Genomic DNA, 121,896 nt, shown 5'->3' with positions numbered 1-121,896 from the left:
AAGTGATTTGATTTGATTTGATTTGATTTGCCAGGAGGGGCCACTGGTGGGTAGGCAGCAAATTTTGGGGGTTGGCCAGTGCCCCCTTGTATAATAGAATATCTATCTTGTGGAGACAATCAGCCAGATAAAATTCTTCTTCGCTTGCTCTTGTTCAATCACCATCATTTCATAATATTAAATATGTGCTGAAAGCAAGAAGTGATGTGAAATTACAACTGTTTAGGCTCAAGTTTCGAAATGTTCTGTTTTTCGCTGTTTTTTGATTGCAGATTAAAATCAAACTAAATTAAAGCGTTTTTATTACAATCATTGGTTCTAAAACATGAACAAAGGGATCAACTCCACCTCCTGTCATGACATTAATAATTGACAGGCAAGAGTGACCAATAGGAACATGCTAAGCGCGAGCCACTTTGTCGTTGCATTCAAAGGTCATCATGGGAAAAAGAAGCTTCATAACACATTAGTCGAAACGACATTTTTTTAAATGTCGAACGGACATTCACAGAGAGAAAAATGTTTAGTCATTCGAGTCATCGTCTCACATGCAGAATAAAATATGACTTTTTATGGTAAAAGGAAGTCTGTGGAGTTACACGGTGGAAGTCTAGAGTGGTTTATTGAAAATAGAGCCGTTGCTGATTGTTATCGAAATACCATCCCGTTTTTTCCCACGTATCTGGAATGCAGCAATAGGCCGGCACAGGGGACAGGACAACATGGCTGCTTCTGCGGGCCGATACTACGGAGAAGGTGGCAGAGCAACGAAAAGACAGAAAACTGAAGACGGAGGAATGACAACGGTAAGTGTTTCCTTCTGACTCCGGTAGTTGGTGTTTTAGTATGCTTAAATGGGCTAGTTTTGTTTATCTAAGAAACAAATATAGTTTGTAACAAAAGTAGTGCTTGTCTCACCGCTAGCCAAAATGAAGTAGCTAACTAGCTAGCTAAACCAAACAAGCCAATGGTAGGGTCAGATTTCGTTTAAACGACAGTAATTGCAGGTTTATTGTGTAATATGAAGTAGCTGTTTACTGACACGCGATTTCACTGTGTGTACAGATAGAAGACACGTTTTAGAGTTAGTGTTGCAAAATAACTGTTGCAGTTTAATGTCAGTTTCTAACGCAAATCCCCAGTGCAGTTATTGTTAAAGGGCTGATTGACATAGATTGGCTATTTTTGTGTTGTTTATGTCCCAGCAAACTTTATCTTGCGTTTCCTTTTTTTTTTTTTTGTTTGTTTAAATAGGAGAGCTACGATGACCCTCACAAACCGCTCCCCTCCCCGGTGGTGCACATCAGGGGTTTGGTCGACGGTGTCATGGAGGCTGACCTGGTGGAAGCCCTGCAAGAGTTTGGCACCATCAGGTAAAAACTGAACACACTTAAAATGAAGCTTCTCTATCTTGTTTGTTGCATTCAATGGCTGAGATTGATGAACATGTCTGATGTCAACCATACACTCCCGTATGTCCCACAGAATATTATCAACTAACAAAAAACAAGGTATTGAGCTGATTTAAATGTCGGTTCTTGTTAATTTCATATTCGCTAACTCAGTTTATAAGTTTGATAAGTTATAGGCAAAGTAAGTTTGCTTATAAGTAGATTCAAGTTGTGTAGTTTGATTAATAGGCTGCCTGTGCCTTTATTTATGAAACATGGTTCAGTGTGGGAACTATAAATCTTTCTCTTGCTTAATGTCTAGTTTTGTAGTTATGATGCCCAAGAAGCGGCAGGCCCTGGTGGAGTATGAGGACATGAATGGCTCCTGCAATGCTGTTACTTATGCAGCAGAGAACCAGGTTTACATTGCAGGTCACCCTGCCTTCATCAACTACTCAACTAGTCAGAAGATCTCCCGACCAGGAGACTCAGATGACACTCGGAGCGTCAACAATGTGCTGCTGCTCACAATTATAAACCCCATCTATCCCATTACCACGGTAATGTAAAAGTATCTTCTTATGATTTCTTATTGTATATTCCCACAGATCATTCAGTGAATTCATTTTTAGATATCAGGTATCTGATAATGCTAGTCAGATAATCCATTGAAAATCCCCAAAAGTTGATTCTGTTCATCTGGACGTAGTGTCCAGATGTCCGTAGTGTCTTCAGTGGGAGAAACGTTTCGTCACTCATCTAAGTGACTTCTTCAGTCTCAGCTGACTGCAGGTTTCCCCAATCTTATAAACAGTACATTTGCATAATGACTGAAACCAGCACCAATGAAGGAACAATGGGCTGTGAGGTCAGTTCCTTGATCATTAATATGCAAATTCTCATGACCATTGATCAACAACCACTGATCAAGCTCATTGATCAAAGACCACTGATCAATGGCCATGAGTACCATTTACAGAGAGGTGGGGGGAATGGCTGCAATCACAGCATTGTAAGATGGTGACAGATGTACCCTTAGGCCCCCTCCTCGATTCAGAGGTGGTCTTTCCCTTTTCACGTAAATGGCCTCCTTGACTCCGCGCTCAAACCAGCGTTCCAGGATATGTACGTCCTCATCATTGAAAGAGTGTCCACTGGCCTGTAGGTGTAAGCAGACTGTGGAGTCCTGACCTGATGAGGTAGCTCTTCTGTGTTGTGCCATCCACTTCACCAGAGATTGTTTGGTTTCCCCGATGTATAAATCATGGCAATCCTCCTGGCACTTAACAGCGTACACTATATCACTCTGTTTGTGTCGGTGGACCCAATCCTTGGGGTGGACTAATTTTTGGCGCAGCGTGTTTTGGGGTTTGAAAGCCACGGAGATGCGTCTCAGCTGTTCTGATACTCCTGACATGTACGGGATAACTACAGGTTTTCGCTTAGGTAGCTGTTGTCCTTCTCTCCTGGATCACCTGGAGCCGAAATCCATTTAAAATGTTACAAGTAATGGAAATCAGGGCTGTAAAATTATAAAAATATTTCTTTATTTATTAATTTTGCGAGTCTGTAATCAGTGGCAGCTAGAGTAAATGCAGTTAACCTTTTATTAATGTAATGTTTCTGCTCTAGATGTTGCCTCTTGGTCGCTGACCAGTCTACAGCTGTACATGCTGGTTAGTTTCCATGCCTGTATCCTACAGACCCAGTCAGATCTTCACATCATTCCATCTTAAAGAATGTTAACCATCCCCAGCTTAGTGAAAAGAGTTTGTATTGTAATGTTTAAAAAAAAAAACATCAGAAAGAAATATGTGAATTGGTTGTATTAACGTTCCTGAAATTTATTTCTAATTATATTATTTTATATGATTCCAGCTGCTCTAATGAAAGTACTTGTGCTGCTGTGATCTATTCCTTATACATCTCATTAAATACTGAGATATATGTTGTAAGTTCTCATCCAGCCTAAAAATACCTGTATCTGTTTTTGTTTCATACATCTGGTCCTGCTCCACTGCTTATCTTTGCTGGTCTCTACAATACTCGTCACTACTATTATCAGTATCTTTTTCCCTTTGATGCCGTTTAAAAAATCTAGTTCTTTGACTTTGGGTAAGAGCTGTCAAAGCACTGTATGTTTGTGTTTTAAAGGTGAAATGTATGTTGTCACATAAAGTATTCTCACTATAGCGATGTATCAATCTGTCTGTGTAACCCTACAGGATGTACTCTACACTATTTGTAACAACTGTGGCCCTGTACAGAGGATTGTCATCTTCAGAAAAAACGGTGTTCAGGCCATGGTCGAATATCCTTTTAGATCATTTTCTTTTTTACTACTCCCACTCAGAAACATCAGTATGTTTCTACATGAGCATTTAAACCTTTATGCAGTCAGACCTCCCCTTAACTCACTGCTTCCACATTTGATTCGGTCCAGAGTGCCCAGAGGGCTAAAGCCTCTCTTAACGGGGCAGACATCTACTCCGGCTGTTGCACCCTAAAGATTGAATATGCTAAGGTAAGTGTCTAACCAACATAACCACTGCTCGAGTCTTGATATCAGGTGCTTGTGAGAAGAAAATCATTTTCATCTTGCCATCCTTTCTATAGCCAGCACGCCTCAATGTCTTCAAGAATGACCAGGACACATGGGACTACACAAATCCCAACCTGAGTGGCCAAGGTAACGTGTAGCCCCTGCCCGTCCCTCCCTCTTTTTTTCTTTCTCTTTTCCTCTCATGGCATTGTGTGGGATGGTTAGGGTTCTCTGCCTCCAGGAGTATTGCCTTTGATAACAGACGAATGGTTTCTTTGACCATGCAGCTTAGCCCCGTCAGAGGCAGTATTCCTGCGATGCCTTCACAGTCTTCGTGCATTTTCTCGCCACACAGCAGGCACAATGTAAGGGCACGAGGAGCAACCTCAGGGGCAGCTGACATTAATTATAGGTTCATGCATGTGAAAAGCCCATTGCACTCATCACAGCAGCATAAGCAGGCACACCATTCTTCACATAGGTTCACATTCCCTGTAGAGCATGTCACAGCTGCACAATCTCACATCTCTGCCAACTGTAAACCAGTGAACACAGCAGAGGCTGTTACACCAGTTAACCTTTAAAACATAGTGGAGATTTTGTCAGAATTAAATCAAGCTTCCTGCTTTCCAGCTGAGTGTCCTTGTTGGATCTGTAGAAGACGTGTGATGATGGGTTTCAGATGTTGGCCAGACTTCGCAGGCTGGAAGGTTGTTGGGTGTTAGCATTGACAGCAGAGGCAGTATGTGTCATATAGGGCTGTGCGATCTGACCAAAATCTCATATCCCAATATAAGACAACAATATTTATCACAAAAATTTTAAATTTTCTGTAAATTTTGTGAATCTCTCGCAACTCGACTTGGGTGAAGTGTTTTCAGCGTGGCGTTGTGTACCTGTAGTCGAGTGTTACATAAGTTGAAATGGCCTTTGTGAGTATTTATTACACGGCGTGCTGCGGGGAAACGCCTGTCCTGAGGTTCATTTTTTTAGCACCTGACGGCTCTTTTTAGCTTCTCATCCGTAAACACTCTGCATACTATTTCACGTGATTCAGTTTATTTTGAAAAATCTCAACAGGATCTTCAGCTTTATTGTGAAAGGTTTATGTGGAAAATAAGCAAGCAGACGGCTGAGCCATGCGATGGTTTTACCGTTGTTGTTGCTACCGACAACGCATAAAAAAAGTCGCATGTCCGTCCGTAGTGTGGTTATATTAAATATAAGAGAAAGAGAGAACTTTAAGAAATTCTACAGTGACCATCAAAACAATGAAAAAATATTGCTGTAAACAGTTTATTTTGTGACACCATGAAACAAATGATAGCATAATTTGAAACGATAGGCATTTTCATATCGCTATCAGATATATATCGTTATATCGAACAGCCCTGGTGTTATAGTGTGAGACTTAATTTTTTAATTAATTTTCGATGAATCGTTTTCACATGTGTCGAGTATATGATCACTTTTAACAAAAAAAACAAAGTGACAGTTAACACTATGGAAAGTGATGTGAGCTTAAAGATGGGTTAAATGCAGATTTCATGTGTTATAATCGTGGTGGAACCCAAGATAATTAGCATTTCATGAAATAAATCAAATAAATAGTAAAGCTCCAAAGTTCAGTGTTCCTAATGTGTTGTGTACCTTGAGTATCTCAGAAGGATGGACAAAATATTAGGACCAGCTCTAGCAAAATTGGTGTAGAATGAAAATGGCTACCTTTTTGGGTAATTATATAAGATTTTTCATGCTTAAACATGAGTGTCGCTGCACTACCAAGTCTGTGACCAGTTTAATACTCTTGGCTGTTCAGATGTCACGGTAGCTGGAAAAAGACAATTCACCTTGATCACAAAGACCCTACGGCTGCTTTTTCTGTTCATTTGTTTTTTGGGTTTTTTTAAAACCTGATCACAGGCACATGCTTTACTTTGGTGCAGCTGTCTGATGGAGAATTTATATTTTTCACTAGACACTGTAAAAGGTGTAGTTACTTGTCTTATACACAGCTAGAACCACAACATGTACATTGCAAATTTCATACAAGTTTGTGACATCATATCCTCGTAAGAAAGTTTTTGATATCGTATAGCTTGCGCTGCCTTACGACCTAGAGGTGTACTCCTTGTGTCCTCACTGTGCAGAATCATACAGGCTTACCTCAACTTCTAAGCAGACACAGCGGCTTCTACAGCACAACAGCAACCACAACCACAACTAATGTAAATCTGCTCTGTGGCATACTGTACGTCGGACACAGTGGGGCATCAAATACCGGAACACAACCTCAACTCGGTACTCCCTTATTCCAAGCTCATCACCACCACCTGACATGGGAATCCATTTCATTTTTGATGGTGGGCAGTAGCTGCCATTTTCAGTTTGAGGGACAGAAATACTCGAAGGCCATGCGAACAGACACCCCGCATATCCACTACAGACTGATGTTGTAGATTGATAAGCATCTACTACCATCACTATACCAGTACAGCACATGCCATCTGCAGAGCTCCGAGGAGTCCCTACTTTGACACAACACATTGATGATGAGGGTGGGGGTCATCTGTGTGGTCATAGCCACCACACCTCCCAACTGTTGGGATGTGCTTACCCTAACACAACCACAGGAAGCAACAAAGGAGTTTTCAGACACACTCAGCCTGACCAGGGAACAGATGACACCACATACGGGGGCGGTATACAAAAAAGAGGCCATGCTAATACTCCTCATCTCTACCTTCCTGTGCCGAACACAACATGACAACACAGCGAGCCGAATATCCAAGGCAACATACAGCTGAACTGCTATGACAGCACATCATATTTCTAGTGACTTATTGTCAAGCACTGAATGCTTTTTTTTCACTTTGCAAGTGGCTGACAGCTATTAAACCAAATAAACGACATCAAGTGAGTGCCATTTTTACACAAGAAGAAATATCCATGGGGGGGCCCATGAAGACACAAGCATCAGACACCTATCAAGCATACAAGCACAGAGGCAAACAGATTACAGATCTTTCCCAAAGCTTTCTGCATTTATGGACTCTGGTGTTCTGTTTTTTTTTTTTTGTTTTTTGTTTTTTTTTTTCCTGTACCTTCCTTCCCATTTCCCTCCTCCTCTTTGTGCTATTCTTGTGTTGTTTCTGCATTGTTTTCATTTTTCCTTTTTTTTTGCTGCACTGGCCCATAGTGATGCCTTTAACGCCTCCCGTGTGATGCAGGTTTGGCTCAGTGTGTCTGTGGACTGACAGCCCACTCTCAATCGGTGCATATGTCCTGCTTTATGGTCAGAGCACGGTAAGCTGGAAATGAGCCTCTAATAGCACAATTTCCAAAAACAGAGCGGCAGCAAGTCAAAACCCAACATGGACGCATGGATGTACTTTTCTCTCTGCTGGTGGAGATGCAAGGAAGGAAGGAAAGAAGAAAGAAAAGACAAGAAGAGGGAGAATGAGTTGAGGCTGGAGTCAGAGATTGGCGAGTAGCATCCTTGCTGAAGACTGCCCCCTTTCTTCTCACTGTGTCCCATGCTCCATGTATGGTGCTGTAAGTACTGAAATAAATGAATAATCTAACTTCATGGTTAACAGTTCAAAAGTATTGTGGGGAGAAATCGCATACTGTTGTTTTAAATTGGGAGATGGAGATGTCTTTTATGTAATAGTCACGTAATTCATTTTAAAGAGTACAATTATAGGTTGCTGCAGTACATACAACACATGAACTGAGCAGTTGTAGAAAATATTTGACCTTGACCTGTGTGTGTATAGTTGGTTTTTGGATGAGAGGTGATGAGAGGTTAGAAGTCTTCACAAAATTTCACAAAGTCCAGTCGATTTCAAAGCATTTTAGACTGTAGTATGAGATAAAAATTTCAAATGTGAGTAACAAGGCAGATCTTTCTTTGTTTTTTTTATATGTGGAATTTGGTTATCATGCATAATGAGACAACAACATGGGAGATGGTTTGTAAGGATGTAATGGAACCAAGTTTCTTTTTTCTTTTATTTTTTAAATCAAATATATATATTGTTGCTTATCTTTGGAAAATAAGACTTGACATCTGGTGGCTCCTTCCAGATTTCTCAACTCACATTGCTAGTTTTTCACAAGGCGTGCCTTCAATTCACAGTCTGCAATCAGAGGCAACACATTTGAGAAATTATTTTTAGTATGCTTAGGATTGGATTTTAGACTAGTTGTAGTAGTTTTTTTTTGTCATTTTTGTTGCATATGCAACAACTGCACTTTGAAAACAGAACACGCCTGCAGTGGAAGAAGGGGAAAAAAACAAGCATATAGCCAAATTAATTCTAGTTCACTTAACAGATGTGGAATGAGTGAAGTACTAAGAATAAATATTTCTGTCAGGCCAATGTAGCTGTCCAACATGGCCAACACTGTGACTGTGAAACTGTCCTTGACACTAGGATTATTGGTGTGCTTGAGTGCCATGCCAGATGTTCTGATGTTTAGGTTTAAATGCACCATTGAAAGCATTTTACATATGTAGTCTTTTCAAAAAATCACTCAAAATTTCCCCATTTTGGCACTACTTTGGTTTTAAACAAGCTGAACAACCTATATGAAGCCTCCATATGAAGACCTCCATTTGCAGCCTGTAAATAAACAAACAGGTGGTGGAAATGATTGTTTACCACGGATGATGTGCACATAGTGACAAAATTATTACTGAGAACTTGATGGTTTAGTAATTGCATAGGGAGTAAACAACTTCTACCCTAACCTTAAGGAAGAGGTGCCTGCTAAACAGCTACTGGTTTAAGAAGAATATTTACTGAGTTTTGGTGAAGTGAGCTGAAGGAAAGCCTTCTTTGAACAAAAATAAATCTGTTCTTACTTTTTGTTGACGTTAAATCAGCTGACCTCTCTGGTTTTAATTTTTCACCATGTTATTAGTTTCAGTGCTTGATGTTTTTTCACTCCTCATGTTATATCTGTGTCCTGGCTTGTAATAAATGTATATTGATATTCAAATAGTTTTCAATAAAACAGCAGGTGCTGCTCTTAGCACATTGCGTATTTTACTCTTTGATTTTCTGTTTTAATGTCTCTATTCCAAGCAACTGAGCATGTGATGAAATGTCTTTATACAGTGTTGCCAGATTGCTATTTTTTTTCATGTTGTTTTATTGGATTTGACGTGTGTCATGTGTACCTGCACAGATGCTGATGGTGAAGGCAATTGGAACAATTCACAAGGTGTGTGTGCTTGTACTAGAATGGCAGATATAAGACTTTAAAATTTGAAAGCTATCTTCTTTCAAAGTCACTGTGGGAAAAAAAATCTCCATTATGTCACCTGTAAAACCTGCAGAATGTTTGAACACTTTTTAAAGATTTCAGGCCCTTCAGTTGCATGCCATGCACAAACATGTCCCTTAGCATGTTGTAGCCCACGCAAGGTACCTTTGAGACACGTGGTAAAGAAGCTGTTTGATGGGCAACGTTTTTTTTGCTATTATAGATCCCAATGCCAATCCTAACAAACGGCAGAGGCAGCCTGCTCTTCTGGGTGATCACCCACCTGATTATGGTAAACATCGCATAATCAAATTAGTGTGACATGTAGAAAAATGAACACTGCTCAAAATCAGTTACAATTATGTTTTTTGTTTTGCTTGTTTTTTCATCTTAAGGTGGACCACAAGGAGGTTATCATGGCTACAACGATGACAGCTACGGCCCCCCTCCTCCCCATCGCATGGGGCCAGGCATGGGTGGGCGTGGTCGGGGTAACCAGCGCTACGGTCCTGGATATGGACCGCCACCGCCTGAGTACGGTCCTCACGCTGACTCTCCAGTTCTTATGGTGTATGGCCTGGAGCCCTCTAAGATCAATGCTGACAAGGTCTTCAACATCTTTTGCCTGTATGGCAATGTAGAGAGGGTAAGTGAAAGCTGACTGAAGCATCAAGTCATTGTTTTGCTGTTAGACCCCATAAGTGAAGGGCGTTTATAATATTTTGCAGACATGTGACCGCTTAGCACGTGATACTAACTTGTCGGCCATTTTGGTTGTGTAATAATCTTGAAACATAGTGAAAACTCTACTAAACATTATTTAGATTAAATAAACTATGGCAACTATAAGTAAACAAACAAGTGTATATACTCGGAGGAAGTAAAACCCTTTTTTGAATACGATCACTTGAGAACAAGGCGATGCAGAATTTTGAAACTGATATATAAACTTAAATATCCTTCTAGCTGTATCTGCTAGGAGGCCGAGGGGTAGCACTGAATGCCGCCAGTGTTTTTTTTTTTTTGTTTTTTTCCACTGACAGCCAAATTCCAGTTTGCCCAGATGATCTTTTTTGGATAAAGCTTTCATTTCTCTAATGGTAGGTAACGCCTTACCTGCTAAGAGGGACAGATTGCTTGTTATCCAAAGGCAGCCAACTGGCTAACCTTATTGTTTTTGTTTGCTAACATTGCTAACAATAGCAAAAAAGCCTGTTGGTTATTGATGTTAGAAGCTTAGAAATGGAGCCCACTATGTGATGGTGTGGCTTACTGTTGATGCTGAAAGTGGAAGAAAGACGGGCATAAAGTTAACATCCTTTTGCTTCAAGTCCATCCTTCAGACAATCTGAAGGTCTTTTTTGTTTATTTAGAAAGGTAAAGTCCCATTGAAAAAAAAAGTCATCATAAGAAGTTGCATATTTAAATACTGTGTGTAGTGCTGGGTAATATTGTTTTGGTCTATTTTTCTTTCAGGTCAAGTTCATGAAGAGTAAACCTGGAGCAGCAATGGTGGAGATGGGAGACTGTTACTCTGTGGACAGGGCCATTACTCATTTGAACAATAACTTCCTTTTTGGACAGAAACTCAATGTATGGTAAGAACAACTCTCTGAAACAATTTAGAAACATCAGCACAGACTTTTTGAGATAAATTTCTCCCTTTAAAAAAAATTAAAAAAACAAAACAGATGCAAGACCTCTGGCCTTATTTCTTTCAGTGTGTCCAAGCAACAGGCTATTGTGCCAGGACAGTGCTACCAATTAGAGGACAACACAAGCAGCTTTAAAGATTTCCATGGATCACGCAACAACCGCTTCACCTCACCAGAGCAGGCGGCTAAAAACCGAATTCAGCATCCGAGTAATGTCTTGCACTTCTTTAATGCACAACCCGACATCTCTGCTGAGATCTTTAATCAGGTAAAAAAAAAAAAAAAAAGCAACAAAGGTTGCTATCTGTGATGGCCAAAAGCATCCATCCAGTGTTGCCAACTTAGTGACTTTGTTGCTATATTTAGTGAGTTTTCAGACCCCCTTAGCGACTTTTTCCTAAAAAGCGACTAGCAACAAATCTGGCGACTTTTTCTGGTGTTATTGGAGACTTATGATGACTTTTTCACGTCAAAGCACGTATCGCTCTTACTCTCAACATGCAGCTGGTGCTGCTGTGGGCACCTCACCCATGCGAAAACGCTCACAGGCGGCAGGTAGTCCTCACGCAGCAGTCGCCCCGAGCTGATGTCAGAGCAGGAGATATTCACCCCTACGCATACAAGCTGCAAATGAATTGCACATGAGTGAAGCCACTGCTCCAACCCTGGACTGTAACGCGGGGGGGGAGCAGTGGTAACTGTACATCATTCCAATCATTGCAAACTTAGAAATTGGATGTCCTTGCAGAGCCTTAACTAAATACATCCGATTTCGACTGAAGCTGTCTGGTGAGGCTTGCTATGTCCATTTTGATTGTTAATGGTTAAAAATGTTCTTCTTTTACTGTTACTTTTTGTGGATCAAAAGGTTTAAAACTAGTTAAAAAGACACACACACACCAAAACAGTAACTCCACCAGAGTGCCTATTTCGGGTCACTTTTGCTGTTCCCAAGTCCGGATAAAGGAGGAGGGTTGGAATTATTGAAAACAATAGTTGCTAAGAGAAATTTTAATTTGTAGTTCTAAATATATTCTATATGCTTTTAGGGTGTGTGTTTGTATTTTTTTTTAATTTTTTTTTTTTGAACTCACTTTGTCTCTTCCACAATGTTATTTCTCTCTCTTACAGCGTCTGTTACAATTACATCGGTAGGACCAATTATGCAAATTAGGAGATTACGCCATTTAGCGACTTTTAGGACAGCCAATAGCGATTTTCCTTACTGACGAGTTGGCAACACTGCATCCATCTCACATATTCACTGAAACGCGTTTCTGTGCTCAGGTCTGTGATGAACTTGGAATCAAGAGGCCCACAAGTGTGAAACTTTTCACTGGAAAGAGTGAGTAATATGTTGTAACTTGGTCACTAAAGTTATCTCATAATTTGGTTGTGCTGTTGTGTCCTAACTGCTTTTTAACACAGAAGTGTTATTCAGTATGGTAATGTCATGTGACACGACAGGTGAGCGGAGTTCATCTGGCCTGCTTGAGTGGGAATCCATCAATGATGCCATGGAAGCACTAGCTATGATGAACCATTATCAGATGAAAAACCCTAGTAAGTATTTAACATGTAGATCAACAAGCCAACGTGGTTCTTGGTATGTTGTACATTTGAACGCTTAATGACATTTTCTACATTTTATGATTAAAGTTTTTCTTCCGGCTTCTATATTCTAGGTGGGCCTTACCCTTATACACTGAAGCTGTGTTTCTCAACTACACACCATGCCAACTAAATCTTCCTTGAAACCATTTGTAATGTTTTCTGTCTTTGGATAGAGTATACTGCAGTTCTGTTTCACGTACCATTAAAGCTGTGTTGACAATACCTAGGATTAACGTGCTTTAGAAAATGTTACTTAAATTATAATTTTTTTTAAATAATTTATTTAACTTTTACCATGTTCTTCAAATTTTTGTTTATTTTGTATGTTCACAACACTATGTTTGATCGCCCCCCACCTTCTGTCTTTTGGTTATTAAATAAAGCCAACAGTAACCATAATGTTGCTAATAATTTAACCAGTGTCACATAATCAGAGATTGTTTGTGTTGTATAATTTCTTCAAATCCATTCTTGAAAATAAAATGCATTCTGTGAAATCAGTTTTATTCATATTGCTCCAGTTTACACTTACAGTGTAAAGCACCAAGTCAAATACCCTACAATATTATAGAGAAAACTACAACAATCAGACTATTTCTTGTAGCCAAACACTTGATGATGGTGGGAAGGAAGAAATCCCTTTTAACGGGAAGAAACACCTGCCAGGAAAAGATCGGCTTCAGCTGGCTGGGGATTGTAAGGGGGGGGTAGTTGTTATAACAGCAAATATACAAGCACTTGTATAAAATGAAGAGATATGGGTATAAATTTGGTTAATCCTGTTCTTCGTGTGTGGACCTGACCCAAGTGGATGATTAAAGAGTCTGATAGCGGTGGGAAGGAATGACTTCCTGTAATGTTCCCTCAGACAGCTAGGTTGAAGGAACCTGGTGCATCTTTCTTCTTACTGCCTGTCCTAACTGCCCTGCAGGTGGGCAAGGTTGCTACTCAGAGCTGTGTACCTGAGACCATAATAGGAATATCCACGCTCACTGACAACAGAAAAAACGATGAGCTTTCAGCTCACAAAGATTATTTACTGACATCATTTGGAACTTTGAGCATAGGTAAAATGAACATTCACTATTGTAACTTTTTATACATCTCAAGAAATGGGTATAGAAAAATATATCCTGGGGTTTGTTCGCTGCAAACATATTTGTATTGTCCTTATAAGATTATTCTCCAGAGTTATTCTCCTATAATATATATATAGATATATATATCGCTATGTGATCTCTCATCATCCCAGTGAAGCCGAGTTTGAAAACTCTCACGTCTGTGCAGGAAGTGGAGTATATATATGTTATGAGATAATATTTCTCATAATATGTCTCCAGCATTACAGCACCGACACTGGCTTTCCTCTGATTAACCGCAACACAAGCCATGTTTTCTGTCTCCCATCCCAAAACAAACCAGCTCTAGTTAAACTGAGGTTTCACGGAAAAACGTGTCCGACTAGCGTCAGTGTCTCCGCTACTTATGTATCTTGTCGCCAGTAAAGTAGTCCCTCTGAATTTTCCCCTTTAATCATTGTTTACAACTGTTCTGTTTCTATGTGGTCTGATTACTTTGTTGCTCAAAAGAAGTTTAATATTCAAATTCTAGAAAATAAGAAACAATGGCTTTAAAGAGAAACTACGTCTCCCATAGTGCTCTGAGCCCTGGCCGCGTAGGTGTTTCCGGTGTCTTATAACATTTTACTTCCTTCCACACAGGCTGACACGAACAAACGAGAAAGAAGACGTCGTTAAGTTTTAAATGTTACCGCCAATACTCGGATTTTGAACTTAATTTTTTGTTATTTTCTGTTGTAAAATTCGCGGTATGTGGCGAATGGTGTCGGAGGACTGAAGAATCGGTGCAAAACGTAGTCCGTAACGTGTAGGCCTCCGAAGAAAGTTTGGTCGAGGGCCTGTAAACAACATGTCCTCCGCCTCGCAGTCTTCCTCGAGACGGCAATGGTGCTACCTCTGCGACCTGCCCAAGATGCCTTGGGCTATGCTGTGGGAGTTCAGCGAAGCTGTATGCCGGGGTTGTGTCAACTACGACGGCGCAGACCGGATAGAACTCCTCATTGAAACTGCCAGGCAGCTGAAGAGCACTCACGGAGTTTTAGACGGCAGGTCCCCCGGTCCACAGCAGGGCAAACCCAGCTCTGCTGGGCCCCTTGAAGCGGGGCGGCATCACGGAGAGCGTGTAGACCGGGGGAGGGGTGAGTATGGGGCTTCTTCTCGCCTCCCCAATGGTCTGCACAGAGCTGAAGATGTAGCTTTGTCAGAGGGCAGCCGACAGAGCCCGAACACTCGTCGGGCTATGCCTGGGGTAGTTTCTAGTCTTCATAACACCATACCCCATGCCTTGATAGCTCAGGGGCTAGTAGCAACAGCTTCTCATGGCATTTTAACCCCATTAACAAGCACGAGAGCTGGGGCCGCTCCTATTGCCGTCTCAGCTGGCCCCATAATAAGCGACAGTGGCAGAAGACAGGCTGTGTCGCTGGGTATGGGACCTAGCACTTCTACTCTAGTGGGCATAGATCCGGCAGTGTGGAGGAACAGTGAAGTAATGGCTGAACTGAATGAGGTGGCTCGTAGTAGAGTGGAAGGGTGGCCTAACCGTCCCAAAGCAGTTCGGGATGTGCTGGTAGCTCTCAGCAGCTGTGTCCCCTTCAATGTGCGCTTCAGGAAAGACCATAATCTGATGGGGCGTGTTCTGGCCTTTGATGCTAGCGCTACTCCAGAGTTTGAGCTGAAGGTGTTCGCGGAGTATCCCTCTGGCTCTGGAATGATCTACTCAGGAGTTCCAGATCTGGTCAGGCAGATGTTCCGTGACTCTGCCAAAGATGCTGGTAAGGCAGTAAACTCTGGGCTGCGCTACGTGGAATATGAGAAACGGCAAGGGACCGGAGACTGGCGTGGGCTGTCTGAGCTGTTGAATGATGGTGTGCGTATGTTTAAAGAGCCCCCAATCCCAGAGGTTCTGCCACAGCCAGACCCAGTGCTGTCTTTGGCAGCTCCTGGACGCCCCGGACCAGCCAAGGGCACAACCAGGCGCCGAAAGGCTTCTCCAGGCTCTGAGAACGGAGAGAGTGAGGGAAGGGCCGAACACCCTGTGAGGGAGCCCTGGCCCCGGGGCACGTACTCAGGCATGGAACCTCTTCCTGGCATGGCCGTACCTCAAGAGGGCCCACCTCGTCTACACAACCAGCCTTCACCCATCTCAGCACTTATGGGAGTGGCAGATGGCCTGAGCTCCAGTCACATGGCCAGAGAGAGCCCCAGCATGTCCACAGCCCACTCCTCCTCAGCTGGGCGCCCCACAAGCAGCAGCCCCTCGACTCCCTCCACCTCAGTCTCCCAGGCAGCTGTAGGGCAGGGTCTGAGCACTGGAGGACAAAGTAACAACACAAACACTGGGGAGTCTACAAGTAGCACCCCAGGCACCCTGCTTTGCTGCACCCTCTGCAGAGAGCGCCTGGAGGACACTCACTTTGTCCAGTGTCCCTCAGTCCCGCACCACAAGTTCTGCTTCCCCTGCACCCGAGGGTTCATCCGCAGCCAAGGTCAAGGAGGAGAGGTGTACTGCCCCAGCGGAGAGCGCTGCCCCCTGGCCGGATCCACTGTGCCTTGGGCCTTCATGCAGGGTGAGATCTCAACCATCCTAGCTGGAGAAGGAGATGTGACAGTAAAGAAGGAGAACGACCCTTGACCCTCCATCCTTTTGGCAGTGAATGGTGAGAAAAACCTGAGAGGAGCAGACCTCCTTGTTTTATAGCTGAACTTTATCAGTGAGTGTTAAAGCAACTATCAAAAGCAGTTAAAAATAAATAAAAATGGCAGACAAGTGCAGGCATATGGTTTCACATGTGCTTTTATTAAATAGGGTAACTGCAGCCCAAATCATCATTTGTGTGTTAATATTTCTTATATTTCTTCAACACTATTCTAAGAAATTAGAATATCTTTGGTTGTAGATGTCAGACAAGGTTTTTGTTTTTTGACCAAATTGGGGAAAAAAAAATAATTTGTAGGTGCTAACTTTGCCCAACCAATTTCTCTGATGATTTCAGTGACACTGTTGAGTTACTTTCAACTCTTCCTTGTCACGAGGTGTCACTATGCCACATGCAACCCGAAAATGTATTTGTGTCTCTGGCTGGAATTGAACTAAGCAAATGTGTAAACTGCTACACTAGTGATTTCAGTGTTAGAAATGGTTGAAATCTCCTCATGACGACTTGATAGTTTTGCTGAAGTTGTGGCACACCCTCATCATCAGATCTGAGGTGCTCATATGACTTGGCCAGAGCTCAGACAGGATCCAAAGTGATGGAATAATACATGACTAAAACTTTGACTTCTGACAAGTTGTCTTTAGATGTTAGAAGGCACCACATTTCAGTGTTAGTGTATGTTAGGCATTAGACAACCTGATGTCTCGTTGGAGATTTCATGTAATCCCAGACTGACTCCATGATGCTGAGAGCAGGGCTCTGTGGGGGCACACCATCTGTGGCACAACTTTGTGTTTCTTAAAAATTCATCTACATGAGCCTTGTACTGTTTTTAGCCTCTTTGTTCTCTTTTAGAATTATATCAGATATCTTCTTGATGTTACTGTGTGAGGAGAATATTTTTGAATGTGGAGTTACCTGTATGTATTAGATGCATCTCAATATCAGGTCTGAGCTGTGGGACAAAGAATCCCTGTGTGACTCTGCTGTTTGATATTCTTACATGGCTTTCTTCTTTTTCCACAGTGGATTAAAACACAGTGAAAGCACTTACCTATAATCTCAAGCAGAGGTCCACTTTGGCTGTAGTTCATCATGTGTGCCTCCAAGAGCCGAATAACTCTGAAGCCCAGGAGGACCACTACACAAAGACCGGTAACTCGAGACAAGACTCACTCACGAGAGGAGGGAGACGTCTGCGCATCGGGGCTGCATCGTGACCGAATCAAGTCTCGACCCAATCTCTCTCCATCCTTTTTTAAAAAAACAACAAAAAAAATCTATTTATTTTTATTTTTTTCCTAGTGTGATAAAGGCCTCATTTCAAAAAGCCCAGGATTAAAAGCACACACTTTTCTTTTTAAAAATTTTTTTTTTGCTGTTTTTGTGTTTTTTCCCCCCCCCCCTAACAATGACAATCTGATCTTTTTTGTTGTTGTTTTTTGCATCCTGTCTGACACAGATGCAGGATACTTTTTACATGGTTTGACAGAATGATGCAATTCTTTAAAAAAACGAATGTTCAAAAAATGTTAAAACCATTGGGTCCTTAAAGCCAAGGGGAAAAAAATGTAAACCTACAATACATCACTTGTTATTCTCTTTATATTGTGTGTCAAAAATGTGAATTTTCTTTCAATATGGCTATGTAATTTCTATTTTTGATACAATACAAATTTCTATGTATTTGTTTATAGTGATGAGAAGACCAAAGATGGCTTCATGCTCAATGTAATTTTATTGTATTGTAGCTGTGTATGCTGTATTCACTGATAACCCTGGCATCAGTCACTAATTAGTTATTCTATCATACAAGTAAGCTTGTTTTGTCTATTTACTTTTTGAATTCTATGTATGGTAAATTTATTAGCATCACAATCTTCAATGGTTAACCCACATATTCATGTGATCTTAACAGGTCAATTCTACAATAAATGACAATGTAGTTAAAACTTAGTCATTTTGCCGCTTCTCTACTAATGACCCTTTGAAGCCTCAGTTGTGCATTTATATAAAACTTTATTAGATAAATATTTTTGACAGAAAAAAAGGAAAATCCCACACCAGCTCCCCGGCATAATTAGAATCTTTCCCACAAACCACTATTAGCAGGGTTGTAAACACACTGAACAACAATGTGTATTTACATGCACTTAGGTGTCCTGGCTGCAGTAGTATGAACAGCCTGAGGGGTGTACTATGAATAAAAATCAACACGTCCAGGCTTCTGGTAACACAATGGTGGTATTATCTGTTGGGCTGTGCTTTCTGCTTCAGGCTCTGTCGGCACACACATGGAAAAGGTGTGTTTTACGCATCGTGATTGTTCTTCCCTGTAAAATGATCGCTGAGTGACAGAGACATTATCAGCCAATAATACATTGGTTGTTTAAAATCTATAAAGAATAATATAATAAAATCTATAAAGAAAAATATGACAGTAAACTAAAACACTGCTGGTAATTCAGTGCATAGATGCGGTAAAACATTTTCATTTAAAGTAATAATTGTAATTGCCAAGTGTGCTCTTTGGTGCTGTTTGTTTTTAATGTGACAGCTGGAGTTCTGGAGCTTCAAAGTGGCTACATTTTAACATTAAAGTAGTGAAGTTGCTTTGATTAAACAGGTATTCTTGGTATGTGTTTTAGTAGCTGTAATTTCAGCAGGGTAAGTGAGACTTGGCACATTAGACTCGGGTATATAAATATATATATAAAAAAAAACAAACATGTTTTCTGAATCTCCAAATTAATACGTGCACATTCCCATGACAATGGAATGCATAGTTTATGCTTCATTGAGTGGTTTTAGTAAGGTACAACAATTTGCGTAAACAAAACATTTTTCCAGCAGACGATCTATATTGTGCTTAAAACATGCTGTAATATTGGCTTCCAACCCATTTTAAAGGGAAACTCCAAACATAACACCATGCTGATTTAGCCAGGTAGAAAAGCCATTTATGTGACAAAAAAATTGAGTTTAAGCTCAACATAGCTAAACCATTAACTTTACAGTACACCCCGCTGGTTACCCCAGAATTTAAGTAAATAGAAGCTGGTCTGTTACTGTTGAAAGTGGGAGGCCCCGATATTCATTTCGAGATGTGTGCACTCAGCTGTAAAATGCTATTACCCACTTTTGACTCACACGACTGATCTCTGGTAACCACATTAATGCTCAGGAGCAAAAAAACGTACATGTAAAAACCAAGCCAGCTTCTTGGGACTGGTGAAAATTTGCATTTGTGTCCATGAGAATAAATCACTCTGACTAGTGTCAAACTGTGCACAGAAAATGAGAAATATGTGTACTCATGACAGGATCCTCTAATCTGTTACACTGTTCAGTGCAACCAGGATTCTCACTTTCATGAATATGTCACTTTTACAGGAAATGCTGACTGCAGCCCTAAGTGCATGTGAATGTTTAATAGTGATCAGCCATACATGATATAAAAAGCTTGACCAAACAATAATATGTAATATTGTAAACACCACAAACAAACCCACAGAGCTTTAACTAATATCAAACCAAAATGTGTTTAGCTGTAAACATACTTTTACAAAGATAGTGGTATAAACCTAGATTCATTTACATGCAGTTATTCATTTCATTCATACAACTGAAGGAAAGACAGAAGTGGTGAGCATGATCACGGTGCATATCAGTGCTTCAGATGGGACACCCGCCGTCTCCCAGGGCCTCCTGAGCTGCCTTCAGGGTCTCCCGCTTCACACACTTCCAGTAGCCAGAGATGCCATTTTGAGGCTGCACCTGAGGGCAAGACACTGCGGATCACATCAACCGTACTGGGAGACAAGCATTAGCATACAGCCTAGGAGTGATATGTAAAATATCTATTGCTAATAAACAATATGTATTTTTGCCATGATTAAAGTCAAATGATGACAGTTGTTTCTATTAAGAAAAAAAAAAACAAAAAAAACAAAAAAAAAACAAGAGTATGTGTAATCCCAGGCACATCAATTAGGATGTAAAAACACGTTGAGCAGTGTGCCCACTACTTTAACTCGCTTTGGTTAGCTAATTAAGGGGTGGCTGTAGCTCAGGAGGTAGAGCAGGTCATCTACTGGTTGGTGGTTCGATCCCTGGCTCCCCCAGTCTATATCCTTGGGCATCCATCGGTGTGTGAATGGTAGTTAGTAAGCACTTAAAAGCATAGAAGACAGTGCTTGTATAAATGTGACATGTTGTATAGAGTGCTATTCATTATAAGAATCAGTTTATTTAAGGGAAATAAATACAACTCTTAGTTAAATAAGACACACTCATGTCTGTTAAAAATAAAAGTTGACCTAGGCTGGCCAGAAGAGCTGGAATGCTCCATCGTCACCTCGGCAGTCTGTACAACAGTGAAGCCAAAATATTTTGAAAGCAGATCCAGTTAATGGACTTAAGGACCATTTCACACGATGCTTTATTCAGTAAATTTATGGCCAGCTGAGTAAAAGTAAAAAAATGATTAATGATGATCCTTAAAACAGCAATAGAATCAGATTTTCTTATAGCAGCGCGACGTTCAGAGTTCAGCAGTGGAGTTAACGGGCTGCTGCTGAAAATTCAAAACATTTTAGCAGGTTATGCTTCTAATTAACATTTGGAGATGTATGCCACTATTGTTTTAGTTGATTGTTTTCAGAAATGGTCAGATGATTTGTTGCTATAAATTCTGGGACGGCAAGTAAGCACTGAAGCGCCTTGGTTAGTATTCAGAGAATTCAAACACTTCTTCTTATTATGGCTGCACAGATACGTCTGCGTCACTTCACTCCCTAAACAAAATGAACAACTGGAACAGACCCTCAGACGGATGGGCCTTGGCAACCAAAAGCTAACAGTCTAGTCTAATATGTTCATGTGCCCTTTTAAATAAACTTGCAAGTAGTTCTTTTAAACGTAGCGAGTTAACAGTGTGTCTTAGTGTTTGTGTACTTCAGTGTGATCTACACTGCAGTTAGAGGAGCACTGACGTTCATTGATAAGTCTCTTACATCTGTATCTACACATCAGGCTTTCACAGTTTTATATTTAACACATGGAGGTGAGAGAGGCACTCACTTCACTTAAACATGGTGACAAAGTAGAAAAGTCAGTGTTTTTGTGGACACAAAACACAGTCTAAGAAGATGGGGAGTGTACCTTTAGACCCCGTAGTACTCGGTCATTCATCACACCAATGAACTCCTTGTGGCTCAGGCAGTTGTCTCCATCCATGTCGAAAAGCTTAAACACGGTGTCCAGCACGTTCTCGGACAGTTCGTGGCCTGTGGCAATCTTCACAGCTCGCTTGAACTGGGCTGTAGGGAGAAGAAAAAAAACATCTATGCCTGGAAGATTGGAAGAAAACTACAGACTGATCTAACCAGAGAAACCGTACCCATGCCCACAGGACGGTTGGCTTCTGTGACCATTTTCATTGAGAAGGCAAAATCCTCCAGGTTGTTGGTGAACAGGCAGAAGGCTTTGAACTCATCAAATGTGATACTCTACAAAAGAAAACATAACAGCTGACATTTAGACCACAACAAATCCTATTCTGACGGCACCGAGTGGAGGAAGAGCGCTTGTACCTGACCCGCAGGTATCTTCTTCCTCATGTTTTCCCAGTAGACTTCATTGTCTTCTGCGTTGGTGTAGTGTAGCAGCCATTCTGCAAAGTCTTCCCTCCGCATGGTGTCCATACCTTTGGAAAACTGCAGAAACTCCATCTCCTGGACTTCAGCCTGTAGGTCCTCCATGAACCTGAACAACAGAGACTAATTACACAAAATTTCATCCTTTAAGACCCACCAGGGTTCTCCTGCTGAGGTTTGCCAGAGACACAGGTGAAGACCACACAGTGAAGTCCAACATTTTGATATTCAAATTAAAGTAAAGTTTAAAAAAGAAAAAGAAAACTACTATATAAAAATGTGCAATTCCATAAAAACTAACAGTGGAGTGATGAAGTAAAGACAAATTCAGCACAGTGAAGTCATGTGGTATCCTCAGCCTCAAATAAAGCTACATAAAGTTAGGTAATCATAATTGCTATATCCTTATTCCATTAGGGATTGGCTGGCCCGTCACAGCACCTTTCTAGTTATGGACCACTCAAAGTGGACCAGTGAAGTAAAGAGAAACTGAAAAGGTGAACAGGGAAAACCCCACAAAATACATAGATTTATATCAGAACATCAGTGGCTTAGTAGCACATCTGGCTCATAATTAATCACAATTCACAGGTGACTGTAATGTGTGAAGTATAGATTTTTTGGTCATTTAACATAAAGTAATTTCACAACCATATCAAAGTATCTGTTAGTCAGAAGTAACATGACAACATGCCAGAAAGGTCCAGAAGTCTTTCATGGCATGCATTTTTAATTTCTTTTTGCTATTTGGGCTGATGGGGACCTGATGAATGTAAAAACACAGAATTATCTTTTTACCTGATGTAGTTTCTGAGAAGAGGATATCAGGCCCTTGTAGAGCAAAATTTAGTATTGTGGTCTAGACCAACAGTCCCCAACCCCCGGGCCATGGACCGGTACTGGTCCGTGAGTTATTTGGTACCGGGCTGTGAGAGTTTAGGCTCGGGTGTGAAACTTATGGTTTTCAGGGTTTTTATCGTTAACTCGGTTTCCCTGGGTCTTTTCCCGTGTTGTAGCTGTGTGTCTTATTTTGAAAGAAATATTCACCATAGATGGAAAGATGACGAATATCTCGCTCATATCTCGTATGAGCTCAACACTCCTTTGTGCTCCTGAAACACATGGAGAACTTAAGTTTCTCTCTCTCTCCTTTTTTTTTTAAGAAAGCAGTTCAAGCCTAATATGAGCTTTGCTGTTCTTTTCCTTGCCTTTGCCTAACGACATGTTCAAACAGTATTTCTACATGCAAAGGATTTAGGGAGTGTCTACATCCCTTACAGGTGAGATTAAAATATTCAAAATGTCTGAGATTTCAAAAAGACAGAAACTTTACACTGTAAAGCTGCTAATTATGAAAAAGTGTCATATGCTCTGTAGTACATATGTGATTATTAGGGGGTATCCCTACCGGCTGAAGTCCTTATACTGCAACTTGTTGTCCCCTTTCCTCCCAAAGAAGTAGGCCTGTAGAGTTGTGTTCACACCTTCTCCTTCTTCTGTGGTTTTCTGGGTAACATGCAGACAGTGTTCAACAACATCATGTGTGTTAACATTCAAAGTGAAGTGACAGAAATGACACCATAATACTGATGAAAAAAACCAGCTGTAAACAGATCATTCTTTCTGGTCCTCCGCCAGTGTTATCAGCCTGTATGTTTTTAACTAGCCCACCAACCAATGAACACTCACCTCTGTAGTATCTATAGGGGCTCGCAGTTTAGTTTTTCCCATGATTTTCTTGAGCTTCAGCAACAAAAAGAAGAAATAAATACAATTTTAATTAACCAGTTAATCAAAATAACTAGTTGTATTGAAAATGTTTGGTTGTCCAAGTGTGAACAACATCCTACATTATCAAACAGACAATACAAAAAACAAACAAACAAAAACCAGGTGTATATATATAGCATATTTGAAAAGGGGTTTCTCTTTAGAGCTGTCACAAGACAAGTCAAAACAAATATAAAGCTATGGTACAGTTCACCTATCAAGTTAGAGATGTGGCTTTCATGTAATCACATGATAGAAACCCGAGCAGATGAGAATCCATGCACTTCTACTTTTCACTGAATGCCTTTGGCTTGTTCACCAAGTCACAACATGAAACTATAACAAGGTGAAGGACGTGCCAACATGCAGTCTAAAACAAAAGCCCAAGTCTAACATCGTTCTAAGCCTGAACGCTACACAAATATTCTCTGTCTGGTTGAAAAAGTCAAAGAAAAAAGAAAAAAAATGTCAGGTGACTTTAAATAAACCCACTAAACTCAAGCAGCGACAGATAAGACACAGACTCGAGCAGCTACAACTCTCCTCACCTTCACGTGGTGCCTTGGTTCATACTTACAACTGCAGGAGTTGTAGCACATGAGGAAGCGTTAAAAGTGGCGACAGTTTGAAATTAAGTGCACATAGATATTTAAAACAAATATTTCTGTATAATAAGTCCTCCCATAAATTTACTACTTCATTATGATCTGTTATAATCTACTGCTGCTTTTATTGTCAGCATATCCTAACACATCACAGCTCTTACCTTCAAAAACTCCTTTTTGTCCACATGCTCGTTGCCATCAATGTCGAGCATTTTGAAGGCTATATCAAATCCAGTGCGCGGCTCTGCAATAACAATGTAGACAAAGAATATCAGAAATGTACAGTCCAGAATGGAGCAAACCACTCAGCACAATATCTCCTGCAAGAGCTCGGACTATTGGAGAGACTTACTGGTCAGGATGGACAGCAGGAACAGATACTCTGTGTAGGATATCAAACCTGTGACAGACAAAATACACTGTGCTGCATTTCAGATAACCAACAGGGGGACACACACTGACAAAGAGGATTATCATTAAACATGAAAAGGTGGATTGTTGATGTTTAGGTCTGGTGACAGGTTAAAGTGGACCTCTCATTTTCTTTATATTTTGCAAGGAAAATGGGAAATAGGCCATTTACTGAAACGTGCAAACATGCAAGCAAATGCAGAACATAAGGTGAAACCAGAGTTTGTACACATTGTAACCTTACTGGCCAAGATTACTTCTGATTGGATCTTGTCTCTCCAGAACATTTACATCTCACTTTTAATCATTGAGGAAAGTGTCAACACATTTTATCATCGTGCATTTATTTTTATCTAGTTATCGTCCTGTTGTCATCAGGAAAAAAAGTCAGTGAAATGAACACCATGGCTGACATGCAGCCCCAAACCATGACAAATCCTCCAAAACTACTGAGATTTTTAATAGATGCATCCATTTCAAAATCCTAAACCTTGTTCATTCACAAACTCACTGACAATACCCCATCACCCTTTTACAGCTGAGGGGTAAAAACGTTTCTCCTGGCCTAAAAATGACTGACAAAAGCAGCCAATGTCCAAAGAAAACCTTTGAAAGACCTCTGAAAAGCCTGGAGAACTACTGCTCAACAACACCTTAAAAAATGATAAAAGGAGCTGGTAATCATTCTGGTGTTATACAGAAATTGGGGGAAGGATTTAAACAGATGATCCACCTGACAATTAAAAGGTATGGCATCGCAGTCCCCTTTGAGAACTTACCGTTGTCTCCCAAGTTTCTGAAGAGATCATTACCAGCACGAGCTTTAGAGGCAGCCACCAGCATACCGTTCATATCCTGCCGGGATAAAACGAACCATTAGCCTAAAGAAATGGCCGAGGTCTGCAGGTTGCACAATGCTAGAAAGTTAATGTACCTGTTTGGTTAAAACTCTCTTTTGCAGCTTTCCTGCAAAAACCAGAGAAGATGTGTTGATAACAGAACAGCAAAAAATTATTCAAGAACAGGCACGAGGCAAGAAGCACACGTGAAGTTGTTCCATGCACACAACAAACTACTCTGTTTTGCTTTGTGGGAACATGGAGGTTCCTCTTCCCTCTCTCTTTTCTTCAAACAACCAGTCAGAACTGCACTCAGTCTTCCTCATAATGCTGCACGGCCACACTGATCTGAAATGTTTGGGAGGTGTGTCTGGGTTTGGTTACGTACAGATGGTACAGTCCAGCCTTACTGACACATGAAAGCACTAAAGCAATAAAGAGATGCTCAAAAGCATGCTCATGGAAACATCGTCGGGTCTGCTGTGATTTGTTTACAATGGGACTTCTGCTCCTTAACCTCTGCGCACAGAGTCCGCAAACCGGGGCTATACGCAGTCAGTTTACGCAGGACTGTAAGCTGTCATCTGTCAGGCGTGAACGGTGTTTGTCTTTAACATAGTTCACGGTGGAGAACAGCTGCTGACATAATGTGGATCCGAAGATCCATAATTGGCCTACCTGGGGTTGAAAGTCTCGATAAATGCACGGCGTTTCGGCGGGTACACCGGCTTCCACGAGTGTGACTCTTATTTTGAGCGATGAAAAAATAATAGAATATAATTTTATTTTTATATTTCAATATCACAATAATCTTCCAATTTAGAACTACAAGTTAAAAAAGAACTAACATAAATAAAATACACTTCAGCTAAATACCTCTAATTTATTTTCCCAAACCACGCGGAGCCGCAGTATAAGGACTAAAGAGCCGCATGCGGCTCCGGAGCCGCAGGTTGCCGACCCCTGAGTTAAACACACTAAACATGAGCAGTTTAGGTTTCACTATATTTGCATTAGAAAAATTCACTATACAGGAGCTGGGGATCGAACCACAGACGGTCCAGTTTCTGGTATCTGACTTGTGGTGATACTCAATAAGGCTCCAAAGTAAGGGCACTGTTCTTTGACATACGTGATACATACTTGCTGGATATTTTTGTGGTGCAATTTAAAAAAAACAAAACAAAACAGGAGGTTGGAGATAGTTGAGTCTGATCCTGATGAGTGCTCTAGTGTCAGATTGTGAGGGCTGTATATGAAATGAGTAAATTTTTTTTTTTTTTTAAATCTCTACTGGGGATGAAAAAGTATTTAGCAAAGGGAAATCTACCACTCGACCTGGGAAATCACACCCTGTATATATTTGGTAAAGAAAGCACAGGGATGTAGATTATGGAAGGCTATCAGCTGTTTGACCTGTTGTATGCTGTATGAGCTGCTTACGATCAACTTTCTCCAGCATCACAGAGAAGAGGAAGTCTCTGGGGGTCATGTAGGGCTCCTCTTCATGGACGACTGAGGCGAATTGGATGAAGCGGATTTTCCTTGCAGACATCTGCGGAGCTGCATCTTCCTGCAACAGCACAAGGTGCACAAACACCAATGTAAACTACAGAACACATGTTCAACAGCACCTCCCTTTATATGTTTAATGATTAACTGGACAAATGTGTGGTTTGTTAGAATTTTATTTTATTAAATTATATCTAATAAGTCAAGACTAACAGATTCACTGTGTATAAGTACAAACAGTTTCAGTGAGCACCGCTAGGGGGCACTAATTGACACTATGAATTTGGACGGTCTTTTTGTAGATATCCAACTAACATTATTGTGTCGCTTGTACTTGTAATTACGAAACATCGTACTTTAAATGAACACAGACAGGCATATGAACGGTACTGTCCGTTTGCGGTGAATTTTGACGACAGGAACTTTCTGAAGTGTCCACTTACTTTTTCTTCCTTAGCATAAACGGCGAAGGGCAGAGTCCTGTTGTTTACATGATACCGGTAATAACAGACAACCCCGGTGCCAATTACAGAAGCCACAATACCGCGACCGACAGTACGGTACTGTGCGAAGGTTTTCAGAGATCGAGGGCTCCTCAAGACACCCCTCAGGAGAGCTGCAACTTTCCCCCAGCTGGCCATTTTCAGGAAGCTAACTCGCTAGCTGGCTAAACTGCGTTCGTCTTAGCAAAGCGAGGCCACGCCCCCTCTCCCGCTGTGATAGGTAAGGAATAAATGACGTGAAGCCGTCAGCGCCGGATTGTAGAGTTCACCTTTTTAGAAGAAGACGTTTGAGAACATATATAATAATTGTGAAAGACACTTCCATGTGTTACAGAGCTGTGGTAACACATGGAAAAACTACCTTATGCCTAATATTATTTTAAAAAGTCAGATAAACAAGCTTAAAAATCTTGAAATATCCTTTATTGAGTTTTAAAAATAACTGAATATGAATTTTTATTTCAAAACTAAATAAAAAATAACCAAACATAACCACGTCTTCATTTTTGGGGCCTCAGGTCTAACATTCAGATCATATAAACTCCATACTGGGCCATGACTGGCCCAAGCCCTGCTGGTACATCAGAGTTAAAACGATTAGTGTATGGCTCTTTCAGCAGATGTATTTGAAACCACCTCTTCACACCTTTATACCAGAGGAGGAACTGTCCAAAAGCCTTTTTTGTTGGTTAGCAACAGCATACAATAAAGAGGAGAGCCCAGTGCAGAGCAATAACTATACACTCAGTCTGTGCACAGATATAGATGTATATATAGATTTAGTATTTCCAGCATGTCCTCCTTCAGTATGAATGTGTGTCCAAGGACCTGAAGGCTGCCTGTCACAAGCTGTATATCACCCAGGTACAGACCGAAGAGGAAGGAGTGGAGCAAAGGTCAAGATCCATTTCATTTAACCACTCCTCATTCCTAGACTATAATGTCACAGAGGGCAAGTTCTCTGGTGAAACTACACTACCTGAAAGAGTGTCTGCTGAATCATTACTGTAGTCTTGTTTTAGTTTAAAATATAATTGCATTGTAATAATGTATAAGAGAAAAGATGCATTGTTTTAGTGCAATTTATCAAACAGAGTCAATATGTATCAAGTATCTTAGAACAAGAAGAGGTCCAGGATTTATTTTTGAAAGGAATCATCCAATCTCTGTCAGAATTCCAGAAAAGATTATCGGGAACATATAAATGCGCCGTGAAGATCTATAAAAAATGTATTCACACCTACAGAGGGGGGAAAAAAGACAATAGCAAAATGAAGGGATGAACAGATTTTATGAGACAAAACCACATTTCATATTTTCACAGATACATACTGGCAGATGTAGCTTTACATTCTTCAAATATACATCGAATTGTGCAGATTTTGTGCCGCACCGTGTACATGGATGTTTTTAGAACAGATCCTGCATCACCGCTGCTCTTTCTCACCGTGCACAGGGCTGCACTTGAGTGCCAAAAAAAATTGCACAGACCTTTATTTTTACTCACATTAATTATTCACATTTGTCCATTTTTATTTTTTTTTTGATGCACCGTATGTTGCTTGGATAGGAGACCTTTAGTTGGTTGCTCTAAGAAAAAGCCAAGAATACAGTATACATCTTTTGTTGTTGTTGGTACTCTGGTTACTGTGTGTACAGAAGAAGATGTAAAGCATTTGGATAACTTCTCAGTATGGATACAGTCTGGAGCCCTTCAGCAACGATTCCTTCTTGCAGCAAAGTGTCAGTATGAAGGCTCCTGCAGCTCTTTCCCAGGAGGAGCGCAGTACACTCAAAGACTAACCCTATGTTTAATGAAGGTTTCAGCCATGTTTACATAATCCATAAATACTTTATTGTATGTTACTGTTATATGCAAATTACAACCACCACATTTGTTACACAACCTTAGAAGGCTTCAGCATGGAGAATATGAAGTTGTTACTGCTGCTGCTACCTTGTGACGATAATGCTCTGGCTTTTCAGCTCAACTCTGAGAAGAAAGGTGGTAATAAACCACTCATTTATCTTGTAGTTGAAATCAGTGTGTGGTGCCGGTGGGTGTGTGCGGGTATGCGTGTGTCCACATCAATTCCACGTCAAGTTTTGCATCAGCAAGTTTGGAGGTTTATTTAATGTCATAGCAGCAAGTTTTAATGTAAGGTAACAAAGACATACACACATGTAAGACCATCAATCAATGAAGGAAACAGATTTTTGCACATTTTTTTTCTCTTCAGTCACGTTTATGCTGCCTATTTAGTTCGTTGACTGCTGTAACATAGTGGAAAATACCCGCCCACCCCCCTCCCCCTATGTGTTTCATAAAAGTAATGGGAAGCAAACATTTCAAATGCACATGGTAAGGCAGGCTAAGTATCTGCCACGAATCAGAACAATCACAGCCACATGAAAATACCATAGCATCTAATTAGAGGACTGAGAATATGTATTGCAACGGCAGACGAGTGTCAGGTCAAACAAAACATTATTCATGATTAAAGGACCAACTGTTTCCTGCTGTTCCAGCAGATTTCATGACATGGCACTTATGTAAAAGCAAACAGTGTGTGACAAATAAAAAACAAAAGAACATTCACATTGTAGCACAACGTCTCTGTTCGCAATCTTGTAATGTGAAAGTGGACTTTTGGTGTTTTCAGAAAGGAAGACTGTTAAGAAGTCATTTTACACAACTGAAGAAGTGCAATTCGACAGTATGGAAAAAGATTTGTGCTGCGAGTCATTCTCACAGCACAAATTTCAGGAGATTCTCAGTTTCTCATTAGCTCCAAAATAAGCACTGTAAAGACTATTTGGCCCTACGTGTGTAAAAATAACTCACATATACGACAAACAAGCACTATTTTATAAAACAAAATAATCACTGTGATGACAAAATACTTTGATTCCCTGAGCAGCAGGTAGTGAACTGCCCAGGCTAATTGATCCTGTTGTGTGTGTAATCCATAAACTGAGCACACCTCCCACAGTAACACTGGCTACTCAATCAGCTAATATTACACGGGGCAACTCTTCAGTCTCATATGAATAAATATATGCGTATAAAAATACAACAAGCATACCTACAGTACACCTGCTGCTCTTCCCCAGTAAAACGTATTTAATACATCTAGATACTGGTGTACTTGTATATACACTGTGATAATTAATAGTGACTCCTAATTTGCATAATTTGTATTTAAATGTAATAAACATTAATATATTTGAGTGATGACTGCTTTTATTTGTGGATTAATACAAATGTTTTAATTTTTACCGATTCAGAGTATGGTTTTATTAGAGCACAGGTTTTATTGGTACACATACAAAGATAGGTCTATACACTTCATGACTTACATGTAACTCGTCTTTGACAAATAGATTCCAATTGGTTTGAAGGTCAAACGAAGGACAAAGGGTACAGAGAGGTCTCGTCTCTCACACACCTGCTCAGGTTTTGACATTATGGCGAGGGGGGTACCTGAAATCAGTACATTCTGTGGAAAAGAAATAGCAGTGATACAGTACAAACAGCAGCAGGGCCATTTGGCTTCTTCCTCTCATGCTTACTGCAGAGAGAACACAACTCTGCTTTTTCAAACAACCCTCTGGATTTTGAGAAGTCGACTATGACAGCAAATACAACCCACCCACTCGCTCACATTAGATTATTGCAATTTCAGTGCTGCCTGATTTATGCCAAGAACACAGAAATAAAGGCAAGTTTAACAGGTGCACTAAGACTATTTCATGCAATGTTCTGAATTTTCGTCATGTACACAAAGGCATCGTCTCAGGCTTAGTGTTACTTTGAGCATTGCCACTTTGAACATGCCTTGGGGTGATGGATCAGAATTTGAAGGGATGCTCTCCTCTGGACACGGATCGTTACGGATAAATCATAATGAGAATCAGAAGAAGTGAAAAAAAGAACTGTGGAAATGACACCAGTGAAGTCAGTTGGTAACACAAGCATTCCGTTATATTAAGATGAGTCAAAGCTAGCCATGTGTTGGGATTAAATGTCACTATGATTAGTATACAGATGTGTCAAGTGTTTAAGGTGCACAACTGCCTGGAGTAAGCTTACGTGGATGTGACAAAAAAATGAGAGAATTTACAGCTGCTTCTACATTACTTCTTATTTCCTTTCCCCCATTTCTCTCACCGACAAAGAGGAAACATAAAAAAGTATATTGCTTCAAAAACATTTTTCTTTTTTTACTATTGAGAAACATTTCATTCGCCACTTCTCAGGTTTGTCTAGATAGACAGAGCATTACATTATCAGTCAAAGATACATAAACAAAGATGCTGTGAATCCGAGAGATTAAACGATCAACAATAGGAAGTGACAGTGACTAATTCTTGGGACCATTTGTTGGAGTCTGTCTGCCTGTTTGTCCACGTGGCCGGCCTCTTATCTACCAGCAGGTGGCCCACCGCAAGCACTGATGTATTTCCTGGGTGATGGGGGAGAGGCTGAGAGATTAGTCTGTCACAGTTACAATAGTCAATCAAAGGACCGTGGCCTCGGTGTGTTCCAGCTGTGTGACCGAGGACCTGCAAACCTAACTGCACATGCTCTCCATCCATCCCTGCCTCCTATGCTGTTTGTCAGTGAGTAGCAGTAAAACAAAAAAGAGCTTCTCATTTGCTCTTTCCAGATGTGCTGGAGCCCCCCGCCCCACCCTCCAGCTTGTCAGCAATTTCAGATGTGTCTAACTTCTCAGAGCCGTCGCCTTTCTCTGACCTCTCCTTCTCAGACCTCTCCTCCCCCTCTACAAGCTCGGACCTCTCTGACCTGGCGTCTGCATCTCCCTCCGACTTCTCCTTCCTCTCAGAGCGGTCAGGATCCATAGATGAGGTGCCTGGCTTATCCCACTTGGCCATGGCCTCGTGTTCAGCTATACAGGTGGTGATAGTAGAAGTCCATGCCTTTAGGTCCTCCTACAGAGACCAGGATCAGACAGAGCTTATATAAGGAGTCTGCTCATCATACAACGCTTTTTCCTCTTTGCATTTGATTCATTGTGTGGTTTGGGATTTACACATCTCATTTTTACGCATCCAAATCTGAGCCTGGAGCAGATATATGCAAACCATCCAGCTGAAACGCTACATTTCCTTTATTTGAATAAAGTGTCTTCAGGTGGGAAACAATGTAATCAAATTTGCCTCTGACTGAAGGTTGCACCTCTTCTTATTACATCAGTGGTTTGTGGCTTTGTGCCGCACCTCATTCACACAAACCGAACCCATCAATTACTAAGTGGAAAGAGTTCAAACTATAAAGACAGAACCAAGAGTAGAAGAAGTATTTAGGTCCTGTACATGCAAACTACTGCAAGAATGTAAAATGAAGTATTTTCATTTCATTTACTTAGAATTACACTTGATCTAAGGGACTGAGAGATGGTTAATGTGACCAAAATAACTAAACAAAAGTTACAGGAAAATCTGTATTTTTAGGTATTTTGGGGAGGTGTAAAACTAGTGTAATCTAATTACAAATTTGACGAAAGGTCCTGCACAATTTTTTGTGACATATATATATAATAACACAGAATATTATCTCATCTGAAAAGTGAATCTTTTCACAGAACTAAATGCCATCCTATGAAAAACTACACCTCATGATTCAGCAGCCTGTAGAACACATTAGCTGCTGTAACTGGAAATAATCATTTACAGTTTGACTTTATCATTCTCTGTTATTGTTGTGGATGATTATTTCCGGCTGCTCCTGGGATCATTGTCCTGTTGCATGACCCAATTTGAGTCAGGCTTTAGTGGTTGGACACATGAGCTCATAATTGACTCTAGAATATTCTGGGATACGACTCAACTCAAAGTGTTCACATCCCATAACTGCAAAACAACTTCAAAACATTTGGAAATGGCTTCATAACCATTCCAAGAATGATGGGCACCAGTAATTATTTCACTAAGATCATTACTGATGTCTTTCCCTTTTTGTGTTAACATGTACTTAAATGGTCTAAACAGTCAAAACGTCGGTATTTATAGAGCTGTTCACACTTGCTCAAGATCTATTAATCTATTAACACATTTGATTAGCAGGACCTGGCTGCTACCTACCCTCTTAGTTCATATGGAAGCAGTAACAGTGTACTTGTTTATAGCTCATCTGAGGTTGTATTTGCCTGATTTTAATACCTAGTATGGAACAGATTATTTTTATTATGTCCTGTTCTTATATGTAAAACTACTTTGTTTTTACAATGACTGTATGTAACCAGAGGGATAAGGGTTGACATAAATACTACACTTCCTAAGGAAATTATGTAGCTGCAGTTGCTTCAAGACAGTAACAGTAACAGACTGAACTAATTAAATAACACAATATATTACAAAGTTTACAAAATATAAGGAATAGCTCTAATATATACAAATACCTCAGTTATAAATATCCAGAATATTACAGAGGTTAAATATATATGATTGACATTTTGCTCTAACATGTAAAACTTTGTTATTTGTTATTTTCACTGCAGAGCGTGTGCAAAAGGGTGTAACTATTGCACTGTGTACTGTGCATTAGATGGAGGAGTTGTACAAGGAGATAACCACAGGCAGGAATGATTTCCTGTGTCGCTCACTGGTGCATTTGTGTCTCTTACCCAACGTGCTCCTCTATTCTGTCCTTGTGTGATTTTGGTAATCCAGTGGGATTAAAAAGAGACAAACTGGTAATATTATAATCAAAATGTGTGAAAATGTGTTGGATACAAATGAAAGAAACGTCATTCTGTTATCTGTGAAGTTCCAATAACAAACCAAAACCAACATTTCTGTTGTTCCACATACACATGTGGCCAGACGTTTACATAGACTCATCATGGGTATGAATGTTATGGTAATTTTGGACTTTTAATGATTTTATCGAACTCTTGAACTTTTTCCAGGGTGGAATGATTATACAGCATACATCTTCATTGACTTTAAAAACAACAACTAGGTTCAGAAATGACACATTTTCTCTGATGAGAACATCCAAAATGATAAATACAGGCTCATATACATACATACACCCCTGCTAATATTTAGTTAAATATCCCTTAGCAAGCTGCAGTCCAACCAGATGGGTTTTGTGGCTGGACATCAGATCTGGTCAGAGCCTTGGGAAGACCATTCCAGAAGCTTAGTGTCCGCCCGCTTATCTAGTCCAAAATCACTTTAATGTATGTTTGGGATCACCCAATTGTTTCCAAGCTTCAAGTTGAGTTTAAAGATGCTGATTTTGGAGTAGGGGCTTCTTTCTTGGTCAGTATCCTATTAGTCTAGTGGAGACACATCTGAATAACTTGTATTTACGTACAATTGTTTAAACTGATAATCTTGGAATGTGCTGTTGTTTAGAAATGCTTGTGTAAATTTTCAATCCTCATTTTTAGATATTTACCATGTTCCTTGGACTTTCCAGTTGTTACAAGTATCGGTCAATCCAATGAGTGATGCCAAACTAATCCTTTTTATGCTGGTAAAGAGAATCTACCAACCAGTCATGATCACTAATGAGAATTTAATAGTCCTTGACCTATCAAGTTAAGACATTGTAGAGTCTTCAGCACCACTCATTAAAAGGTTTAAAGTGAACTTATAGGTATGATTTTGACAATTTTGAAAATAAAAATCCAAAAGCATTCAAACTTGTGCTCTCAATTTTTGCCTTTTAATATCATTAAAGACGCATGCTGTATAATCGTTCCACCCTGAAAAAAATAACAACAACAATAACAACAAGAAATTGAATTGAAAGCCCAAAATGACCATGCCATTCATCCCCAAGGTGAGTGTGAATGTACATTTCTAGCCACAACTTTATATAGTATCTACCTGAAAAAGGGATTTTCTAAAACAGCTTGACACTGTATTTTTAAACAAATGTTATTGAAACTGGAGTAAATAGTTGATTTGTTCAGCATTTTTTGAGTCTGGTAGCAGGGCGACCTGTGCAAATCTGACTGAAATTAGTGCCCATGTTCATCTTCAAGATAATGAAGGAAGGAGCCAGCCGGTGCAATGCTGTAGATTACTACTTAAATCTAAATCATTTTTGCAGAACAATGAGCAAATACATTTATTGATGATTTTGGTCTTTTCATGAGGTTAATTGACCTTACCAAGTTACAAATGTATCTTACCTCATCTTTTGCATGAAATACGAAGTTGTTTCCATCGTTCACTCTGTTGCACAGAAAATCAGTAGGGACTTGTCAGTTTTTATGCATTTGCATGTATTTTATAGCCACGTGGTTAATCAATAATTTAAAATCTTTTAAAAGGCAATAACCTTTAAAGACATATTACACTTTTCAAAATAAATTCAGTAAAACCACAATTTGAAATCACAGTTACTGGCAATAAAATTTGCCATAATAATATGAATAATTCTTACTGAAGGATGAAGACATTTTTCTTCTTCTTGTATCCCATCGACGGATCAAATGAGCAGTTACTAAGGTCAACAGGAGGCTCTCCGTTGTATGTTGTGTTGTGGTTCCTGGCATCCTTATAGAAGGTCAGCTTTCCATCTTTCAGGACACAATATACGTTCACCCAGGACTTGCTGGAAAATCACAATGAGACATCTTTTAATAGACTGATGTGTAATGCATTTCTGCAGATAAGTTGGGTCACATCAGTTATCTTTGTTTCAAACAATGCACATTTAAAATTTAGAATAACTAATAAAAATCAATGGAAATTTGCAATCAATCTGTCGAGCTCTCTGTTTTCCCAAATCAAATATGCTGTTAACAGAGATAAACCAATGGAATCAAACATGCAAATAAATCTTTGCAAAATCCTCTCTGCTGGTTTTTGAGGCAAAAATATTTAACTGTCCAAAAACATATTGATCTAACTATACTGTCGCTCAGTGTCATATCACATATATAGTGTGACTGATAAGGACTGAAAGCTAACCGTCTGTGGTTTCTTCAAAGTTCATGACACAACATGCTAACATTGATAGGATTGATAACATGATGGCTGGATCCGACTGAGGTCAGTTTAATAAATTAATCTTCAATGAAGACAATCAACTCACTTTTGCCAAAGATAGTAACGACAGTGAGCATGAAGGTTGCTTCTAGACAACCTGCCTTCCTTTCTCAAACACAAACGTAATACCCTGCTGACTGAAACCAAAAGCTATTTGACCTGGTTTGCACAGTTTCCCATAGTTTGCAAATCTTTGATCAGACCTTTAAACAGGCAATTGTTATTACTGGGGTGGTGCTTGTCTTTTGTTCATGACTTCTTTACCTGTTTGGGCTTCTCTGCTGAGCTTCAAGGTCAGAGCTGGTGGCCTTTTTCCGGTAGAGGGAACCTTCGTTGTGGGCAGTGTGTGAAGGCGGCTGGGGTGTTGTTGGGGCTCCAGTTGCCGGGGCTGAGCGAGATCGTCGAGTCTCCTCAGGCTCTTTTGGACGGGGCCTTCTCCTTGGTTTGGGACGGTCTCGGGCGCGAGGACGTCCATCAAAACGGGTCACAGGTGCTGAGAGGCTGCTAGGAGGTCGATAAGGCTCTCCTCGTGCCTGAAAAACCCGATAACAAAAGAGAGAATATTGCATGTATACATAATTTAAAATAAACTGACACCACAATACTGTGGTGTGCAATATGTAAACTAACTCACATGTGCGGCCTCTCTCTCCTGGACCTGCTCTACAATCTCTGCCATGGTATTTCTCTTCTCCCTGGAGGGACAGCAGACATGAGTCACCCACACAGCAAACACAGTCGTTATGTAACCTCCAAATGATAAAGATCATGCTGGACAGTGCTGACTGAGCAAACTGTAAAGAAACCACTCATTCACATACCCTGAGCGTTTGTCAGAGCCCTCCTTAGCAGAGCCCTCCAGGTCACTCGAGTCCTGCCTCTGCAGCCTCTGCTTGCCGCTCCCCTCCTGTTCGCTAGATGACTGCCTCTCCAGGCGCCTCCGATAACGCTCCTGCCGCACAATCAGCGGAAGCTCATTCAGCCTCGCTTGAATTTCCTGTTCGCTGGAGGTCTGCCTGCCCAGCTTATACTCCCTTTCTCTCCTCAGATGGTCCATCTGAGGGTCAGAGCGGCTGCCACGGGGATCTCTCTGGAGGCGGCCGTGGAGGAGCTCCAGCCCTGACTCTGGCCCCATCATGTCTGCCATTGGGATGTCGCCAAACTGTTCACGCTGCACTCTGCTGGCTTCGAGAAGAGGGTTTACAGCCTTGTGGATGTGGTTGATTCTAGGCTGCATGAAGTCAGCTTTCAGGTGCTGCCATGCATATGCCATTTTAGGGTCCATGATGCCACCACTCTGTGCCAGATATCCAGAGCTGCCCAGGCTTCCACTGCTGTAATGATTTTGTGCCAGATAGCCTGAGCTACCCAATCCGCCAGCGCTCTGATAATTCTGTGCCAGGTATCCAGAACTCCCCATATTAGACTGCTGTGCCAAAAACCCAGAACTTCCCATATTGGGCTGTTGTGCCAAATACCCAGAACTTCCCATGTTGGACGGTTGTGCCAAATATCCTGAACTCCCTAAATTTGGCTGCTGTCCCAAATATCCGGAAGTCCCTATATTTTGTGGTTGCGCCAGATATCCAGAACTGCCCATATTCTGCTGAGACAGAAAGCCCGGGCTTCCCATACCTCCACTGCCTGGCTGCTGAGCTAGGTTGCCTGAACTTCCTAACCTGCCACTGCCCAGATGATTCTGCATCCCACCCATGCTCCCAGTAGTTAGTCCAAAGTACCCAGAGCTTTCTGCGCTACAAGCAGTTTGATGGTTCAAACCGAGATAGGTGGAGGTGTCTGCTCCACCACTCTGAGATGTCAGTGCTGAGAAACCAGAGTCACTCCCAGCTCCGGCTGCCTGGTGGTTCATCCCAAGGTAAGAAGTACCTATCAACTTCCCGCTGCCCTGATCCAGTCCGTGGTAGCCTGATCCATTTATAACTGGACTAAAGCTGGCCAGTGCTGAAGACAGTCTCTGGCTTGCAGAGGTGGCACCCAGATCCAAACTGGGCTGCAATGGTTTGGGTTCAATTTGGGCCTGTACCGTCTGCCTTAGGAAAGAAGAGGTAGCACTGGTTGAGGGAACACTAGGAGTCAGGCAAGATAACGGGAACATCCTTCGGCTGGAGAGCGGGGTCCTTTTCTCCTCCTCTTTTTTCTTCTCAGCCTAGAGAGAGAGTTAGCTACATAACTAATAGCACCACATAAACTCGATTAAAACCACATTTTATGCAATGGTTCCAAAAAATGCAGGTAAAGCTAGTGATTTGTTCATTTCAAACATATGCCAGACAAAACACTAAGCAATGTAGCGCAGAAGGCAGACTGGGTGCAGTGGGATTAGGGTACACCACATGCACTTAATGTCACGAGACAGATTAAAGCCTGTGATGATGCAAACTCATGGTATGCGCCCATGCCTGCTAAGCAAACACAACACGTAGTCACTTTTCTTTTAAAAACTGTGACTCCGACAAACTGATTAATTATTTATCTACAGTCAAGCTTACAGCAGAAAGCTGGCGCAGGGAGCTGAAGCGTTCTTTCCAGGTTACAGCAGCCTTGCGGAAGGCCTCGTGGCGAAGGATGAGCTGCTCAACCTCGTCAGTTTGGGCTTGGGCTACTCCTCCCTCTTGATGCCTGGTAGTGATCAGCGGCTCCTTAGCCTTTAGCCAGGCTTCCGCTTTTACTGTCTCCTGGGCAAACTGGAATTTTTCTTGCTCTGGAAGTGACAGAAGACCAACCACTCTGTTACCAACTCACTACATGCTTGTTTTATTAGGGAATTTTATCATTTATGTTACAGCTTGGATTTTAGTCTTTTTCGTTGAATTGTGTTGAGAGTGAATCTGTAATGTCAGCTCAACCAGAAAAGAACAGTAAGATCCATGCATGATTCATGATATATTAAATGCACATAGCAGCATCAAAGGGAAAAACATTTATAGTTTAGGCCCATTTAACAGAGTGTTTTGTTAAGTATTCACTATTAAGTATTCTATTTACTTACTGCGCTGCAGCCGTTCCTGGTGTTTGTCCCATTTTTCAACAAGATCCTTCTGCTTAGTCAGAAGACTGTCCAACTTCTCTTTTATCTGCAGTGACAGGCAGGTTGGTTTCATGGCAACATATTAATACATAAAGTAATTGTATGATTTTTATATATTCTCATATTAACAGTGTGAATATTTTTTTTGTCAGACCTCCTCTGAAGCAGGGTTGCCAGCAGCAATCAGGATCTTGCCGAGATCTGCACACTGCTGTATGGTCTTGCTGCGGCCGTCTATTTTGGCTTTCAGCTCCTGGTGTTGTCTCATCATCCCCTCCAGAGCTGTCAGATCCCTGAGGCACACAGATCAGTTTATTCTGGTTACATTAACCCCGTCACAAAATATTTTTTAAAAGGAATCCTGACAGTTCTTGTTCTTAAACAGTTGTTTAACAGCCATATTATTCTCCTTATTTAGCAATATTAGTGATGTGATTCTATTGGCAGCAAATCTGTCAAAGAGCAAAAGATTGCCAAAGGGTCTCATGTACTAGCCGTGTATATGAATGATTCACACAAAAATCAGTGATTGACCAATATTATATTGGCATATTATATCATACCAGAATTTGTTTTTACTTTACAAACAAATGATCCAGAAGGAGGGACACAGTATTGTCAGGCTGTATCATACCAGCCTTCAATTATTACCTGGATGAGTGTGAAAACATTCTTACCCTGCACCAGACACTCTCTATGGACTGAGTGAAAAAAATTGGGTGTCAAAGTGAATATGAGAAAAACTAGCAGACTGCATGAAGAGGAACAAGAGGAAGACGAAGAATTAGAAGAAGAATTAGAAGAAGAAAAAGAAGAAAAAGACAGGTGGACAAGGAGCACACGATCTTATAGCCAGAGATGAAAACAAAAATAATTTTCAAGGGATTGTGCCAAAAAATGACACTGTAAGTGATGAGAAAAAAGGATGGTGGGCATCAAAAGTTGAGGAAGGCTCAATTTTTATAGAGGCATAAAAATGTTAGCTGCATCGAAACACACTACATGTGCATATGTTTTGCCATCTTTGTGGGTCCCATAGTGCTGTATGTTCATGCATATGCTGATACGTGGTCATCTACTGGAAGATTTCAGGCCAAATATGAAAATACTGCAAGTTGCACAGTGGTACTGGTTGGGAACATGACAAAAAAGGCAGTGATTAGAGTGTCAACCTGAGAAAACCCCCCAATAAAAAACAAAAACAAATGGTGAAGCAGGTGTCATATGAAATTAGGTCAAAGCGGCACAGAAGACAGTATTAACATTTTGTCTTCAATGACCATATTAGACCACAGAAACTTGGTTTAACTGAACACAGGCAAAAATGCACTCTGTACTCCGTCTACCAAGCTGTAATGCATCTTTTCCAAACTGTAATAAAGGAGAGCCATACCTTAACAAGCATATGCTACCTTACCTTGGCTCATCCCATCCTATCTGGCCCATGATTCCTTCCATCCACATTAGGTTTTCACGCACCACTGAGAAGAACTGGACCTTATCAGTTACTGAAGTCACTTGGACACGACTGGCCTCACAAGAGCTCAGCAGCTCCTTCCATGCATCCATCACTTGCTGTTCTTTGACCATAATAGCCTCAGCCTTCTCACCAGCATAGATGGTCCTCAGCTGGGCAGCATTCTCCTGCAGCTGCCTCACCTGCATAAAGACATGCGTCACTCTGTTTAATTAATAAAAGATTAGCCTTAGTTTTTACTCAAAGTTTGCTTTGTCTATGACGTATAATGTATTTTGTGACAAACATAAGTTTGGTGAGTATGTAACTTGCCTGTGCAACTAGAAGTTGAAGGGCATGCTCAAAAGAGTGCATGAGTCTCTGCAGGGTGGCTGGATTGGTAATGTTGGCTTGGCACGCCCTCACCTCTGGCAGCTGCTTCATCTTCCCTGCGATCTGAGCCAAGACCTACAACACAGGACAACGCTGTCATCATGAGTGCTTTAAAAATAGAAGCTGCAACTCACGCCCAGACAGTCTACCTGTAATGTTGAGGAAGAACAGGGCACACCTGAGTCACTGTCTGATATCTGATTTGACCCTACCTCCTTGCAGTCGGTGAAAAACTTGTGCAGCTGGTGCGATGCTGCCAGCATTTGTCTGCGGGTCTCCATCAGCTCCAGCAGGTCAGCCCACGACTCATTCAGTCCGTCTTTCCACTCAGCAATCGTGGCCGCGTCTGAGTGGCCACAGTCTATCATCTCGTTCACCATTTTGTTCACTTGCTCCATGCGCTGCTGGCCAATGCTGTTGGTTTCTGATGCAAACTTGGTGAACCTCTCCTGAAGGACCTGAAACGCAAATAAACAACACAACGCTACAGAGACTCACACAAACATGAATCATTCTTTATTCTCATATAGAAGTAATGTAATCAGTCATATTGTCTGCAGTGGATGATTTCCACTCTGCAAATACAGAATGCTTTCTCCCGTCCTGACAAAAAAGTTCCTCATCAAAAATGTCTCCAATGCACGTTAAAGGAAAACCAAGTGTATCCTATCAATGCAAAACATGTTTGTTAAATAAATCTGTTTAGTGACTGAGCAGCTGATTAAAACTGGACCAAATATTCTTGCACCACGTCCAGAGAATCCTTACAGGCCATGGTGCCGCTCTGCAGTTCAGCCCATTTAAGACAACTTTTCTCTGATTAGCTGTCCCAGACAGAAAGAACACATGAAAAAGAGGTGGGTGGTGCTGTTGTGCTGATTAATTTTCCAAACTCAAATGAAAGTTACACGGTGTAAAGTTTTCACCACAAGATGTCAGTAAATTGCAGATTGAAGTCCACTGAGTTTGCTTTCTTACCCCTCCCAATTCAAGCGTATGATCCTAGCTATGGCCATGGCTGCTGGTGGACAAACATGTGGTAGTCAGCCAAGAGAGATCAAAGTTGAAATACAATATACATCTGTCTCCTTTATGGTATACACTGTATAAGTATTCACCCAACCATCCAAATCATTGAATTCTGATGTTCCAATAACTTTCATGGCCACAGGTGTATAAAATTAAGCACCCAGGCATGCAGCGTGCTTCTACAAAAATCAGAGAAAGAATGGGAGCTCAGGAGCTCAGTGAATTCCCGTATGGTACTGCATTAGGATGCCACCTGTGCAGTTGTGAAATTTTCTATGGGCTCAAATTGTGGTCATAAATATTTTGTACTTGTAAATCAGGATTTGTATGTGTAAAAAGAATTTGTGTGTGTGTAAAAAAGATTTGTGTGTGGCCAAAAACTACATGTGAAACTCTGCACTCAAGTTTCAAGTTACAAGTATGAATTTTGACCCCATTTTTCTTCCTTTCATCTGATTGGTCAATGTCATGTCAATCACAAATTTGTAAATCAAAAACTGATTTACAAGTACAAAATATTTATGACCACAATTTGAGCCCATAATTTTCTTGCTACTTAATAATCCACAGTCAGCGAAAGGGAACAACGAATGAAGCAGCTAAGTGGTAAGATCCCAGAACAGGGTCAGCAGAGGTGCACAGTACGTAGAGCTCATCAACTTTCTGCAGAGTCAATCGCTACAGAGCTCCAAACTTCATGTGGCCTTCAGATTAGCTCAACAACAGTGTGTAGAGAGTTTCATGGAATGGGTTTCTATGACCGAGCAGCTGCAGCCCTACATCACCCAGAGCAATGCAGTGGTGTAAAGCACACCGCCACTGGACTCTAGAGCAGTGGAGATATGTTCTCTGGAGTGACAAATCATGGTTTTCTATCTAACAAGTCTGGGTTTGGTGGTTGCCAGGAGAACGGTACTTGTCTGATGGTTTCTACTAATTGTAAAGTTTGGTGGAGGGGTGATTATGGTGTTGTCTATCAGGAGCTTTCAGAAAGAGTTTGGAGACGCCCCTCCCTGTTCCAACATGACTATAAAGCAGGGGTCTCCAACTCCAGGCCTCGAGGGCCGGTGTCCTGCAGGTTTTAGATGTTTCCTTGGTCCAACACAGCTGATTCAAATGGCTAAATGACCTCCTCAACATGTCCTGAAGTTCTCCAGAGGCCTGGTAACGAACTAATCATGTGACTCAGGTGTGTTGACCCACAGTTATATCTAAAACCTGCAGGACACCGGCCCTCGAGGCCTGGAGTTGGAGACCCCTGTTATAAAGGCCCATAAAGACATGGATGAAGAGTTTGGTGTGGAAGAATTTGACTGGCCTGTAAAGAATCATGACATCAACCCGACAGAACACCATGGGGATGAATTAGAGTGGAGACTACGAACCAGGCCGTCTCGTCCAACATCTTTGTCTGACCTCACAAATGTGCTTCTGGAAGGATAGTAAAAATTCCCATAAACTCTCCTACACCTTATGGAAAGCATTCCCAGAAGAGTTGAAGCTGGTATAGCTGCAAAGGGTGGGCCGACATCATTTTAAACTGTATGGATCATGAATGGGATGTCACTGAAGTTCGTATGCATGTGAAAGCAGACGAGCAAATACTTTTGGCAATAAAATCTATCTACAAACAACACATGCATATTTTAACTCCCTGTCAAAAGCTTGTGTGCTAATTTTTTTCCTGTAAGGTAAATAAAGACATTCCATCATCCAGGCAGGTCTTCTGCTCAACTACTTTGGGACTTTGTGTATATTTCCCTTGTTTAGTTAAAAACCTTGTTTAAACCTCTCATGTTAAAAACATAAATGATTTGGTTTAATTTTTAAATTCAAAATGCAAGTGGATGTGAATAATGTCTATTTACTTACTTATAGGACCATGGTTCAAAGTTTGGGCTCAGAATTGACTGAGACTAGAACACTTCATGTGTTCCTGTTGTTTGACTAGACGCTAAAACCTTGTTGATATACTGACCGTGACATCCTCGAGGTCCTGGCCTAGCTCAGTGGAACTGGCCACTGCTTCACGCTCAGTGATCCACTTCTCTAACTCCTCTACTTCCTTGTTGAGCTGGTAGAGCCAGTACTGCTGCTCCAGCTTGGTCTTTCTGTGTTCCACCATGTCCTTCAGAGACACATAGAGGCGGTCTATGTGGGACTGCTGCTTGGTGATCTGCTCACTGTTGAAAGTTAAGACAAATCAAAGGAATACAATTAGAATTTCAAAACAATTTTCCGTTAAACTTTGGTACTTTGAATGTGGAAAAGAAATTTAGGATAATCTGCAGGGGTTATGGCACACCTGTCTGGGTGTCCCAGTTCCAGTAGATGCTGGCATTGCTGAGATAACATGCCCACGGTCTCTGCATATGTCTCCACGGTTTGCTCCAGAGCCAGGTGGGTCTTCAGAAGTTGTAGAGTGCTCGCCTCATCCTGAAAAATAAAACACCCTGATCACTTTGATGATGACCTATGGCAGTAAAGAGCAGTGTGAATATTACAGAGGTACATACTGTGCCTTTTTCTTCGCTGGCCAGGTTGAGCTTCTGTCCTGACAGCCAGGATTCCACTTTAGCTGCTTCGCTGTAGTACTGCTGAGCCTGTAGCGCAGCTTCCAGCAACACAGACTTCCTCTCCGTTTCCAGCTGCAGCACCTCCCACAGCTGGCGTACATGTCCCGCCCCCTCACGTACAAATTCCACCTCAGGAGTTCTCAGTGAAGCAATGATTCCTGCTCGATCAAGAACCTCCTCAACACGAGCCCGCCGCCCTGTCAGCTCCCTCTGGAGTGCCTACAGAACCGATGAGAAAGTTCTCAGACTTATCAGAGTGTAGATTACATTTCAGCTGACCATGGCCAAAAGTCATCTCTGACTTACCTGGTTCTTTTTGATATACTGCTGTACGCTCTGGAGGTTGTTTCCATATTCCTTACAAGTAGCCGAGGGAAGCCTCTCCTGAATCCACAGCTGGCAAACAACCACAGTGGGGTTATTAAATATTTCAGAAGGCACGTTTATGATCAAACGTAGACCAAACGCGTAAGCGATGGCAAAGACATGATATATTCACTTTGCAAATTCTGAATCTGAAAAATCAATGATGTGTGATGATGTTGTAACAACCATACTGGCACATTTTATGAGCAGTGTTTAAATTTAAAACAAAATATATGAAACAAGAGGAAGAGGGACTCGGACGACTCACTATCTCATCCTCCAGGTCCTGGGCGACTTGATGCATCTCTTTGGAAGCCAGCAGGATGCGGCGTCGCTCCTTCAGGGGCTCGATGAGGCGGACTATACGGGTCTCCACTTCGCCTGACTGCTCGCCGACCTCCTTGTCACCTGCCATCAGCCCTCGCTGGGGTAGGCAGAGCCCCTGTAAGCTTCCAAGCTCTCCCACATCCTTGTAAAATTCCCCTATCTGAGACTCCATAGCCTTCACCGGATAGAAAGGAAAGGTCATGTGACAACCATATGAAGGATGGACAAACACAGCACATCAGCTGTTTCCCTAACAGAACATTTCAGGGTTATACAACAGGTTTGCTGCATTTTTGAATGCCTCTGAACCCCATGTTTGAGATCATGCCACTACAGGGGCCGCTGTGGGCTATTTATTGAAAATTTTCAACTATACAGAAAAATGTTGCAATTTAAGCCAAACTATACATGAAGGTTCCACACTTCAGTGGAAATATGCACCTACATGCAAGGTGGTGTTAACCAATAATAATTAATTACAGCTTTCTTGATATGTTAAAAACATTTGTTTGAATTTTATGTTGCGCTGGTTTAAGAGACATGTTCAGACCTAGAGGAGGGCCTTGAGACTTGCCTGAAATTTCTGGAGCTGTTCATTGAAGGTTGGCAGGTGGTGCGCCTGTTCCAGCTGGGGGGGCTGCTGCTCCAGGTGGGAGAGCTGGTTGTCTAGGTCTGAGTAGCTCTTCACTGCCGGCTCGGGTTTGTTATTTTCAAAGAGCTGGCGGGCCTTGGCCTTGGTCGTGGTCTCCAGGTCAGACCAGCATTCCCTAATTTCCTCCAGCTTCTGCTGCACCACTGAACGGAGCTCAGGTTTCTCCTGGATCAGCTCCTGACCTTCCTGCAGAAAGAACGTGCAAGTGTTAGGGTAGGTTTTCAGAGAACGGTGCATAGTCGTGAAATTTTTTTATTAAAATTACATTATGTGTGGCACTGTCATTATCTGGCTGAGTGATTTTGTTGCTTCTCGCTCTTGCACTCCTTTAATGTCAGGCTTTGCTTCAATGGACGGTTCCTACGGTTCGCCTTGCTTGCTACCAGAAATCTATAAGTTGCACGATGCTGCAAACAACTGTCAATTCAATTCAGGTCAATTTTATTTATACGTCGCCAAATCACGACAACAGTCGCCTCAGTCACCGGTCAACCACTTTGTTAAACTCGACATGTATTTAAAGCAACTTTCTTTTTTCAAAGCATTTTTTTCATGAACCTTTTATTGATTCATTTCACCAAATGAATATTTTGAATTGAAGAAACACACTAAGCTACAAACCTAAAGATCTTTTTTCCAAGTCTGTATGCATTCTTGTATTTCAGGAAGGAGCTGGGAGAACAACAGATAGAAAGTGAGTGGCTAAATTCGGTTTTGTCCCCAAAATAGCTCAGCACGACAGAGCTCCACGCCAAGGCTGCAGCCCCCTGCTTGCAGAGAGGCAGGTGTACGGAGCAAAGTTTGGCCTCGGGCTGACCTAAAAATGGTATATGGCAAGTCTGATAAACCCCCGTTCTGCCCTTCGCTCATACTCCTCTTCTCTCCCCTAAATCTTTGAGCTCTGTTCATGACATGATCTGGATGAGGAGATTCAATGAGATCAAAGCTTGTGGTGCTTCCCTTTGTGTCAGTTCTTCCCTAGAATAGATAATTACCAGTCTCCAACTACAGTGAGACTTAGGGGAGTAGGAGGTGTTTTCCTTCTATGACAAGGTACTCCTTCGTGATTTGAAGCAACAGAAAATGCTGCACTTTAACGTCCTGTTCTGGCTTGCTGTGGATGATGCATTCCTTATTTACTTCTGTCCTATTATCACATCAGCCATGTGTATGGTGGGGTGCATCTTCTAAATCCTGCTTCTCTCATTTATCTTTCACAGAGTTGGACCTATATCCTATGGCTTTCATAATGCAGTGCTGCATTCCTTCTCTTGGCACAGTCTGCTAAACTGCTGCTAGCGCTCACTCGCTCACATCCCTCGCTCTCCCTCTCATAATGCAGAGCCAGCAGAAAGCAGGTCTTTCTCACTCTCTTTTCTCTTGGCTTTACTGACACACAGAGTGAGGCAGAAGGAGAAGAAATCAGAGAGGGGGTGGACAAAGGAGATGAGAAAAGGCAGACTAAAGGAAGAAGGGAATCGAGAGGAGAAAGAATCAAAGGTTTATGGTACATACAGCCCAGGCACAGTCGGATCCAAAGGGTATCTGTGAAGTGAATTTTTGGAGGCCATCATGGCTGACATAGTACCATATTTTAATGGCTACCACAAATAAATCACGCAGCATTGTGTTGCCAAATTCTGCAGGCTTCCATTTAAAGCTGATGCAGCATAATTAAAAAGTGGGTGGGATTAAAGAGCTTGTTTCGTTCCACTTGCAAAAACAACACTGTATTCACACCGCACAGATCGATGCACTGTAGGTGTGAATACACTCTTCTGCTCCGCAACTTGGACTATTATCTGCCCTTTCTGCTAATGAAGCTTTAAAAAATTACTTATTGTACAATTGTGGCTAAAAAGTGCATGAATTTTGGCCAGTCTGCCCACTGTATCAACACATTTTCCACATGTCATGCTCAGGCCAGTAAAACAGATTATGTAAGACTAGAAGAAACATACGCGAGAACAAAAACAAAGATTTGTTATTCTGTTCAACAGTCACCTCAAGGCACTTTATATTGTAAGGTAGACCCTACAAGCGGCAATTCACGGAATTCAAGCACTTAATTTGAGATTCCATTATTAACTGTTAATGGTGCAGCAAATCATCACTATTCAATTCAATTCAGTTTTATTTACACAGCGCCAAATCACAACAACAGTCGCCTCAATGCGCTTTTTATTGTAAGGTAGACGTTTGGAGATGGTGGCACTGACTAAAAGACTGGAGGTGGCAGAGTGGAAGATGTTAAGATTTTCACTGCGAGTGACCAGGATGGACAGGGTTAGAAATGAGTACATCAGAGTGATGGCTCAGTGGCTTTTGAGATAAGGTTTGAGAGGCGAGGCTGAGATGGGCTTTAATGTGATTTTCACTTTCCACTGTTGCCATTTGTAAAATTGAGTTTGACGCCCTCGACCTCTAAAATAGGTAAATAATTAGAAAAAAGGTCAAGACTTGGATGATTACTTAGTTAAAGGGGCTAGTGGTGTTTCCATATGGAGAAACCTTGCTAGAGAATACAATATGAAGAATGATTGAGTTAATTTGAATATTTGTGTCAGCACAAATACACAGAAAAATGCAATAATTTGTCCAAATATTGGGCAAAGAAGATCACGTCTTCCTTTGGAAAGAAATCTGCTGTGCATGTATAGAACATGTGTATCCATACAGACTAAAAAGGTGCGCTCTGTATCCGTAAAAGAGTTAGAGGTGCTAACACAAAGCAGTTTGATGGATGTATTACAAAACACGTTACTGGCTTGATAGGTGTGTAGACCCTAAAGCCAGAATTGTCTTTGCCATATATGTGGTTTCTTTTAATCTAGCAAGATCACCATAGTAACTTGTGCTGTACACAAGACCCAGTCTGGAGCTGGTTATGTTCAGGATTTTTGCTGTTTTCTGTGTCGGTTCATATGCTTCATACCTCAGGAGGAATAAAGTCATGCGGTAAATTTACAACATGCAAACTGTATGTTTTCCTAATGTATAGCTCTAATCTGCTTCCTGTAGTGTAGCTAACTAGTCTATTAGTTGGTGACTTGTGACAAAGAACATAAACAATATTAGTTTCACCTTAATCTGGCAACAGAAAGAAGTGATTGCCACATTTCCTTCAATAGGCCATGGAAAATGCCACACAGGAATGGACTGAGAAGTCCTAAATGTCTAAATATGTTTCAAGTTTTAGATCTGTAATGGACTGGTGAACAGCAGTCACAAGTCATAAAATAAATATATTAACTCAATAATTCAGAAGATTAATGGTTCTTTTGCAACATCACTAACTGATGTATTTGCAGGAACAAAACTCTTATTGCCTTTTATTTTTTATGTTTTTTATTCAATTTTCTCTAGCGATTTCACTCAGTGTAGCAGACAACATTCAATCTGTCAATTTTGTGCACAGGAAGAGTGAAATGACATGTCAAATGCCCACTTACTGTACATGTGACAGTGCGCAAATCCTGAGGCAGCAAGCCTGGTTTAAAAGCATGGCTTTAAGCCACTTTTAGGTTTTGTGAATCCAGGTAAAGCAAAGAAAGCTTGGCCATGTTGACCAGGCAAGAAAACAGGGAGATAAACAAGGGGAAGACATGCAGAAAAGGGCCACGCATCAAACCCAAACCCAGGCCGCTGCACTCCATTTGTGTGGCATATGGTCACCAGCTCACCCACAGAGCCAAACCGGCTCCCTGCATGTGCAAGCCTTTGACTTGGATCAAATGAACCAGTGTAGTACAGATATAAAAGTGTAAAGAGCATGTAGGGTTGACACAAGATTATACATGCCTCTCAAATCTATTTTACAAATAGCGAGCAAACAGAACAGAAGCCAGAAAATGAATTAGTGCCTATTGGTAGGTTTTTTATCAGATAGAATAACAGTCAGTACAGTCAGTTTGATGATCTTTCATTGGCTTATGTTAAAAACACAACCTCATCTGGAACATTCCCGAGGTTCCATTCAGACTTTCACATTTTCCACATTTTCACCTACTTTTATCCTGGAAATATGTTCTAAGCAAAATAAATATTCTTTCCTGAGAGAGTATGTTTAATACACTCATCCAGGTAAGCTGTATGTTGGTAATACCACTGAATAATACCATGCCGTGCAAACTCTGTAAGCCAAGAGTGTTTTACATTGGTTGAAATGCAACTGATGAAACATAGTTTAGTAAACCTATTAGTCTGACTGTTACCGGAAGGTTCCTGGTTTAAACCTCCTGTTTGACTCGGTCTGTCTTCTGCATGGAGTTTCTCCCTTTTACCTGCACAGGTTCTCTCCAAGTAGTCTGGCTTCCTCATGCAGTTCAGACAAGCTTTTTAAGGTAACTGATGATTCTTAATTGGATGTACACTGGGTCTTTAGATTTAGTAGATTGTGAGTGTGTGTCTGTCTGAAATATACACTGGTGACCTGTCCAGGCTCATTTAGGCTCAATCAGGATCAGAATACTTTAATAATAATATTAATACTTTAATAATCCCTAATGAAGCCCCCATGTAGCCCTAAAAACAATAAGTAAATGGATGGATTTTAGGAGGCTGTTTATTAGTAAGAATATTTAGTCAGTAACCAAAAATTTACGCTATTCCAGATCTTCTCCATTATGCCATGTAACAGTGTTATCCTGAATGGACTTAGTAGTTTTTGATAATTATCTGTAGCAAGTTTATAGTTTGTAGAGCCCTAAAACAGCAGAACTGAGTGCACAATGAGGGGTAAAATAAATAGATTAAGTTAGCAGAGTCTGAAGCCTAGCTTAACAAGGAATACTGATAACCACCAATGTGATCCCAGTCAACTCTGACCGGGTTTTGAGGTTTTGTTGAGTCAGCTACAGAAACAAGAAGCATGGCTATGTTGAACCTGTCAAACTGAAATGTGATTAACAAATTTATGAATTCATTACAAAGTGACATAATGCTAAGAAGTAAAAGTGAAGTCGTGCAAAGGCTAATAAACACTATACTAAAGTAGATACTAGTATGCAACAGTGATGGGAAGCATATAATTTTTTCAAATATCATTGAGCAAACAGAAGACACAATGTGACAGTTCTAATCATGGTGTCAAAATTTGGCTAAGACAATCTGTAAATCACAACATCAACATATAAACATCTGTGAAAAATGAAAATCTTGATGACACTAATATTTGCATATTTACAAAAGTATAAGGCCAAACAGGATGTTGGGTAATGCTAGCTTGCCAAAAAAACATTACAAGCTGGAAGGGACTCTGTTGCTAAATTCAAGAACAGTAAAAACAGATGGAGGATGACAAAAATAACTTGTGACCAATAGAGGACATGTGTCTGTTGTTGTTGTCTTTTTTCTTTTTTAAAATTAAACCTTAGCTTAATTTCTAGACTTGCTGCTTCTGTGCTAGGCTTCCAATGTGGGAGGGCCTCATATAACTCTTTCACAGAGCTAGAGAACCAAAACTATCAAAGATACCATGATACTCAGTGGGAACAGGTGTTTTTAGCAGCGACAGAAACAATTTGGCCACAAAGTTTCTACTGCAAAGCAGAATAGGCACCCAGTTAAAAATTGAAATTGTACGGCATGAGACCTACTTGACCGCCCAGCTGTCAGTAAACAGTCTACAGAATCATTGTTGACATTTGGTTATTAAACACTGTGCTATTAAATAAATGCGTATGAAATATTGTTTAACTCTTGATCTTGGATAAAATGTTTCTTGGTCAAATGAAACCACCAGCCACAGGCTTCCTTCAGGACAATCAAGGCAAGCAGTGCTTACTTGTCAAATCTAAAATTAGACATCATTTAAAAAGAACGTAATGCAGTCTCTCCTTTATCCTCAGGCAGTGCTTTCATAAAGCTTTTGGCCTGTTTAGATCCATTCTTTACATTACTGCCATCTCATGGCTGCAGTTGGAAAGCTCGACACTTGGCTTGTGTTGTGCTCATAGGAAACTGTGGCTGTCTTTGTTTCACAGGCATGTCAGTCTCCTTAACAGTGACATGAGCTGGGTGGATAAACCTCTAGTCTTTAATGGTAAACTGATGGGAGGCCATCATGAGTGGGAAGCTGCCACTGGCTCTCTTTCCACTGCTCTGAAATCAGCTATGACCAGCACTTTTTGCTGAAACACAACTAGCATTAGCAAGTAAACAAGCTTCTGTTACTTAGCATCGTAACAGATGAGTTTCTTCTTGCTAACCACTTTGACCAACACGTGTGATGTAAAGAAGACTGAGATTAACAATTCCTTTAGTACATTAGCTAAGACACTTCTGATGATAATGAAGAGGGGAAGGCATCTGGTCTAAAAAACAGGCAAGCTAATCAGTGCAGGCACAGCAGCACTTTCAGAATAACATCTATGAGAAATCACTTGACTGAATGTAAAGTGGTTAACCAGCTATTTTGCCAACACTCCACCTTCATTTTTCATTAACACTTTTTAATCCACCTGTAGATATTGACAGTAAACCATGTCACAAACTCCTCAAGCTCATTAATTTAGCAGATTTTCTTTTGTTATTAATATATCTTAATGCACTTTTATTTTCAAATCGCCTGTTTCTGAGCTAATGAACAACTTCTTTAGAGATATATGGTCCTCAAAGGACAGCCACTACAAAAACGATTTACAGGATATGATGATGATGATTAAGATTATAACATAGTTAAAAAATATGAAATTAATTAATAGTTAAAATATGCAGCAGTATTCCATTTAACACTGATGGGGAACACTTTTCTGCAGAATAATTATTTTTACTTTTGATATTTTATGCACAGTTTTCCAATAACACAGTTTTATGTGTACTGAGGTGCAGTGTTGGGAAGGCTACTTTTAAAATGTATTCCACTACAGATTACTGAATACATGCCCCAAAATGTATTTTGTAACGTATTCCGTTACGTTACTCAATGAGAGTAACGTATTCTGAATACTTTGGATTACTTAATATATTGTCATGCTTTTTACAACTACATGAATGTACTATTGCTGTGTGATTTATTACTATTACTGAAGGCTACTCGCCATACCAATACCAACTGGATTTTTAAATCTTAATATAAAATGAGTAACAGTAGGGTGGACATTAGATAAGGCTGCACTTTTTGCTGTGATCTCGTATATAAAACTGTTCCGTATAGTCTTCTAGTCTTACATATATAAAAAAGGTCCGCAGCTCCAAACCGTACTAAAGGGACCTCTGGCTAATACGTCGGGTTTGGGCTTGTAGCCGAAAACTAGCTTTACTTTGTTGTCTGGGTCAACTTTGCTAGCGAGAGACAGAGAGAAGCGTGAAGGCTGCCAAGAACTATTGTGCGAGGAAACGAGAACAGTGTACAGCGAGTCGAGTCTTAACAGCTTACTTACAACTGGGCTCGTCAGGCACTCTTTTTGGCTGCAGTGGTTTTTATTATATTTACATGCTTCCATCTCCCATTTCTGGTCGATGACAACTCGTATTGTTCAGTTCTCCTTTTTTTGCACATAACGGGTATAGGGCTATGTCTGTAACACTCTGCTCATATTGCCTTCATATTAAATATTTTTTTGAATAATAATTTTAAACAATATTTCTTTATGTCGCTATGCGGGCCGCAAGTAGAGGTGACATGGGCCGTAAGATTGAGACACAGGCATTATAGCCTCTTATTGCGTGTTTTGTTTGGGTTTCCACTGGCGTGGAATTACCAAAAACAGAGAGGGGACAGCCTAACATACGAAACAGGAAAAGACCGCCGTGTAATCCTTTTATTTCAACAAAGTAACTGTAATGGAATACAGTTACTCATATTTTGTATTTTAAATACGTAACGCTGGTACATGTATCCCATTACTCCCCAACACTGCTGAGGTGCTGTCATGATCTTTTATTGCTTCTTTTCCTAAATATATGGTTTGAAAAATTCTTCCACCCATTGTCGCTGTCAGCCAATAGGGTACAATTTTTAATAAAATACTAGATATTTATTTATCTAGATAAGTAATAACACTTTACAATTCTTCAGCGAGGAAGGACTGCAGAAAGGCAGGCAGCACAAATGGTATGTTTGAATCTGATCCAACTTAAATAGTCGTGGAAGATGTTTCTGTATGTGTGTTTGGGAGCTGGGGCAAGTGGTCTCTGCTTGCCTTTCTGTAAAGTCACATGCCACTGCCACAATGATTTATCAGCAACACTACTTTATATGTTAGTAGGTAACAAAATAACATAACAATAACTATGCTGATGATAGGTTAAAAAGCCAACTCTTCATAAAATTATTCCAAATTTATTTATATAAGCCCGGAATTAATTAATGGATGGTCCAAACAAAAACAGTATTTCCCATGAACTCCACAAAACTCCTGTTGAACCTGCTCTTTAAATTATGATTTTTGTTGTTGAGTGTGTTGCTGGTGACTAAACTGTAGGTTATGAAGTTGATTCAGTCTATGACAATGTCAAGCAAAGTACTTAAATATTCTTATTATTAACAACTTTGACTCAAAACGAGCATTAAACTGATCCTACCGATGAATGATGAATAGTAGCTTATAACTCTGTTACAGTCAGAAACCTTACTGTCCACATAGTGGGGAACAGTCTTTCATCATGTAAAAATATGTAATCTGTCACTGAATACAGTTCCCAACAGGTGCACAATTCCTGAAAATAGTAGCCACAGACAGGATAAGGACACTATTGGTACTTCTGACTTGCCGTACTAATATAAACAGCATTGTGTCCGAGCACGCCATGTTGGATTCAACAACCCAAGCAGTTTGAACGTAAAGCAGGCAAAAAGATTCATCCATCACTTATGTTAAGATGTCTGAAGCAGGCACGGTGAGGTACCACGCTATTTTAATTTTGTCCAAGTATTTTTCCCCTCTTAGATCTCAATTGTTAAAAAAACAGAGCAGCTAAATATGGAAATACTTGTATATTATCAATGTCCACTGTCTGTGAATATGAGATATAAACAAATCTATATTCACCTCAACTTACTGCAAAAATATACTGGGTACCAACCTTGAGCAAAACACAGATAACCAATTTGTTAGCTATCCATTTTTAGTTACTTAATTTGTGTCTGTTCAGTGATCTATGTTCTCCAGCTTGTTACTTCCACAGGGTTTGTTTACAATCCACTGACCCCTGAGCCCACAGCAAGGCAAAGCACAAGGTCAGCTAGGAGTCCTCCCACTGTAAAAGAGAAACACCCACAGTTCCACCCACATATATGAGCCGACATGGATCTTTGTGGCTCTGCTGATTAAGTAATGTGAGAGAACAGAGGTAAGGCCTGATACAGGAACCCTTCCAAAAGGACGCAGAGTTCTCCGGTCCCAGCACAGCAACATCTTTTTTCTGTGTCTCTCAGGTGATGACAGAGATAGCATTGGGGTAGATTAAGAGGTAGATTAAACTGTCACTGTCGGGAACACAGGAAATCAAGGCAGTTAGCACATGTTAGACAGTCTTTATGGAGCAGCCATCTTCTGCACTCTGTGTCAGTCCTTTCAGTTTTTCTGCTGTTTGGCACGAAAGGTTAAAAACAAATGCAGTGATTCGGAAGAAAAGCAGCATCCTATTTCATTCTGTTTTCATTTTAGAGGTACAAGTGGATTCACATTATAGGCAGAACCAAGCAGCAATCTACAAGGCTAATAAATAAAGCCAAGACATAAATTGCAGTTCTTCAAATAACCACTTGAAGCCGACTCCAAAAATGAGTCAACCCCTTCGATTCTTATGTTAAAAATGCTCAACTTTACAGCAAAAATAAGCTCCACGGTACAAAAAACTAGTCTTATTAAAGATACAAGTAAGAAGACCAAATGTTTGGATTGCTTCGTGTATGCCTCTCGTCCAAATATGGCCCCTTGCTGGCTCCAACAGAAACAAGATGGCAACAGCCAAAATGCTAAAATTAAGACTTCAAAAAGGGACATTGTAAACCAATGCTTGTGCCTTAATAATTATATCCATCCTTATATAAACTCTGTTGGCAGAACATCAAGTGTATTCCTTCATTCTAATGTAACAGTTTTATATCCCAGTGGTGGACGAAATATATAATTTAACTGCAATGTAAGCTGATCAAAAATGGTTCAAGATTTTACTGTATGTTTTAACTATCTCACTTTATGTTCTACCTCCAGCTTGTGTACTGTAAAGCAGCTCATGAAAGCATAATTAAAAATGAACAAAAACATTGCAGTGGCAGGTCCTGAGACATGTCCAGGCTAATCCTTTAACTGCCTCAGTGCTGTTTTTAACATAATATTTGTATTCTAGTTACTGCAGTACCAGAAGGCATATATTGTGTTATTATTGTATGATTTATCAGTGTAGCTGCCAAATGACATTACACTAATAAAGAACACATTTGCATACATAAAGATTGATTAAAAGACTTATCTTAGTTATCAAAACTATGTGTACTAGGTATCACCAAATACGACAAATATTGTTATTAAAGGAGACATTAAATTTTAACAGGTTTGCAAAGTTTCCTGCACAAATACAAATAATTGTTGTGTGTGTACCTATGGATTACACCTACAGGTGCCGCTCTGCCACAGAAACTCCCGGCACACAGTCTTTGTGTTGATGTCAACGCCAGCGCCGATTTGGGGCTCTGAGTCAGCAGAAAGTTGGCAACTTCATGGTCTGCTGCTCTGTGGGTGAGTTATTAAATGTGGTTCCTAAATTCCTTCTCTCACCCCAACCGGTCGCAGCAGATGGCCCCGCCCCTCCCTGAGCCTGGTTCAGCCGGAGGTTGCTTCCTGTTAAAAGGGAGTTTTTCCTTCCCACTGTCGCCAAAGTGCTTGCTCAAAGGGGTCATATGACTGTCGCGTTTTTCTCTGTATGTATTATTGTAGGGTCTAGCTTACAATATGTTGTTGTGATTTTGCACTGTTTAAATAAATGATTTGCCGCACCATTAACAGTTAATAATGAATTCTCAAATTAAGTGCTTGAATTCAGTGAATTCACTTAACTCAATGCCCCATTCTTTCACAAATGCTTGTAAAGGCAGGCTGCGTGGCTAGATGCTTGATTTTATACACCTGTGGAAATGGGACTGAAAACACCTGAATTCAAAGATTAAGAGGTGTGGCAGAAAGGCGTTTGCCTTCCAGAAGCTGGAACCATTCACTATTAGCTAGAAACACTGACTTAAACCCACTAAGTCAAGATTGAATGTACAGTTTTGGCAGAACAATATACAAACCAAAAAGGTAAATGTGAAGGTCAAAACAGATTTGACAGAGCAAAAGGTCCAACACAGGGTTTCTATGGGGAGATCTCAGTTATGCTGTAGCTGTCAACGTCTGTCTTGTAATCTGTTATACAAATTTCTTTCTAATAAAGAGATACCACAACGACTCCTAAGTTGTATCTATTTGACAACATTAAGTCGTTTGAGTTGCGTTGTGACACTAATTGAGTCTTTCTGTAGAAACTTCTCAGGTGTTCTAATAAATTTTTACAGTAGTTCACTGCTCAACTGGTAATATCAGAAAAAATAGTGTCCTGCACTTCTACACCACAGTACATGACTGCTTGGATTCTCCAACTATCCCTGGGAACAAAAAGATGTCCACAGCATCAACAACATCTCCAAAAAGTCTGATTACTAGGAATGTAAGGCTATGTCCACACTAATGCGTTTTCGTTTGAAAACGCATCGTTTTCTCTTCGTTTTGGCCTCCCGGCCACACTGAGATGGCGTTTTCCTCAAGGAAAAACACAGCGTTTTGAAAACGCTCTTGAAAACGCATACATTCCCAGTGTAGACAATCGAAAACGCAAACTTTCTAAAACGATGACGCATTTTAGTTGTGATGCAGTCATGTGACCAATTAAACAAAGATAGCGGAGGGCATTATACAGCAGTTGTTTTGATTGCTCTCAATTTTGACAGCAATAAAAAAGATTAATATCAGTCTGTACATGCTCCAGATAGCTTTTCTTCAAATTCTTTAATTCTCACTTGCTTTTGCGCATGTGCAGGACGGGAACGTAAGCGTTTTGGGCCGTTTCAATGTGGACGCGCAACTCTGTGAAAACGACTGAAAACGCTAGTGTGGACGCGAAGCGTTTTCAGACAAAAACGCCGTTTTCAAATCTATCCGGGCTAGTGTGGACGTAGCCTAAGTCGTAGTATGTTTTTGTTAGTTTACATCATTATTGAACTACGCTAAGGTGTCTGTCTCAGTCTGAGGGTCTAGACTATAGCACAATGAACCTTAAAATGCATTTCACACATGGACAACCAAGATGGCTAATGAGGATTTCCTCATTATACCATTGTAAGATTTGTCTGCAAGGGCTGTGCTTATAATTGATTACACTGTCACCCTATGAATATCTAATATTTCAGTATATCCTACAAAAAAGGTCTAATAATTAAAAAGCAATTAATTTCTTTATGCATTCAATAAAAATGAATGACTAAAATATATTGAAATGTAAATGTCTGAATTTCTCTTATTTATTTATTTCTACTGCAGATGACTATATTCACATAATCCGATAGAAGCAACTCATCTGTTTCTTCCTTTCAAATTTAGGTGTGGACATCAAATAGTCAAAAACATTGCTGCCAGAACACCCGTTACACAATAAGAGACAAAGTAATGATGGTTTTTGTATGATAAGAAATGAGAAATCCACTCATTAACCTTCCTTTTTTTTCAGAATATGGAAAAAATAGTGATTAAAGTACTTAAAATGGAGCCCTTAGAAGACTGCAGCAGTTTCTGGATGACATTTTGCTGATGTTCATATGATGCTTGAGGGACAAACTACTGCCTGATTCAACCAGTTCACAGCGTTTGTGGATCGTCATCAGTCTGAATGCATTAAATGACATCACTACACATGCACAGTCCATATGGAGTCAGAGTCAATAAAATCATTTAAGTATCAAACAGTGTTATACTGTACTCAAGACAAAAACTGCACCTAAAATATGTGCAAAACTACAGTTTATTCAAACTTTTTTGTATTTACTGCTAACATTTGAAATGTCATATATAATGTACCGGTGGCTTAAACCAGCAGATTTCAATGTGCTATTGGGAAAAATAATGTACAGGGCTAGAGCCCATCTAAGCTGAAAAACATTGTGTATGGATGGGATGTTGCTCTGTCAGGATTTCAGGAAAGCAAAGCATTATGGGAAAGCAGAGCAACAAAAAAAAAATGATGTGAACTGACCCTATATCACTTGTGTCACATAAAATTAGTACATACAAGGAAGTTACAGTGTCTGCACTTTCTGCATGTGTGTCCATAACTGCTGCACATGTTTAAATGTCCTCTGTATGATTCACTGTAACCTCCATAACTGAGCAGGCTGGTCAAACGTCTGCATCAAGAGGCAAAAGAACCACAGGGATCACACCACCTGTGAATCTGAAAACAGCACAGCTACTATAGCAATGTAACCTTGACAATGTAATTCAGGATGTCCCCAAGCTGAGTGATGACATGTCACCCACTTTCACCTATTCGATTTTACTGCCACCACACCCACCATCAACACTGTTTCTTTGTCACGTGCTCTCTTTGGCTCACGTGCTCTGCCTCTTTGACCTCCCCATCCCTCCCCCACTTTTCCACAAACAGCCCTCGATCACCTCCACTCACCTGTTCTATCTTGGCCAGCCATTCTTTATTGCGGGCCAGTTCTGCCATAAAGGCCTGGTGCTTCAGCCACTTCCTGTGTAGCTTTTGAGCTTCATCCCGCGCTGTGTCTCGGGCCATAAGCATCTTCTCTTCCACCCGCTGTCCCAATCACTGAACTATAGGAGACAAAAATAGCCACTATCAGGAGCCCAATGCTCGAGCCAGCCCTTCTTCCCCCCTTTTCCACAGGACGTCCTGCCTACCTCCTCTACGTAAGAGCCACCCGCTCTGTTCTGCAGGGGCCTAGGTACCTGTGCTGTCACCACCCACCCCAGCCCCCACCAGGCACACTTTTCTGGGAAAAAAAATCAAGATAAGCACCTCAGCAGCAATGGTAGCAATGGAAACACTCAAGCCCTTCCTTCGGGTTGCCCCTGGGTCCTCATGCCCTACCGATTCATGGTGTTGCGGTCCTGATGCTGCAGTGCCTGCTAGCCAGTCTCAGAGATGGCAAAAACAACCGGCTAAAAAGAAGAAATGCGCCAATTACAACACTGGTAAAGAATGACATGCACATCCAAGACTCCTCGCAGGTAGCGTGTTATCGTCTAGCTCCAAATGTCAGTTACAATCCAACCATCAGTGATATGTGTGTAGCATAGCAGAATCCTTCAGCCGGGGCAAAACCTGACCATCCACCACTCGCCAGTCCCGGTCAATCTGTAGTCCTGTCTAATGATGCTGTAGACACAAGGAGGAGGAAGAGTTGGAGTGGGAGGAGCAGGGTGAATGGGATGCAGAGGCAGTGCAGAGGAGGCCGGATAACATAAGGTGTCCGCTCTTGAAACGCATCGTTCCTACCGCTGCAAAGATGCACACGCAGGCTGGTGTGAGATAGTCCACTATTTTCTCTCCTCACTTCTCCTTCCTCAAGTCCCTGAGCAGCTCAGCCGTGGTTGGTGCATGCTGCTGCAGTCCTTGCCTCTCAGCTACGCTTCTGTGTGTGTGCGTGCGTGAATGAGTGTGTGTGTGTGTGTGAGTGTCTGTGCAATCACAATCAGCACTGCAGTGCCGGAGCAGAGAGAGAGAGAGAGAGAGAGAGAGCCAGAATGAGAGAGAGGGAGGAGGAGAGGCAGGAGGAAAGGGAGACAGTAAGAGGAAATGGAGAAAGAGGGAGCGCCAGAGCAAAAAAAAAAAAGCATGGGAGAGCGAGTCAAAAGAGGAAAAAGATGATGTTAGTGGGGGGGAGAGGTGAAACAGAAAGAAGAGAGAGCCTGCGTCATCCCTCTGTGTCACCAGGGACATTTCTCTGCACTAGAAATGACTGCACTCGGAGCGGGAGCAGGGTTTGGGAAGGAGGGGGGAGGTGTCGTTTTAAAACAGCTGAATGAGAGGAAAGGAAGACGCATGCACACATGGTCCACGGTGCAGCTGACTGATTCCCATCACTGTTCATTTACTATCTGCAAGAGCACCTACATGCAAAACTTCCCCTGCAAATATGTTATTTAAATGCAAAGGGTTCACTCTTAAGCTAATATTACAGCCCCAGCTCTGAATTATAGATAGCTACATGCTATCAAAATTACAGTTCATCTTTGCTGCAGCATTAAATTTCTTTTTAATGTTATTTAAAGATACAATTTACAATGGCATCCAGTGGCATTTAAAATTTCATGAGTGGAGGCTGAACTGGAGTACTGCCCTAATCCACCAAGTTCTGTGGTTCAGCTGGCATTTTGTTTTTGTGTTTAGTTTAATGGATTGTCTTCATGTTCTTGAATTAACTGACTGGGAACATTTCATAACTAATACATGCAAAATACTACAACACAATGTATGAGGACAAGAACCAATGTTTTTAAAGCAAACTTCATCATATCAGACCACACAAAATTAGAAGAACTTTACTTGTGAAACTTGCATTTACAAACCTTACTGATGTATCGCTGTATTTTGCGTGGCGATATAGTATCGATACAGTTATTTGGTCTGACTGCAATCAAATTGTTGATGGTTTGCAAATAACTACAGTCTAATTTATAAATCCAGACAGATGGCTAACAATCAACAGTCTGAATTAGGTTTTGTCAATGAGCACAATTCACAGAAGTTAACCTAACTGACTGCTAGCCAGTAATAATTAAATGTGAACTTCTGTCTATGTAGACAGCAACATTTAAGCAACATTTGGTGATTTATCACAGCTAATTGCTGTATTATCTGAAACATACTGCATGTAATTGCCAACTTGACCCCATTTAATTGCAGACAGATATCAGACTGATAGCAGACTGACTTCTGGCAACATATATGGCAGGTTTTAGTAGCAGTGTTGATATGTTTGACAATCTCATTTTGCTGCAAAATAAATTTGCCATTAAAAAAGGTGATAAAATAAAACCAGTCTGTCACAGGGCCAACACACAGGGACAGACAACCATTCGCACTCACATTCACTCGCACATTCACACCTAGTGGCAATTTGAATTATCCAATTAACCTATCCCCACAAGTTGCATGTCTTTGGACGGTGGGAGGAAGCCGGAGTACCCGGAGGGAACCCACGCAAACACGGGGAGAACATGCAAACTCCACATTAATATACAGTATGTTATTACAATACTCTAAATATCACAAAATTGTTAAAAATCCTATCCTCTAACAGTATCTTTAAAAAAACAGTTTAAGGAAGGTGCACGATCTGATATCCCTGTGTTGGTGTTGTTCCAACACCATTGTAACATTGTTGGTCCAGGATCAACACTGCAACTGACCAATTACATAAGCTGTGTCCCAGAACCTAGGCCCCATCCTTCGGAGGACCCGGCCTTCGCAGTCTATGTGGACCGGGTCCTTCGAAGACTGAGAAGGCCGGAAGTGCGAGGCGGTAAAATGGGACAATCTAGCCTTCAGATTTGGGTTACCATTGTCTCAGTGGAGTTTAATAAACTCAGCCGTGTGCTCGTTGCTATCTAAAATATAACAGGACACTGGCGTAAATTCTTGACCATCTCACACTTCTGTTTAATCAGTTTTCTGTTTGACGTTTATTCAGCTGTGTAAAAACCCCAGACGAACCCACCCAATAAAGTTTTATTTAATCTAATCTAATCTAATCTAATCTAATAACTTTAATCTCAGCCAAACCGATTTACTCACAAACAAATAAAACACTGAAAAAAGCCAAACAATAACATTTATCTAAGTGACTTATATATCATGTTTAACCTGAGTAGTGAAAGACTGCGGGAGGTCTGAAAACAATGTGCCCGGAATCCGCTGTTCTCGCCGGCTCTAGTGACCCTTGAAGCTATCGATCTGGTGGGTAACAGACATCTCTGAAAATGTCGGAGCACTTTTCCAAATATGTGATGTCTTGATAAACTGAGCAGATTTTTGAAGTTTACACAGCTACATTCTAGCTTGAAAATATCTTTATTTTATTTTGTTTATTTTGTGAACCAGAAAGCGTAATAAGAGCATTATTAAAACTAAGTAGCTGCCGCCATTGTTTGAAACTGGAATTGGCTGGGAAGGCGAAGGATACACCCGACCCATCCTTCAAATTCGGGGAAATGAACGCGTTTGTCGTCCGTGTTTGGAGCAGCCTTCAAATTGGGACAGCCTTCATCGCCTGGCTGTGACGTAATTGGTCTACAAATGGGGCCTCCGAAGGATGCAGCCTGGGTTTTTGGACACAGCTATTGACTGAGCATTTAGTTAGCATTAGCCAAGAAGTTAACCAATGTTATTGCAAACTATCACAAGCAAACCAATATGAGTAACCTAAATTTGTCATGGTCCTTCAGTCCTTCTTGGCTTGTTTGTTTGTCTCTGTGTTCGAGAGCGGGACTCATCATGGGTTCTTGCCTCTGGCCGAACACATCTGTGCTAACCAACCACCTGTTCCTGATAATCTCATGTAGATCATCTGGATCACTGAGCTACTCAGTTAGTTGTAATGCTGTGTTTTTGCTCTGCTTCTGATGGTCTGGATTTTGACCATGTGTTTTCTGTGCATAGATCACTGGATTCCCTTTCCTGGTGTGGTGAACCTAACACTGAACTGAGAAAGTGTAATCTGTAAATACTGGATGTGTGGATTCCCTTCCTCCCAGGAACCCCCCTGGAACCATTCCCCCTTTTCCACTCTGATTATTGTAAATATATTTTCTTATTGTAAATAAACGCACTGAACTGTGATCTCTGAGAGTCCTGCGCTTGAGTCCGCCTGTCAATTAGCCTTGACAAAATTTGACAAACTGCTCTTGATAATATATTTATTATATTGGATAACAATTTAAAATGCTTACCATTTGTTCCAGAAAAAGGTTTTATGTAAACAAAGGCATTTTTTCCCCTTAACATTCCAAAGCTATGACATCACAACATGACTGGTTAGTTGTACTGTTGATCCTGGGCCTGATAACGCAGGAACAAAACCAACATGTGGATATCAGAAACATATATGGCAAAATAAAAACCTACTTTTAAAACTAAAATTAGGATTAAATCTCAAAGTGTTTTATTTCTTGTAGTTGCAATGGAATCTATATGAAAACACCACATGAACAAGTTAAGGCTGTTACACACTGAACACGTTGTGTAAAAATGGCACGAAATTCTGAATTTTACAGATCTAAATTGCCGTGTAATTTACATACACACTGAACACGTTGTGTGTACGGCACAAAACTCAGCTGTCAATCTATATCTAAAGGACAAAGGTCACTCTTTCAAGGATGCCAATGTTCACATTTTAGACAGAGAGGACAGATGGTTTGAAAGAGGAGTGAAAGAAGCTATCTATGTCCACTGTGAACGACCATCTTTGAACAGAGGCCGTGGCTTACGACACCAACTGTCTACCATCTATAATCAAGTTTTGAGAGCCTTCCCAGATGCCTTAATGTCCACTCACAATCCTCGGCCATTTGACCTCAGTAAATCACATAATAGGGTGGGGCTAGGTTTCACATAGGGTTCACCCGAAACCTTGGCTGATTGTGGCCCACATCCATTTTCACACCTTGGGTAGTAGAGGTAGAGGATCAATAGGGGGTCCATGACCCTCTTGGGGACACTCCCATAGAGATCGACAGACCACGTGACTTTCGCGCGTTGCATTGTAGGTATGAGTGGCAGCAAAATGAAAAAAAAAATGCATCAAGCGCTAGCATTTCCAGCACCGGTAACCATTAATTCTGCGGTTTTAATCCCTACTTGCATTTTATTTGCCCCAAAAACAGTTATGTACAAAACGACGGAGAACACAGCAGGTCCGTACAAAGACAGACTTGACGAAAAGGCAAAAAAAAAGCACGAGGAAAAAAATCAAAGGAGTGAAAGGGTCAGACCCATACGAGCATACAGAGTGGAGTGAGGACGTTAGCGTGCTGCCCAACTTTCATCATGGACATATTTATTATTAAATGGTCCTAAGTGTGAGTGCATACACTCACAAAATGTTTAGTAACTTCAGACCTGCAACAAGCCCAGGTCCAGTTTACTTTGGTGATTTGGACTATTCCATTTCACAGCTGTTGTTAATTTTTTTTTCCTTTATCTCCTGTACAGGCCAACGCAACCTATTTGTCGTTTCAGGTTGTAGTATTACACAACATTTTCAGATCTAATAGAAATAAAAATAAGTGTTTCGTAATTCGTTCAGTTCATTGTCTTTATTTATAACTGGCGTTATTGTTTCATTCTATTATAGAATCTTACAAGAAAGAGGCAAAATTGTATTCCATTGTGCTTTATTAGCTGCTTCGGTGAAAAACAAATCAACAATGCAAAAACAATAAATAAATAACCATATCAAAACAACATACTGGAAAACAGTTATTCATCACTTGATTGCTTCAATACAACCCTTGGGCACATATATGCGTGACTTTTCGTGGCTGTTTTGATATCACTCTCTCTCTTAACCGATCAAATCTGGCTGTGGTAGCAGCTTTAAACTCGGTATGACCCAGGTTGATAGAGGTGCCCAGTCTGGATCACATTCCAGCATTTTGTAGGCTGGTTTTCCTACAAAACACAACAAACATTAGCCTGCAAAGTCACAGTGAACAAAGCAGCATAGCGCAATGAATTCAATTCAAATCAATATAAGACTTATTTGTAACCTACATCAACAATTATGTTATGATAAATTACGTAATAACTACAACAAAACACTTACCTTTGTGGAAATGCTTGGAGCAGACTAACATGTGAGCTGGAGTGTTCTGTAACGTTATATTTGGTCTTCGAATGGCTGCAATCCAGGCCATCAGTCGGCTCTTTGTTACTTCGGAAACATGGCTTGAACAATTTCTCTTCCACGGCGTAATCCGATAAAAACCGATCTCTTTACCTGTCGGCTTCCCGTGGCTGTCATGCGACCAGCTATTGCAGTTAATAATACAACAGCTTTTTGCCATTCTTTGTGGGGTTTTTTATTGCTGAGCAGAGATGGGCAGTAACGCGTTACTGTAATCTGATTACTTTTTTCAAGTAACGAGTAATGTAAGGGATTACTATTGCAAAAACGGTAATTAGATTACCGTTACTTTCATGTAGGAACGCTGCGTTACTGCGTTACTAAAACCGTGATTTTTTGCGAGAACGTCTCATGACAGTGACGTAAGCGAGTGCGACGTTCGTGACAACAGCTGTGTGCAGATCATAATATATCGAGTGGGGACAGAGTGTAGCATGCAGCGTTTAAAGCGTGGAAGTACTGACCTTATTTTGAGTTTGATTCCATAAAAAGTGACAAAAACATTAGTGTCCGTTGTGCGTGGGAAGAAAACTTCTTTTTACAGCAAAAAAACCCATAAACTTCCAAGCAAGCACCGAGTGCGCTACGACTGTAATGTGAAATTCACAGAGAAACTCACAGATTCTTCCACTGACCACTGCAGCACACCTGCACCAGGGTAAACCTCCGCCTACCCCAGTCCTGCTTTACAGGTGAAAATAGAGCAACAGGACCGCTAGTCTTTGATTTTATTTATTTTCTGCTGTGTTTTACTTGCATATATTTGAAAGAGTGAGTGTAAACACAAAAAAATATTTTATTTTATGTGCTGGAATGTGCAGAAAATAGGTTTAAATGTTAAACAAATTTCTTCCAGTCAGAGAATGTTGCATATAATTAAGTTTTTGCTTGATGCATAAAGTTAAAAGATTTAAAGTTTTAAAAAGAGACGTTTCCATTTGATTACATTTTGTATGATGGATTATGCAGAAAAAGTAGAATTGGGCTGAAAGATCTATCGCTTTATCTATTCAGGTTGTAAATCGTGTTTTTAAAAAGTAACTAAATAACTAAGTAATTAATTACTTTTGAAAATAAGTAATCAGTAAAGTAACGGGATTACTTTTTGGGGGAAGTAATCAGTAATTAGTAACTGATTACTTTTTTCAAGTAACTTGACCAACACTGTTGCTGAGTGGCTGTTTTTTTGTGAAAGCCTGCGTGCGCTAGTACCACTTGCCACTCCTACCTACAATCCTTGACGTCACATTTTCGATCTCTATAGGGTTTAAATCTGGGACTCTTAACCAAGTCTAGACGCTTTTCTTTCCAAGCTCCTTAGACTACAATGACTTGGATGACTGAGAACCTTCATAGACATCTTTCTTGTCGGAGGTCATTTTTGACAAAAAAACCAAAAAACCCCCCAAAAAACAACGGCCGACAGCACTGTACACAACGGTAGACTGGTGCGTAATAAGCAAGTGAATAATGCAGAAAACAGAGATTTGAGATGATAAACTGGTCTTGAAGTACACTGAGAGAGAGAGAGCTGTGCAGGAAGTGTGATTTTATCATGGTGGAAACTAGAGCTGGGCGATAAAACGATAATGATATGTATTGCGAAATAACTTTTTCTCGATAGAAAAATTAAACTATTGCGATAGGCCTCATCTCTCTTGTCCTCTTAAAAAAAAAAAAAAGAACAGCCAATCCAAATTAAGTAGCGCAGAGCCGAACCAATCACAGCCACAGCGTCACGTCATGTGACTTGTTACGTACAGCACAAGTGCCAAGGCGCACATGTGTATTTGTTTTTGCAGCCGGGCTGCCCGGGTAATGAAGGAAATGAGTTTGCCGACTAGAGAAAAATCAACCGAGAGCGTGAGCGAAGGTTACCGAAGAAAAAACAGATGATGGTTCCAATGCTGGAGAGATTGTCAAACGGAAGGGCCACAGAAGTTCCGTAGTGTGAAGGTATTTCGGCTATTTCAAGTCTGACAAAAAACAGAGTAGCGCGCACTGTAAATTGTGCCGAAAGCAAGTCTGGAAATACAATAAAGCGGTGCATGCTCAGTCTCTGACTGAAAGCGCTAATTCGTCATTCGGCTTTTGTCAGACTAAAGTAACTGTTAAAACTGTTTGAAAAGCTAAGCTATACAACAAGGAGAGATTGATGCTACGTCCACACGTACCCGGGTATTTTTGAAAACGCAGATTTTTCTATGCGTTTGCACCTTTCGTCCACACGTAAACGGCGTTTTCAGTCACTGAAAACGGAGATTTCTAAAAACGCCTGCCAGGGTGGATATTTTCGAAAACTCCGTTTTTGCATTTACGTGTGGACAAGAAAAACGGAGAAAACGCAGCGTCAAAGGTGTGCGCCTTTTTTGACGTCACACTAAGCGCCACGTTATTGTTTCGGTGAAATGAATTTCTACAATGCTGTTACTGTTAATTGTACTCTCTGCAGTGTTTAAATGCTTACATATACACACATAGTTACTGTCCCTCCACACATACAACTCGGTTCTGTTTCTATGCCCCATCTTTGTTTACTATTTCCTACCGAGGCTTCTAGACTTCTGATTGGCCAACATTTCTACACGGTTAGGAATATATCGCCACCTGTTGCTTTGGCATGTTCCTAGCAGCGTTTTCCTTCATTTCTGCGTTTACGTGTGGACGGGATTATTTTTTAAAACGGAAACGGAAAATCTCCGTTTTCAAAAATACCCGTGTACGTGTGGACGTAGCCTGAGAATTTCCTTTTAGTTCTCAGTTTATTTGATATTGACAAAAGTTAGTCAATTTTGTCTGTTCTTCTGTAAAACGACCTAAGATTTATTTTTAGAATTAAAATTTTGTTTCTAAGTGGAATTGACAATTTAGTGGTCTGTTTTGTTTGTTCTATTTTGAAACTTAAACGCTTTAGCGGCTGCCTTTTGTGTAGTTTGCAATATTTGCCTTTATCTGAAACTGAAGTCTCATGTTCCTTAAGTACATCTACCCTGTTGAACTTATTATGGGAAATAAATATTTTAATTAAAACAAGCTGCTAATTATTTCACATTTTACTTGTGAGAAATGGCACATTTAAATCTTACAAATATAGTTATTTGGCTTATATCGTGATGTATATCGTTATCGCCTGAAATGAAAAAAACATATCGTGATATGAAAAAATCTTATATTGCCCAGCTCTAGTGGAAACAAAACAGCAAACGTAAGAGGGAATTAATGACAATGTTTTGCAATCGTGAAGTGTAGTTTGGATCTTCTTTTGCTGCTGGTTCAGATAATTTTGGTCGGAGAGTGACGAAACCTGCAGCTGGACATGATCATTTGTTCTATAGGGAGTGTCAAACTAGCTTCCTACCAGTGATTTTTGGAAAAGGCTTCAAGATTATGTCCCTCAGGCAACAAACAGTTCTACCAATCTTCATTATACTTTGGCACAAGAAAAGTTTCAACCATGGTAATCTCTGTATAAGATAAGATATACTCTATTTATTCTGAATTTACAAAATTCATTTGCTGCAGCAGTTAAAAATGCAACTAAATTAAAAACAAAAATATTATATATTAATATCCATCCATCCATCTTCTTGCACCTATCCGGGGCCAGGTCGCAGGGGCAGTAGCCTAAGCAGAGAAGCCCAGACCTCCCTGTTCCTGGCCACCTCCTCCAGCTTGTCTGGGGGAATACTAAGGCGTTCCCAGGCCAGCCGAGAGATATAATCTCTCCAGCATGTCCTGGGTCTGCCCCGGGGCCGCCTCTCAGTGGGACATATCCAGAACACCTCACCCGGGAGGCACCCAGGGGGCATTCTTATCAGATGCCCGAATCACCTACTGGCTCCTTTCGATCTGGAGGAACAGCAGCTCTACTCTGAGCCCCTCTTGGCCTGACAGTACCTATCAGTGGCCTCTGAACTCCTACAGGCTAACTAAGCCTGATAGGCCTCCTTCTTCAGCCTGGTGGCTACCTTCACCTCTGGTGTCCACCATTTTGGCTTGCGGGTTACCAGCATGACAGGCACCAACCTTCCGGCCTCATGACCATAGGTGAGGGTAGGGACGTAGATCGATCGATAAATTGAGAGATTCGCTTTTACACTCAGCTCTCTCTTTACCACGATGGACCGGTACAGTGACCGCATCACTACAGCAGCAGCACCAAGCCTTCTGTCGATCTCCCTTCTCCCGTCACTCGTGAACAAGGCCCTGAGGTACTTGAACTCCTCCACTTGGGGCAGGAACTTGTCAGGCATAGACTTTCCCAGGGAGGATGAGGAGTGTGATCCCCCTATACTGTAGTTGGAACACACCCTCTGGTCCACTTTCTTAAAGATAGAAACTACCATCCCGGTTTGCCAATCCACAGGTACCGCCCCTGATCTCCACGCAACACTGCAGAGGCGGGTCAACCAAGACAGCCCTACAACATCCTGGCCTAACGGTACCTATCAGTGGCCTCCGAACTCCTATAGGCTAACTAAGCTTGATAGGCCTTCTTTTTCAGCCTGGTGGGCAATTTTACCTCTGGTGTCCACCATTTGGTTTGGGGGTTACCACCACGACAGGCACCAACCACCTTGCGGCCGCTGCTCAGTGCAGTGGCTTCGGCAATGGAGGTGCAGAACATGGTCCATTCGGACTCAATGTCCCCACTCTCCATCGGAATGCTGTTAAAGATCTTGCGGACTGGGGCCTCTGCCACGCGTTCCCAGCGCACCGTCACTATACGTTTGGGTGCGCCAGGTCTGTCCAGTATCTTCCTCCACCACCTGATCCAACTCACCACCAGGTGGTTATCAGTTGACAGCTCAGCCCCTCTCTTTACATGAGTCTCCAGAACATATGGCTGCACGTCTGGTGATACGATTACAAAATTTATCATCGACTTGCGGCCTAGGGTGGCCTGATGCCACATGCACTTATGGACACTCTTATGTTTGAACATGGTGTTCGTTATGGACAAACTGTGGTTTGCACAGAAGTCCAACAACAAAACACAACTCAGGTTCAGATCAGGGAGGCCGTTCCTCCCAATCACGCCCCTCCAGGTCTCACTGTCGTTGCCCACATGAGCGTTGAAGTCTTAGAGTAGGACAATAGAGTCCCCAGGTGGAGCACCCTCAAGCACCCCACCCAGGGGCTCCAAAAAGGCTGGTACTCTGAACCACCACTAGGCGCATAAGCGCAGACGACAGTCAGGACCCGTTCCCTGACCCGAAGGCACAGGGAACAAACCCTCTCATTCACCAGGAGAAACCCCAACGTACAGGCAGCAAGCCGAGGGGAACCTACGATACCCACCCCAGCCTGCTGCCTCTCACCAAGGGGAACTCCAGACTGAGACCAGCCCCTCTCCAGGAGAATGGTTCCAGAGCCCAAGCCATGTTTGAGGTGAGCCTGACTGTATCTAGTCGGTACCTCTCAGCCTTATGCACTAACTCAGCTCCTTCCCCCACCAGAGAGGTGACGTTTCATGTCAGAATTGCTAGTCTTGGTAGCCGGGGATCAGTCCGCCAGGGCCTCCGCTCCTGGTTGCCGCCTGGCACACATTGCACCCAACCCCTACGGCACCTCCTCCAGGTGGTGGGCCTGCAGGAGGATTGGCCCATGTCCCTCTTTCAGGCTCTGCCCAGCCGGGCCCTATGGACCACCAGATGTTTGGGCACCCTACCCGGACCTGCCCGGACCTGGCGCCAGGGCTGGGCAACCCTATCCCAGGCAAAGTGAACTGTTCCCTTGGTCTTTCACTCATTGGGGTTTTCTGAATCGCTCTTTATCTGGTCCCTCACCCAGGACCAATTTGCCATGGGAGACCCTATCAGGGGGAAAAAGCCCCTGGACACCATAGCTCCTGGACACCATAGCTATCAATCTGTCAATCCTTTCCGTGTCCGGGCCAGGTGAGGTTTCCCGTGTTGAGTCAAATTAAACCGCAGGCTCCACTCCTGGGATCCCAGGGATACCACATTGATTCGCGGAGGGGATTAATATTATATATTAATATATCATGTCTGGTTGTACTGATGTGTGATACAAAAAGTAAACATAAGAACAACAAAGCACATAAGTAAACATAAGAATTCATCCTTAGTGAAAAGAGTCTGGAAATTCGAAACTGTCCTCATCAGACCTCAATGATTAACTGAGAATAAAAAAATGATTCTTGTTAGTAGTTGAGGTTGTATGAGAGGCAAAAAGTCTCATCACTTCAAAAAGCACAACACTATTTTAGGTCCACCAATAGAAACAGTAACAGTCAAAAATTTCGATCAGGTATCAAGAACTAAAAAACAAAAAAACAACATACAAACAAACAAACAAAAAAAGTTTACAAGGCAGAGAGAGCTCTTTAACTACCTATATTTAATGTCCTTCATGTGACAGGTGGTTACAGAGTTCCAAACTTTATTTCTGTAGTCGTTGTGTGTTTTGTGGTTATTTTACCTCCCCGGTCTTGTTATCACTGATTACTTTCACCAGTTTCTTGTTAACTGGCTTTTCCACTCCCCTAATTAGCCCTCAGTGTATTTTAGTTACCTTGTATTTAGGACTTTATCAGCGAATAAATGGCTCGATTTTTGTTTCAAACTCCCATCTTTCAGTGTATCTGCATTTGGGTTCTCACTTTAACACACACTCTGCAACATGACAATTGAACCAGCATTATAGATAAGCCTTGAAGCTTCCACCTTAGTGTTTTGGCCAACATCATGTTTTTAATTATTTATTTGTTTTTTGTAAGTTACTTTTTATGGAAGAAAACATGCTAGTTTATCAGCTAGCTTAGTTAGAAAGCTGTGCTAAGTAACGGGCTACTAAAACGCTAAAACTTTACTCACCAAAAGTGATTCAAAGTCTGTATCACATAGCAGACCACAATATTCATCAGATAATGAGGCAAAAACACTCCAAACTATCCACAGAGGTCAATTTTATATTAATGTTATTTTTTAATGGTGCAAAGTTGGAGCTGATTCATGTGCAAGTGTGCAGGCTTATTTTAAATTAAAAAAAAACAAAACGTTTTTGTGAATTTTTTTGAAACTGAAAAAAGTGTTTAGTACTCACCTATCTGACCATCTTCATCAGTCTACTTTCACACAGGATGTGTCTTCTCTCATTCTTTCACGATAGAGGCCCCCCCCGCCCCCGCCCCCAACTTTGACGTCATCTCGCCCTCACTTATTCTGAGGCGGTTGTTTTACAATTCTGCTGCTTTTTAATTAATTAATCAGTCAGATTAAAGGTAATGTTTGAGCTTTATCTGACGGTTTAAGTGCAGACAGGATTTATCCACATTTTGGACCAGAGGAGCAGCTACTTTATTATAACAGCTGACGGTGTAACAGCTGACACATCGGGTGATGTGTAGAGAAGAACACCAAAACAACGTATACCGTCAGATCCTGACCCGCCCAGGCATGTAAGTTACACATTAACTATTTTTCCTTTCTGTATAGTGTGCAGTCCTAGTTATTAGATTCAGATATCAATTCTGATTTTTGAGTCCTATTAACTGTTTCATTTAGACATGCTCCAGTGTTGTACAGCAGTGTTGTATACCTCTGAGAGGAGAAGAATAACACACTACATGAAAGTGATGTGTGAGCTGTATGATTGGTCTTGTGTTCATTATGGATTGATTTCTATAATTTGACTAAAAATGTTAAACACAGCAAGCTCATTCAGCTCACTTTAAAATATATCTCGATTGTCTCCATGCATCTTGTGTTGTTTAAGGGTCTGAAAGGGAAACTCCTACAAATACATATTTAATGAGGTCAGCTGCAAAAATAACTGTATCCATGGGCCAACAAGCTGCACCAGAGGAAAACCCTATTTTGGCATTAATAAGCTGCTGTTGGGATTTAATGAAGATGCTCATTGTCAGTTTGTCCATGACAGGCGTGGACAATGCAGGTATTTTGGTACCTGACCTTATTACATATGGCTACTTAACACAGAATATATTTAAAAAAACAGACAATGTAAACTGCAAAATAAAAGTTTAATAAGAAGTAAAATACACGTTTATACAGACACACAGAACACTCAGCTACTGGGTGTAGGCCTGTGAGATAAAAAGTTATATTTATTTTTGAGTGTAGACACAGTTTTAGCTGACCTCACGTCAGCAGGTGGCTGCTCCAAAGACCTGGACTCTTATTTCATCTAATTCTTGGGACAATTAAATGATCTGCACTTGATGACCTGAGAGGTCTGACTGGGTCATAGACACTGAGCAAGTCAGAGATGTACTGGGAGACCAAACCACTGAGAGCTGTATGAACTAATAAAAGGATTTTAAAGGCAATTTTGGAATTGAAGTGGGAGCCAATTAAGTGACTACTGCATATTTTTTGTCAATAAACTAAGATGTAATGCTAAATTTTACCGGAAAAAATAATTTTTATTTTATTTGTGAGAGTGTGTAACTATGATGGCTCAAAGCTCAGCGCTTAACCTGTTACTTTGTCCCGTAAAGCTGGTTTTATGGTCCTGCAAACGTGTCCCGCCTGAGTAAAGTTGAAGTTCTCCAACATCCTCACTATGCATCAGTGGAACGTAAGTATCTGATGAATGGTGACTGGTTCACAATCACTGGGAATGGGAATACTGCAAAACAAAAAAGCTCAACATGAAAAGCACAGATGTTCCATTTACGCTGCAGCAGACACTTTTCATTGTTTTTAATGTTTCACTTCAGCTCTTTGTATGTTATAACTTTGCTCTTCTCTGTGATTTGCTCTCACCACCAACAGCAAAGGTAAGAGTGGCCCACAGACCAGCTTTGTGCATCCAGCTGACAGCAGAGCTTTTTGCAGGCTGATGGGCCAGTGAGTGCACTGCCTCTGCTACACCATAAAACTCACTTGACTCTTCACTCATCCTTCGGATCTGAGCCACTTTCCCCTCTTCAGTAATAAACTACTTTCAGGTGCTGACCACAGTGGGTAGCTCTGCATGTTTGATTTGGCAGAGATTTACATAGGATGCCCTTCCTGATGCAACTCCAAAGGGGATTTGTCTCATTTATTGAAATCGAGTGAAACTGAACTGGGACATATATTGAAATATATCAAAATACAGCTGTTAATGTGACTGTGTTAGTATGTCTGAACCTGAAAATATCTAATATAAAATTATAAATAAATAGTCTTTTGTTTGTCCTTTAAGCAAGAGGCCCAAGAGGCTCATGCAGTATCTTTGCTGTTCCTAGGACGGCACTCTTCTGGACAGAGATCTTGGATGTTGTTGCTTGGATCTGCTGGAACCACCTGCCCAGTTTGGGAGACCCATAGTGCTTCGATTACCTCAGGGACTTCCTTCACCCTCCACATCTTCTCTAACTACTCTCTTAGCCCTTGGTATTTGTAAAGCTTCTTTTCTTCCTTCTTCCTGATGTTGCTGTCACTTGACATTGCGCCCCATCACTGGGGCCTTCTTCCTCAGCTTAACTTTGCCAGTTTGTCTGTTTATATCTGGAAGTTACAATGAATCTTAGGCTGGTCATTCTCATCGACCCTAGGGGGGGTGTCCCATTTTGACCTTAGGCCATAGTCATCACAGATGTTCCTGCATACTATGCCACTTGGTTATGGTGTTCCATGTATGCGCTGCCCGCTAGCATCTTACTGTAAGATTACAGTTTTCAGTGATAGTCTGACAGTTTCCTTCGCAGTTTGTAACACGTTTGCAATACGTTACTATACTAAATTGTCTAATTACATTACAGGTACAAATATGTTGTTACTTGCGTTATAAAGGTTCTTAAGTTATCTTAACAGCTGCTGGATAGAAAGAAAAAATAACATTAAGTGAACACGTTTTTTCTTCCTGCGCACTTCACTGTCAATCTGCTCATTTTAATTCATGTGTAGGAGAAAGAAAATGCTGGAACAGTGCAGCAACACAGCTTTTCAGGAAAGGAGATATAGACTTTGCACACTCATTTACATTTAAGGAAAGTAATGTGTTTATATATATATATAGAAACAGAGGTGTTAGAGTTTAATCTAAAAATGGGATGAAATTTCAAGGCAGATCAAAACCCAAGTGGTAGAATGTAACTGAGTATGTTTATCCAAGTACTTTCCTTATGTATTTGAAGTACTTGTGTCTTTCTTTTCATGTCACTTTCTGCTTCTGTACTCTGCTCGATCTTAGAGTGAAATATTGTCATTTTGACTTCACTAGATTTACCTAAAAAGCTTTAGTTAATTTAGATTTGCACACAAACCACATAAAGAAACAAGATGTTAAAGGATTAGTTGACAGAAAATTAGCAACTATTTTATTTAAAGTACATGTGGGAGCATTTCTCTTTTCAGAATTTAGAATAGTACATGTTACTGTTTTTAGTGAGCAATTCCAAGTAAAGTAAAGTAGGTCAAAGCAGTGATTTTAGTTTGTTACCTGGTTGTTGGTACCAAACTATAATTCTAAGACTTCATGCTCAGTGCAGTCTTTTTGCCACTAGAGGGCAAACTTTGTTTAAAAGTTAATGGGTAAATGACGTGTTCAATATAAAAGAGAGGAGTGTCTGCAATGACAAGGATCTCAGCTCCTGACTGCATGTAGATATTTATATATTAAAGTAAAATTTTCAAACATATATGGGATGTTGTCTGGTCTGTAGTCTGTTACAAGTCAAGGTTCTGTGTTTTGACATTTACTTTATACCAGAAAACAGAAAAATGTATAAATGTAGAGATAACTTCATACTCTTCCCAATTCAAACCTCTTGTTCCTGTCAAATATAAGGATGTGGTGTATGTAGACAAGTACAAGTGCTCTCCACATCTAATATACACATTCATGGTACTTGAGGGCCCGGTGGCGCCAGTGTCCGGGAGCCTCGCCTCTGTCAGTGCGCCCCAGGGTGGCTGTGGCTACAATGTAGCTTGCCATTACCAGTGTGTGAATGATGGGTGGATGACTGGATATGTAAAGCGCTTTGGGGTCCTTAGGGACTAGTAAAGCGCTATATAAATACAGGCCATTTACTTAATATTTAACTCATGAAACAGCTGGACAGACTTTATTTTTTGCAAATAGACAAAATATGTGTGTGACACAGAATTTCCCATTCTTTCTAACAATATGGTGAAAGTGTATTTATTCTTCATTTTCACTAATGATCCCTTCCTGGTGACCCTTTAGAAAACAATTCTCACTTCTCCCCACTTCATTTTAGTGTCACTGTGGATTTTTGCCACAATTACTTACAGCAAGCAGATTCTATTTGAATGTTCAAATGAACATCTGATTATTGTTATAAGATCCAAAATGTTTCATTTGCTTACATTAAAGAAAACTTTTAAACTACTGGTAAGAATTTGTTTTCAAGATTGGAAAAAAAAGAGAGACTTGTCGTGCATGTAGCGTCTTTTTCCACTGAGTGATTTACAGCCAGAGGTGAGACAAGGTTATGACCTCTGCAGGGCTGAAATGAAGGGCAGGGCTGCAAGGCTGCAATTACCAGTGACCACATAATGACAAAACTCTGAGGCCTAGATAACTTTCCTTTACTCTTAAACACGCACAATCTCTGCCAACAAGACAGCTGTTGTGCATTTGTTTTTAGATTTGTATGTCAATTATTTTCACTTTGCCATAACAGATCATCTGCCGCTCTATCTCTAGCATCCTCTTCGTTCACACCAACCCACTGCATGTCTTCTTAAACTACATCCATGAACCTCCTCTGACATCTTTCTCTTTTCCTCCTGCCCAGGAACTCCATATTCAGCATCTTTTGCTCAATACATCCACCCTCCCTCCTCTGTGCATGTCCAAACCATCTCTAACTTTGCTCCACCTGAGCTGTCCCTCTGATGTACTCATTTCTAATCCTGTCCATCCTGCTCACTCCCAGTGACAATCTAATCGTCTTCATCTCTGCCAACCCCAGCTTGGCCTCCTGTCTTTTTGTCAGTGCCACTGGTTTCTTAACCATACATCACAGCAGGTGTCACTATCATCTTGTAAAGCTGAACTTTCAGTCTTGCTGTTGACCCTCTTTCACAAATCACCTGGACACTTCTCCCCACCCACTCCACCCTACCTACCTTCTCTTCTTCGTCTCTCTTGTATACCTCACGTGCACCCTGTCTTTTTTCAACCAGCTTTTATTCCTTATCTCTCTAAAGCATACCTCCAGACTCTCTCCTCTCACTGTAGATCACATTGTCATCTGCAAGCATCATAGCCCGCGGAAACTCCTACTTGACCTCATCCGTCAACCTGTCCGTCACCATCACCAAGAAGATCCCTGATGTAATCTAACCCCCACTTTGAATCCATCTGTCACTCCTACCACACCACTGCCTCACTGCCCTCATACATGTCCTGCACCACCCTCACATACTTCTCTGCCACTCCTGACTTCCTCATGCAGCACCACCGTTCCTCTCTTGGTACCCATATACTCTCTCTAGAGCCACAAAGACACGGTGCACCTCTGTCTGACCTCTATAATCAAAGCAAACATCACATCTGTAATGCTCACTGATCGTCACCTCTCTTCTTAACCTAGCTCCAACAACTTATTGTGCTTTCATACTGTGCCTTGTCAGCTTTATCACTTGATTACATTGATGAGCCATACCACTATAATTCTTCATTCCTCAGACACACTCGCACTCTTAAACAGTCTGGTCAAAAAAATGCCACTCCCGTCTCCCATAGACATTTTCATAGTTCAACAGGTAGGTCATTTGGACCAGCGATCTTTCCAGTCCTCTTCCTCTTCATAGAGGTTAATACTCTCACATCTTCTCATTACATTTTCTTCGCTTGTTATTACATTTCCTTGTTTCCATTTCTGTCTTTAATCACTTTAACCTGCTGAACATCCTTTCAATGCACAGGAATGCATTTCTTCACCACTTAACATTTAAAGAAGAAAGGGATGGGCCAAATCTGACCGTGCAACCAAGCTACTCTCAGCGTCAAAAGATTCCACCTTTAACCTAAAGAAACACCTGGAAGTAAATTCTTTTTTAAAACCTAACGCTAGCCTACTGCAACTACCTTGCTTTAGTTGCGGCAGCTACAGAGTTATCTGCCACTTCGATATCTTTGATGTACTATAGCTGATGTCCACCCACTGTTACTCATTTATATTAAGATTTAAAAATCTAGTTGGCTTTGCTTTCAGAACTGCACATGATTGTTTGCAGCCAGCAGGTTGTTAATGCTGTCCATCGAGTCTAACAGTACCTCAGCTAATGCCAGCTAACAAAGTTAGCTAGGTAATAGTAATAAATTACACAGCAATAGTACATTACATAGTTCAAAGCATGACAATATATCAAGTAATCCAAAGTATTCAGAATACGTTACTCACATTAAGTAACTTAACAGAATACATTCCAAGCTACATTTTGGGGGCATGTATTCTGTAATCTGTAGTGGAATACATTTTAAAAGTAACCTTCCCAACACTGCATACAACTCACTATAGACCTTTTCATCTGCCCTCTCATCTCTTTGGTATACACCTTGCATCCTAACACTCCTGTCTACTTTCTTCATTTCCCTAACTCTTCAGTTCTTTGTTGACTTCTTCCTTTGCATACTTTCATACTTTTGTACTTACCATGCCACCATCAAGTCTCTTCTTTTCTGTCTTCTTTTCCCTGCCCAGAGGATACACCAAGCACTTTGGCTGTTTCTCAACTCTCAGCTCTTACCTGAAAACTAAGCAACAGTCTTCTACCGGCTTTCTTCCGGCACCCTGTATAGTCAACAGCATTAGAGAGGGTCACTGTTAACCCAGACCTATCCAGTATGGAAATCTTATTGTTTGTGATTCACATGTTTGATTTAGCTTTTAGTTTTTTCACCCGATGCGCTGTCTGATGCAACCTTCCCATTTCATCTGGGCTTGGGACAGGCAGTAGAAGTACACTGGCTTGTGCCCCCTCATCACTGGGTTGATTATGATTCATACTATCAGTCTGGTGAATTCACCTATGCTCTCTGGGAACTCTTATCCAAGTCTTGTAAAGTTCAACTCGTTAGCTATAGTAATGCTCTGTGGTCAGAGAGCCTCACTTTAACTGCTGTGGGTTGTGTGGGAACTATCCTTCAGACTCTTAGCTTTGACCACATGTTCCAACACTCCAAGTGGACCCTATAATGATAACCCAGCATAATGACTGACTTCTTGTTAGAAGGAATGCTCTATGAACATATGCCGCTGCTTTTTCTTTTTTCTTTTTTTAAACCTGGAATCTTTGTTTTGTGCAAAAAAAAACTACTAACACTAAGGAACATGAATCATGGTTAAGTGTAGAGTTTAGTGCCCTCTGTCCTGTAAAATAACATTTTTTGTAGCAATTTATGTAATTTGTATTACAGCTCCATTTCAAATGCAGCTGGCATGCTGCATAAAACATAAACTGAGCAAATCAAATCAAATAAATAAATCAATAAATAATAAATCAATAAATCAAATCAATCTTTATTTCATTGAAAACAGTATAAAGAAATCGATAATTTTGCTGTGATTTGCAGGCCTGTAGACCGGGGGCCTGCACTAATAACGGACAAAATTCAACAGTAGAAATCATTGCATGAGCTCAGGAACACTGCTGAAACCTATCATGGACTGTGGTGAAGTGGTTAGTATCACTTGTTTTGACATATCCAAATTTGAAAATGACTCTGGAAATCATGGACGATGTGTTTAATAGGCTAAAGAGGAGAGTAAGCATTAGCACACAGTTCAGTCATTCATTCATGATGGAAATGCACACTTGTGTGTACTCCATGAATAACTTCTACATCCGTCAAGGTCCCATTATTGCTGAGCAACATATGCAGGCTTTGAAGTAAGGCTTTCAGCAAGACAATGCCTGCCAAACAAAACACTGCAGAAATTTCACCAGCATGGCAGAAGAGTGAAAGATTCCTGGTCCAGACCTGTCACTCACTGACAACAGTTTGCACATATGAAATATGCAACAAAGAACGTATCGTACTGTTGAGCAGCTGAAATCTTAAAGCAAGCAAAAACAGCAAATTGGTCTCCTCGGCTCAAAAACACTTAAGAGTGCATTTCAAAGAAGCAGCAACTCAACATGCAGCGGACTTTCTCATAAAAATAAGTTAACAGAAAAAAAAATCCAATGATTTCATTGCATTGTGTTTTTTAATCAGTGTTTTACACCGAGGCCGGTGATTCATATTATGATTCAAGGAAAAGGGGAGGAAGTGTTCCTACATTCCTGTGCGAAGGAAACTGTTAGACATGTCATGACATCAGTACTGACAGATCTGCAAGGTTTTGTTACATGACATAAATCACTGAGGGAAGGTTATAGAAATGTTCTGCTTATGGCTAAATTAGAGAGTGCATGTTTTTTAGTGGCCCAAACATTACACGTGCTGGCATGGCAACCAGCCTGCCTTTCTGACCCGACTCTAACAAAAACAACTCAATCGGCTGCTGCTCGTCTCTCAGAGGCAGGCCAAACACTCGCCAGATGTGAACTTGATCACGTCTATATCTGCACGATGATAACTAAGTAAGTAACTGCTCAGATCTTTTACTCATTTTTCAGCTGTTATGAATAACTGCACTGAAAAGTGATGACAACATATTTATTAACCCCGGTTACTACGCACTCTTCTCCATAAGCAACCTTCTATTTTATGAGGGTTATTTTTCCGCCACATAAATCAAAACACTTTCAAGTTTTCAGAGAGAGATAAACCACTGGAAACGTCTCTAATGTTGCAGAGTAAACTTCAACATGGCTCTATGATTTATAGCCAACAGTGTGACAGATATCCAGTGAATAACACTTTCAATGGTGAGCTGTGCGTGCTGAAATACGCAGAACCCGAACCCGTTTCAACCCGACGACTGAGATTTTATAGCAGACGTGTATGCTGAAAGGGATTACCGCACCCCATTACACGTAACTGCCAGTAATTTCAGACAGAGTGATTCACAATTGTTGTGTCATTTGGTTTACTGTTTGTAACATATTTGAAAAAAAAGTCTTTAATGCAGGCCCCCGTCTCATCACATCAGCAAAGGATGTGTGTTTCACGCAGGTATGTTTCTTCAGCGTGTGCCGACAGATTATACCACAGGTCAGGCTGAAGCTCGGACTACAGCTCTTTTTTCTCTTTTCTTTTTCTTAAAGACGTCACTTTGTGACTCTAAGCAGGCTGAATATCTCCTTTAGCAGTGGGCAAAAATGACAAAGATATCCTGATCAGCATAAAATAAATAAATAAATAAATAAATACAGCCATCCATTCGCTTCCGCTTATCCTTTCCAGGGTCGCGGGGGGCGCTGGAGCCTATCCCAGCTGTCATAGGGCGAGAGGCGGGGTACACCCTGGACAGGTCGCCAGTCTGTCGCAGGGCCAACACACAGGGACAGACAACCATTCACACTCAGTGGCAATTTGGATTATCCAATTAACCTATCCCCACAAATTGCATGTCTTTGGACGGTGGGAGGAAGCCGGAGTACCCGGAGGGAACCCACGCAAACACGGGGAGAACATGCAAACTCTAAAAACTGAGCTGCTGGTTTTAATGTTGTGCAGCTGCACAACATTAAAACCATTGAGAAGTGAAGTGAATAATATTGATCTCTTTGCTATAATGTGCTGTTCTTTTGGCGAACCTGACTTCTTAGCCTTTATGTGCATGTTACTTTGCTATGTTCCTTCCATCTAAAATCTATTGTTCAAACCAATAAAACCCACCTGTACAACAATATGCTTGGATTATGAGTTATATTACTTGGTTAATTTGTGTTTAAAATATAATGAGATGTTACTGCAAAGGATAAGTTGATAGGTGTGTATTTCTGGTACAGTTATTTAAAATTAATGTTTCCAATTTCTAATATTTCCTTACCAGATTGTGGAAGGAAAGGAATCCAAAGGATTGCAGCATTTTTGCAATAAAGGGGATTAGTGTGTGGCAAATGAAATTACCGCCACGAATGACCACAGATTGGCAGTAAACAGCTGATCACACTGATTTTCAGACAAATGAGGTATCCTTAAAGGAATAGTGGTGTGAGAAATAGCGGAGGGGCCGAGATAACCACAAAGTTATTATCTGAGAGGAGGCTTTTTATTGAGGTGAGAAAATTCCGTGGCAGACACCAAAAACATGCATTAACATACCACTGCAAAGCCAAGGTTAGCGAGCCTGGACTTTACTCACTTATTACCCCTAACTATCCCTTAGGAAATATACATCTATAATGTTTGGCACACAGACCTCTAATAACAAACGGCTAACAACCAGTCATTATGGGGGTTTGAGCAAGAGATTTACAAATCTCAGGTTCAGCAGCGTTGGACTGGTTCCCCCTGCTTGAAAATTGTTATTCTATCAAGGGCACGGCGAGCTGCGTGATAAAATCTTGTGATTTATTCTCGGCGGCTGATAATTACTGGTGTCTTGTCACCTGTCAAAAATGAATGGACGGGGAGAGTCCGAGGCTGTAGTCTTCATGCTCTTTACACCACAGCAGTAAATCTGACATGTTTGTGAAGCCATAAATCAATGCCTGCGATAAAGCCTGTGCGCTTTTTGGAGCTGAGCAGCAATGGGCTGAACTTTTCAAACCATTTAAGCTATGGAGGTATGCAGGGTTATTTGAAAGGTGTGGTAAGTACAGTGGTTTGAGTGGTTACTTTATAACTTCACAGGAATGGTCAATTGCAAACCAAGGTAGAAAAAAGTTTGCAAAGTTACAAGTTTGCTGTGCAAAAATCTTAAGATCTACACAATGCTGTTAAAACATGCAAGTGAGAAGGATTTTTAAAATGAAGCATGGACATGTGAAATGCAAACTATACATAAAAACATCTATGTATGCAAACTGTACAAAGAAAAGCTTCTGGACTTCTTTAAGTTGCTGTCAAGACGCTTTTCTTTCCTCTCCTTAGACTACGATGACCTGGATGACTGAGAACTTTCATTTTGCATTGCACAGTCACAGTGTGGGCACATTATAAAGTAACACAGTCTGTAACACAGTAATGTACTGCACAGCTCCTAGTACGTCTGTATCCATGTTACTGTTCACATTGATAGATGGTACATACTGTATGCTTCTTCCCTGTTATTGAAATGATTTGTGGTGATACGTGGGTATAAAATATGTGAGATTTAATATTATATTGTTAACTGGCAATTATGTATGTATGTATATTCCAAAGTAACCAGTGATTTAGCCCTTTAATGGATGGTAGTGGATGTATTTGTGTAAGTTGACTTTAAAGTCGTCAAAGAAAATGCATTCTTATTTTCCACATACTTAGTTTAAAATGGGTTTGGTGTAAAGACTCAACAGCGTTTTTGAGACTTTTAAAAATGTCTATGTTTTACTTGTTTTTAGCAAATTGTGCAGAAAAAAATGTAATCAATGTATATCAAAACTTTTTTCATGTTACCATACATGCAGGTTTATGTAATCAATTATATTCAGTGAAAAAAATATATTAACCAAACATAACCCAGGTGAATAGAAAATACTGTTTTAAGTGATATTTTAATTAATATTTTTATATTAGATGACCTCTAAGTTGCTACTTCTAAATAAAGACAAAACTGAGGTTTTTGTGCTTTGCCCTAAAAATCTTAAAAACATGGTGTCTTATCAGATAGTTATTTTAGATTATATTACCTTGGCCTCTGTGAGGAATCCTTTTGACCAGGATATTTTCCTCACTGTGCACATTCAACAAATACGCAGGACTGCCGTCTTGCATTTCTGCAAAAGCTCTAAAACTAGGAACATCCTTAGAGTAATGCTGAAAAAGTAGTTCATGCATTTATTACTTTTAGGCTCGACTATTGTAATTCATATTCATTAGGTTGTTCTAAACGTTCCTTAAAAAGCCCTCCGTTGATCCATATTGGTCCAGCGAGAGTACTGGTTGGGCTAGAAAGACATTTCTCCCTCATTTGCTTCTGTTCACTGATTCTGTGTTAAATCCAGAATTGAATTTGAAATCCTTCTGCTCACATAAAATGTCTTGAATAATCAGGCCCCATCATATATTAAATACCTCATAGTACCATAGTGTCCCAGTAGAGCTCTTAGCTCTCAGACTGCAGGCTTACTTGTGGAACAGGCTCCCAGTTTGGATTTGGGAGACATACTCTCATGTCTGAGATTAGATTTAAAACCTTCCTCTTTGATAAAGCTCATAGTAAGTTCTGGATCAGGTGACCCTGAACCATCCCTTAGCTATGCTGCAATAGGGGTAAGCTGCTGGGGGCACTGTTTCTTCTTCACCCACTTTGTCACTGTTGCTATTGTACCACTAATAATTTTTAAAATCTAGCTCTCTCCCGTCTATGTTTTTTGTCCTATTTCCCTCTGCGCTCTTCTCTTTTCCTTCATCTTCAACTGGCAGTGGCAGAAAACCACCCCTCCCCAAGCACGGTTACGCTGGTTTCTTCCTGTTAAAAGGACGTTTTTCCTTCTTACCATCACCAAGTGCTTTCCTACAGGTGGGTCGTCTGATTGTTGGGGTTTTCTGTCTATGTAAAGGAAATTAATGTGGGGAAAAAAATGTATCAAAACCTACCTGACTGTATGTGACGAAGTCATTTCCAAGTCTGGAAAGTCTGGATCTGATTGAGATCCTCTGGCATGAGCTTAAATGGTTTTTTTCTGCTCAAAAACCTTCCAGTGTATCTGAATTAAGACAATTCTGCAAAGAAGAGTGGGCCAAAACTGAAAGACTCAGTAATGAGTGAAAGTCACTGCTAATGATCACATAAACGCTTGACTGTATTCCTGCTGCCAAGGATATCACAACCAAGTACTGGGTTTAGGAGCAAAGGGTTTGGGTCGCTTTCTTTCCCTTAATTAATTACATTTTAATTCTAAAACTGCCTTTTGGGTTATCTTTGTCAAATATTAACATTTATTTGACGATCTGAGGTAAAATAAATCAAGATGGGGCAAATACTTTTTTACAGCACTATAATTAGATGTCCTTCTTCTGTGCTGTGATGGTTTTAAAGGTCGCTACCTCAGAGCTTCCCAGTGACCCTCGGTGAGTGTTTTGCTACTAGGGTCTATTCTTTAGTTACATGGCCTGTTGCACTTGGCTCAAAGCGTAACTATGACCTTACTATCCACTCTAAAATCTGACATAAAGAATGAAATGAAAGGAAAACAGGAAATCTGCAGTACTCCTCAGGATTGATTGCCAAGGTCTCTGTTACTATGTTGAAGGAGTGGAGTACTATTCTTTCAAAGGATTTTCTTTCATTTGGTATCTAATACACTGGCTTTAAATCAGACCGCGTAAAAATGAGAAATGCAAAGTATTCACTGAGGCTTCATGTCCAGTGGATGGAACAACACCACTGATGATAGAAACGTTTCATCACAGCATAACTGTGAATAACTGTGTTGTATTAATTTGCAGCGAGGGAACATCCACCCCTTTGAACATACAAGCATGTATGTTCTTTATTTAAATACTCAGGGAAAGAAAAGCAAGAGGGAATCAGAAACGAGACACAAACCACTGTCTTTGTCCATTACCTCGAACAATAAATCATACATTATAATCATTTTGCAAACTGCAGTAAGATTGCCGTATTTAATATTAAATTGCATTACAGCATTGCATCTGACTTTAAATGGATCCCCATCTTCACTCACAAAAGACTGAAAGATCGATAGCCTAAGCCGGCACCAATTGCAGGTTCTGATTGTAAAATATTTGCCCCCTTTTTCCCCCTCTGTCTTTGAAGTCTCAGGCTCTCTCTGCTCTTGTCCTCCAGTGCTGCCCAGGCCTGATTTATGAGGACAAGTTCCAGGGAAGCTACTCTAAATTACATGGCCCTTAAGCCTGAGCAGAGAGATACAGAGAGAAGGAGAATCGCCACTCTAGAGACGGCTAATTGCAAGCTTGAATCTAACCCAAGGTAGATAAGAAGGTTGCTTACTTCCCAGGCTTGACACAAGGGGAAGCGCATATAAGAGGTAAATGTGCAATTTGTCATGAAGGTCTGTGAGACTAATTTGATAGAAGATGTATTTAAATGAATAATGAATATGCCTTCATTAGTAAATAATGTAAAATTACATATTGTACAGGGCAGAGAAAGAAGTCATTGTGGGGAACAATCTGACTGAGTGTGCTGTTGTTTGTAAAGGTGAAAGACCGAGTGACTGAAGGCCTGTGATTAAAGAAGAGTGAATTACAGCTGAATGAAATGAGCCAGGATGTTGATACTGAACTAATTAAATAAAGTAAAAATCAAAACTAGATTCTTGAAAACATTTTTAACCAACTGAAATTATTTTGCAACCTTGGAAAATGAATTTATTGTCAGTAAGTTAGTTATTTATTAGTTCGGTAAAATTTTATGACAGTTTGTCTGATGAGGCATCGATGGACGTGCTTATTGAGACGCTGCATGTCTACAAGACTGTGAGTCAACTGCTTTCACAAAGTTCTGTGTTTTTATTGTACTAATTTTCCTAAATATAACCTCTGACATATGCTCCATACAGTAAAAATTTTAAAGTCTAAGAGTAATACTGAAGCTGGTAGAAACTAAGACAAAGTTAAAAGTTTCAAACAGTAAAACTTAAACTAAACTGCCTTGAAAACAAAACGTCAAAATTGAAATAAAAAACAATCAGAAAATGCAAAACTATAACAACTCTGGTATGAAGCAAACTTCCATTTCCAAACTGCAGCATTTCGCTTTTATTTTACAATGAAGTGTTGAAACTCTCCTGTGTGGGAGAGTCAGAGTAGAAGGAGGAGGACGTGTCAGTGCCATTTGCCTTGAGGGTGCCCATAAACCTGAAGAGGGAGAGAGAGTGCATCATTCTTTACAGGTGAGTGTACCATGTGACCTCAAGATCTTTAAAAAGCAGGTAAACCTGTCTTGTTGAGGCACAAGTTATCACACAGCACCAGGGGACTCAGAGCAGGAGAATACACGGGCTGTCGGCACAGCAGCGAACACCGACAGCCCCACAAAAGAAGCCGAGGCACCTCAGCGAGCGCGCGGCGGAGTGCTGGAACCCTGCGCTCACAGCACGTCGTGCTGACCACATCTAAACAACAAAGGATCTTCGCCGCAATTGCACTACAAGAAGGAAGATTTTACGTTGTCTCGTCTGGTGTGCACACTACCGATACAATGAGCTGCAGCAGCGTTGCGAGCTCCGAGTTCTCTGAGGAAGAGCTTGAACTTGGCGGGCTGGTCCAATGCGAAGATGAAGGAAGTCCCAAGGCATCATTCCAAGACGAGAGTTCAACCAGCAGCCCAAGTGAAGCAGAAGAAGGCCAAACCAAGAAGCGCAACCGACCGGTTCGCTCAAAAGCTCGAAGAATGGCCGCTAATGTCCGCGAGCGAAAACGCATTATGGACTACAACCAGGCGTTCAATGCCCTCCGTGTTGCCCTGAACCATGACCTCAGTGGCAAACGGCTGTCCAAGATTGCCACACTACAGCGAGCCATCAACCGCATCTCTGCTCTCTCAGTATTCCTGAGCTCTCATCCACCCAGTAAGCCCTGCACCCACCGTGAGTGCAACAGGTCATCAGTGGGACCTGCAGTGATGGGGGCGTCACGGCTTGAGCAGACCAGGTTAACAGTTCCTTGTCCGGAGCATCAGAGCTACATCCCCTGGCACGCATCCATCTCTCAACAGATGCAGCCACAGCCAGCGCCTCACATGCACAGACCTCATGCCTACATAGACAACACAGTGCCATCATGTCCCCCATCACCACACTACCCTTGTTATCCCACTGAGGGACAGTTTTATGCCTCGCACGGACACTGTGGCACCCCCTGTGATCATCCACCCAGCCCTCTGAGATACCCTCAGGTGGATGAGGGGTTGGGATACCAGCCAGGGATGTGGGTCTCCTGCACTCAGGGATACATGGACACCTTTGCAGAGCCATCTGCTACTCTGGGACTTCCATGGCAGGTGAGCTACCTGCAGGAGCCGGAGAGCAGCTTCCCCCTGTGCTCTGATATACTGTAACAAGCTGCACAAGTACTGTGAAGTCCTGAAAACTGAAGAACCCTGATGGACTTTTTAAGGGTTCGAGGGAGTAACCTTGTGCTCTTACTGTTGCTGTTATTGAAACTTACAGGAAGACTGTCATTGTAGAGCAAACTACAGTCCTGCAAGCTGAACACAGATAAATAAAGGAGTAATGGCAATCTAGACTGCAGAATGTTACATATGTTAGATATTTTGTTTTGATGTTCAATTTGAAAATGTTAATTCTAAAGAATGTTTTGCGATCTACAGGAGATAATTCACATAATTATATTTTTGCTGTGCTAAATTGTCCCCTTTTTTGGCCTTCTGCAAAGGATGAATTATTGGAGTTGCATTAGTAAATGTAAGATAATAAAAATGGGTGTGTCGGTAATCAAAACAGACAGACTAGCGTAAAAAACAGTGCTATGTAACTATGCATACAGCGTGCTAGCTTTCAAGTAGTACAAAGTGCTCTGAAAGAAAATGTGACTAAGATCTGGTGCCAAAGTTCAACACGCTAATGTATTTATTCTCTGACTTTAAAAAATTACAGTCCGTTTGTGTTGTAAAGACGCTGCTTTTCCTTTGCTTTTTCTAAGCTTGAAAATTAAATGTTTAAAATGATATGACTCTTTTTATGGCTCCTTTCATAACAAAACAGGAAATGCATATGGTTCCCAGGGCTACAACAGTGCACTAACACAAAGCTTGCATTAAGTGTGTGCATCAGTGTGTGCATGCATGCCTGTGGGAGTGTGTTTGATTACAGCCTAAGGCTGCTAGCCTCTGCCATTCAGAGTGTGAGATGACAGAGGTCCTTCACTCAGATGAGAAACGTCCGTACAAGCCCATTCTTGCCATTCTTCTTGGAGGAGAGAACTCACTGTGTTATTTACTCACAGCACAATAAAAACACGAGTAGAAGGCAAGAATGGCGAAGCAACAAAAGCACATAAAAATCAGGCAATACTGGGTGAAAATTGTATGCACTGCCTCTTGAAAAGAATTAGCTTCTTATATTGTACCTTTCAGTTCAAACACTGAGAGGTCAGCTGATCTTCTTTGAAATCAGAAACAGTGAATAGTAACCACAAGTCATCCTTCTATACCGGCTCATATTAGTCAATAACAGCTTTCCCTCCCCTGCTGAGCAGCATATCATGGAAAACAGCTTTAATGTTAGACCATAGGACGAAGCCCACCGACAGATTTATATGGGTTCAGGAAGGAAGAGTGTTCCCCGTCATCAGCAAGGTGAAATCCCCTTTTGGGCTGCACCGGCCTGCAGGTACAGCTGGGTGTGTTCAGGGCTGTTTTTTTTGAACGTCCTGGAGGTCTCCCAACAGGAGCCTCGAGACGCTGCTGAAAATTGGTGGCCTGGGGAGAACTACTGTGGGCTCGGTGGAGAAATAAATGGTGTGGTGCAGCAACAATTAGCAGACAGGAAGGAAAGGGAATGTGGACAAAGAGATGAATGGAGAGTGAAATAATAGGAAGAGGAGGATATAGGTGGTGAGAAAAAGGGGGAGAGTCACTACACTTTGAGCCTGTCGTTCAGCTTCTGTGCAGACGTGAATCACTGGAAAACCTTGAGTCACCAGTGAGAGACGAGTGTGGCTGATAGCACTCGATGACGGCATGTCTCTTCCTCCTCCCTTTTTGGCACAAATGCGGATCTTTGCTTAACTCATTGCCAGGGTACCTACTTGTCTGGGTCCTCAAGAGACTACCAAGTGAAAGTGAGCTGATAGTCTTTACCACAGCTTGTCACTGATCCGTTACAGAATCAAAATCACAGAAAGTCATTATCTGGATAGGCAAATAAAAGTGCTGTTCAAAAGAGCGATAATCGAAATAGATTTTCACCTTGCCAAAGCCTGGGACAGCACATCCTCTGCTAAGGTCAATGCTTTATCTTGTTATGGGTTCTGTTTTTGCCTATGTTCATAAAATTTTAGTTTACTAGGTTTTGTGTTGTCGACAGACAACTGTAAACAACAAAAGGACACAGCAAAACTCACAAAACCCCCCCATAAAAAATACTGGCAGCCCCCTCAGCCTTCTAATAGATAATATCAATGGTATTATTCCTGGTACTAGTCCAAGATCTTTAGTAGATGCATCTATGGTAAGAATATCTAATTTCATTGCCTCGTTATTAATTTATCGCATTCACAAACTTGGGTGTCCACACAGCAGGGTGACGACAATACCCTATCAATCTTTTACAGCTGAGGGGTAAAAACCTCACAAAACACAAGTGTTTCTGTGGAGACACGAACTTGATGAAACAGCTGCAGAAGTGACAAGCTAACCATGAATGGCTAATAGCAAACATGTATCTACAGTATTATATGATGCATGCGATACAAACACACAACATTCGCATCTTTGTCGCTGTGAAATTCTTTGCATGTTTTGGTTTCTGTTGCTGTTCTCTAACATTTATGTCTCCTCAAAAACACTTTGTGTGTTTTGTGTTTTTATCAACTTCCATTGTGGATTTTTTTCTATTCCTGCTGTAAGTTTTCATTTTCAACTTCTATTGTGTTTTGTGTGTTTAGCGTCAATTTTCTGTTTGCTGCTGTTTTCTTACATTGGAGTGCGTTTGACCTCTCAGGGCCACCGTACAAATTACTCTGGAGAACTATGTTACAATGTGGTGCTGTCGATGCAAAAATTGCATAAAAACGATCTGAAAATGATCATTGAATATTCTACCAATGGAAATGAACAATCAGTGTTGCTATTATTCGTTATGAAAACAAACCAAATATTTATCTGCTTTGTACTTTTGTGGCAGAAATGGCAGAAAACTCTGAGGACGTGTTTGTGGATGAAAGAGTTAAACATATAATGAACAGTATAAGTGACCATGCGCTGTGGCCTAGTGTTACACGTCTTGTGGGAAACAACAGACTCCAACAGACTTTAAAAAAAAGCAATAACAAGTTAGCATTTCATGTTTACTTGTGACTCACCTGTGCATTTACCTCACTTCTTCACCATGTGAGCCTGTCAGTGATGCATCTTTTTTTAAGACCGATCCACCTCCGTGATACCTTCTGCTGCCAGACTGATGGAAAGGAAAACAAGCAAACACAGAAGAAATGATGCCAAGACTTGAGGGTGTGTTTGCGTGACATATAGGGATGAGTCAGCCTTCGGAGAGAAGATACATGTTGATGCTCTACATACTGCGCACACCTCTGCTCCCTGAGCACAAACAGGTGCGCGCACACAAACACAACACACGCACACAGCGCTATGACATCAGTGGTACAAGGTGAAGGAAGTGAAGGTGCCAGAAGACAAGAGAATGTGCATGCCGCCGGCAAGATTTAGGAAAATCAGTGTAGGTATTGGGCAACATGTTGGCACCGCTGTTAGTGTCATCTTTGTGTAGAGTTAGCGTGTTCTCCCCGTGTCTGTGTGGGTTCTCTTTGGGTAATTAAGAGTGCTCCCACAGTTTTCCAAACTAACAAATACTAAAACTATATATTGTTTAAAAAATTATTTCATATAACGCCAAATCGCAACAACCATCATGTCAAGGGAAATACTTGTATTGTAAGGTAAAGACCCTATACCTACAATAATACAGAGAAAACCCCAACCATCAGATGATCCCTGCACTTGGTTACAGTGGGAATGAAAAACTCCTTTTTAACAGGAAGAAACCTCCAGCAGAGCCAGGCTCAGGGAGTCAGGGGTTAGGGTTAGTCTCTGCTGTGACTGGATAGGGATGAGGGGAGGGACACAGGACAACAGACTCTGTGGAAGAGAGGCAGAGATTAATAATAACTAGTCATCGCAGAGAGTGAAAAGAGGTAAGTGAAGAAGAAGTGCATCATGGGAAGCAATCGGAAGTAGGTCAGTATTTTACCAGCTCATGGATAACAGCTGATCAGGGCTGAAACTACGGATGTCCGGCTCAAACCCTTTGGGCTTAACTACTCTGAGGCCTTCAGGGGTTGAAACTAATCTCATACCCAAACAACACATCAGAACATTTACCTCACCAGTCCAGAGTAAACATACTCACCACTAACGCTCGGCGGAGATGGAAACTCCATTTCTCATCAGTGTAGAGGAATAGCTTGTATCCTGTGTGTGCTCTAAGTGTTACACCGTCGACCCCGAGCGTCTGCTGAGTCAGAGAGGCTGCACATCTCTCCTGTGCCTTCCCTCAGCCTCAGGCTGCCTCACCACGTTCATCAACACTAGTGCTTCAGACTGCTAGACAACAGTCTGTAGCACAAACAATGTTCCCTCTGATAGCACTTGAGACAGGTGTCTTGGTCATACTGCTCTACTCTGGAGCCATCTCCTCCTCTGGCAGGAACTTGATTCAGTCACAGTAGCTTGGAAACATTGGTACATGGTCAGAGCAACTATGTAGAGCTTTTTTTCCCATTTTCTCCTCCTCCTTCTTTCTCGCCCTGAGGTTGTTTTCAACATGAATGACTTGTTGTCTGACCTTACACGGGGCTGTTATGGCCTCTCTCTATGTCCACTCATGATCTTATCTGCAGACATCTCATGTAGGATGTTTACCAGAAGTTTTTGTGTGGTAAAAAACTTGTAAAGGTCATAACCTCTTTAATCTGAGTTTCTGACCAAGGTCAAAAGTAGTCGAGGCTCAGATTAACTGGGGCCCACCACTTCAGCTAAGGGCATCTGAGGGGCAGTTGGAGGGTCTGCACTTTGCTGTGTGTTGTGGTGAGCTATAAAAGAAAGCTCTGATGTGGAGGGGCTCGTGCTTTCTGATGAGTTGGCTCATTGATGTCAAACCTCTGGTGCTGGGCTCAGTAATGGACTGGAGAGTCTGCTAACCCCTTGTGCTAAGGAGAGATACAAAAGATTCATCTGTTTTGTGGTGCCTTTCTTTTACAAAAGAAAAGAAAAGAAAAGAAAAAATTCAGCATTTCAGAAAAAGAACATCAAATCTCAAACACGGTGGTTGTACTTTGATGGTCTGGGGCTGCTTTGGACATAATTGATGGAAACATGAATTCTTCTGTCTAACATCAAATCCTGACAGACAGTGTCTGGCCATCTGTTTGTGCCCTGAAGCTCAAACACACTTGCGCTATGCAGCAGGACAACGATGTGAATCATACCAACAACTCCACCTCTGAATAGCTCAAAGAAACAAAAACAAAATGGATGTTTTTGAGTGGCCTAGTATAAATAGACTTAAAGCCGATGAAGGTCATTCTGAAACATCTCAAACAGCATGAACAGACCGTTAGGAGGAGGGAGCGGGACTATGGCCAGACACAGGCCAACAAATCCACAAATGACATTCAAATGAGGGAGGCGTTTTCTCTGTCATGCCAGTGAGACAAGTGCGTTGCACTCCACTCACAAAATGCCTTATAAAATGAGAACCGAATGTGATATTGATGTGCTTTAAAAACTGTGAGCATCCAGACAAGTTGCTCTTCACATGTGTGGATTTTGGTGTGTGTGGTGTTTAAACCGAGGTCAGGAGCTTGAGTTAAAATCTGAGGTTATTTTCTTTCTCTCCAAAACCGGTTGGAAAAATTGAACAGGGAGTGAGTAGAAGCACATGATGCAAATGGCTTCAAGTTAACAATGTATACATCTGTAGGCAAGCGAAGCTACATTTTGAGGGTAAAATGAAGGCCGTAGGGTGAAAATTGTGGTCACAGCAGCAGGTTAAAGAGAATTATTTTAGGCAAGGTTTTCAGCATGTCTCACTCTAACCTCACTCCACCTCTCCAATACACATAAATAGGGAGGGATTTGAGAGAATTTTTTTGTGACATTTTTGAAAGTACTTGAAAAACCGTAGAAGGTACAGTGAAAAACATCCGTTTGTAGGGCAAAGGGTTTGGGAGAAAATTAGCCCAAAGGAAGGAGAGTCACAGCAGACAAGTGAGAGAGGCTAAAGTCAACATTGCTTTATACTTCTAATAATAAAGAAAATGGCCACTGACGATAACATATACTGACTAATGACTCATTGTTATTCCAAACACTTGACTGCAGTTATGGTAAATGGGCTGATTCTGCTCAAGGTGCTTTTTTTTTCATGTGCTATGTGCAGAGGTGTTTTTTTCTGTTCTCAAACTGATCTCCCTGTTGGAGCTCAGTCTGGGAGGAGTTATTTTTTTTCTCCTTATCTTTCCTCATGTGGTGCATTTTCCATTGTTATACCTCTCTGACCTGTCTTCCCCATGTGATGTTTTTGTGTAATGTATGTATGGTCGGAGGGTAGGATGGCGCCGCCATTGCGTGCAATAGGTCGGCAGCCTTATGACATTTCCCCTTGTGGGACTAATAAAGGTATATCAAATCAAAATCAAAATACTACTTCACACAAACCTTCCATATGTCCACATGTCACAAAACCCCAGGGGCGGTCATTGTTACCCTGGGCCCATAGCTGGACTGGCCATCGGGCATACCGGGCATTTGCCCGGTGGGCCGCTCGTGATTTTTCGTTTTTATGGGCCAATGGGGTTTTCTTTCTTTCTTTCTTTTTTCAACGGTATAAATGAATAGTGGTGTATTGGCCAGTTGGTCATCATGGATTGGGCTGGACCAATTACAGCCGAGGAGGTCAAACTTTAAAGTTGAGGTGAAAAGCAACGCGATTTGTCCCGATCAGCTGATCAGTGATCAATGATCAGCTGATCGGCTTTTCTCTCTGCGTCAGAAAGAGCAAACCAGCGGAGGTCGCGTTAAACAACAGAAGCACCTTTAAATTTGATGAGCTGTTGTTAGAATTTATTTAATATTAATTTCTAGTATCAGCTGATGTTTGCTGGAGGGATGAAGGGTTGAAGGGAAGTTATGAACTGTTTCTGGGAGACAAATAACAGCAGGATCCTTTTCTAAGTAGCTGACAGCTGGTAACTGTGCAGGGGCGGGTCTTGCAAAGTTTTGCCAGGGGGCCAGGTAGGGCATTAACAAGGAAAGGGGGGCACAAAAAACACGTTTCTTTCTTAATCTCATTTAAAATTTCTAGCTTTTAACAAATAATTATCTGAATCATACAACCAAAGTTTTCATCTGATGTCAAATGTATAGAAATCCATTATTGTACATAGTAATTTTTTTCAGGGTCCCAACATAATTTCTTCAGGAGTAATTACTGTATATGATGCCAGTATTTTCCCACATTTTCTAGATACTGTACCAGTACTGTGTGTAAAATACCATCAAAATTAAGTTTTGATGGTAAGTTTTGAGTGAGGAAGTTTTATTCTTTCTCACCTTTCTTTCTGTCTCCTTTCACTTTTTGAAGGTTGCCATGTTAGAAAAAATATTTTGCCCTGCCATGCTGTTTATTGATGTAGTAAATAAATAGTTTATGAAAATATCACTAAATCTGTCATTTATTATTTTTAATATTCAGTAATGGTCATGTCTCACCTCTAGTCTTCTCTGTCTTAATTTCAAGTTTCCACGATATGTTGTAGATAGTTCAGGAGGTAAACCAAGCAGTCTTTGGGTTTCGGCTGAGTACTGTTTAGAATACCAGAATAGGGAGGATGGTGTAGGTTTAAGTTAAGTTCTAGATTGATACATATATACCAACAAGACAGTGTACATCACTGTCACAACGACGTTTGTTTTCATTCAAAGGCTTTATGGTTTTTCCCTTAATACCTGGTGGGCCAGTCTCTAGTCAAAATGCCCGGGCTGAACTCCAGCTTTGTGTCTTTTTTTTTATTAGTTTTGCTGAAGTTCGGGACAAATCGCATTCCTTTACACCTAAATACGGAACTTTAAAGTTCGACCTCATCGGCTGTAATTGGTCCAGCCCAGAGTCGATCATGACCAATTGGCCAATCCACCATTTTTCATTGTTTATACCGTTACAAAAAAACTAACAAACAAAAAACCATCGGCCCACCGGGCGAATGCCCCGTATGCCCAATGGCCAGTCCAGCTATGGTTGCAGCTCTAGGGATGACTCTTTCTGAAGCCTCCAGCTGACTGTTTCCTCTCAGCTGTAAAAGGTTGATGATTTACAAAACAGACACCACGTCGTTTAAATAGATGAGACTTAAAATAAGAGATACTTTACTCTCTGAACATTGTTCCTAGTTTCCATTCATCCATTTAGTTTACTCTGGTCTTAATCAAGATCTTAAGAAGAGACATTGTTAGAACCTAGAAAGAGGAGGAGCAATTCAGACTTTAAGTTTGGAATATGCATTGCTGGACAGAAGAAAGTTAAAAGCTTACAAGACAAGATGCTGAAACGTTACATACTGTGTATGTGTGTGTGTGTGTAAGAGAGAGACAGAGAGAGAGCTTGAGAGAACCTGAGCTTTATTCAAAGTGATTTGAAACACACTGCAGCAATAAGGGCAAACTAGTGCACAGTTATGTTTACATTAGCGTTATTTTGTATGCATTTGTACAGTTCGATAACTGTGAGAGTACATTGATAGCATTTAGCTCTAGTAACAGGCATTTGTACCAGTGAGCATGAAAAAGTAGGGGAAAGAACTAGTATGTAAGCACTGACTGGTACTGTACAGTGTGTGTGTGTGTGTGTGTGTGTGTGTGTGTGTGTTTTTATGCTCGAGTGTATGAATAAACGAGTCAGTTTTAAACAGTAGCAATTTAAACAGTAGAAGAGTAGCACTATATTTATATATATTTATAAAGAATTACAAACAACAATGCTCAAATTAATTAATTAATATCCAATTTATTTCCAATTAGTTCCGAATTCATCTTGAATTCAATTCAATTCAATTTTATTGATATAGCAGCAAATCACACCACCAGTCACTTCAAGGCTGTATGTATTATTGTAAGGTAGACCCTACAATAATACATACAGAGAACCCAACAATCATATGACCCCCGTATGTATTATTGTAAGGTAGACCCTACAATAATACATACAGAGAACCCAACAATCATATGACCCCCTATGAGCAAGCACGTTGGCGACAGTGGGGAGGAAAAACTCCCTTTTAACAGGAAGAGACCTCCAGCAGAACCAGGCTCAGGGAGGGGCGGGGCCATCTGCTGCGACCGGTTGGGGTGAGAGAAGGAAGACAGTTGTTGTAGGTCTGATTGAAGGACTGATGTGATGGTAAGTTGACTGCTGCTCCGCGGATTAATCAATGGAATTTAAGCCAAATTGTGCCTCAGTTTAAGACCATATTCATTGGTTGTTTTTGTTGTTGCTATTATTTTGGGCTTTTTTTCAAAAGAATTGCTAGCTTCCCTAGAGTTGTGGCAACCCAAACAATCAGATGATTGCTGAGAAAGCACAAGGTTTCATACCCCTGTGCTATTCATGTCAGTGCAGGATGGTCTCCTAGAGAGGCCAGGGTTGAAAAAAGGGATGCTTCAGAACCTCCGAGGGTGTTATGCGCTGATTTGCATCCAAGGCCAACATCTGTTTGATTAGCCTGACAAATAATGGTTGGCCATTTTCAGGTCCTCGCCTTACCTTCAGTAGTTGTTCGAGGTCATCGAGACGCTTAAGTTTTATATATCGAGTTTCCTTGGATTGATAATTTGTCTCGTATTGAAATTGTTCTTTGGTCTTAAATGTCCAGCGCTGTTCGTAGTAGTTATCTTCGATGAAATAGCAATCAGTGTACAAGCCAGACTCTAGAAGATGATCTGGTAGCTGACCCTGAGTTTCAATTATGAATTTCAAAACATCATAATCGTCTTCCCCAGGATAGAGAGGCACCCCTGTAGCAAGCTCCACAGCTACCAGCCCCAGAGCCCACATGTCAATTGCTTCATCATATGGAATGCCAAGCATAACCTCGGGTGCACAATAACCAACCGTCCTCACACGGTAACCAGGAATCACTGCAGAAGCGCGACATGCGAGGCCAAAGTCTATAAGTTTGACTTTGATGGGAGACTCATGGCGATTCACAACCATTATGTTGGCAGGTTTGAGGTCAGCATGCACTATTCCCACAGAACCCAGGTGGAACAGAGCATTTGCGATCTGATGCAAAATTGGCCCGAGTTCTCTTATTGGGAGACCCTGGTTATTCCAGCCCCCTATGTAGTCCCACAGGCTTTGATCGAGGAGTTCAAAATTTAAGCAAATACGTTCTCCATCGAGGAAATAGCCGTGCCATTCAACAATGTTGCACCTGTCTGGATCCAAGTGTTGCAGCTGCTCCAGGATGAAAATTTCCTGTTTTGCCTGTTGCAGAATTTCAGGGTCGCTCTTGTTGACTTTAATAGCCACAATTTGGTTGTTTTTTGTATTGCGACACCTGGTTACAACACCGAAGCCTCCTTCTCCAAGGAAAGACTCTACCATGTGGTGATCTCCCAAAATGGTCCCTTCAGATATTTCAAGATCATCTTCAGAGGAAGATGGGTTGGCTGAGGTGTTGACGTGTCCTTTTTGAGGATATTCAACTGAGTTTTGGAAACTGCAGTTGAATTTTTGCGATCCTTGACTTTTCCAGCTTGAAGGTTGCTGAGAGACCACAAGGTTTTCTCCCCCTGTGCTATTCATGTCAGTACAGGGGGCACTCCTTGAGAGGCCAGTGTTGAAAAAGGGATGCTTCAGAACCTCCGAGGGTGTTATGCGCTGATTTGCATCCAAGGCCAACATCTGTTTGATTAGCCTGACAAATAATGGTTGGCCATTTTCAGGTCCTCGCCTTACCTTCAGTAGTTGTTCGAGGTCATCGAGACGCTTAAGTTTTATATATCGAGTTTCCTTGGATTGATAATTTGTCTCGTATTGAAATTGTTCTTTGGTCTTAAATGTCCAGCGCTGTTCGTAGTAGTTATCTTCGATGAAATAGCAATCAGTGTACAAGCCAGACTCTAGAAGATGATCTGGTAGCTGACCCTGAGTTTCAATTATGAATTTCAAAACATCATAATCGTCTTCCCCAGGATAGAGAGGCACCCCTGTAGCAAGCTCCACAGCTACCAGCCCCAGAGCCCACATGTCAATTGCTTCATCATATGGAATGCCAAGCATAACCTCGGGTGCACAATAACCAACCGTCCCCACACGGTAACCAGGAATCACTGCAGAAGCGCGACATGCGAGGCCAAAGTCTATAAGTTTGACTTTGATGGGAGACTCATGGCGATTCACAACCATTATGTTGGCAGGTTTGAGGTCAGCATGCACTATTCCCACAGAACCCAGGTGGAACAGAGCATTTGCGATCTGATGCAAAATTGGCCTGAGTTCTCTTATTGGGAGACCCTGGTTATTCCAGCCCCCTATGTAGTCCCACAGGCTTTGATCGAGGAGTTCAAAATTTAAGCAAATACGCTCTCCATCGAGGAAATAGCCGTTCCATTCAACAATGTTGCACCTGTCTGGATCCAAGTGTTGCAGCTGCTCCAGGATGAAAATTTCCTGTTTTGCCTGTTGCAGAATTTCAGGGTCGCTCTTGTTGACTTTAATAGCCACAATTTGGTTGTTTTTTGTATTGCGACACCTGGTTACAACACCGAAGCCTCCTTCTCCAAGGAAAGACTCTACCATGTGGTGATCTCCCAAAATGGTCCCTTCAGATATTTCAAGATCATCTTCAGAGGAAGATGGGTTGGCTGAGGTGTTGACGTGTCCTTTTTGAGGATATTCAACTGAGTTTTGGAAACTGGAGTTGAATTTTTGCGATCCTTGACTTTTCCAGCTTGAAGGCTGCTGAGAGACCACAAGGTTTTCTCCCCCTGTGCTATTCATGTCAGTACAGGGGGCACTCCTTGAGAGGCCAGTGTTGAAAAAGGGATGCTTCAGAACCTCCGAGGGTGTTATGCGCTGATTTGCATCCAAGGCCAACATCTGTTTGATTAGCCTGACAAATAATGGTTGGCCATTTTCAGGTCCTCGCCTTACCTTCAGTAGTTGTTCGAGGTCATCGAGACGCTTAAGTTTTATATATCGAGTTTCCTTGGATTGATAATTTGTCTCGTATTGAAATTGTTCTTTGGTCTTAAATGTCCAGCGCTGTTCATAGTAGTTATCTTCGATGAAATAGCAATCAGTGTACAAGCCAGACTCTAGAAGATGATCTGGTAGCTGACCCTGAGTTTCAATTATGAATTTCAAAACATCATAATCGTCTTCCCCAGGATAGAGAGGCACCCCTGTAGCAAGCTCCACAGCTACCAGCCCCAGAGCCCACATGTCAATTGCTTCATCATATGGAATGCCAAGCATAACCTCGGGTGCACAATAACCAACCGTCCCCACACGGTAACCAGGAATCACTGCAGAAGCGCGACATGCGAGGCCAAAGTCTATAAGTTTGACTTTGATGGGAGACTCATGGCGATTCACAACCATTATGTTGGCAGGTTTGAGGTCAGCATGCACTATTCCCACAGAACCCAGGTGGAACAGAGCATTTGCGATCTGATGCAAAATTGGCCTGAGTTCTCTTATTGGGAGACCCTGGTTATTCCAGCCCCCTATGTAGTCCCACAGGCTTTGATCGAGGAGTTCAAAATTTAAGCAAATACGCTCTCCATCGAGGAAATAGCCGTTCCATTCAACAATGTTGCACCTGTCTGGATCCAAGTGTTGCAGCTGCTCCAGGATGAAAATTTCCTGTTTTGCCTGTTGCAGAATTTCAGGGTCGCTCTTGTTGACTTTAATAGCCACAATTTGGTTGTTTTTTGTATTGCGACACCTGGTTACAACACCGAAGCCTCCTTCTCCAAGGAAAGACTCTACCATGTGGTGATCTCCCAAAATGGTCCCTTCAGATATTTCAAGATCATCTTCAGAGGAAGATGGGTTGGCTGAGGTGTTGACATGCCCTTTTTGAGGATATTCAACTGAGTTTTGGAAACTGCAGTTGAATTTTTGCGATCCTTGACTTTTCCAGCTTGAAGGCTGCTGAGAGACCACAAGGTTTTCTCCCCCTGTGCTATTCATGTCAGTACAGGGGGCACTCCTTGAGAGGCCAGTGTTGAAAAAGGGATGCTTCAGAACCTCCAAGGGTGTTATGCGCTGATTTGCATCCAAGGCCAACATCTGTTTGATTAGCCTGACAAATAATGGTTGGCCATTTTCAGGTCCTCGCCTTACCTTCAGTAGTTGTTCGAGGTCATCGAGACGCTTAAGTTTTATATATCGAGTTTCCTTGGATTGATAATTTGTCTCGTATTGAAATTGTTCTTTGGTCTTAAATGTCCAGCGCTGTTCGTTGTAGTTATCTTCAATGAAGTAGCAATTAGTGTACAAGCCAGACTCTAGAAGATGATCTGGTAGCTGACCCTGGGTTTCAATTATGAATTTCAAAACATCATAATCGTCTTCCCCAGGATAGAGAGGCACCCCTGTAGCAAGCTCCACAGCTACCAGCCCCAGAGACCACATGTCAATTGCTTCATCATATGGAGTGCCAAGCATAATCTCAGGTGCACAATAACCAATTGTCCCCACAGTACCACCAGTAATCACTGCAGAAGTGTTACATGCGATGCCAAAGTCTATAAGTTTGACTTTAACAGGAGACTCATGGCGATTCACAACCATTATGTTGGCAGGTTTGAGGTCACCATGCACTATTCCCACAGAACCCAGGTGGAACAGAGCATTTGCGAGCTGATGCAAAATTGGCCTGAGTTCTCTTATTGGGAGACCCTGGTTATTCCGGTCCCCTATGTAGTCCCACAGGCTTTGATCGAGGAGTTCAAAATTTAAGCAAATACGCTCTCCATCGAGGAAATAGCCGTGCCATTCAACAATGTTGCACCTGTCTGGATCCAAGCGTTGCAGCTGCTCCAGGATGAAAATTTCCTGTTTTGCCTGTTGCAGAATTTCAGGGTCGCTCTTGTTGACTTTAATAGCCACAATTTGGTTGTTTTTTGTATTGCGACACCTGGTTACAACACCGAAGCCTCCTTCTCCAAGGAAAGACTCTACCATGTGGTGATCTCCCAAAATGGTCCCTTCAGATATTTTACGCTCATCTGAGCCGAAGGATGGGTTGGCTGACATGGTGTAATGTGTCTGTTTGTTTTCTGAATTGGTTTAGGAACAAAACTGAACTTGTTTTGGTTTCTGTCAGAAAATGCTCTCAAAACTTCTCGAAAGAGTTTTAGTTGCTGTCAGGTCAATGTCAAGCCATAAAGTATAATAGGTGAGCGCTCCTATTTATGGGTTTTGGGATCAAAGCAAAGTTGCCACGTCTGGAAGGATCAAAGCAAAGTTACCGCATCACAAGGGATCGAGACGTTCGAATGTGTGCGCGCGTGGTTGTTTGTGTAATGTTGTTCACACTAAGAATTTTAAAAGGAAACTGACAGTTACAAAACTTTTTGTTCGTTTATTTGTATTTGGGGGTTTTTGTTGTTGTTTTCTGCATACCATGTCAAGCTTTTCTGTATAAAGTAATGAAAAATCTTGGATTTTAATATTGTAGTTCGTGGATTTCGGATTTGGTGCTTAAAACTTCGTGAAACTGTAACCGTATTTCATTCACCACAAATAACTATCTGATTGAATAGTTTTCTTATCAGATAGAGAAATAAAACGAGTCGCAAAGTCTAAAAGCAACATTTCTCTTCCTCGGCTGCCTTGTACCTCTGCACGTCAGTCTGTTTCAATGTGTGACTAACGTGCCTGGAAGCATAGCTGGACTGGCCACATAGCTGGACTGGCCATCGGGCATCACCATCCCGATGGTGATTTTTCGTTTTTATGGGCTGATGGGGTTTTTTTTTTCTTTTTTTTCCCGTAACGGTAGAAACACTGAAAGGTGGTGGATTGGCCAGATGCTGGGAGATGTGTAAAAATAACTCAATTGGCAGGAGGAGCAGAAACACGAGGCGGTGAACTGAACTTCAGGTAAGAAATTATGACCTGCAGTCTATCTGGGTCAGATATAAACCAAGTTTAGGTGGAGTTTATTTTCGTTATGCTGACTTTTTACAGTCAGTCACAATAACTCGTACTGCGTGCTAGCTAGCATGACGGAGTTTATATACTGCTGGGCGGGTACTATGATTTTATTGATGCTGAACTTGTTTTATCATATTTATAAGGTTAGTTATTAGAGTTTCCAACCGTCCCGTAAAAACGGAATCGTCTCGTATTCAGAGAAAATATTGCGCGTTTCGTATTGAGGTGAAAAGGAACGCGATTTGTCCCGGACTTCAGCTACAATGAAAAAGACACAAAGCTGGAGTTATTCTGTGTCTTTGCTGCACAGCTGCCTCTTCTCCTCTCATTCTCTCCCCCTCCATTAACAGGGAGAGGGGGGCACAAAGAAATACTTTTCTTTCTTATTCTCATTTAAAATGTCTAGCTTTTATTAAATAATTATCTGAATCTTACAACAAACGTTTTCATCTGATGTAAAATGTATAGAAATCCATTTTTGTACGTAGTAATTTTTTTTCAGGGTCCCATCATAATTTCTTCAGAAGTAGCTAAGTACTGTATATGATGCCACTATTTTCCCACATTTTCTAGATTCTGTACCAGTACTGTGTGTAAAATGTCATCAAAAAGTCGATGAAGTTTTATTCTTTCTCACCTCTTTCTGTCTCCTTTCACTTTTTAAAGGTTGCCATGTTAGAAAAAATATTTTGCCCTGCCATGCTGTTTATTTATGTGGCAAATGAATGGTTTATGAAAATATATCTAAATCTGTCATCAGTAATCAGTAATGATCATGTCTCACCTCTAGTCTTCTCTGTCTTAATTTCGGGTTTTCACCATGTGTTGTAGATAGTTCAGGAGGTTAACTCGACCAAGCAGTCTACTTTCGGGTACTGTTTAGAATACCAGAATAGGGAGGATGGTGTGGGTTTAAGTTTATTAGACTGATACATATATACCAACAAGACGGTGTACATCACTGTGACAACAGAGTTTGTTTTCATTCAAAGGCTTTATGGTTTTTCCTATAATACCTGGTGGGCCGGTCTCTAGTCAAAATGCCCGGGCCGATTTTTTGTCCCAGTCCAGCCCTGCCTGGGCCCCAGCACATCCACTATGGAAATTATTAATGGTCCACATGTTTGATTTGACAAAAGCCACATGCCCTTTCTCATGCAAATCTCCCCATTTGTCCTGGTGTGGGACCGGCACTATGGATACAATGACTTGTTGTCCTGTCACAGTACATTTTACAAGAAGAAACATATAATTTATGTATAAAGTTCCAAAGAAGAAAAAAGCTGTTGGATTACAAAGATTTCTTTACTATTATTATAAAAAAACCAAATAAAATGTTAAGCAGCATTTACTCACTGGTTTGGAGCAGCTAGCAGTTTCACTTCTGAACACTAGATGGAGGCAAGACAACGATGCTGTGATTTATCCTGTGCCAGGGAAAGAAACCAAGTGCTAGAACTTCACAAGTATTTAATAAGTTAGATTAATAACAGCACTAAATATGTTTTGAGTTAAACAAAATAAAGAAATGTGTCAGAAGAAATAAACCATTTATAGACAATGATCTATTATTACTGCTGGAAGAAAGCACACAGCTTCAGGTTTATTTTTAAAAAGGTCTCATGGAGAGATCTAACAGCTTATGAGATATGAACAGCATATTTAATGTTACAGTTCAATATGTGGGCAGAAAACTCTCCAGTTCAGCTTTTGTCTGCCACTACCTAATACAGTACAGGAGCAAAGGAGTGTTTGAACGGTTTCCTTTCACATCCGTATTCTAAAGCATTCATGGCTCTGCTGACGCCACACTGATTCTTATCTAAGCAATCTTTACTCCTGTTGGCTAAGGAAGGTTATTGATGCCATGTAACCACTGTGTGTGGAAACAGTTTGCTATTATGTACCCTGCTCTCCCCAAAGCTGACTCTCATGTATACTGCAGAAGCCTACAGAGTTTGTGTATATGCAACTACTGAATTCCCCCTCCTTCCTTCCATCTCCTGCTCCACAGCTTGCTTACAGCTGTAAATGCTGTGAGACCGAACTGTACCCACCAGCTTCCAGCAGATTTATCGTGCATCACCACAGACATACAACCTGACCTTACAACATTTCCCATTTAGCCAGCACACGCATGTCATGCAAACATGAAAAAATAAATGGTGTTTTTGTAAAGAGCTGCAGTGTAAACCCAAAAAGAGAGAGCAGGCCTGGTGTCATCAGTGCAGCTTGCATTTGTGTGGGTTTGCAAATAATTAGTCTGCGTTTTTTAAGGTCTGCTCTGAGGAGCCATGTTGGACACGTAGTTTGCTTATAATGGTGCCTGTAAATATGAGTATACATAAAGTGTAAGTGACTGTATAATGTGACACCAGAACATGTTGATTGTATTCCATTGAAGTCCACCTTTAGTTCGTTTTAAGGTCACCAAAGAAGTCTGTTTGTTAGATTTTGCCAGATTAAACAAGTCTGTTCTAAAGTATCTGTTTTCATAGGTTGTGCTAAAATATATAATTACTGCATACTTCATAACACTTTTCAATCAGAGTATAGCATCAAGTCTGGGTTATTGATCTGGTTTTGCATTTGGCGAGGGTCAGTGTCACTACTCGTAGCATGAGGCGATACCCGGAGCCTACAGAGACTGCACAGGGAGTCCAACTCCTCCAGGATGGCACATTGATACGTGTCATTGCCAGGACAGTCTTAAGAGCAGAGAGCTGGACAGGGCCACAGGATGAGCACTGCCAGGACTACAAACTAACCTCTAGCAGGCCACTGGTGTGCATGTCTCTGACCAAACACTCAGAAACAGACAGATGAGCTTGGACTGACATCCTTTTGAGGGCCCTGTGCTCATTGCCTGGCACTACAGAGCCCAGGTAGCATGCCTGTTGTTCAGCATGACTGGTTTGGTCTTAGGTCTGCGATGGCCTGGGGAGGCATATCCACGGACCTCTACAGGCTAAACAAGCTAGCCTACCACGTCAGTTTTTGCAGGTATCAGGATGAAGTCCTTGGAGCCTTTGTCAGACCCTACACTGGTTCAGTGAGTCCTGGGTTCCTCTGGGTGCATAAAATGCCTGGCCTTATTTGCCAAGAGCATGAAGGAACTTCCTGGAGGATGAAAGAACCGATACCTGGGGTGGCTGGAGCTCAGGTGGTAGAGCAGGTCAGCCACTATTGATCCCAGTCTGCTCCAGTCTGTTTGCCAAAAATCCTTGGGCAAGATACTAACCCCATGTTGCTCTCCAATGCATCCATCGTGTGAATGTGTATGAATGTTAGATAGAGCAAGTGAGCTTAGAAGAAGTGCTTGTGTGATTGGGTGAATGAATTAGTTGTATAAAGCACTTTGAGTGCTAAGACAGAGTAGAAAAGCGCTATATAAGAACCAGTCCATTTACCATACCACTGACTCACCCTCACCACAAATGACCTTAATCCAACAGAACACATCTGGGACATTATGTTTAGGTCCATCTGATGCCAGCAGGTTGCACCTCCGACTCTTCAGGAGCTCAATGATACTCAGTAATGGGAGACGATCCCCCAGGATGCCATTTGTACCATTTTGTGGTGCATTGCTGGAATTCAGTATAGATATTCAGCATGATTTAAAAAAAAAGAGAGATCTGATGTGTTTTTTTCAAAGTGTTCCTCCTTTTATTTTATTTTTTTGAGCAGTGTATTTCACGCTGAATATCAGAATATTATTACATGACCAACAGAAAAACAGTTTGAGTTGGAATCCCCCAAAAAGCCATTTGTGCATTCCTGGAGGAGAAAGTGTGTCCCAGGTGCAAAAATACAAATCAAAGGGAAAGAAAGCTTGCATTTGAGGATTTCTCTCAGTGTAATAATCATCACAGAACTGACACTATAAGCTAATGAGCTGCAATACTTCAGAGGCTGAAAACTGTATGTTAAGTGATTAAAGTCACTCTGTCAGGTGAACATTTACACACTGAAGCAAAGACTCAGACTGTATATAACAGGTGCACTGCAGGTGTCTCACACCTGGATTCTTTCTAATAGCTTTGAGAAGACTATTCCATTGGTTACAATACGAAGTCTGGTTGTATAGACGTTTATGGAAAAATGCCCCTCCCCTGCTTTCCTTTATGACCTCAGTAAACCTTTTCCTGGTGTATTTATGGTTTCAGTAGTTGTCTTGCTGTATTCAACATGATTTTCATCTTTTAAAAAATAGTCCCCATTAGAATCAAGGAAGGTAAAGCCGGGAACTCCTGATCTTAGCTTTAATTAACTGTGTTACTTCAACAGAAATATTGCATTAGCTGTTTTGTTTTAAAATATATTAAAAGTTGATTTTCTGAGGGTCAGAAGTAATTGCCTCACAAACAGTGTTATTTCATGAGAAATTAAGCAGACTAAAGATTTGGAGCTGTGTCCAAATGTTCAGCTTGCATTTGGTAGCCTTTCTCTGGAACTCTCAATATGAGGGAAGCTTATATGATGATATGATGATTATGCTAAAAACAAAAATAAACCTGTTAGATAGATGGCACAAACTTTAGAAGTGGCCATAAATGAAAGGAAGGAATACACTGGCCAGCTCAGCAACACCAAAAGGTCTTGAAAACCACAGAAGTCAATCAAAAATACAACAGAATTATTCCCATGGTTAGGAAAACCAACATTACAAAAGTGTACAGGGTTGTACTCTCTGCTCAGATTCAGCAAAATGGAATTAGGGCACTATGCACAAAAATAGCCATCAGTTTGTGCAATAAATGTAGCAAACTCTTTGAATAAAGCTGAAAGTCTGCACTTTAATCACATATTGACTGTTTGATTTAAAACCCAGCCTGCTGATATACATAAAAAAAGAAAAATGTGTCTGTCCAAAGACCTGTGGAGCTAACTGTACAGTACATGCACACTCCAGTAATCAAACACAAATGAAAGGTCTGTTATCATTGGTTCAAAAAGAAAAGGTGTGAAGAGAACACAGATGACCCCGGTGACACCTAATGCCTCAAACACAACTGCAGCAGCTGAGCGAGGAGAGCACAAAGGTGTCACTCTGATGAGATGACACATCTCCTAATCCACTGTGCATAACCTGCTTGGCAGGCATCGAGGCTACGGAGACACGGGAATAAGATGAAAATGGGGGGTGGCAGGTTCTAGCCCTGCAATCAGAGGGGCTGTATCTATCATCAACGAGAAGAGACCTTTGGTTTATGAATTTGAAAAACTAAATAAATAAATAAAGCCTATCTATAATGTAGTTTGTAGACTTTAATTTTGCAGCTTTGCCTTTTCAATAAATCCAGCCTGCCTTCATTTGCTACTACACTACAAGTTGCTTATCTGCTTTGAGATGGAGGAGAGCGTTCAGTCTTCTGTTGATGTACAGCAGGAAATAACCAGGGAATGGGAAATTTAATGACATTTACTATTCCTGCTACTATTGATCTAAAATATCACATAAACACAAACAGAAGAGCATGCTGTGTTATGTGTTCTCTCTTTATTCAGTCGTGGCAATGTATTTTTATACAGTATGTAAACAACTCTTCATTCACTCTTTTCTTCTTTCTGCCTGCTCCCTTCATCTTGGCCATTGATTCGTCTTTACATTCGGCTCTGAGGACAGTCTGTTCCAATTAAGACTGCATCATAGATGCAAGAAGGGACTCAGACTGTATGAAAAACATCTGGGGCATCGTTCAAAACGTTCTGTGTCCAGACTGGAACTCCTTAGATCTCTGTGCCGAGCTCTCTCAGCAAACGCCGGAACTGCTTGAACTATATAAGAAATCTGTTACTCATACCTGTCAGCGATAACGGCTACACGGAAATGGCTACAGTGGGAAAATTCAATAATCAAACACAAAACTGCATCGGCCCTGAGAGCTCGACGTGCTGCACCAGAAAAAATGCAAATGACGAAAAACGCATTTCAGAAATGGAACATCACATTCACAGAGTTACAGAAACAAACAAACAAACAGGCAGGTTGACAGACACATCCACAAAACTGAAAACGCACATGCTGCAACATCAGAACGCACAAATAAGACAGTAGCTCTGACATTGTTTATATACCAACATCTCTAAATGTTAGCTTCTGCTTCCTGTATTCAAGCTTGTTGTCTGTATTCAAAGAGATGATTTGTTTATTTGACCAATGACAATCTCATACAACAAAATGAATGATGCCACAGTATGTTCATCATTCCAAATCCCAAATTTGTAATCAACAAATCTGGGATTTGCAACTTTGTTAAATAAACAATATTAAATAACATGTTTTGAAGCAACATTCCATTGTTTGATACACGAGTTGTTTTTGAAAAACAAACAAACAAAAAATTATAAAATAAATAAATAAAAGTTGGCTGAAAACTGGAGTTTGTTTTCACCAAAAATCTACTTTTAACAAAAACATAAACTGGATATCTCTTAACGATTAAAAAAGAAAACATAAACAAACAAACAAATAAATAAATAAAAGCACAGCAGTGCAGCATGAATACATATGTACTGTGTGCCATTACAGTTTGGTTTCATTCATATCTATACAATTCCCAAAATGCTGATGTCACCTTTTCAGCCTTTTACATGCAGCCTCTGCTGTCTACAGAATATTCAGGCCTCTCTGCTCTGACACGTCCAAGTTAAAAGTAAAAACAGTCTAACCCAAGAGGCCTTGGTTCCACTGTGACCTGAGCCCCTTTGCTCGCTGTCTTCCCCATTGTCCTTCTCCCTGCCTTCCTCACTCCTCTTTATTCAAAGCTTTCTAACAGAGGCAACAACAATTTAAAAACAAGAAAAGATATAAACAGTGGAAACAGCTTCTTTGTCTGAACAATGACACCCGAGCAAAAGTGCTGATTCCCCTCCTCTAATTTTTTCCCCAAGTTTTCCTTCTTCATTTTTCATGATATTCTCCCAAACTGCAGTCTAAGAGCAATAAAGCAGGGTGTGTTTTGAGTCAGATTACTTGAGAAGTTGTTACTGTATCAGGCTGCAGTCAAACTGTTGCTATGCAACTCAACAACCCTCTACTTTAAGATGGCACTTCACAACCAGACAGTGAAGTGGTTATGTCCAACCTCTATATACAGTCTTTGATATTAACCTTTCGATTATGCTGCTTGGAGCTCCAGGTCTTTATTGCGCTGGCTTGAAGCTTGAAGTTGTCAAAATGCTGAAGTGAAAAGCACAAGTCCTAAAAACAACCTTTCAGTGGTCAGACCTGAGACTCACAGTGTCATCGACAGCCCTTCAGAAAACATGAATCATTGGGTCAATTAAAAGTAGAGTATTTCGATTAAGCTCAGGATCATGATGTTTTTATAGCAAATAAGTCACAGCATGCAGCAACGGATTAATTCCTGCCCTTGTGTGCGGGCGGGGTCATCCCAAACCCTCCGCTTTCTGCTTATTGGTGTCTTCTTCTTGTCATTTGACGACACTCGTCTCTGTTGATTAGATGATTAGTGGCGTAGCTCTGTGAAGGTGTGCTTTTATTGAAAACCATTCAAGTCTCACCATAAAAATTTATGGTGACACACTGCTGTGTTTTTATTAGCCTAATGATACCACTATAGTCCGTCACAGGCTGGTGGATGATTATTACAGACATTCACAAATTCTCAGCTGCTGTCTTTGAGAGAATTCCACAAAAGCTAAGATGATGTTAGAAGTGTATCCAAAACCTCCTGGTGCTCAGTTTCTCATCTTTGTTCACATCCAAACTTACAGCAGTCCAGCACTTTTTTTTCCTTTTTACAAAAGCCTATGCCAGCACATGACACATCATTTGTAGAAGTCAGTGTTCTTGCCAGTTTTCTGCTAACATGTAACTCAGTTAATCCTCATGAATCCTTTTTTCATGCTTGTACAGAGCTTTGACTTTCTCATCAAAAAGAACAGCCCGGCTGATAATTTTATTGGAGTTAAACATATTCGGAGACTTTTTTAATAACTCGGTCATTCTTCTGTGTTCACTTTTTTTAGGGATCTGAAGGGGCTTGGATGGGGAAATAACTAATTATGACTTACCAAGCATGCTGCTGGAACTGAGCTGGTTTCACTGAGTGCACAGTAAGTAGAGAAAACCTCAGCTATCTGGCCTGAAACTTCAAGCTTCAGTGTTGGTGTCATGCTGTGGTTTGTCTGTGTTGGCCTGTGCTCTGTTCATTAGGCTTTGATTTGTCCATGTCCCTGTTGGCTTGAGCTGTGTTCACTTGGCTTCAATTACACTTGGTACAAAGAGGCTGTTAAGCCTCTGATTGGACTTCAAAGCCTGTGGTGTTTATATTGTGACATAAAGCAAATATCTTAACAAGATATATGTGTTGTTCTAATATTGGTGCTGTATGCTCATTCTTGTTATGTTGGAATTGGATTTTTTTGTTCTTCTAACAGAACTTTTATCATTTTAATTTTCTAATGAAGCAAGTACTAACGATGTAGTCTGATGTAGGCTGCTTGCCTTACAGACAGACATGTGTGAACAACATAACAAAATGATTTCTCGATCTCACCTCAAATATTTCAAGATGCATGTCAATTCTCCAGGTCCCCACTAACATCATTAGTCGGGTTGCCAGGCAGAATAGATGGGTAATGCCACTGACACAAATATTTCTCTCGATCCCCTTTCAGGAGACATGTATTGCAGAGCTCTCGGGGGACTATGTAATCTGTCTTTCGACACCTGTTTAAAGAACAGTACCTGTGATGAATGAATACATCAAGCCGGGGATTCTCGATTCATTTCAACACACCGTAATTTCCCCCTCTGTGGTTTAAACATATTGTAATGTGTGCAGCAGCTTGTAGATTTTGTAAAGGACCCAATGCTACAACAGAGTGAGAATAATTCAGCAGACAGCTTGTCCAAGTCCACTGTCTGTTTACTCAAAGGTCAATAAATGCACGCCTTCACTGAATGGGTTTTGAGATGCTGTCAGCTGCTGGCATTTACTTTCATTTTATTCAATTAACTTCAGTGATATCATTTGCTCTCACAGATGTCAGACCGCCTGCCATATCTTAATTGTCTTATAATTAAACTAATCTTTATCTGTGGGGCAGTATTCAAAGCCATATACACACACATAACAAATTTCCTGAGAAAAAAGCACTTTTGGTTTATCAAACTGAGAAAGTTACTTTTACTTACCTAATTTAAAGTTGGGGCTAATTTATGTCAAAGGTAAGACATTTTTCCAATATGTCTACTTCAAGGTAAACTCATTGGCATGCTGTGTGGCCCTTAGCCTTAACAGTTTAAGGAGGACATGGAGGCTGGATCACTTAAAGTTGGTAATTTAGTTAATAGAGTGGGTCTAAATAATTGTGAAAATAAATTGGTCTTTTAAAAGGTTATCTGTACCCTGACACATGGCCACCTTTCAGGAATATAAAACGACACCTTGTTAAGTGATTAGACAGGCTCATTTCAGCAGCTATTTTCACTGCTTCTCCCTTAATTATTTCATTTTCTCCTCTTCTCAGAATCCACCTCTGAACGATTGATTTTTTTTTTCAGGGAAATTGGTTTATAAAACCTCTATAAGAAGAGAAGGTGGCAGGTAAGCGTGAGACGACCGGGGAGCGAGCTGAGGAGGAGGCGAGCGTTTGATGGATAGTGCCGGTGAAGACGTGAGGGGGAGATGCGCCGTGTGGTAAATAAAATCTGTGTTTGTGCCTTAACAGGCTTTCCTTGCAATTACAGTCTCTTGCAGTTACAGCAATTACAGTCTCTTGTATTCCATAAGCTGCCTCCAGCCATTTGTTTGAAGCCAATTCATCACGGTACAAGAAAGAAAATTAACATTACTGATTGAACTTCACCACGCTGAAGTCAAATGAGGATGGGACGTGAGCTTCTGTCTTCCGGGGCAATGCAGATTTTCATCCACAGTTTCAACAGTGTCGCTGAAATTAGCATCTTCTATGAGAAGGTTCAGCTGTAATGAGAATACTACAGGAGTTGTGCCATTAGTCGCATACAAAGATACATCATATAACCGACTTATTTGGCCTCTGGGGTTTTACTGTAGTTTTCTTTGACTGAGGTTTTCTTTTTTCTCTGCTGTGCCGCCGAGACTCACAATTTAATCAATTCCTCTCTCTGAGCATGAGAAAGGGAAAGAAAAGGCAATTACTGAAGGAGAAAATATGATAAGGGTAAAGAATTGAACCCTGACTGTCAAAAGAAGATGGATTAGTTGTGTTTGGTTAGGTAAGTCAAACAGGCTTAATATTTACTGTGTGGTGAGAGAAAATGAAGCCTAAACATCATAACATCAAGGTTTGACTTACTTGCATAGAGCTGTACTCTAATGACAATTCATTTATGACTGTGCGGGCCAATCAGCCAACTCAATAACCTTATGTAAATGTACACAGACGGACGATTGGCTGTAATAATAAGAACAGCTCAATAACAGCAGACAAGTTTAATTAAGACCACCCATCGTAGGCTTTCACTAAGGTCCCTAAATACTTTTGATTAGTTACAGAAAGGGGAAGCTTTGTTAATGTCGAACATTTTAATTATTACAACGCATGTTTTGTTTGCTCTTTGATCTTTGTATGTTTTTTCTTTTCTGTCTCATTTTAAGGCTTTTTAAAATTAAATGTGTTTAAAGCCAACAAAAGTAGAAAAAGTGATAAAAGAAGAAAAATATAAACACAAAGAGCCAAAGTTAAATCCCTTTAAAATATTTGTTTCTTCTAGATTTTATTCTTGAGTCATCTTCTCAGTAGAGATGATTACATTTTCAGTGATTATTACTATTATCATTACTGTTACTGATAGCTAGCTTACCGTAGGTATCCCTTAAATTTATTTGCTTACTACAGTTGTGACACATTTACACATTTACTAAGTTCTTCTTTTCACGCTGTCGCCGTGCCGCAGACCACGCCCCCCACAGCTCTGCAGTCAAAAACAGGCTCACTGCAGCCACTAAGAGTGAATAGTATTAAACCATATTTTTCATCTCTGTTCACAAGTTTCTGGATTTCTTTTTTATTAGACTAAGACTGAACTTTATTTTTCCATGTCTGGCAATGTTCACATTCTCTTTAACTTGTTGCTTTTTTGAGGAAGTGGTGCAGACTAATGAAGCAGTCTAGTGACAAAAGTTAGAAATAGTTGTTTGAAATAAAAGGTGTTTGTGTAAAGCAAAAATTAATGAAGGATTCATTGTGAATGAGTTTATTATCCTAATAAAGTTGAAGCTAGGCTTTTCTGTCATTGCTGTGTTTAGATGGGGCGTATAAATATTTCTTCCTGCCATGTGGGAAATGATGTAAAAAGTTTGAGACCCACTGCTCTAGTGGTTTTGCTCCTAATATGAGTAGCAGCAGGTATAATGAGGAAATTCTAGTTAAGCGGTGGTAGCATGTTGGTACCAATTCTCTCTGTCTGGAGAGACCATCTGGTGCTAAATGGGGGCAGTTTCAAAATTATGTGATGCATCTGTCTGTGGGCCACTCTTGCTGATACTGTTGTTGGTCCATCACCCAACGACTGAAAAGAGCGAAGCTACAACACTAAGTGAAAGTAAAGAGTGTTATAAAGAATAGAAAGTGTTCTTTGCACCCACTGCCTGTGCCGATATAATTTGGGGTAATAGCCAGAGTACCCTCAGACAAGTATATTGCAGGGCTAACACAGAGAAACAGACGTCATTAGTTCCTATGACCAATTCAGCATCACCAATGAACCTAAGCTTCTGCATGCCTTTGGACTGTGGGCGATAAACCATACAAGCACAGGCCCCAGCTTCCTAGTGTACTTGAACCCACAGGACCTTCTTGCTGCGAGGGACCTGTGCTAACCACTGAACCACCATGTGAAAAGAAAGCCACCGTTTACTGGCTGTGTAGACACCTGTCAGTACAGTACCTGCTGGAACCAGACTGCAGACCAGAGAGAACTCCAAAAGTTATAGCAAGCAACTAACTATACACTCCTGCACAGAGCAGCCCTTTATAAAGCAGACTGAAGAACAGCTCTACCAAAGTGCCTTATAGAACCAAGGCACACATCCATGAGTAATTTAATTCTTAATTCAGTTCAGTTTAGTTTTATTTATATAGTGCCAAATCCCAACAACAGTTGCTGCTTATATATCCCATGCTGGGTCTTGGCGCACCCCATCAGCTTATCCTGTGTCTGAAACAAGCTGTGAGCCTCATTTCTTTGGAAATATCAGTAGTAGTGTTCTTAACTTAACCCCTGGTTGCTCAGAGGAGCTGTTTAGCACTGAAGACTGATCATTATGCTGTACATAAAACTTGTCAGGGATTGGTGTTAATTGTATGAGCTACAGTACTTCTAGGAACCATATTTTTGCAATTATTTGGGAAATATGTTGTTACAGTTTGGCTATAGCCATTCCAAGCCATTTTGCTGATCTATTGCAGGGTTAACACAGAAAAACTGATAACCATTCACTCTCACAGCCGATTTAGAATCACCAGTGAAGACAACTTTCATGCCTTTCATCACCATTCCACATACATATCCTTTCACTAGATGTGTTGTTGATGGAGGTGGAAAGCACCATCTAACATGAAGACTGCAACGACCTTAGCACAGGATTCACATTAAATTTGTGCTCATTGGAGCACTTAGTCTCATTACTTTGGTTCCTGGAAGTTTCCGCTTCCATCAGGCTTCCAAAACCTGGGCTTTGCAGACAAACTTTGTAATCATTAGTAGCAACAGAACAAGTGGGTTAAAGCATGCCAGCAAAATGCACCCCAAACCTACAGCAACACCACTACTGAAACACCACCTTGAGTTGGCTGTAACTCATGAAGTGGAGCAGGTCGTCTGATATTTGGAAGGTTGATGGTGCGATCCCTGATTCCTCTTCTCTGCATGCCAAAGTATCCTTGGCAGCATACTAACCTCAAGTTGTTCTACAAAAGCATTTAGGTAGAAAAAAGTGATTGTGTGTATGAGGCATGTCTATAAAAGAACCAGTTCATTTACCTCATTATGGTGGTGTGGTGTTCAGGTGTACCTCTCTGCACATGTTAACAACTGCATTTGAGAACTTCATAACGATGATTTATCTGTTTGTATTCAGTGAACCAGGAAAAGTGTGGAATGATGAAACAGAAAATGTGTAGGAACCTGCATGCAGGTTCCACATAATGCTGAAATACTGAACTGCTGGTTTGTGGGACTATCACTCAGTTTCAGATAAAGAAACTAAAAGCTGAATCTGTGTCAAACGAAATAAAATGTAATCTGTCTTCAGTTTACTCGTTATTCACAGCCTCTTGGATCTGCCCGGAGCTGTAGCATTTCTCTGTGTTTCTCACACTCAGAATTATTGTCATTGAAACAACAATGCACTGTGCATTTCCATATGTTGTTCTGTATTTGCTGCATTTGGACCCAGGGGCTTATGCATAACCGAAGAAGTAGAAAAGCAAGAAATCCCTTCAAAAGGGTGATAAATAGTAACTTTACAAAGAACAACACTCCAGCAAACATCTGTAACCTGAATACTGATTCTAAAACAAAAAGCCCAGAGAGATTCATATGATATCCTGTTATTCTCAGTGGGGTAATATACATCAGATAGGACTTAATTTCACTCAAAATAAATGATTCTCTTGAGATTCTTAGAAAAACAACAGCAACAGTATGTGTTTGGAGCAGTACACAGTGTCCTGTTAAAATGTGTCTTTTTATATTTAAACATATATGTGAGTAAGTATGATCTGTTCACAGAAGTGGAATCAACCCTTTCTTAATCGAGACATGTCATCAGGTGGTCACTGGTTTATCATCCGTGATAACTCCAACCCTAAATTGGAACCCTAACCCTTGCACTACTTTTTAAAGAAATTTTTCATTATTCTCAGTTTAAAAACCAGCACCTGAATAATGATTCACAATCAGCATAGCTGGACGTGAAACTGGGTCAAAATGGAATTACTGTCATGGCACAGTGGCCCGTGAAGTGGAATGGACTCAAGGCTTGAAGTGAGATTTAACAAAAGAATCTTTATTTACAATGTCTGTAATAATAAGCAAACTTGGCCTATGGCTAGATTTAGCGTGAAACATAAATGGGTAAGGCTAAGGCAATAACTAAACCAATAACAGGTCACTGTGATGGCTGCGTGCGGGGACTGGACAGGGGGAAACTATGGCAGGGAAGGGGCATTAGCATATCACATCAGAATGAAGCCAACGTGTCTAAGCAATCCAAACTTAGACACAATTCTCAGAGGGTCAGAATCAGGCAAAAATCATAAAGAGCACATTATCTAAGCTGCTTTGCTTACCCACAGTTGGGTACAGCCACTTTGCAACCCACCTTAATGACAACTCTTCTTTATACTCAATTTGCTCTGCAGTTGCACATGTGCACATGGAACTATGGTGAGATATAATATACTGCAAACAGAAATAACTGGGTGAATAGTCCTTCAGACAGTGCACTTTTTTGCACATTCAATCTGCTTTCCCCAAAAGATTTACTTGCTCCTCCTGTGTTGGCTATTGCTAAACCTTCTTTTCGCCTGGCATTCCATCACAAGACATACGGAGGTGCTGTCAGTTCAAATTAGTTTTAATCAGCCTTTTATATGCTCAGTGTCTTTTATGTGTCACACATGACTTAATATAACACAACTTCAGGAATGTTCTCAGATATGTACAGTCCATGTGTTTTTCAATATATCTGCTGAGGACGAAGTGCACTGTTGCACAGGTGTTTCTCTGAACACTTAAATTAGAACCTGATGATGACTGGTTGTGTCTGAGCCGGATTATGTTGTTTATTTCTCTAAGCTGCTTGTTTAATCCATCAGGAAGGTCTGTTTATGGAGCTTTCTGACAGCGGACATCTTTCCTTGTCAAACACAGCTGCATCTTAATATGATAAATGGGTATTTTCCTTTCAGGTGTGCCAGATCCAGGGACCAGGGATGGTTCGTGTTGGCTTACTGGGACATTTAAATGGAACAGCACCATTTTTAACATTATTAATTACACCTGTTCTTACTCTCTATGACAATTTCAAACGTGTGCTGTGAGAAACAATCGCTTCAGTGCTCTGACATACAATGCTGTAAAAAAGTATTTACCCCCTTTCCTGGTTTCTTATCTTTTTGTGTATTTGTGAAACTTTGATTAAAACTGATTATTAGATAATAAAAAAAAATAACCCAAATGAACAAAAGTTATTGAAACAAAAACGTTATTTAAGTGAGAGAACTGTGGCTCTGTCTGAAGAAGTTAATCATTGTTAAATCATGAATCATTTGCGGTTGATTAGACGATATGTAACCACTGCAGAAATACGATCATTACTTAAATAGAGATTTTACATAGGCAGAAATAATAGCAACTCTGTTTGACAGAAAACAAAGATGCACCTCGACTGCAATTATTGCTGCCAAACATTTGTTAGGTTTAGGGGGCAATTACTTTTGCACATAGGGCCATGTAGGTTTGGAAAGCTGTTTTCCCTTAATAATCGAAATCCTGGTTTAAAAATAGGGGGAAAAATCTGCAAGTGTTCCCTTTTGTTTTGTATTTGAGAAATATTAACGTGTTATTGTTTCACAAGTTTTTACACATTCAGACTTCAACAATATGATAGATTTACAGCTGTGAGCAGAAGTTGTCGTGGTAATTCTGGGCTGTTAATGATTTCATTGAACTGTTCTTTATCCAGGGTGGAATGATTGTACAGCAAACATCTTTCATGTTAGTGGATGTGGATAAATACATATTTGTTGAAGCCTGTTTATTTTATTAACCTCTGCTTGAGCCTGTCTGTATTAGAGAAAATCCAAAAGAAATCGAATTACTGTTGTTTTTCAAGTCTGAACAGACTGTACAATCATTACACTCTGGAAAAAGAACAGTTCAGAGAAATCATTAAAAGCCCCGAATTAGCATGACATTCATGCCCATTGTGAGAGTATATAAACTTCTGACCATAACTGCAACATTTCAAATGGAAAAAATGATGGTGCGCCATCATTTACTTTTCGCCTCTGTTCTGTAATTGCCAGTGAAAGTATGCGTGCTGCAGAGCTAATGTGCTTTGCTTGCATGATTCTATTGAAATGTCAAACTGTTTTCTTGTAGAAAGAGTGAGCTTGCTGGTCAATGGCCCTGAAAGACAATTCATATGAACTGCTGAGTAAAAGAATTGCTTCAGGCTTTCTCTTTGAAAAGAGGATTCTGCTTTTGAAAACAGTGTGTCCAAAAAATTAAACACCATAAAGTCTGCTTCCAGAGATGTCTTTTTTTAAACAAGAGAAATACTAAGAAGAGTATTTGATTAATTTTTGAAATTGTTTTTGCTCATATACCACAAGCACTTGCCACATTCCTCATTTTCTGCAGTCTGACAGCTCAATATCTTGCTTCTGCTTAGCCTTGGTTTACAATTAAACATGGTGTGTAATTATAATGCTGGAACATTGGCATTGAATTGGAGAGTGCACCACATCCAGAGTGCAATTAGCCTCATATAACCCCTATATCCTGACTGAAGTGAAGAGAATAAAGATAAAATATTACAAAAGGGTAAAGACCATTTTCTGACTCTGAAAATGTGCATTTAACATTAAAACACTGGAAGACTTTGAAAACCTGTGCTTTAAATATAATCTAAAAAGATGGAGTTAAAATATAATATTAAAAGACTTTTATATGGGGGTCAATTAAACGGAGTGCCACAGAGGGGCACCAATAACAAGCCAGGGGCAGAATACATCGTTGGTTTAGTCTAGAGAAGTAAGGAACAAGTAAGGAAGTAAGGATTCCTGCACTATTGTTTCAAGTTGATCTTTTGCAAAGTGAAGGCGGAAATGTGGGCAGTTCACTAAAGCACTGTGAGGCATGCTGTTGTGGTCAGAAATTTACATTCACTCATCTTGGGATTGAATGTCATGGTAATTTTGGGGTTTTTAATAATTTTGTTGAACTGTTCTTTTTCCAGGAGGATCATACAACACACATCTTTAATGAGTTAATGACACTCAAATACTCAAAAATACACTCAGAAGGTTCTAATTTCAAGATCATAGGTTCAAAACATTTGTACATAAGTACACGCTATTTACGTGAGAGGCAGTTGGTTAGATTGTTCAAGAAGTACCCAGGAACCACCAAGACTCAAGCCTGCCTTGAGCTGGAAACTACTGGAACACCAGCATCACTGTCAACTGCAAAACAAGCTTTACATCACCATGGACCGAGGAGGGGTTGGTGACTAGGAAAGAAGCCCCTGCTCTGAAATTGACACCTTTCAATTTGACTTAAAGTTGCTGCTGCTTACATGGACAAGCCAAATGTTCTCTAGTGAAAGGTTTTACGGTCACATCAGACAAAGATGGAACTATTTGGCCACAATGACAAGACACATGTTTGGAGGAGTAAAGGTGAGGCTTTCAAACCTAAGGACATTAAACCAATGTCGAGCATGGCGGTACTATGCAAAAAGAAGAAGAAAAAAAAGGAGGATAATTCTTCAACTTCACCTCAAATTAACAGCTAGATGGTTCAAACTAGGAAACAAGTGGGTGCTCCAACAGGACAATGACTACACATCAAAAGGAGTTTTGCAATGCGTATAGTGGGCTAACATTAAGGTTCTGGAATACCTTTCAGCCCCAACATCACCCCCAATGAAAATTTG

General features: G+C 40.9%; 5 protein-coding genes and 1 long non-coding RNA gene across 9 annotated transcripts; 4 read left to right on the top strand and 2 right to left on the bottom strand.

Moving 5' to 3' along the window:
• Positions 1-457: 457 nt before the first annotated feature.
• hnrnpl (heterogeneous nuclear ribonucleoprotein L) lies at positions 458-12,976 on the top strand. The gene is made up of 14 exons (XM_003449803.5): positions 458-806; positions 1,255-1,373; positions 1,714-1,951; positions 3,617-3,702; positions 3,819-3,915; positions 4,008-4,080; positions 9,130-9,165; positions 9,431-9,499; positions 9,603-9,853; positions 10,684-10,805; positions 10,929-11,130; positions 12,150-12,207; positions 12,330-12,425; positions 12,548-12,976. Exons 1-14 carry the CDS (start codon positions 723-725, stop codon positions 12,604-12,606), a joined length of 1,590 nt encoding a protein of 529 aa, XP_003449851.1. The 5' UTR covers positions 458-722; the 3' UTR covers positions 12,607-12,976.
• Positions 12,977-14,133: 1,157 nt separating this feature from the next.
• LOC100702374 (interferon regulatory factor 2-binding protein 1) lies at positions 14,134-18,171 on the top strand. The gene is made up of 2 exons (XM_003449805.5): positions 14,134-16,215; positions 17,242-18,171. Exon 1 carries the CDS (start codon positions 14,406-14,408, stop codon positions 16,188-16,190), a length of 1,785 nt encoding a protein of 594 aa, XP_003449853.1. The 5' UTR covers positions 14,134-14,405; the 3' UTR covers positions 16,191-16,215; positions 17,242-18,171.
• micu2 (mitochondrial calcium uptake 2) lies at positions 17,614-27,733 on the bottom strand. Of its 2 annotated transcripts, none has more exons than XM_013274182.3 (12): positions 27,453-27,733; positions 26,914-27,070; positions 25,593-25,624; positions 25,438-25,513; positions 24,600-24,647; positions 24,409-24,491; positions 23,562-23,615; positions 23,281-23,378; positions 21,810-21,981; positions 21,617-21,725; positions 21,379-21,536; positions 17,614-19,992 (listed from the first exon to the last, which is right to left on the bottom strand). In XM_013274182.3, exons 1-12 carry the CDS (start codon positions 27,648-27,650, stop codon positions 19,891-19,893), a joined length of 1,287 nt encoding a protein of 428 aa, XP_013129636.1. In that variant the 5' UTR covers positions 27,651-27,733; the 3' UTR covers positions 17,614-19,890. The 2 variants fall into 2 exon arrangements, with proteins under 2 accessions (XP_013129636.1, XP_005454641.1); XM_005454584.4 differs by having other exon boundaries at positions 26,941-27,070; positions 27,453-27,732.
• Positions 27,734-29,047: 1,314 nt separating this feature from the next.
• On the bottom strand, positions 29,048-61,207 carry sptbn4a (spectrin, beta, non-erythrocytic 4a). 3 transcript variants are annotated; one of them, XM_005454585.4, is made up of 20 exons: positions 60,295-61,207; positions 60,053-60,207; positions 46,316-46,579; positions 45,683-45,916; positions 45,355-45,444; positions 44,989-45,267; positions 44,778-44,908; positions 44,451-44,655; positions 41,656-41,901; positions 41,384-41,518; positions 41,012-41,253; positions 39,749-39,887; positions 39,556-39,640; positions 39,056-39,267; positions 37,367-38,712; positions 37,180-37,240; positions 36,810-37,078; positions 35,938-36,108; positions 35,684-35,726; positions 29,048-32,465 (listed from the first exon to the last, which is right to left on the bottom strand). In XM_005454585.4, exons 2-20 carry the CDS (start codon positions 60,173-60,175, stop codon positions 32,166-32,168), a joined length of 4,575 nt encoding a protein of 1,524 aa, XP_005454642.1. In that variant the 5' UTR covers positions 60,176-60,207; positions 60,295-61,207; the 3' UTR covers positions 29,048-32,165. The 3 variants fall into 3 exon arrangements, with proteins under 3 accessions (XP_005454642.1, XP_005454643.1, XP_025766675.1); XM_005454586.4 differs by having other exon boundaries at positions 60,413-61,206; XM_025910890.1 differs by having other exon boundaries at positions 60,053-61,207.
• Positions 61,208-73,178: 11,971 nt separating this feature from the next.
• LOC109203937 (uncharacterized) lies at positions 73,179-76,868 on the top strand. The gene is made up of 4 exons (XR_002063610.2): positions 73,179-73,728; positions 74,791-74,870; positions 75,068-75,243; positions 75,526-76,868. It is a non-coding gene; the product is annotated as an uncharacterized LOC109203937 (long non-coding RNA).
• An 11,384-nt stretch (positions 76,869-88,252) lies between these two features.
• On the top strand, positions 88,253-89,900 carry bhlha9 (basic helix-loop-helix family, member a9). The gene has a single exon (XM_005454587.4). It carries the CDS (start codon positions 88,483-88,485, stop codon positions 89,338-89,340), a length of 858 nt encoding a protein of 285 aa, XP_005454644.1. The 5' UTR covers positions 88,253-88,482; the 3' UTR covers positions 89,341-89,900.
• Positions 89,901-121,896: the final 31,996 nt, after the last annotated feature.

This window comes from Oreochromis niloticus, linkage group LG10 (assembly GCF_001858045.2).
Source record: "Oreochromis niloticus isolate F11D_XX linkage group LG10, O_niloticus_UMD_NMBU, whole genome shotgun sequence".
In the NCBI taxonomy this organism is placed as follows: Eukaryota; Metazoa; Chordata; class Actinopteri; order Cichliformes; family Cichlidae; genus Oreochromis; species Oreochromis niloticus.
The sequence above is the reverse complement of the archived record's forward strand: the minus strand, read 5'-3'. Positions and strand labels throughout refer to the sequence as shown.

Bases quoted from the DNA above. Each gene is read 5' to 3' on its own strand.
- hnrnpl (XM_003449803.5), top strand. From the start codon at position 723: ATGGCTGCTTCTGCGGGCCGATACTACGGAGAAGGTGGCAGAGCAACG. The intron at 9,166-9,430 runs GTGTGTGTGCTT...TTGCTATTATAG, and splicing joins CAATTGGAACAATTCACAAG to ATCCCAATGCCAATCCTAAC. The intron at 11,131-12,149 runs GTAAAAAAAAAA...TTCTGTGCTCAG, and splicing joins CTGCTGAGATCTTTAATCAG to GTCTGTGATGAACTTGGAAT.
- LOC100702374 (XM_003449805.5), top strand. From the start codon at position 14,406: ATGTCCTCCGCCTCGCAGTCTTCCTCGAGACGGCAATGGTGCTACCTC.
- micu2 (XM_013274182.3), bottom strand. From the start codon at position 27,650: ATGGCCAGCTGGGGGAAAGTTGCAGCTCTCCTGAGGGGTGTCTTGAGG. The intron at 23,379-23,561 runs GTGAGTGTTCAT...CATGTTACCCAG, and splicing joins CCCCTATAGATACTACAGAG to AAAACCACAGAAGAAGGAGA. The intron at 19,993-21,378 runs GTACACTCCCCA...TCTTGCCCTCAG, and splicing joins GAGTACTACGGGGTCTAAAG to GTGCAGCCTCAAAATGGCAT.
- sptbn4a (XM_025910890.1), bottom strand. From the start codon at position 60,175: ATGCTTATGGCCCGAGACACAGCGCGGGATGAAGCTCAAAAGCTACAC. The intron at 39,268-39,555 runs GTAAGTAAATAG...TGTCACTTCCAG, and splicing joins CCAGGAACGGCTGCAGCGCA to AGCAAGAAAAATTCCAGTTT. The intron at 36,109-36,809 runs GTAAAGAAGTCA...GTGATTTTCCAG, and splicing joins CAGCAGAGAAGCCCAAACAG to CAAGTCCTGGGTGAACGTAT.
- bhlha9 (XM_005454587.4), top strand. From the start codon at position 88,483: ATGAGCTGCAGCAGCGTTGCGAGCTCCGAGTTCTCTGAGGAAGAGCTT.